Source organism: Rhineura floridana, chromosome 2 (assembly GCF_030035675.1).
Source record: "Rhineura floridana isolate rRhiFlo1 chromosome 2, rRhiFlo1.hap2, whole genome shotgun sequence".
In the NCBI taxonomy this organism is placed as follows: domain Eukaryota; kingdom Metazoa; phylum Chordata; class Lepidosauria; order Squamata; family Rhineuridae; genus Rhineura; species Rhineura floridana.
In genome coordinates this window covers 46,405,538-46,549,716 of record NC_084481.1, presented here as the reverse complement: position 1 = coordinate 46,549,716, position 144,179 = coordinate 46,405,538, and the positions used below count along the sequence as shown (strand labels likewise).

At 41.3% G+C, this 144,179-nt stretch overlaps 4 protein-coding genes across 9 annotated transcripts in view; 2 read left to right on the top strand and 2 right to left on the bottom strand.

Annotated features, from left to right (window-relative positions):
• The window catches only part of NOSTRIN (nitric oxide synthase trafficking), a 52,585-nt gene extending 27,338 nt beyond the window's left edge, over window positions 1–25,247 (top strand). The window contains exons 9-16 of the mRNA XM_061608577.1: window positions 11,099–11,197; window positions 11,964–12,089; window positions 15,132–15,240; window positions 20,110–20,198; window positions 20,904–21,029; window positions 21,861–21,975; window positions 23,051–23,179; window positions 24,985–25,247. Coding sequence (XP_061464561.1) covers window positions 11,099–11,197; window positions 11,964–12,089; window positions 15,132–15,240; window positions 20,110–20,198; window positions 20,904–21,029; window positions 21,861–21,975; window positions 23,051–23,179; window positions 24,985–25,133 — 942 coding nt within the window. The 3' untranslated portion in view covers window positions 25,134–25,247. The remainder of the gene's footprint in view (window positions 1–11,098; window positions 11,198–11,963; window positions 12,090–15,131; window positions 15,241–20,109; window positions 20,199–20,903; window positions 21,030–21,860; window positions 21,976–23,050; window positions 23,180–24,984) is intronic.
• Window positions 25,248–25,967: 720 nt separating this feature from the next.
• On the bottom strand, window positions 25,968–32,743 carry SPC25 (SPC25 component of NDC80 kinetochore complex). 3 transcript variants are annotated; one of them, XM_061608574.1, is made up of 7 exons: window positions 32,561–32,738; window positions 31,038–31,192; window positions 30,452–30,517; window positions 29,039–29,185; window positions 28,257–28,352; window positions 26,933–27,031; window positions 25,968–26,159 (listed from the first exon to the last, which is right to left on the bottom strand). In XM_061608574.1, the coding sequence occupies exons 2-7, from the start codon at window positions 31,186–31,188 to the stop codon at window positions 26,035–26,037; spliced, it is 684 nt and encodes a 227-aa protein (XP_061464558.1). In that variant the 5' UTR covers window positions 31,189–31,192; window positions 32,561–32,738; the 3' UTR covers window positions 25,968–26,034. The 3 variants fall into 3 exon arrangements, with proteins under 3 accessions (XP_061464558.1, XP_061464559.1, XP_061464560.1); XM_061608575.1 differs by lacking the exon at window positions 32,561–32,738 and adding an exon at window positions 32,293–32,534; XM_061608576.1 differs by lacking the exon at window positions 30,452–30,517 and having other exon boundaries at window positions 32,561–32,743.
• A 21,944-nt stretch (window positions 32,744–54,687) lies between these two features.
• G6PC2 (glucose-6-phosphatase catalytic subunit 2) lies at window positions 54,688–63,880 on the top strand. Its single transcript, XM_061612693.1, has 3 exons — window positions 54,688–54,908; window positions 55,210–55,319; window positions 63,801–63,880. The coding sequence occupies exons 1-3, from the start codon at window positions 54,688–54,690 to the stop codon at window positions 63,878–63,880; spliced, it is 411 nt and encodes a 136-aa protein (XP_061468677.1).
• Window positions 63,881–71,359: 7,479 nt separating this feature from the next.
• Window positions 71,360–142,311, bottom strand: ABCB11 (ATP binding cassette subfamily B member 11). 4 transcript variants are annotated; one of them, XM_061608569.1, is made up of 27 exons: window positions 142,263–142,310; window positions 138,154–138,175; window positions 134,957–135,005; window positions 132,993–133,234; window positions 131,636–131,723; window positions 128,798–128,931; window positions 127,320–127,491; window positions 126,203–126,327; window positions 125,704–125,878; window positions 123,832–123,945; window positions 118,135–118,245; window positions 117,902–118,027; window positions 116,430–116,633; window positions 115,417–115,587; window positions 113,914–114,115; window positions 111,314–111,377; window positions 107,394–107,529; window positions 105,060–105,224; window positions 95,028–95,132; window positions 94,753–94,914; window positions 91,272–91,475; window positions 85,336–85,577; window positions 84,501–84,657; window positions 79,089–79,286; window positions 76,548–76,754; window positions 75,534–75,680; window positions 71,360–73,923 (listed from the first exon to the last, which is right to left on the bottom strand). In XM_061608569.1, exons 1-27 carry the CDS (start codon window positions 142,276–142,278, stop codon window positions 73,723–73,725), a joined length of 3,939 nt encoding a protein of 1,312 aa, XP_061464553.1. In that variant the 5' UTR covers window positions 142,279–142,310; the 3' UTR covers window positions 71,360–73,722. The 4 variants fall into 4 exon arrangements, with proteins under 4 accessions (XP_061464553.1, XP_061464554.1, XP_061464556.1 ...); XM_061608570.1 differs by lacking the exon at window positions 138,154–138,175 and having other exon boundaries at window positions 142,263–142,311; XM_061608572.1 differs by lacking the exon at window positions 132,993–133,234 and having other exon boundaries at window positions 142,263–142,294.
• Between the last annotated feature and the right edge of the window lie 1,868 nt (window positions 142,312–144,179).

The window sequence follows — 144,179 nt, the reverse complement described above, 5'->3', positions numbered from 1 at the left end:
TGGCAAGAACAAACCTTGGCTACAGCTCATGTTTTGTGTGGACAGAGCTAAACCATGAGCCTGGATCCAGACAACACATGAAGCCAAACCATAGCTTAGCTCAGTGCAGCAACAAAACCTGCTATCATGGACAACGATGGTCTCGGGGAAGGAGAGCATCCAGCTGAGGAAGAGGGAAACGATCCCTTAGAAGGGACCCATTCCTTGGGGGATGAGCAGCTATCCTCTCGTGCCGAGGATATATCTCCAGGGGGTGGAGGGATCCTTGTAGTGGGTGATTCGATCATTAGGAACATAGACAGTGGGGTGTGTGATGGGCGTGTAGACCGCAAGGTGTTTTGCCTGCCTGGTGCGAAGGTTGCGGATATCGCCCGTCGTTTAGATAGTTTGGTAGACAGTGCTGGGAAGGAGTCAGTGGTCGTGGTGCACGTTGGCACCAACGACATGGGGAAATGCAGCCGTGAGGTCCTGGAAGCAAAATTTAGGTTGCTAGGTAGGATGCTGAAAGCCAGGACCTCCAAGGTGGCTTTCTCTGAAATGCTACCGGTTCCATGCGCAGGACCAGCCAGACAGGCCCAGCTTTGCAGTCTCAATGCGTGGATGAGACGATGGTGTCGGGTGGAAGGGTTTGGATTTGTTAGGCACTGGGGAACATTTTGGGACAAGCCGGGCCTGTACAAAAGGGACGGGCTCCACTTGAACCAGAATGGAACCAGACTGCTGGCACTTAAAATTAAAAAGGTGGCAGAGCAGCTTTTAAACTGACTGAGGGGGGAAACCCGACAGGAGCTGAGAAAGGTCCGGTTCGGAATAAACCTCCCCCCTGGGATAAAAACCAAAGAAATGATGAAATTTTAAAAGGGGTAGGCCTAGAAGTAGGCATTGCGAGAGCAGGGGCACAGGATATAAATTCAGAAGAGCAAAATTACCACAGGCCTAACCACAAGTGCCAAAGACACTTGAAGAGAGACACTGCTTACAAGTGCCTGTACGCTAATGCTAGGAGCCTCCGAACCAAGATGGGAGAACTGGAGTGCTTGGTCTTAGAGGAGAGCATTGATATAGTGAGCATAACGGAGACCTGGTGGAATGGAGAAAACCAGTGGGATACGGTTATCCCTGGATATAAACTATATCGGAAGGACAGGGAAGGACGTATTGGTGGCGGAGTCGCTCTATACGTGAAAGAAGGCATTGAATCCAGCAAGCTCGAAACCCCAAAAGAGGCAGACTCCTCCACAGAATCGTTGTGGGTGGTGATACCATGCCCCAGGAGGGACTTAATACTGGGAACGATCTATCCCCCTGATCAAAATGCTCAGGGAGACCTTGAGATGAGATATGAAATTGAGGAAGCATCCAAACTAGGAAATGTGGTAGTAATGGGTGACTTCAACTACCCGGACATAGACTGGCCGCATATGTGTTCCAGTCATGACAAAGAAGCAAAGTTTCTAGATATTCTAAATGACTATTCCCTAGACCAGTTGGTCATGGAACCGACCAGAGGGACGGCAACCCTGGACTTAATCCTCAGTGGGGACCGGGACCTGGTGCAAGATGTAAGTGTTGTTGAACCGATTGGGAAGTGACCACAGTGCTATTAAATTAAACATACATGTAACTGGCCAATTGCCAAGAAAATCCAACACGGTCACATTTGACTTCAAAAGAGGAAACTTCACAAAAATGAGGGAATTGGTAAAAAGAAAGCTGAAAAACAAAGTCCAGAGGGTCACATCACTCGAAAATGCTTGGAAGTTGTTTAAAAACACTATATTAGAAGCTCAACTGGAGTACATACCGCAGATCAGAAAAGGTACCGCCAGGGCCAAGAAGATGCCAGCATGGTTAACGAGCAAAGTCAAGGAAGCTCTAAGAGGCAAAAAGTCTTCCTTCAAAAAATGGAAGTCTTGTCCGAATGAAGAAAATAAAAAAGAACACAAACTCTGGCAAAAGAAATGCAAGAAGACAATAAGGGATGCTAAAAAAGAATTTGAGGAGCACATTGCTAAGAACATAAAAACCAACAACAAAAAATTCTATAAATACATTCAAAGCAGGAGACCATCTAGGGAGACAATTGGACCCTTGGATGATAAGGGAGTCAAAGGTGTACTAAAGAACGATAAGGAGATTGCAGAGAAGCTAAATGAATTCTTTGCATCTGTCTTCACAGTGGAAGATATAGGGCAGATCCCTGAACCTGAACTAACATTTGCAGGAAGGGATTCTGAGGAACTGAGACAAATAGTGGTAACGAGAGAGGAAGTTCTAAGCTTAATGGACAATATAAAAACTGACAAATCACCGGGCCCGGATGGCATCCACCCGAGAGTTCTCAAAGAACTCAAATGTGAAATTGCTGATCTGCTAACTAAAATATGTAACTTGTCCCTTGGGTCGTCCTCCGTGCCTGAGGACTGGAAAGTGGCCAATGTAACGCCAATCTTCAAAAAGGGATCCAGAGGGGATCCCGGAAATTACAGGCCAGTTAGCTTAACCTCTGTCCCTGGAAAACTGGTAGAAAGTATTATTAAAGCTAGATTAACTAAGCACATAGAAGAACAAGCCTTGCTGAAGCAGAGCTGGCATGGCTTCTGCAAGGGAAAGTCCTGTCTCAGTAACCTATTAGAATTCTTTGAGAGTGTCAACAAGCATATAGATAGAGGTGATCCAGTGGACATAGTGTACTTAGACTTTCAAAAAGCGTTTGACAAGGTACCTCACCAAATGCTTCTGAGGAAGCTTAGCAGTCATGGAATAAGAGGAGAGGTCCTCTTGTGGATAAGAAATTGGTTAAGAAGCAGGAAGCAGAAAGCAGAGAGTAGGAATAAACAGACAGTTCTCCCAGTGGAGGGCTGTAGAAAGTGGAGTCCCTCAAGGATCGGTATTGGGACCTGTACTTTTCAACTTGTTCATTAATGACCTAGAATTAGGAGTGAGCAGTGAAGTGGCCAAGTTTGCTGATGACACTAAATTGTTCAGGGTTGTTAAAACAAAAAGGGATTGCGAAGAGCTCCAAAAAGACCTCTCCAAACTGAGTGAATGGGCAGAAAAATGGCAAATGCAATTCAATATAAACAAGTGTAAAATTATGCATATTGGAGCAAAAAATCTGAATTTCACATATACGCTCATGGGGTCTGAACTGGCGGTGACCGACCAGGAGAGAGACCTCAGGGTTGTAGTGGACAGCACGATGAAAATGTCGACCCAGTGTGCAGCAGCTGTGAAAAAGGCAAATTCCATGCTAGCGATAATTAGGAAAGGTATTGAAAATAAAACAGCCGATATCATCATGCCGTTGTATAAATCTATGGTGCGGCCGCATTTGGAATACTGTGTACAGTTCTGGTCGCCTCATCTCAAAAAGGATATTATAGAGTTGGAAAAGGTTCAGAAGAGGGCAACCAGAATGATCAAGGGGATGGAGCGACTCCCTTACGAGGAAAGGTTGCAGCATTTGGGGCTTTTTAGTTTAGAGAAAAGGCGGGTCAGAGGAGACATGATAGAAGTGTATAAAATTATGCATGGCATTGAGAAAGTGGATAGAGAAAAGTTCTTCTCCCTCTGTCATAATACTAGAACTCGTGGACATTCAAAGAAGCTGAATGTTGGAAGATTCAGGACAGACAAAAGGAAGTATTTCTTTACTCAGCGCATAATTAAACTATGGAATTTGCTCCCACAAGATGCAGTAATGGCCACCAGCTTGGACGGCTTTAAAAGAAGATTAGACAAATTCATGGAGGACAGGGCTATCAATGGCTACTAGCCATGATGGCTGTGCTCTGCCACCCTAGTCAGAAGCAGCATGCTTCTGAAAACCAGTTGCCGGAAGCCTCAGGAGGGGAGAGTGTTCTTGCACTCGGGTCCTGCTTGCGGGCTTCCCCCAGGCACCTGGTTGGCCACTGTGAGAACAGGATGCTGGACTAGATGGGCCACTGGCCTGATCCAGCAGGCTCTTCTTATGTTCTTATGTTCTTATCTGGGGAGAAGCAAAGTGGCCACAATCTCCTCTCCAGGAGCCCACATGTTTACTCGTTCACACTAAGGCTTGTCATGTCATTTTTTCTTCCCACGTGGAAACAACCCGGTTTGCATGTAATGCTTAAGCCAAGCTATGGTTACTAAGCAAAAGAGGCTGCTTCCACACAGGGAGAAGAATGGACATGAGAGCCATTTTAATGATTGTGAGAATTCTTTAGATTTAGTACTCCCTCCTCTTACGCCCAAGATTCACTCCTCCTCATCCCATTCCCAGGTGTTTGTTCTGTGAATGGCAACTAATGAGTTACAAAACCTTTGCTTCAACTGTTAGTGTACACCAAAGAGAGAGAGGGGAGCTATTTCTCATGGAAACAGAAACATATATTTAATTTTTGTAACTCCACACAAATTTCACCTTTCATTTTATTCATAGACTTTTTAAAAACAGTTTGCTTATTTAAATAAAAAGCTTTCCAACACTTTTTATCTGTCCTGGCTGTGCAAAAGGCAAAACCGCCTCAATAATCTCAGCAGAAGAAAGCAAATAAGGTCAGTGTGCAACTAACCTGGAAGCCCTGCTTTACTGCTATTTAAACTTCAAAATGTAATTTCATGCTTAAAATTGTATGCATGCACTTGCAGGATGCATGGACTACATTTTGCATATTGGCAAGAAATACAAGTCTGCTGAACCATTTTTGCTGTTCTTGCCCTGGAAGGAGCTGCAATTCCACATTTTGCACAAACAACATCAAAGCCCTTTTCCTGCTCATTTGCTCTCCACCTCCAGCTGATGAGGGCAGGAGAGCCAGATGAAATCTGACTGCAGGCCTATCCTGAAGCCAGGGGTTCCCTTTTGACTTTAAAAAAACAACAACTGGAAGAGTTTTCTGTAATAGCATGTGTTTTTAAATTGCTTTTTAAAAATGTGTTTTTAAGTTTGTATATTTGTTTTTAATTGTAAACTGCCCAGAGAGCTTCAGCTATGGGGTGGTAAACAAATGCAATAAATAAATAAATAATACAGATTATTGCATATTCCTACACCAAGAGAAACTGGTCAGGTTAAAACATATTGATCATGATCCAGAGAAGAAACTTTAAAAAGGGTTTCAATTCAACATTGCCCTCTTAAGCAATGAGAACTACGTTGGCAGCAACAGCTAGCAGCTCTTTGCTTTGTGTGTCATTCTCCCTGACCATCATTTTATTTAGTTTGTATCACTTTCTCTTGGTTCAGTACAGTTAAAATCAGATCTATACCAAGCAACGAGAAACATCTGGAAGGTCTCCTCTCATTGCTTATAACTGGATCTGACCTGAAAAGTAATAATAGTTAATTTTAAAAGGATTTAGAACGCCAGCATCAACAAATTGGCCATAAATTTTCCACTCAAACACTTTTTCTTGAAGCAGAAATTTAATTAAATGCTGTTAAGCATCACCATCTCCACAGAGAGCTACTGTATTTTTAATTACATGCTTAGATCTACTCCAAACCTTTTAGCATTCTTCAGCTAAAGAAACACCTAAAAATAGATAATCAGTGTGATCTAGCCAGAGCTAAGCACTTTTAAGTTTGGTTGGGTTCAGTGGGGGAGAGTGAATCATGTACTTAATGTGTCCGCTTATGGCTGTTTGGGGCCACTTTTTTCCCACTCACAGGGTCCTCGATTCCTTGTGATGTAATGAGTGGGTTGGCACTGTTTAAGTTTCAGGTGCAGGGACATTGGTAGACATTGGTGCTTCAGAGTGTACACCGCAGGATAGAACCTGCCTCAAATTGAAGTTTTATGAGCAGCCAGCATCACATAAGAACATAAGAAGAGCCTGCTGGATCAGGCCAGTGTCCCATCTAGTCCAGCATCCTGTTCTCCCATTGGCCAACCAGATGCCCATGGGAAGCCGGCAAGCAGGACCAGAGTGCAAGAACACTCTCCCCTCCTGCGGCTTCCGGCAACTGGTTTTCAGAAGCATGCTGCTCTGACTATGGTAGCAGAGCACAGCTGTCATGGCTGGTAGTCGTTGATAGCCTTACCCTCCATGAATTTGTCTCATCCTCTTTAAAAGCCATCCAAATTGGTGGCCATCACTGCCTCTTGTGGGAGCAAATTCCGCTGCATGAAGAAGTAGTTTCTTTTGTCTGCCCTGAATCTTCCAACATTCATCTTCATTGAATGTCCACAAATTCTAGTGATATGTGAGAGGGAGAAAAACTTTTCTCTCCACTTTCTCCATGCCATGCATAATTTTATACACTTCAATCATGTCGCCTCTAACTCACCTTTTCTTTAAACTAAAAAGCCCCAAATGCTGCAACCTTTCCTCGTATGGGAGTCGCTCTATCCCCTTGATCATCCTGGTTGCCCTTTTCTGAGTCTTTTCCAACTCTACAATATCGTTTTTCAGGTGAGCCGACCAGAACGGTACACAGTGTTCCAAATGCAGCTGCACCATAGATTTGTATAATGACATTATGATATCAGCAGTTCTATTTTCAGTACCTTTCCTAATGATCCCTAGCATGGAATTCACTGTTTTCACAGCTGCCACACACTGGGTCAACACCTTCATTGAGCTATCCACTATGACCTCAAGATCTCGTTCTTGGTCAGTCACCGCCAGTTCAGAACTTATGAGCGCATATGTGAAATTAAGATTTTTTTGCTCCAATATGTATATATTGTTTACACTGCTTTACCTTGAATTGCATTTGCCATTATACCACCCATTCACTCAGTTTGGAGAAGTCCTTTTGGAGCTCTTCACAATTCCTTTTTGTTTTAACAACCCTGAACAACTTCGTATCATCAGCAAACTTAAGCCACCTCACTCCTCACCCCTAATTCTAGGTCCTTTATGAACAAGTTAAAAAGCACAGGTCCCAATACCAATCCTTGGGAGACTCCCACTTTCTACAGCCCTCCATTGGAAGAACTAACAGTTTATTCCTACCCTCTGCTTCCTGCTGCTTAATCAATTCCTGTCCTCTTATTCCATGACTGCTAAGCTTACTCAGGAGTCTTTGGTGAGGTACCTTGTTGAAAGCTTTTCAAAAAGTCTAAGTACACTATGCCTGCTTGTTCTTCTATATGCATGGTTAATTTATCTTTAATAATACTTTCTACCAGTTTTCCTGGGACAGGTGTTAAGGGATTCCCCCCCCCTTGGATCCCTTTGTAAAGATTAGTATTACATTGGCTACTTTCCAGTCCTCAGGTATGGAGGCAGATATGAGGGACACTACATATTTTTGTTAAAAGAGCAGCAATTTTGCATTTGAGTTCTTTGAGAACTCTTGGGTGGACACCATCCGGACCTGCCAATTTGTCAATTTTTATTTTGTCTAATAAGCAAGCATTTCATCTCTTGACACCGCTGTTTGCCTCAGTTCCTCAGACTCCCTTCCTGCAAATGTTAGTTCAGGTTCAGGGATCTGCCCTGTATCCTCCACTGTTTGGTTTGGAGGCTTCTAGCATAAGCATATAGACTTTTGTATACAGTGTCTCCCTTCAAGTGTCTTTGACACTGTTGGTTTGGACTGTGGTGATTTTGCCTTTATGAATTGCTTTCATGTGCTCCTGCTCTCACTATGTCTAGTACTAGGCCTACCCCATTTAAATTTTCATCTTCTTTTTTTGTCTTTATCCCAGGGGGACGGTTTATTCCGATCCAAACCCTCCTCAGCTCCTGTCGGGTTTCCCCTCTCAAACAGTTTAAAAGCTGCTCTGCCACCTTTTTGATTTTAAGTGCCAGCAGTCTGATTCCATCCCTGTTCAAGTGGAGCCCATCCATTTGGTACCAGCCTGGCTTGTCCCAAAATATTCCCCTGTGCCAAACAAATTCAAATCCCTCCTCCTGACACCAGTGTCTCAGCCATGCATTGAGACTGCAAAGCTATGCCTGGCTGGCTGGCTCTGCATGTGGAACTGGTAGCATTTCAGAGAAAGCCACCTTGGAGGACCTGGCTTCCAGCATCCTACCTAGCAACCTAATTTTTGCTTCACGACCGCAGACTCCTCCCCAGCACTATCTACCAAGCTTTCTAAATGACAGGCAACATCCGTAACCTTCGCACCAGACAGGCAAATCATGTCCTGTGGTCTGCATGCCCATCACCCCCCCCCCCATTTTCTATGTTCCTAATGATCAAATCACCCACTACGAAGATCCTTCCACCATCCTTGGCATGAGAGGATAACTGCTTATCCCCCAAGGAATGGGTCCTTTCTAAGGGATTGTTTCTCTATTGCTCGGATGGACGCTCTCCTTCCCTGAGGCCAACATTCTCCATGATAGCAGGAAAGCTATCATCCTTGGTGTGGGCACAGCTACGATGTCCCTGAAGGCCTCATCCACAAAGCTCTCTGCCTCTCTCAGCTTCTCCTGGTCAGCCACATTGGCCTCAAGGAAACAAACTCGTTTCCAGAGAGCCAGGAGCTCATTGTACCGAGGGCACACCCATGACCTCTGTCCAACAGGTAGATAGTTGTATATGTTACAGACAGTGAAAAACACTGGAAAGCCCCCAGACCCCTGCTGGCTTCCTACCTGCATTTTTTGGGTTTATTGAGTTAATTGGTTGAAAGCTACAGTTTAGTTCAGGTCAAGGGATAGATGGGCAAAGTGGTGTGCCTTGGCCTCCTCACTCTGCTGCTGAACTTGCTCTACTGCTTAACTCGCCTTGACATTTTGTCAGCAGGCTCCATCCCTTGTGTTCTAAATTTTAGGGTGTGTGGCTTAAATGCCTGCTGTTAGTCAGTTTTAGCACCCTGGAGCTGAGAAGTGCAACAGAGTGCACAAAGCCAGTGGGTTAAGTGAATCTGATGGCTCACAAAGTGCACAGAACTAGTGGGTTAAGTGAGGCTGATGGCTCAACTGTCAACTGGGGTTTAACTCCTGGCATGTTATCTCAGCCTTCCTTTCTGAGAGAGAGGCCTGTTGAAAGACTTTGACTAGTGATACTAAGAAAAGCTAACTAGCTTTTACTTTATTTTTATTTTATTGGCTGACAACACACTTTTGTCAATGCAAGTTCCCCTGTAGTTTTAAGTGGTGTCTTACACTTTAGCATAGACAAACTAGACTAGCTTTTGGCTGCTTTTAATCGAAGGAGGAGGCTGAAACTTCCAGGTGAGTATTTTTTTTAAACCTAGAACAGCCTAACCTTTTTTAACCTAGCAAAACAGAGCTTGCGCGTGGATTTAAGGAAGGCTAAGCCTCCTCTTTTTAAAACTGAACTGACTCTCCCACTGTATGTATTGGTGGAGTTTCCTTTTTACCCCTTCTCCAAAATTGGAGTTTAGCCAGGGAGGCCGCTGATTCATAGGGTCGCCATAAGTTGTGATCGACTTAAAGGCACATAACAACAAGCTGTGTCCCCTCAAGATTTCCTGCTAAGGCAGTATTGAAAACAAGGTTTCCGTACCCCTAGAATTCAGCTCCTTTCAGTATTTGGCTCCTAGCCCACAGTGACCTGACTGTGCCCTTATTCCTGAGTGGTTTAATTAAATAATTAAATAATTAAATAAATGGGTGTTACCTACCCTCTTCTCACTCAGCTGCTTAACTTGCCTTGATGCGTCGTCAGCTGGGGGCTCCCTCTAGCATGTGCAAATGAATAGTTCCAGTGATCAAAAAACCTTCTAGGTAATACATGAGCCAGATCTGGGAGCAAATAGGCATATAAACATTCTCCTAACATGTGAAGTCCCTTGAATCTCATCGGTACTTTTTTCCATGCATCTCTGGCTACCTGGATTTTGAGGGGCAACTCAATACTTTCCCAGTCTTACCGCATCACACGCGATCAGTATATAAGTCTCATTGTCAGCTAAACACTCACCGATTCATCTGGGTCTTTGGGACCTCCTGACGCCTCATAGATGTCAGCAGTCTGTATTATATTGTTGCTGTTTGGTGATTTTGTAATGTCATAACTACTGCTGTTCTTTTATGATAAATTTGGATTTCTGGGCTCCTTCAGGAGGAAGGGCAAGATATTAATAGCAGAGCTTGGAAAAGTTACTTTTTTGAACTACAACTCCCATCAGCCCAATCCAGTGGCCATGCTGGTTGGGGCTGATGGGAGTTGTAGTTCAAAAAAGTAACTTTTCCAAGCTCTGATTAATAGCAGTAGTAGTAGCAGTACTACTACTACTACTAGTAAAGTATTTTGTGGTTTAGTGTTGGGATATTGTTGTTTTATCATGTAAATATGGGATTTTTAAAATGAAGAACAGTCTATAAATGAAATAAGAATGATAGCTGTAGTCGGGTTTTGTAGCTGCATCTGGCACTGTAGATCCCACACGGAGCCATGGGATTGGACTAGATGATCTCAATGGTTACTTACAACTTGATGATTCTATGATCCACTTCGCCTTTACAATTTGAAAAGCAGGATGCTTTAAGGCCTGTTTGCCTTTAGGCAGCATTTTGTCATTTTCAGTTGTAGACCTAAGGCCATGGAATGAACCCTTTAAGGCCATCATTGGGTCATACATTTCAGTGCTTAGGAAAAAGGCAAGAGCCCACCTTTTTTTAACACTGGATTTCACGGGACCATTTGAGTTTTCCATACAACAGGGATGGGGAATCTGTGACCCTCCAGCTGTTGTTGGACTCCAGCTCCCATCTACCCCAAGAAGACAACATTGCCAATGGCCAGGGATGATGGGAGTTGTAGTCCAGTGACATCTGGAGAGCCACATGTTCCCCATCCTTGCAGTACAGAGTGGCAGCAGGATTCACAGCAAGAATCAGTCCTACCTTTAAGTGAAGCCAAGTTTCAATTGCAAAGAAGCAGTCTTTTTAAGATCACTATTTGTGTTTTTGCCATTTTAACTCAAAATAACCAGAAATTTAGGTGCTGCTGAGGAATAGTCACATTCTATTTCCCAACACAATTTGTTTTGTTTTGTTTTTTAGCATTCTTGGCTTGAGGACCCTTGGCAGGCAACTCACATGAATGGCTCATTCTGAAACAACAGGAATAATTTGGGGTTTGCTCCAGCAGCTGTGTGCCTTGATGCAGCAGATCTCTCTAATGCTTGCAGGCTGCCCTTTCTGTATGTGATAAACTGCTTTTCCCCCTTTTAAACAGAGCGTCCTAGAACTCGAAAAGGAGCGACTGCATCTTTTGTGCAATACATTAAATCGTTACAGCCTGCATCTTTCCAGTCTGGGACAAAACCTAAGTGCTGTACGTAAGTCTAAGATCTTTCACTTCCAGTGCTTGGAAAATTCATTTTTAAAAGGAATTGGTTCTAGTTCAAGTTCATTCTGTTCAAAAGGGAACTAGTTCCAGTTCAAGCTTGTCCTTTTACAAAATGAACCTGTTCAGTTCAAATTAATCCAAATTAACTTTCTAGTTCATAAAAAATTCATCCTTGGCAAAAAAAAAAAAGCAACACCCATTGGAATTCAGAATGTTACAAGGTGCTATGCTGAAGGAAGGAGTGCAGAAGTAAATCAGTAGCCATATACAATTAATAGGATGTCTGTGAGACACAATGAAGCTTTCCCCATAATTTTATCTCCATAGTAGACAAGGGTTACTCTATTAAATTTATGCCAGCCACACAACTGTTCAAGACACAAAGCATCTTTCACTTCATTGCTGCACTTGTACTTCTGGCTCCAAGCTGCTCCCGTTGGAAGAGAGTGGATCTCTTCAGCAGGGAAGACACAGTAAATGCCTCGTTTTTTCCTTCTGATTGCTTAGCATCCGTGATTAAGTGACCAAGCGTCCTTAGCAACAGCAGTGCTTCTGTATCTGCGTAATAAGCCTTAGAATATTGCTTCCACATACTGCTTTCCAACTTTCTTTATAGATGTTGACTTCAAATTATAGATTTTCCAGTTGAAAACTAAGAAAACTGAATTAGTTAATTCCAAGCACTGTTCGCTTCCTATTAAATATTACTAGAACATCTTTCTATGTCTAATCTTGTTTGTCATTATTCTAGTGCCACGCAAAGCTTCATAATGCTGTCAGTGAAGTTGATGCGGACAAGGACACACAGATATTAGTGGAAGAAATGTCTATGCCTGCTACTGAGACTAAACTGGAATTCTTATTAACAGACTATTATGTAAGTGGGCCACAGAGGTTCCTGCCATCATGATGGGCAATGTCTGTGTAAAGAAATAGGGGTTGCATGTTGCAGGAACTTCTGGAGGAGTGTAATGTATCTTGGCACATTATATGGGAATTACGTTACTGAGAGCCGGGTCACTCTGTGGTAGGTATTTCAACAGTGGCCAACTGCAGCACTTTACTTTTCCCCTCAGAGTAAATGACAACTATCTATATGGTAAAAAGAAAATAGGGGAAATTATTAATATGGGGACAGACTATATTTCTCACCCTGGGTGACCCTAGTCAACAGGTTTGGTCCTATCTGCATACTTCTGTCCTGTCCTGTTCTTTAGGACTGGTTTTATTATAGGCCATGGATAAAAATCTAACACATGAAAGCATTCCATGCACACTCTTCACATTTACATGTGCTCACCGCGTGTGCTAGCCCATTCAGATGTAAGATTAGCATACCAGCACTTGACGATCCAGCTGGCCATGTTGGCCCAGAGAAAGGGCTGTGGCTCAGTGGCAGAGCGTCTGCTTTGCATGCAGAAAGTCTCCAGGTAGGGCTGGGAGAGACTCCTGCCTGAAACCTTGGAGAGCCGCTGCCAGGCACTGTAGACAAAACTGAGCTAGATGGACCCGTGCTCTGAGTCAGTATGAGGCAGTTCCCTACGTTCCTATGCCAGTCTGACATCATTACATGTAGATGGGCCAGTGCACTGGGTAAATGCATTTCATGTGATTGAGCACACACAATGTTCAGGTTTGACCTGTCACGGCCCACAGCCAGTACAAATCAGGCCAGAGACAAAGAAGAGTGTGTGGGAAGAGTGGGACAAAACACTGAGAAGTGGCATGTATGTTAATAAATACTATGAGAATATTGATTTGAGTGTTGCAAATATTTTTGATTACCCGAAAACTGTTTTGTTCTTTTTGTGCAATAAATACTATTGCAACTGTGTTTAGACTAATAATGAGGAATACAAGCTCCAGATTACCCCCCCAAGGTAGAACATTTTAATCAACCAAGCCACATACTAGATCAGTGATTCTCAAACAGTGTGCCGCAGCACACTGGTGTGCCGCAAATATTATGAAAGTATATTTTAAAAATGAGAAGAAACCCGTTTGTATAGAGATTTATTGCATCCATGATCAATTAATATCTAGGCTAGGCCCTAAAATATATTAATATATTTTTGATTTTGTACACGAAGTGCGCCAGAAAATTTTATATGTTTTACAGTGCACCGTGAACCAAAAAAATTTGAGAACCACTGTACTAGATCCTCAAAAGGGGCTTGTCATGTTTCAGTTTCACTGCTGTATTTGCTTCTTAAAGAACTGATCACAAATCGTTGTGTGGTGGCAGTGCTTTAATCACACAGAGCAAGCAATGGCATGAATCAGAAATAAAGGTCTACCGGGCCAAAAGTTACAGTGGGTGTTTTCATGACTCTGTTTTCTTCTGTGCTTGCCTGCACATCCAGTATCATGTCATTACTAAGATATAATACAAGAGCAAGACAGAGCTGCTTTTTCAGCATTGTAATTTCACATTCCACTTAATCGTTTTATTGGCACAGCAGTGATGTATATGTGTTGCCAGAAGTACAATCTTGTAAGCAGATCTGGAGTATCCAGATAATGGATCTGGAGAAGCTTATACCCTGTACCTATTATTAATCAACAGAGCTGGGAAAATATTTCAGATGTTTAAGTGGCATCTAATTTTGTAGGTTTGAACCCTCTAAACAGCTGCAAAACATTCCTAACTATAAGTATCAAAATTCAAAGGCAGTAGCCCTGTTCATTACAGTCTCTGGGCCTTACAGAATCAGAAGGGTGTGTGAATGTGTTCAGTGTCTTATGGATTTTTTTAAATGAACCTTCTTTCAAATTGTAATTCTAATACCCCTGCTAGTGAATCATTTCATTGAATGGTCTGCTTCTTCTGCTGTAGCGCCCTTGCTTTGCTTTCTCTTTTGTAGCTTCTCCTAAAGACTAGAATTTCAGGATGAAATGGAAAAACACCTTCTGGATACAACCTCACATAATAATTTTCCACTAATGGAACTGGCAGAGCTTGGAAAAGTTACTTTTTTGAACTACAACTCCCATCACCCCAATCCAGTGGCCATGCTGGCTGGGACTGATGGGAGTTGTAGTTTAAAAAAGTAACTTTTCCAAGCTCTGGAACTGTTGATTCTCTGAGGAATTAATAATACTGCTAATTGTATAATATGAGCCTAGCATCACGTTATTTCATATTGAGAATAATAATTTAACACCATGCAGTGTTGGGTAAATAGCAATATTTGATTTATTCTAACTGCAATGATTGGGGCCTGGAGACTTGAGAGTAGGGATCAGCAACTGAAAGCCCCAGGGCAAATCTGTAATATTCTGTGTGGGTCCAACTTGCCCCCTGTTGCCATCCCAGACTGCAAAAAGGTGGTGTGCAGGACAATTGCTTCCTGTGTCAATGGAGTCTACTGATCAGTCTACTTCACAAGAGATATTGGGGGGGCTGGTCTACCATCTTCCACTACCTCTTCTAAGTGGGCCTCTCAGAACACTAATTATTGACTAGAGCCTTGGAGGGAATGTACAGGTTAATTTTGTGCTTGTTAATTTCCACTGCTTTTACTTTTGATGGCCAGAGTACCATATTGACAACCATCAGCCTGGTCCACACTGGCCGATAACCCCTGACAACGTTTTTATTCTGTAAGGAATCAAGATGAGTATCCTAAGTGCATTGATGGGGAACGTCCTTGCCTTGCCACCAGTATTTTTCTATTTGACACTAAAAATAAAACCTTTTCTGATGCATGAAGTCACAGGAAAGTCAAACATGTTGTCACTTGAACTTGATTTGCACAGACAATGCCAATGCTGTTGACATTCAAGGCATACTTTAGTCAAGAGTATTACCAAACACATGCTTTGTTCTGCTTCTGAAATATCTTTCAGCTTCAATGCATTGCTTTTCCTTTCCTGTCTACATTGCATGTCTAAATGTGTGTGTGTGTTCCTATAAAAGGAGGAAGATTCTACAAGCCTAATTGAAAAAGAGAGGAGACAGGCTTCCATCAAAGCTAAAGTGCTACGCCTGCAAAAGGACTTGGAGAAGGCCTTACAAGACAAGACAGGTTCTCTCACTCTTTCAGTATTCCTTGACAATGCTGTATAGTATAAATCAATCCATGACATCGTTAAGTGTTTGTTTTTTTAAAGCTACTTTCAGATGGAGCTGGCCTAGGCTGAGACATAGTTTAATGGTTTAACCTGGTCCAAGACATTTTCCTATACTCTGGAATTTAGAAGAAATGTATGAGTGCATTTTCATGGTTAGCCCTTCAACACATAGTTTATTTATTTTTTAACTTATAAGATTTCTTACCCACCCTTCACTAAAAGGTCTTAAGGCAGACTTCAACAATAGAATATACAATTATAAAAGCCATTACAATGATAAAACTCACAAAACTGTTACAAATGGAGCGGACCGTTGGTCTTACCTGAAAGGTGGTTTTCCCAGGTATCATGCCATCACGTGGGTTATAGTGCCATCTAGCGTCTGAAGGCAAGAATGTACTGAAGTCAAGACCTGGGCTGCTTGCAACCTTCCCACTCCAGTTCATTTGTGACGAGACTGAAGTGAAATATCCAAACAGCCATAAAAAACGGACAGGCACAACAGCAAGGAAAATAGGAGCACTGCCCAAACTAAAGCGCAGCAGCATTCAGAACCTTTGTCGAAGGGTCTTGACTCAGTCATGCAGAATAAACTTATGGAAACTTAAACGGTAAGAAATTGAAAAATGGTACAGTACAGTACACCCAGGCAGCCTCCAACAAGGAGGACCATGATGGCATGATACCTGGGAAAACCACCTTTCAGGTAATACCAACAGTTTGTTTTCCCCAGGTAGCATGCCATCATGTGGAATTACCAAAGCAGCCCCAATAGGGAGGGACCACCGGCTACCTACATATGAGAAACAACCTGTTGCAGCACACCCTCCCAAAAGCAGTCCATTTTGTAATGCTTGATAAATGAGTCTGGGGTAGACCATACTGCCGCCCTGCAAATATCTGCAAGAGGTGCGTTGGTTGCAAACGCCGCTGTAGTAGCTGCCGACCTAGTCGAGTGTGCCATAATGTTGCAAGGCACTGGAAGCTTAAGCGACTCATAGGCCAGGGCAATGCAGGCACGCAATCAACAAGATAAGGTAGATTTAGAAACCTTTTTCCACAGTGTCCTTGGATGAAATAATGCAAACAAAGATTCCATTATCCTTATGTCCTGGGTTCCAAACAGGTAAGTCTTGAGGGCTCTGCAAACATCTAAAGAGTGCCAAGCTTTCTCAAGTGGATGAATGGGATTAGGACAGAACAATGGAGGTATAATGTCCTGGTTGCAGTTGAACACAGAACTTACTTTAAGATGAAAGAACGGATCAAGACGTAACACAACTGAGTCCTTATGAAATATGCAGCGATGGCAGGCCGATGACAGTGTTCCCAGCTCTGAGACTCTTCTTGCTGAAGTGACAGACACCAGAAACAGGACCTTGAGGGAAAGCAATCATAATGGTACTGACCAAAGGAGCTCCAAAGGAGGGCACTGCAGGGCTTGCAGGACCTTCTGTAGACTCCAGGAGGGAAAACAATGACACACTGCTGGAGAAAGGGAGGCAGCTCCCTTTAAAAAAAGTCTGATCAGCGGATGCGAGCCCATAGGAACTCTAGAAGAGTTAACAGAACTGACGATATGGTGGAAGCCTGATGATGCAAGGTGCTGGTGTTCAGACCCATCTACAGACCTCTTACTGGACAGTGGCTTATGAAGGTTGAAGAGCTTGGAACGCACACCAGTTGGAAAAAGCGGACCATGTACTCTGATAGAGACCTGGATACCAAGCTCATCCACATCTGGGATGTTTAGGCGATCCATGAATTCTGGGGCCAAAGTATAGTGTCTGTTAGCAATGGCTGAAAATCAGTGAGCATTCAGAGGTTGCACCCATTCCTCCTTAGTTAGCTTGTCAATGGGGTCCAGAACTGGAAGAAAGTGATCTGGCACTCTGGGGGTTCTCAGAACCCTGGCCCCTTTCACTGGGGGGGGTAGGTGTGGGCTGCGAGGATTGGAGACCTAGGGTTTCCAGTGCTCTTCAAAAGAGTGGGAAGTAGTCAGTTGAGTGAAATAAACAATAAGAGGTCTCCTCTACCTCTGAGTCACCGCTCCACTTGTCTCCCTCAGCCTCAAGAGAACATGAGCAATCCTCTAAACACGTCACCTCACCTACTGTCCTACCTCTGGTGACATCAAAGGGATTCAGTGAAAGCGCTTGAGCTTCATTGGTACAGCAGTGTTGCCTAGGAGAGCTGGCGTGAAGATGCATATGCGGCGATCCCTGAGAGTCTGCGATGGGCTGGGCCAGCGGGATTGCCCGTGGCAGTGTCTGCTTGGGAGAGGGATCTCAACAAGGCATCCTTCAAATGGGCAACAAATTCAGGAATCAATGCAGCCCCAGCAGCAGAGCAAGTGTGCTCAACTGGGGCTCCACAGGCCCTGGCTGCACTTGATGAGGCAGAGGTACAACAGTCACATCAGGCTGGCGAGACACTTGGACTGTAGTCGTTAACATGGCTGGAGGCTGACAGTCCAAGGAAGGTTGGTTAGGGAAACCTTCAAACTCCTCCTCCAATGACCCAGTGGATGAATGAAAGAGGGCTGTCAATCTCTCTTGGCCAGTTTCCTGCCCTATCGGAGCGGCCAAGGAAGTAGGCTCAGAGGTTGGAACTGATGCATATCGTGCTCACCTGGCAGCCATCTTTGGTGGACAAGTGCTTAGTTTTGGCCACCGCCTTGGAGTGATGTCTGTTTGTGCTTAGTAGACTTGTGGTGTGTCGGGGCATTGTACTGTTGTTTTGGCATTAGTGCTTGGGCTGCGTCTTGTGCCTGATCAGCCATCTTATACACGCACCAGAGTAAGGGGTGCGGAAACTGTTGTCAGCACATGCACTGGAAGAGGGGTGTGGTGTGAAAAGGGGGCACCGGTGCACGCCCACAGATGAGGGGAGTGGTACAGCCCCAAGGGCACTACTAGCATTGAGATACTATACAATGAGAGCCCAGGTACACGCACAAAGTAGGGGAGTGCGGTACTGCTCCTGTGCACTTAGATATCTGGTAGTCCTCAGTCTCCTAGAATTTTTTTCCAAAGAAAAATAATGTTAGTACAACAGTAAGTGCCTTAACAATCCCTGTGGATTCCATAACTGCCTTTACCATATAAAAATGCCCCTAAATGGTGAGGCAGAAAAAGGGGAACAAAGGACTACAGACCCACTAACTAAAACAAAAAGAGCGGGAAAACAAAATGGTGGGCATGCCAAGAGGTGGGTAAGGAAAAAGAACGGGCAACGCCAATAGCTGAGGAGGTCAGGACCAACAAGTAAATGGGTAACACTGGCAGGCTGGGCCGCATGGCAAATGTTGCCTTAAAGTGGGAAAGGGGAGGGGGGCGTTAGCAAACATTACCCCCACACAATCAACCGGAGTCACAGCCGTGAGCTCCAGAAGAGTCCTGCGGGGCTGCAGCCGCAAGCCCTAGGACGCACCCAACCTCTAGGCAGGCTGCGGTAGGAGGACCGCGCTAGCAAGTGCCACTGCCCAACCCTCATGCAAGCCCTGATACAAAAGGAGCAAGAGGGGAAGAAGCCATCACCGCGAGCTCCAGGCAGCCAAGCTGAGGGCGAGGAGGAAGGAGCCGCTGTTGCTAGCTCCGGGCAGCTGCACTAACAGAAGCTGCCACCCCCAAAGCCTCATAAGGAGGGCAAGAGGGGAAAGAGCTGCCGCTGCGAGCTCCAAGCGGTCACGCTAGCAGGAGCCACTGCCTAACAAGTCTCAGCAGGCTCCCAAAAAGGAAGAGATAAGAGGGGGGGGAACCCAACCCCGCAACTGGGGGGGCACCTACCCCTGGAAGGGGAAAGGGATGGAAACCAAGGAGGGAGGAAGAAAACTGTCTCACAACACCCACTCAAATCACACACACCCTCACATAAAAGTCTCTCACACACAAACATCTCACAACCCGTAGGCATAACTGCCCCAGACGAAGGGAAGAATGAACTGGAGTGGGAGGGGCATGAGCAGCCCAGGTCTTGACTTCAGTACATTCTTGCCTTTGGACACTAGATGGTGCTATAACCCACATGATGACATGCTACCTGGGGAAAACAGAACGGTATAAATTCAGCAAAAGAATTGAGTACCACAAAATACAATACCTTAAGTGTCAAAGACCAAGATAGAGGTAAGTCTTCAGCACATGGCAAAAGCTGTACAATGAAGGTGCTAGATGCACCTCTGTGGGGAGTGACTTCCACAATTTAGGGGCTACCATAGAGAAAGCCCTCCCAGGCTGCCGTTCTCTGCATTTCTGAGGATGATGGAACTAACTCTGCAGATCTTAACACTCATGGTCAGTAGGGATGGAGACTCTTAGATATTTGGGGCCCAAGGCATGTAGGGCTTTAAACACTAATGTGAGCATCTTGAATTGGCAACCAGTTCTATGGTGGATAGTGAGCAGATTAAATTGAACCAAAAAAAAAGGCAAATTTCCCAATTTATAATCAAGGTTGGCTAAGCTCTTCCTTCTTAACCTTTTGAAAGTTAATAAAGGCCATCTTTAATTTAGGTGAATTTCTTCCCCTTGAATAGTTGGTCATCTTGGGCCTTCCAGTTGATTGTTTTTTCTATTATTGCTGCTCCTTTTATTATCTTGTCTGTTTTATCTCAATATGATTGTATGCTGCTTTGGGAGTCTAATGAATCAAAAAGGAATATTAATATAAATACATCCTGGGAATTTTCTAATGGCACTGTAACTCACTAATTTCCAAAGACATTTATGAAGAACTAGTTTTTTTGACATATGCATGTATTACAAAATGTTTTCTGTGCTTAATCTTTTTAAAATGTCACTCCTACAATACTTTTTTTAAAGGCCTAGAACGGATGCTTAAAGCTTATACAGAATCTCCGCAGTTCTCAGATGCAAAGAATCAATATGATATCACTGAGCAGCTTGATGAGGTACTATTTTTAGACTGTAAATTCCAAATTAGTTTACCATCTTTTTAACATCTGCCTGGGATTAATATTTGTTTAGTTCAAATCCAGCTTTAACTAACATGTAGTAGATTGACCAGGCAGATTTGGAATAAAATAACCTGTCAAATGGTTGTTTTATTTGTGCTTGTCTTTATGGACTAGAAACAATTAAGAGAAGAAATACATCTGAAACTGGGAGACTGATTCTGTATGTCAACTAGGGATGGGGAAGAAATTTGATTTAGTTTGCATTTAAAGGCAAACCTACCTAATCTACACTTTCAGAAACAACATGCAAACTGAAACATAGTCATCCTTCAAAATTCACTTCTCTGAATTTTACAATGCAGCCAAGTAATGTGTACACAAGTAATGTGTACAAAAATGCATATACTAGGGTAACATGGAAAAGTGCATTATACTGGGGGAAATTGCTTTGCAAAAATGTGTCTAATAGGCAAAACTGCATACAACTGCATCCTATATATTAGGAGAAATTCACAAGTATGAAAATGTGGAGAACTGAGCTTAAGACTGGGAAAATGAGAAACAGAGAAATCAAAACTGACAATTTGCCCATCCATAGAGTCAACCCCCTTCCCCTGCAAAGAAACACATTTGAAATGAACATGCAGCAACATGCCATTTTACTAACACAGTATTTTTAAAACGTTTGTATTACTAAAGACATCTCTGAAAGTTATCCTTCTGCAAGCAAACCACTTCAAGTTGGCCAGCGTGCTAGCAGAAATTGAACAGAAGCCCAAACCGACCGAACCCTGGAACAACCGCGTTTCAAAATGGAAAGAAAAGGTACTATGAAGGGTTGTGGCATATGTCAAAACATATTTAGGGACCGTGTGTGGCTTCTTGGGATATCAAATATGCTTCAATAGCCCAACGCCAGTCTATTATAGCCTTCTACATCCTGCTCACCCTCCACATAACTATTGGGAACAGAATGTCATTGCTGCTAATAAGCCTACGTGTGGGGAAGATTTTTTTTTTTTTACAATACTTAGAAACAATAAGGAAATGGTGTTTTTAAAGTACTTGTCTGGTTATCCAACATCTTGAACTAAGTGCCTGATTTGGCACTGCAGCTCACGCTATGGAGACTGGGAATAATCTTTGGGGATGCTTTTGGATTGTGGTGTACACTAATTTTGAACTCACTTTTAGCGGTTTTATAACGATGGGGTTATAAGTGGTAAGGTTTGTCAGTTAAAGCTGAGTATATGGGTTAATTTTTAAAAAAACTTCAAAAGTTATAAGTGTCCTGTTGAAGGCTGCTCCATGTTACAGGAAAGGGATGATCCTGTTTATCCTGGTTTCTCCCTGCAGCAATCACCATAATGCATGGAAGGAGGAAAGACTAGCAAACCATGACTTAACTCCAGGTAGTGGGAGAGAAGTGAAGTGGCCACCATTTTTTCCTCAGAGTAACTGCACACTCACTTGTTCACACTTAGCCATGGTTTGGCTTAGAGTTATGTGCGAACTGGGCCACTGTATTGTTTAATTATTTCTTTTCATGTGACTTCATTTCCAGTACTTTTGACAAAAACAAACCAACTTTTAGTATGTCTTCTGTTAACAAATAATTGTAAAATAATGCTATTTTCTTTCCCCAAAAACTGTTAGGACTGTGTCCATAATTCTTTGGTAATCACCTGCCCTGTTAAAATGGAACGCTTTAAGCGAACTTTGAGCACAAGGGTCAGCAGTGAAGTAGGAACAAATGCAAGCTGTGTGCCAGGTAACAACACAATTCATTACAAGATTAGCGTATATGGTCCTGGTTCTCATCTTCTCTCTCTCACAGATGGCAAAATGGCTGCCATTTTGATAACAGTAGAAAGCTAAGTAGCAAGTGAAACATTTCTAATTAGTAAGAGGTCACTCGTATTCATTATGAATTAAACCACGTTCTTCAACCTTGACTCCCTAAATGTTGTCGGACTACAACTCCCACCAACCCCAGTCAGCTTAGCCAATGGCCAAGGATGATGGGAGTTGTAGTCCAACAACATATGGCGACCCAAGGTAGAGGAACAGTGAATTAAAGCATAGAAAGGGCGGCTGAGCCCACCGGTGGTTCAAATACTGTATTAACACACCAGGTCCTACCCTATCCCCCATAGTTCTTCTCTTATCTCACTAAACCTTCCCTTCTCTGCAAGTTTATCTGAACCCCATAGCAACACTCCTGTGAGACAAGCTTCATATTGGTCATTCTAAGAAAGATGAGTCAAAAACTGTTTTTGTGTCAAATTCAAGTCTAGTCTGTTTGTGTTGTTGAAAGGATGCCTGGTTTTTTGGTCCTTCCTGCTTTGGAAAACTTTCATTTCTCTTAATGCAGTGGGATAGGAATTGAGGAGCAGGTTGGATGGGGACCTATTATAGGATTATTCATCCCACTTCTTGCATGAGTCTCTTCATCTTCTAAGCCTCTCCCATCCTCCAAATTTATCAGAGATGGCGGCGATTAGGGCTCAGATTTTAAAAATACACATGTATAGCTATGTGCTTATGGTGCTTTTTTATAGAGGCAATGAATATCACCTGCAAGAAAACGAACGAGGAAACAGCAGTAAGATTGCCAGGCCAAAATGGAAACTATGTTCAAACATGTTTTCTTAAATAATTAACAAAGAGCCAACATACCTAAAATGGAACAAAATACTTCTGGCCCTTCATATTCAAGCTGTTTTCAAATCTGTCCCTCTTAAAAATTCAAGAGTTATAATTAGGTAGTTTTTTTTAAAAAGCTGCACAGAGCTATTGTAATCGCCTGCTGTAAATATTATCACCTTTTTGCTCATACTTTACAGCAACTGTTCGCAATTCAAGGCTGCCAGCAACAACTTTACAGCCAGAGAATGGTGATTCAGTATGTGGAATGTGTATGGCTTTATATGATTACCACGCTGAAAGGGAGGATGAGCTTTGCTTAAATAAAGGTAACTGTGACATTTCTTCTTCACTAATCTCAATATAGAAGCCTCGTTGGATCAGACCAAAGGCCCACCTACTGTTCTCAGAGTGGCCAAAAGAAGGGCTAGCTTGACAGAGTAAAAGAGAGCAAATCCATCTGGGATCAGATTATTACCATAATCAAAACTACTTTCAAGCTCATTTTCTAGGGCAGGAGTGAGAAACCTGTGGCCTTCCAGCTGTTCTTTGATTCCAATTCTCATCAGGGATGTAGTCCTGCAAGAGCTGGAGGGCCACAGGTTTCTTGGCTGTTGCCCAAGTAGATGGAAACATTCAAGTGTGGGTAACCTCTGGCTTGTGAGCCTCCCACTTTAGCCTGTGAGACAATTTTGTGGAAGCCATGGGCTCCCAATTGTTCATTTGCTGGAGCAAGATGCCCTACCAACTGCCTTTGCTCAAGGAGGGGGAAGCGGATTCCATTCAATGGAAACAGCTTCTATCTCCCAGCACTGCTCTTTAAAGCAACCCCATCCTGCATCTGAGTCCTGGAAAGGGGCTGTGTGGGCAGGCTTTGAAAGTCCTTCACGATTCTCCCCACTCTTCTCTTTGCACCTCTGACGCTGGAGGATGCAAAGGAGAAGAGCAGGAGATTCATACTACACTCCCCCGTTCAACCTTGGATGTTGCAATTTTGACAGGTGGAAGGGGCAACCTACCTATCGATTATGTGACATAATTACATCATGTGACTGACAGATGGGCAGGGCAAATCGGCCCATAAGGTAGGGCCAGATAAAGATCTGGACTCCGAAAACAAAAAGGTTCCCCATCCCTGCAAAAGAATGATACACCTGGTGATGCTCCTGAAAGCAAGGGTGTGTCAGAGATGCGCATCATTTGCATCTTTCAAAAGTGAATATGCCGTAACCATTTTCCTGAGATTTAAAGAATGTAAACAGGGAAAGGGAACCGCAGGAAACAACCCTCTTGATCAGTCCTTGGGCAAGACAAACAAAGATATCAGCCAGCATTGCAACTAAGTTCACAACAGTAACTGGCCTACAATAAATTCTGTAGCCTGCCTACTACCACCACCACCTGCATGTTTTTTTTTTTTTTTTTAAAAACCCTTTTCAAAATAGTCTAATAGTCAAACCTTAGAAATGGCAGCTTAAAAAGCCAGTTACTCTGGCATTACAAGATTAAAACAAGGGGAAATCTGCATTTTAAAAATTGCCTTGACGTAAAAGTACAAATGTATAGAAAAGTCATGGCTGTTATTGCATAAGGTTTTTGTTGCTGGTTCTTCAGAAACTGTTAACTGATCAAACAAAAAACAATTTTCTTTTGGAAACACTGTTATTGGGGGGGAAGACACCAGCCAAACGCTGCTATAAGCCAACGCTATACAGTATGTGCCAGTGATCTTCAGGTGCCAAACCAGATGCACCCATGTTTATTATGTTTGGCTACAAAGCCAGGGTAGGATTTTAACTTTTTATACTAAAATAAATACATGGGGAAGTGAAACCTGCCTGCTGTCCTACCGTACTCCACTACTAAACCAATTTTGCCCAACCTAGCTCCAATATTGGAAATATGGTCCATCTGGTTTGGCCCTAACCATAAACATGCAAAAACACTCAAGAAAGCAAGCAGTGCTCAAGAATGGTTGACCTTTTTTGGCCTCCACAGGAAAACTTTTTTTGTTGTTGGTCTAGAGTAGCTTCTAAACTTATGTAACCTCATTAAGCTTTTTGTGAACTGCCCCTTTGATCTAGTGTACTTGACCAAGGAAGTTCATCTAACACTGTGCACATTATTTTATTAGGTGATATGATTGCAATTCATGAGAAGGAGGAGGATGGATGGTGGTATGGATCACTAAATGGGGAAAAAGGTATTTTTCCAGCTACATATGTGAAAGAATTCATTCCCTCCACTGACAAGAGCCTCACTGTAGATGAAACTTCTTTTTAAGCTGAAAAACCACAGTTGGGATAGATTGCAAGTGCACTGTGCAATATGGATTTATTCACTTTGAAAAGATGTCAGTTCAAGTGCCTACCCTTTCTATGCTCAAGACCATTTTTGTGTTCTAAATAAAGATTTAACATAAAACACAAGTCTCATTTGGTAAATTACATATACTTATCTGTGAGTAAATTACAATGAACTCACTGAAGCTTTTTTCTCAGTACACATGTAGAGGATTATATTGTTAAGGGACCATCTTATTGATAAAATGGAAATGGACTGCCTTCAAGTCAATCCTGACTTCTGGCAACCCTATGAATAGGGTTTTCATGGTAAGCGGTATTCAGAGGGGGTTTACTATTGTCTTCCTCTGGGGCTGAGAGGCAGTGTCTGGCCCAAGGTCACCCAGTGAGCTTCAGGGCTGTGTGGGGATTCAAACTCTGGTCTCCCAGGTTGTAGTCCAACACTTTAACCACTAATGGCATAGGTTTTAGCTTGTACTGGGAGGGAAACTGGTACTTTTTTGTTAAAATGGTTATGCAAAGGAAAACAAACATTTACTGTAGCCCATTCATAGATTTGAGTTTGATGTACCCACATTCCATATGCAGCTCTTAATGAAACAGAAGGCTTTAGGAGAAATGGCAGTCTCCTGCTTTGGGGGGGGGTTTACCTAGAAACTGGTCCTGCCAGAGGGAGCAAGACCTTTTGCTCTACAACAGCTGTTCACATCTGAGGCCAGTCTGATCTGTCTTCCTGGAAGGCAGAGATGCTTGTCCCAGATTGTGTTGTCCCATGCTCACTCCCAATTGTATTGTGAAGGACAAGTAGTCAGGGTGAGAACCTACTTTTTTTTATTTAGAAAGAAAAGATGCCAAGACAGATTTACATATATAACAGCATATTATTTATAAGTCACAGCGATGAAGTCTTTGCGGATGTTAGCAATAAATGCAGAAAAATTGCTGGTTTCTCTCACTTTTTGCTGCAGTTCTTCTATACCATCCAAAGGCGGAGAACAAGAGATCACTAAAAGAAAATAATGATAAAAATAAGTTCTAATTTGAAAAATAAACATCCTAATGGAAATAAGGTACTTCATATGCCAGAAATAAGTCTTGCATTAGTCATTTACTATTCTTGACTCTTTCTACCTCCTGCGACCATCTCTAAACCTTAAGAGCTGCTCTTTCTTAGCATTCCTTCTACTAGCTTCCATGTGAGGGGCCTCAACAGTTTCTGATATTCTGCAACATAACACTGTCCAGCATTACATATCTTCATGAGATGAGCTGGTTAGTTGCATGGGTTGCCTGCTCATGTTGCACAGAAAAACAGATTGTTACTCTCAGTCGTTCAAGATGAACTGTACTTTTCTTTAAGCAGAAATAGGACAGTGGTTCATAAAAGATGGTTAAGTCTGTAACGTTTTGGGACAGATGACATAACAGAAATGAACGTTGTTGTGTAAGTGGCAAGTTGTCCAAACCACTGAAGATGGCGAATTTTAATATACTGGCAATCACAATTCTTGTTGCAAAGAGGTAGAAAAGTGGATCAACCGTATGGAAAAGGCGAGGGAAATTACCAAGAGAAAGTAGGTAAAAAGCCTGAGAAATAAAAGGAGTGGGACAAGAGCAAGGAATGTAAAGACTGCAGTCATTTACAATTAACTCAAAAGCTAAAGCATTTTTATAGTGTGTGGACAGAGAGACAGATAATGAATAGTTGAGAATGGATTTGTTTAAAGAAAACACAGTCCAACTATGAAATGCAACATTGCCTGGAAATATTTTACACACCTTCATAAGCTCCCTCTTCATTGATGGAAAGGGTAAGCACATATGGTTTCTCAAGATCCTTGTGGTCAATACAACGGAATATAAATTGCAAATGATTAACTAAAGGCAAAAACAAGAATTCATTAAGACACCTAAGCATGTCAGTTAAAATCCATCTGCATGTGTTTCATTTCCCTGTAAAGTTGACGTATTTATTTTTCTAGGTCTTAATAGCTACCATATTTTTCTTGAGTGAAATAAATTGCATGACATGGACATATCTCTGCTCAGTCTAGATAGCACCAGTCATCATACTCTGTTTAAAGTACATTTTGGAGATTAATGGGCTGGATCCAGAGAGCCATGAATGGAGTTCTGCTCATGAAATGCTCCTGTTGACAGAATGAGAAAAGGCAAGTTTCATCAGTTCCCTCATGCTGCTTGTGTCCCCAAAGGGGGGAGGGGAACCTCAAATAGCATGAAAGCTGTTGCGGGAGGCATCAGGGCAAATCAGCAAAAAAAAAAAAAAAAAAAATCATCTGCTCCTTCCAGAAGCAGAGGCCACAGTGTATGAAAGGACTCCTGTTTGTAGACAGGATCCTCTGGATCTAACTGGTGACTTTTTATCATCATTTATATAACATACCATCATTCAAAGTTAGCCAGTATTCCAAATATCTCACTCTGAATCCTCTGTCACACAGTTTAAGGCTAAATCAAAACTGCATTGAGAAGGGAGAATGCGTACATTCTTCCCTATAGAAGTACAGAAATAAAACAATCCAAGACAGTGTTAATTGATTTGGATATGCAAAGGAAGCCTTCAGAAAAAAGCAGATTATTTTGGGATAGGTATTCTGAAAAGTCATAGCACAATTCATACATGTGATCCTGGATTGCATGTCACCATCTTCAAAGCCTAGTTTGCAAACAAGTGGCAAAGAAAGATGAGAGCATAGCAAAAAGCTACGTTTTGTTGCCATGCTTACAAAATCCTCTTTTCCCTGCCGTCCCTGTAAAATGAGATCAACACTGGAATTGACAGTACTGATCAGCTGGTGTGGCTACCTCATCACTCACAGTGATAATCTGTTAGACAATGCACTTGCAGTACATGAGTATATGCTGGATGCAATGGCATTCTCCTTTGCAGGAGCCTTTTGTATTAGATTTGGGGCAGACCTGCATGGAAAACTGTTTCTACTCAAGCTCACTGTTGTACTTTGGTCAATAGTCAGCAAAAGACTGACAACTTTTTACTGGGGTGGGGAGAGTTAATTGATTAATGTTATAGCAAAACATTAGTCACTCCCTGAAATTATATAAATGTACACATCAGTCTTACCATCAGTTTTGCGTATTTCTAATCCAAGCCGCTCTTTAAATAATTTTTCAGCCTTATGAAGTCTTTCTACCATTTCTTCTGTGGCTTTGCTTTCAGCTAAGATTTAAACAAAATAGAGACTTAAGATTTTTTCTCCCATGCCTTTAATCTAAAGTTATATTTAAGTGTTTGGTAAATCTATCAAATCATTAATTTCTTTTTTTGCTGCCTCATTTGAATTTTACAAGTGAAAAATTAATCCATTTTATTTTTAAAAATATGCTATTTGAACAGTCACCTGCCACCATGAAGCTTTCATTTTCTTGATATGATGCAAATACATCTTTTGTATTTTATATAGCTATCTGGGGGCTTTTTTGGTGTTTAAGGGTATTTTAGGCAATCTTGCCTTCCAAGTTAGAAAGCAAGTCTTAGAGTAATCCTTCTACTCAGAAGTAAGTCTGCTGCTAGTAAGTATGCCAAGGATTGCAGTCATAGTCCTTAATACACTTGTAAAGCTCCAACAAGTGCTGTATTTTAAAGCATCCATTTAGGAGAAGCAATGCATAAATGAGCTGCCAATTTTGTATAAGTGGTAGATGGAAACACAATTGCACCATCCATTATACATTTTAGTACACATTTCACTATGAGGAAGCCATCTCTATGACTATTCTATGATCTCTATGGAACTAAAGTTAATATGATGTGGCTCTAGGTTACACATTTTTCAAATAGTCCGGCATGTTCCAACCTCTCTGGAACTGTGTATATTCATTATCAACATTCTCACTGTGGCTTACTTTCCCTTTTTCTGATCAGTTCTTCTTTAAGCTCCTGAATGCTATCCATCAAGTTTGTCTCTTCTTTTTTGCCATCCTTAATATTAGCAAGTACTTCTGATAATTTCTCCTGTTTTTCTTCAATAGATTTGTTATTCTGGCAGAATTCTGTAAAGACCCAGATAGAGATCTGGTATTATTAATAATAAATCAGAGTGACACACTCAAAGTAATCAAATGAAAGTGTTAAATGCAAGACAAAGAGTGGGAGAGGGCTATTGCCTCATATTCTGTTTATGGGCTTTTTAGAGTATCATTTCAACTTGATAATGTTAATCATTCATCATTTAATTTCAGCTTGATAAACATTCAGGTCTGCCTGTAATGAACATAACAGTACATAAAGGGTATTAAATGAAATAACTGTCCCTCAAAATTCAATGCATGTATGTGAGCACGCATTTGTAAAAATAAAGAGGATTTGTTACATAGCTACACATTACCTGGATGATATATTTAGAGTGTAACATAATATTGCTGTAGTTTTTGGATGAAAACAGACTGATTCTAGAGTGTGGTAGAGTTTCTGACATGAGTTTTAAGGCATTTGTTTAAAGGATAGTGAATGTGTGTTGAAACCACTTCTACCACACTCTACAATGTATGTGTTCACCGTATTTTAAAACATACTAGTCATAATACATCACACAAATATGCATGCTCCTCTTAGGAAGCTTAAGAACACCTAACATTAGTATTCATTATAGAAAAGAGGCATTTGCAAACCTTGTACTGGGGAAACTAGGCTTGAGAAGGGAAGAATTTGTCTATCTTCACTGCAGGCTACTTTTCCTCTTTTAGCACACAATTAACCAGCTTGTCATCCAACTGGCTCGAGTGGATTTCTAATGCAGACCCCAGTGAGGTCCACCTGGCGCCCTCATTGACATATTTTTGGCGCCTGATAAAGACTTACCTTTCCCCCCAAGATATTTGATAGACTGAGTCGATGTGTGTTATTAGTATGCTGCCAAAGCTTCCTGTGGCTGCATGGGGGTGTCATAGTTTTATTTTTATAGTTCGATATTTGTTTTTAACATTGTTGTAAGTCGCTTGGAGACCGTTTGTTAACAAGCGACTAACAAATCTAACAATAATAATGATGATGATGATGTACTTAACTAATTTTTTATTGTTGATTATATGCTTTTAGCATTCTTTTTGCATTCCATTTTTGGACTAAAGTTATTTTCACTCCATTTAGCTATTTACTTAAGACTGTTACAAAAACCTAAGAGCAAAGTTGTTGTAGACATTCTGCTTTTGGAAGACAGCAGCAGCAAATGATATTTCAAGTACTCTGCTTTATTTGTGCTTTGACATTAACTTGTGAAAAAATGTTTTAGTAGCAACAAAAATGGACTCATACTATACCATCTGTATACTCGTGAAATTTATTGATGATTTGGTCCCCTTCTTTTAACCTCTTCGACCATTTGTCTGTAATTAAGAAAAAGTTATCGGCTACCCCAATCCTAAAATAAGTATGTTAGTTTATAAACACTGTATACAAGAGTCAGATTTAGAGAACTCTTACTGATGAGCTACCCCAACAGTCTTGGCCCTAATTGAATTTTCTTTACACTTTCAGATGCACCTGCCCAACTAGAGATGTTAAGGCCAGGGAAAAACAGGGGGGGGGAAATGCTCCCCTATTTTTCTAGGCCTTCACATCTGTATGCCTAACCCAACATTGCTGTGATGAGTGAGGAGGAGGGACTCATATGGGACTCTTAACAAAACAAACGTGGCTCTTCTTTCTCCCCCATCAGCCTCCCTGTTCAACAGCTTCTCAACCATGGAAGGGAATTTCTGCAGAGGTGTGCTCTGCATTCCACAAATCTTTCCAGGTAGAAGTCTAGCATCCCTTGCATATAGGAAACAATACAAAGCCCTTGCCTATGTCAATTAACAATGATATGGCAATAGATTAATAATAATAAACAATGTAAAACTGTACCTGAAAGCTTGCTTAAGGATTCCTGCCATAAGTCTCTCAGCCCCAACGTCTGGTCAATTGATTCACTGCAACAAGTTGTTTTGAACTTAGTCCAAAATTCCTTTATCTCTTTTTCAAGTATTGCCAGTTCATCATCGTTTGTCTGAGCCATTATCCTAAAAATAGATTATAGCAGACTCACTCAGAAGTCTCTCCAGCTAGATAGACAGGCTTACTTAGGAATATTTCCCAGGCCAATATAATGTAACAGCTGATATATAAGTTTTATGTATCCCAAGTCATTTAGATTTCAAAGAGCAAAAATCTAGATATAAAAATAACTGCTGGGCTGTTTACAACTGAAAATTGTTGTTAATAATTTATAAACTGCCATAAACCCCTGCATACAATTCTCAGTAAAACATACAGTATAAAAAAGTTAATCCTAAAACATGTATGCCCTTTAAAATGAACAATACAAATTAGTCCTTTACATACTAACAATGATGGAGCCACATGAATTTCTAAAGGGAATGAATTTCATTAATCACCATGAACACTGTGCTCCTGATAACTGTCAATCTGACTTCTTTTAGTGATGGGACAAACAAGAGGACCTGATCTTCTGTTATAAGGCTTGCCCCAAGCTGCTGAAGACTTCATGCTCTGCTTGCTTAGCTCCCACAAGCAACTTTTTATACCAGTTGGAGTTTCTGAACCACCTTTAAAGAGCCCCCCTCACAGTGCAATAATTCAGCCTGGATGTAGCCAGAGCACGAGTCACTGGGACAAGATAAAGCCCTCCTGGCCAATGATGCCGCTTGACCTCCATTGGTAATGTTGAGGTGCAGAAGCTCCCCTAAACTACACACCTCCAGGGGAAGTGATATTCTCATGTTGTGATATTCTATATGAAAGTGCAGTTTATAAATATTATAAAAAATAAAAAGTATAAACCCCCTCCAAGACAAGTGGTACAGCTCTATCCTGATGCTTTCAGCTTTATAGCATTAATTAAAAAATTGCATCTGAAGTAAAAGCAGCTTTTCAAGAGAAGAAATCAGTTGGTAGAATTAAACCATAAAACTGACCACCCAGCGTAACTAATTGGCCATTGTTTTAATGATTCCGAAATCCAGTTGGCCGAGCAAAGAAATCATGCTTTTTGTCAGCCATTCGTATCATGACGGGCCCCTTGCTTTTTTCCTCCTCCAAGGATTTTCTAAGAAGATTTTCTAAAAACGGCAGAGCCTCACAACATTAATCTTCACCTTACCAGAAAAATCTCGAGCTTTCATTTTTAAAAGTTTCTATTCCGCATGACGAGAATTAATAAAAAAAGCAGCAGGAACGTTATTTCAGAAGAGCCACCCCAACTAACTAGTAAGGGCCGCGGCTGCACATTCAGAGGCTCAACCCTGCCTCAACGCCCGCCCGAGGCGAAAATCGAGAATTTGGGAGTGCTTCAAGGGGACCGGGTGGTTCTCGGAGCCAGGCTGGAATTTTGGTTTCACCCTACGAGGCCACTGTCCGCGGCGACTCACCCGCTTCGTTGCGTTGTTCAAAATTCCCATTGCTTTCGCGCCCGCGACCAACGGTTACTTTTCTCCTCCATTGCCTCAGTGCGAGCGAGCGAAGAGATCTAGCGATTGGTTCGCTTCAAAGTAGTCCAGGAGGCGGGACATCAGACTCTGGGATTCGCATTTCCTATTGGATAAAGAGATGGTGGGTGGCGATTAGCATGATGGGACTTGCAGTTTATTACCTGTTTTTCCTGCCTCACTCTCCCCGAGGTGTTAGAAACAGCTCTCTTCCCGTAACGTAGAGGACAGGAGCAGGGTAAAGCCAAAATGTCCCCAGTTCTATCACTGGTCTCATAGCACTAAGCACCGAGGCAGAGTGACCAAAGTACAGTATCTAGTCCAGCATCCTGTTTGTCACAGCAGGCAACCGAACGGCTCCACCATTTTCTTCCCTTTCTGCTCTGCATCTCCTCCTACAAGAAGAAAGGGATGCTGCCGTTCAGAGTATTTGTCTATATAACCCAGGACTACCTGATCTCTTCCCTCCTCACCGTTTTAACTAGGATTGACCTACATTTAAAGCACTCCTATACTTCTTTAACAGTCATCGGTTCCTGCAAAGAATCCTGGGAACTGTAGTTTTTTAAAGCTGCTAGGAATTGTTAGGAGATCCCGAGAGCTACAATTCTCAGACCTTTAAATTGCAGTTCCGAGGATTCTTTGGAAGAACTCATGACCGCATGGTGTGAATGTGACCTTCTATGGGCAAAGCATAGCAGGTCCTTTCTCTGAACTATCTATGGTCCCCAAAATAACAGCGAGAAGGTTGAGATTTTGCGTCTATTTACATTTCTATACCTTTTATTAGCTCCGTCTGACAGGCATAAATTCACCAGGTGAAGTTTTTTTCTGGCACGGAGATTCGGAGATAGGGTAAAGTTTCAGCTGATGGATATATTCTACCTCAGATGTAGGAGCATGCTCCAGTATGCCTTCAAAATACTAGTTGCTTGGAACCACAGGAGGGGCTCAGGTCCTGCTTGTATTCTTCCTTTAGGCATCTGGTTGGCCAGTGTGAGAACAAGATGCTGGACTAGATGAGCTACTGGTCTGATCCAGCAGGCTCTTCTAATGTTCTCCTGGATTTCTGCTTGTTGTGAATCTTGTACATACACAGGACACCTACCATGGATAGGAGAAAGGGGGTGGTAACCATGTCTTTCTGCACAGCATATTTTTTTAAAAAAAATCTAATAGAGATAACATAAGAACTGTCCAGATCTTATTTCTGTGTAGACTGTTCACATATATGTGAGGATTGTGGCCACCATGCGAAGTATCCTGTTAGCTATGGTAGCAGACCAATCTGACAGATGGCTGAATTCCAACACAACATTGAGCAAAACGTTATAGTAAGAGGGCCAGGAGGGAAGATACCTGGAGAATTTAAAATGGAACGTTTAAAATCAGAACACCAAGGATGTTGTGTTAGCTGTAAGAGACGCAACTGAGCTCAAAATACAACAGTGCACATTTTGATCATTTGTAATACGGTAATGTGGAGGAATTTCCAATGGGGAAGAACTTAGTTGTTTCAAGAAGAATGGCCTTTGATGGTATGTTTGGGTGTACAGAACCCCAAAATGTACAATAAGGTACAAGACGACAGATGGTGTATATTTTTGGAGTTGCCTTAGCAGCATATGGAGTACATATTTAAAACCCGTAAAACCTATTTTGTAATTATATATAGTATTAGTAAGGTATTAGGTAGTAATCTCCAAGGTAATCAAATGTTTTTCTTAGTTTTCCATTAAATACTCAGCACAGAAGGGAAAAGGATGCATTTCAGGTTGTACAGAACTCTGCACATTAGTGTATTTTCTCCTTGTCAGCATCATGTTCTGAAATCTTGTTTTTGCAGACAGAGGGAAGATCTTTTGAAAAAGCTGCCCACAGAATGTCTAAAAATAAATAAATCAGACTAACACTTTCACTTTTTTCACTTATTTAATACAAGCATAGATATTTCCCTTTCAATGCCAGCAGCTTGCAATCCTACGGGAGTATTTTATTTGTCTTTATTATTGCTTTTATATCCCACCTTTCCTCCAAGGAGCTGAAGATAGTGTACATGTTTCTCCCCCTCTCCATTTATCCTCACAACAACCCTGTGAGGTAGATTAGGCTGAGAGGCAATGACTGGCCCAGTAAGCATTGGAAAAGTTACTTTTTTGAACTACAACTCCCATCAGCCCAATCCAGTGGCCATGCTGGCTGGGGCTGATGGGAGTTGTAGTTCAAAAAAGTAACTTTTCCAAGCTCTGGATTTGAAACCTGGTCTCCCAGGTCATATTATACCACCAAAGGATCTAAACCCCACCTTTACAATAGTTGAAATAAAAAATTGGGCAAAGTAGTACACAAACTCAGGTATTAGAAATATGTAAATTTATATTATTTAATAGTTGTCACCATAAAACAGAATTAAAACAACTATTTTCATCACAAAAAGACAAATAATTGGGTGTTAGAACAAATTAAACCAGAACTGTCACTAGAAACTAAAATGATGAAACTGAGGTTATCATACTTTGGACACATGATGAGAAGATACGATTCACTGGAAAAGACTATAATGCTGGGAAAAACAGAAGGGAGTAGAAAAAGAGGAAGGCCAAACAAGAGATGGACTGATTCCATAAAGGAAGCCACAGACCTGAACTTACAAGATCTGAACAGGGTGGTCCATGACAGATGCTATTGGAGGTCACTGATTCATAGGGTCGCCAAAAGTCATAATCGACTTGAAGGCACATAACAACAACAAACATATGTCATCATATGTGAAGACGGAAGGTTTGCATAACATCCACAATCTGTTGTGTGCATATATATCTAGACATACCAACTTCACAATAATTTCTTAATACAAAAACTTGATAAAAGGTCAACTTAGCAAAAAGACCATATGCGTTTCGACCTATATCAGGTCTTCTTCAGTGGTCAGTGCTAAAAAATTTGTGCTGTGTAATAATGAGTTCCTTTTAGATTCTAAATGTAGTTATTATAACCTATAGTCATAATAGAACATAAGAATATAGCATTTTACACTTCCAAATATCTATAAAAAGGGTGGGTGTGTCTCTCTATCTACACACCAATGAAACTCACCTATATTATATATTGTCCAAGTATCTGCCTTAATCTTGAAACCTAGGGCTAGTCAGTAGATGAGTTCACTCTAGAGTAAGTTAAAAGTAAACAATAAAATTATTTAAAAATTACAATTATGTTATAACATAGATGAACCATAACATTCCTTCTATTTATGTCATACAACACTCATCATTTTTATGAGCCTTTCTAATTCCATCATTTCCTTATATACCAAACAATTTTCTTACAAACTCTGGCTTCTGCATGAGGTTATATAGATGTAAAGGCTCATTGAATTTCCCCCCCTTTATCATGGATATCCCATGAGTTTTTACATATATCCTGCTGTGATTGACTGACTTCTACTCTTAGCTTACTCTGTGTCATCAAACAAGAGGGGATAATTTTTTTGAACATGCCACACCATTAGAAAACCTGACTATCTCCTTAGAAAAACTTGTGCCAAGAAGAAAACTGCTTCACAGTAGCTCATTCCAAACATAATCTTCACAATAGTGGAGTCCAATTGATGTCTTCATTCAGACCCCTTGGTGATGCTGTATCCAAAGTGTGACTCCAAAATAGTTCTCTTTCCTGTAGTTTATGGTGGAGCATTGATCCTGTCATGGGTATCTTTTCCAAGCAACAGAATTTAAAGTCTTCAGATGTGTGTCTATGATTGCTTGTAATTTCTTAGCACTTATGCATCTCTTGTGTTCACATAGTTGTTTTTTGAGACATCTTGTGTCTATACATATCATTGTACATGGGCATAAACTAATATATTTTACTTCACTTGTCTTACAATTATACAATTGTTTATACGCACATTGTTGGTTATTTTGTGGGTTGACAAATTGTTTGCCCTCCAAATAATGTCTACAAACTGAGCAATGTCCACATTTGTAGGTCTCCCTAGAGGAAACTCCTAACAAATTCCCATTTGTGCAAAATTTTGTGGAAGTACATCAGCTATGTACCAACATGTCTCTCAGATTTTTTTCTCTTCTGTAAGCAAACATAGGAGTAGCAGCACATCCTGTGACACCTTTAAGTAAATGCCAGTGTTTATTAATTATCCCTCTAATTTTGCTTGTATAACCATCAAATGTCAAGAGAATAACCATCCTATCTGATTTTTTGTCAGAGTTCCTAGGTTGTAATAACTCATTTCTGTCCCTATTTAGTACTTTATACATGGCCCCCTTTAACTGTTTTTAGCATACCCCCTTGCTATTAATTGCTCTCCAAGTAACTTTGCCTGTTGTCTGAAATTATTTATGCTCCTGCATTTTGAGCATCTGTGCATATGGCAAATTGTACTTCATGTGCATTGAATGAAAGCTATGAAATTTGAGGTAAGATTTTGCATCTCTTGTTTTTCTGTATACATTTGTAATCAGAAGGAATGTTATGGTTCACCTATGTTATAATGTAATCGTAATCTTTAAATTATTATTATTATTTACTTTTTAATTTACTCTAGAGTGACCACATCTACTGACTACCCTTAGTTTTCAAGATTAAGACAGATGCTTAGACAGTATATTATATAGGTGAGTTTCACTGGTATAGATACAGAGATGGTCCCCCTTTCTAGAGATATTTGGAAGTGTAAAATGCTACATACTTACGTTCTATTCTATCTGTAGGTTATAATAACTACAGTTGGGACCTAAAAAGAGCCCATTATTATACAGCACCAATTTTTCAACAGTGACTACTGAAGGAAACCTGATATAGGTCAAAATGCGTATGGTCTTTTTGCTAAGTTGACCTTTTATCAAATGTTTGTATTAAGAAATTATTGTGAAGTTGGTATGTCTAGATATATATGCACACAACAGATTGTGGATGTTATGTAAACCTTCCATCTTCATATATGATGGCATATGTTATGTGATGAAAATAGTTGTTTTAATTCTGTTTTATGGTGATAACTATTAAATAATACAAATTTACATACTCCCAGGTCATAGGCCAACACTCTAACCACGCTGACAAAGTCTCTGGAGTAGGTCCCAACTGAACTCAATGAAGCTTACTTCTGAGTAGGATTTCTCTGTAAGGTGGTTATTCTGCTATAAATAAATTGGCCATCTCAAATTATATTATGTGGGGAAAAGTGGTGCAAACAATACAAGCCAAAATGAGAGTAAAAAGACAAGCTGCCACTTAAAGAATCTTTTTTCCTTTGAGTTTTGTTTACAGTAGTTCCAAAATAAAATGTTTCCCATAGTATGAACATTTTATAAGGAGTCTGAGCGTTCAGCCAATGATCATGTCTATATATGGCTGAAGCTGTAAAGGGGTGAGTCAGGAGAACTTATTAGAATACAACATCAGCATCAAGATGTAGGGTTAGGATGAGAGTTCAAATGATGGAAATAAGAGTGTAGTTGTAATATGAACATGAACTGACAAAGTCTAGATAGATACAAACTAGAGCTATAAAAGACAGACAGCCTTAGGGATTTTTACCAGTTGTCTGTGACACTGGTCGAAGAAAGAACCACCTGCTCTGAGTGTTAAGGTCCACATGCAGCAAAGGTGAGTCCACTCCTTTACAGATGGAAATCAATGTGACCTATGCTGTCCTTTGAAATGTAACACATTAGTGTACATCTCCGTTGTATGCGCTGTGTAAGATCTATGTTCTGATATATGGTTATGTCCACAATGTATAGTAAATTAGATGTATTAATAATAAATAGACACTGATAAACATTTCCTTTGTAACTATGGAATATTCTTCCTGATGAGATACGCCTGGCGCCAACATTATTATCCTTTCGGCGTCAGATAAAAATCTTCCTCTTCTCCCAGGCATTTTCAGCATTTTAGTAGTATTTAATATGCATTTTAGTGTGTGTTTAATTATGTTTTAATTCTTGATATTTTTAACTTATTTTTAAACTGCTTAATATGAGGTTTTAATTGTATGTCAGATGTTTTTTACCTGTTGTAAACCGCCCAGACAGCTTTGGCTATGGGGCGGTATATAAATTGAATTAATATATAAAAATAAAATAAATAAATTATGGGCCAGAATAAGATAGACAGCAAAGAATCAGACTACTAGCAGCTGAATTGCTATAATAAAAAGCCTGTCTTTATAATAATAGACTGTGCGCTCTGCAATTGGCTCTTCTTCAGCGCTTGTAGGATGAATATTTCTGGCATGTCACCTGCCTAGAGTTTGGGAACACATCATCCTCTTACTTTTTTTAATTGCCCTTTGTTGCTTCTTAATGAGTGCTGTGTGCAGCAGGATGAACTAAATCCATTAATTTACCTGTTGCAAAAATAGTTCTTTGCAGCATGCACTGATCTTTAGTGTAGCTCTCCAAAGGGCTTTTTTTTTAAAAAAATGTTTCCCTGGACCTTTTAGATCTAATGTATTGTATTGCATTTTTCTATTTTTACCTGTTGTCTAGCAAGCTGCCAACATGTCTTATTCCAGCTCTCTGTCTGTGCAGGTGCTGATTAGAGACTACATTTGATGTACAATAATGGTTTCCTCACTGCTCTATTATTTTCCCATTGACGAAAATGTGTCCACAGCACACAGAAAGAAGCCAGCACTCATCCGAAGGAGGTTGTTAGCAGTTCTCAGTTCTTTTATTAGGAGTGCTGATCTCCAGTTAAAAAGACCATCTGTTCTCATTGACAATGACACAGCATTATTTCTTTTCTCCTTGGAAGATGGAAAAAGTTTGCAGGTCTTCCAATTTTCATAAAGGAGTGTCCATAAAACCCTGCTTCGGTGGGGAAATCTTGCTACATATCCTGCACAGGGTCTCCTGATAAATTCCCTATTGTCTGGCAAAGGTACAACTAGAAACAGATGCTTTCCCAAGCAACCCAATGTGTACATTAACAAGACCCCCTAGCAAGACAGGAAGATCTACAGTGCTGCAGCCATTGGTCCTCCTAGCCCATGTGCTGCACTGCATGTTTATTAGGTCCCCAACAGCAGTACAGCACACTGATTACGATGCACTATGAGAAATCAGCTGCTGTTCATGCCTTTGCAGTATCCAACAACTGCTAAATCTGGATAGGGCAGCCACCCCCTTTGATGGGGCACCTTTTTCAGCCTGAGGGCCACATATCTGAACAACCTTCCAGGGTCCAATGCCAGTGGTGGGTGGAGCCAGAGGCAAAAATGGGCAGGGCAACAAATGTGAATTTTACCTTTGAACAACAGGGTGGTTTCAACACACTATCTCACACATATAGATACCACGCTGGCTTCACAGCAACTGAGGGATGGATGAGTTCCCATACCCATTCCATCAGCTCCAAAAAGAGATCAGATCCATTTGCCTCCTCTCCTTCCACAACTGCCATCTATCAGCAGCCATTTCTTCTGGCTGCAGCAGAGGGAGAGATCAGACAGCGGAGCCCATCTGCTCTCTTGAGAGACCAGCTCCATTTGGCTTTTCTTCTGTCTGAACTGTTTTCATTCATTGTTAAGACCTGGCACCTGGTTTTCCTCCACCCTCCCCATCCCTTTTTCCATTGATGTCTTGAGGGAAGAGACTGCCTTGTTTGTTATTTTTATTGACCTTTTGTAAGCTGCTCTGGGCTTTTGGGCTGATGAGTGAAGTAAAGAAAAAGTTTTCAGTAAACAAGCAAACAAAATGGCAGCAACTTGCAGTAGAATAGACAACATCTGCAGGCAAGCATTCCATGGCCCTGATGGCCAGGGTTGCCAACAGGATTTCCTGGGCCTGGTACACTGTATGTAGATTGGGCCCCCTACATTCCCACCTTCTGGCAATCTATTGGCAAGAACTGCGGGTTAGGTACATATATTACCAACATGAATAGTTATTTTGAATCCCTAACAACCACCACCACCACCACCACAGCAGGCAAAAAATACTCAAAGTATGTGCAACTTCACAACTGGTGACAGAACCAACTCTCAACTTAACTTACCCCACAGGTTTGTTGCAAAGATAAAAAGGAAGAGAGGACCCAGGAAGAAATGTGACGTGCAAATATATCATGTCATATTCACAAACCATGCAGTGGAGGGGCCTGCACCTCCCCAATTACTTTAACTGCAACATTCCACCGTCCTTGAACTTGTATGACTCATGTTCAGAAAACTATAACACATTGTAATGGCATCATAAGCTGTATGTACACCTTTTTTCTGTGCAAAAGTTTTTTGATAGATAAAATGTATAATATTCTATTTTTTCAAATAATAAACAACCTACTATTTTTTCAAATAATAAAAATGTACACTTTTTTATCATAATCACTGAAATTGTTTACTGTGCATACCTACCAATATCTTGCTGTGCTATGTGTGCTTCTTTGATCTTCTGTTCTGGACTTCATGCTGGGTGTGCACAGAGAGAGAAAAGTGGGCAGGAAGGAACACATGCTACTGCTTACTCAACTCACATGTTGTGCATATGCAGAGACAAGTAGGAAAAGGTAGCTCTTTTCAATACTTGGAAGGCTTTCTAGTATTGCTTGTTCAACAAATCCCTTCTCAATCACAGCTCTGACTTCATTATAAAAACTGAAAACCTAAAATTAAAAACTAAAAACCTGAAAGGACAGGGATTGGAGCAGCCGGCTAGCTCATTTCACAGATATTATGGGGGGGGGTTGGACATATTTTGGTGTATATCTTTTGATCTAGAGCACTTAGAAACTTACTTTTTCAAATAAATGAAAGCTAATAGTTTGCCGGCCCTGAGCCCGGTAGAAAGGGGCCTTTTCTGCCTGTCTGCCTGCAGACTTGCCGATGGTGGTGGCAGCGGCGGCAGAGAACTACATTCTGTACTCAAGGGCCTTCTGCAAAGCTTATGAAGACCTGTGCTGGTAATTCTCCTCCCAGCATACCAAATATGCTGCATTTTTATTTAATACAGATAAATGAAATCATTTTATAGCATATATCTTAAAACATGTTCAAAATAATTGGCATTTAATTCTGCTGGGTGGATGTATTTGTGCCAAGATTGATGGAAATGGATAAGGGTGCAGAGGGGTTCTTTTATTGAAACACAAGTCATATATAGTCCAGAATAAATCAGAAATGGAAGCATTGTTATATTGTCTGCCTTCACAAGAGCCAGCAATTAATTGCACACATATGCTTTGTTGAAAAAGATAAATCTAGACTAATTCAAGGGCTAATTTTTAATTATATTGAGTGGCTAGGAGCTAATCCTGAAGAACATTGTTTGAGTTTAGTAGCCTCACATCTCTGGTGGGTTTAGGTAGTAAATAGCAGAAAGGGCTTCTGCTGACGGCCTGTTGTGGAGGGGATGAGACACATTGCATCCCTTTGAGGAGTTCTGTTAATATTCCATTTGATGGAGCTAATACAAGAAAGGTCTAGCATTTTCACACATGAAGCTTATATTGGCATTTTCCAGACATTGGTTGCTAAAGCAAATTTAAAATTCACATCTGGTAGATTGTGCATGCAATTTCCTTCTCCATTAACAACATTCAAGCATGGCTTCTCTGACGGTTTTGTGTTTTCTTGGAGAGTAAGCATGGTTTGTGATTTGCAATCTAGGGTTATTTCAACTCTAAATTGAAAGGGACTGCAGAGTCTTCCTGTTCTATGACATTCACCTTTCTGTTTAAACTGAAATTCTTAAGTCTTGCTAGTAACAATAGCATAGCTTTTATAAGAAAAAAAAAGATTTTATGTCTTCTGTCAGGAAGTTTTATTGAATAATTCTTTTAAAAAAGAAAGAAAACTGCTGAGTGTGTGTGTGTTGCAGGTTTTTTTTGTCTTAAAAAACTGATATTATTTAATGCCACCTAGTAGAGAGCCAGTGTGGTGTAGTGGTTAAGGTGTTGGACTAGGTTCGAATCCCCACATAGCCATGAAGCTCACTGGGTGACCTTGGGCCAGTCACTGCCTCTCAGCCTCATGAAAACCCTATTCACAGGGTCGCCATAAGTCAGAATCAACTTGAAGGCAGTACATTTACATTTTAGCAGTCATGTGGAATTACTAATTCCGATCAACAGTCATTTTCCATATAGCATAAGTAGAGCCACTTCATACATATGGATTGTGGCATGACAGTGACTGGATATGATTTTGATACAATTCCATGTGGGAACTCAGAAGTTGCTTGCATGGGGCAGCTTGTAGGATTGGGCTATATGAATCTTTGCAAGCATGGCCATTTGCACACTAGTTTGGTGCAGTGGTATTGTTTTCCTAAATTTCCTGTTTTAAGAGACACTTTGTATTATTTAACCACAAAGAATAGTCCTCTTTAGGCATTACCTGTTGTATGTTGAAGGGGGACTGTCTTAAGCAGGAAGCCTGCTTCTTGTGTAAGGATGAGATCCATTGGCCAGTGCTGGTTCAAAAACATTCCATCAGCCTAACAGGCTGGCATTGATTCGAGATTATTCTGAATCCACTAGCCACTGATTTTACCAATCCATGTTTGTTTTTTTGCTTGGAAAAATATCAATATTAATATCAATATTTTAAAAGGAAATATCAATATTTTGAAGTAAATATCAATAAATTATCATTCTTACAATTAATGTTTGAGGCAGATTTGTTTTTTTAAAAAAAGGTCTGCTTTCAAAAATTGCCACAGAAATTTGTTACATTTGATCCAATCCTCAGTGATTGAAATAAGCAAATTAATGGAAAATTTGGTACCAAATCTGAATTGGGTGGGATTCTGGCACATCCCTATTCTTGTGGAGGCTCATCCCACAATACAGAACTCTGATTTTTCAGAGCCCTACATTTTGTGGGGAGCCTCTATGAGTACAGGAGGCTCCGCAGTGCAGACAATTGCTCTTCAACTCATGGAGGACAAAGGGTTTGCGGATGGAGTAATGTGCTCATTCCCAAGACATGATGCACCCCTCACATGTTGTATTCTGCAAGCTCTCTAATGCTTGAATAGGACTAGTATGACCAACAAATATATAGCCGAGGTACAGTTAGGTTTACACGGTACAAAAGCATGTTCCAAAGATACAGTTACTCCTGTTTTTTCTGGGCCAGGTTTGGACCAGGAGCAGCCTGATGAACATACAAATGTTTAACATAAAAGGCTTTCCTTGTCATTTGTCTCCATGCCACTAAAATGTTCATTTGCTAATTGCTGTGGGTCAGGCTGCTGTTAACGGTATAGGAGAAGCAACAATGATAAAGGTAATATCCTCAGATACAATACACAATTGTAAAAGAAGTTTTTGTTAAGAAAACAAAATCCAGGCCTAAAGAGGACTCCACTCCTAACAGATAATGCGGGCGTTGGTAATGCTGGCATTAAGCTGCGGGTCTGACTGTGGCAGTGGTGTCAGAGTGCTGATCTGCTGGTGAAATTCTATAAGATGGAAGTGAGTGAAGATTAATGACAAGAAATGCAACACGAAGCAGCAGCAGAAGCAAGGATGACCACCACCACCCCTGGAAACAGAGGTATGCCTCCCATAGATTTCTAGATGTTATCAGTGAAGCAGTGGTGGCTGGTGGCTCCATGTCAGTGGGGCAGTGGAATCCGCTTTGGGTTTTAGTCCAAACCACCTTGGACAGTGTGATGTTCCTGCTTATATTGTAAATATGGTAAGTGCTGGTTATATAGAAGATATATGGTAAGTGGAGTGAAAGAGGAGGGGGAGTACATGAGCAGTAGAATGCTGAATGATTGGCTGAGCGTTTGAATGGCTGGGAGTATAAATGGAAGAATGACAGTTGAATCTGGGTGGTTTTGGTGGTGAATTGAGGTGGTGGCTGTGAGGTGATGTTTAGAGGTTGTTGTTGTTGTTGAGAGTGAGTCAGAATTCTGAGGCAATTAGTAAGAAGTCAAATACATAACAGAATACAGAATACAGATGAAACCATACGCTTGTGAAACATTCCTTAAGTAATCTTGTTATTTCTAATTCTTAATAAATATTTCTTGGTTAAATAAAAGCCTGATTCCTTCAGCTGGGATACACATACCAGGGGGGATGGCAGAGTAACCAAGGCTGAACAGTTTGTATCGAATGATGGCAGCGGCGGATCGGAGGGAAGTGTATCCAGTCCCACAGAGAAACCCAGGGCTGTATGCTTCAGAGTCAAGGGGATGCAGGGGGGTTTACAATTTACCTATACCCATTGACACAAGGTATCGGAATAGCCAGGCAGAGACTAGGCACAGTCTATTGGCTAAAAGGGTTACAGAGTGTTGGGTGGTGCTGCCTAGCAGTGGGATATTTTGAGATTGGTGCTAGTGCTGTAAAGGGTAAGAATAAACCTGACGTTCCTGTCTGCTGGTAGCCACAAAGTGAGAGCTTCACAGGTGGTGCCAGGGAAGGACGTCACAGACAGCTCCTTGAAACTTTGGACTAAAATCTGGAGCGGATTCCAACCCCGCACCCCCTGACATGAAGCCACTAGCCGCCACTGCAGTGAACATCTGTTTACCCTGCCCCTTGGGTAATGCAACTTTCCAACAGGATCAAGTGAATTCTTATCAAAAGGTGATCATGTTGAACAAAGCAAATTCACTAAATGTTGGGTCTTCATCAGTATTATTACTATTATTATCATAATCATTTCTGCCCTCCTTGAAAATGGATGTTATCTTTACCATTAAATTCTGAAAATATTATTCATACTGGGAGAGGGGAATCCACTCTTTGCTCTATGATGGCATCTGAAGTTAATGTTATTGCTGCCATCAGCAACAACAAAAAGATGTACCAAAGGTAAGTGGACTTCAATTAATACTGCTAGAGAAATCACTTTGCTTTGCTGGTTGTTACTTCTCCTTGCAAACAATAGCTTAGCAACACCTGACCTCAGCTATCACATAATGTTTACTTTGATATTTTAGTGTACAGTAATCATGGACATTTTCTTGCATTAGTTAAGTAGTTTTCAGACAGTGGTCTGGGGATCCCAGAGATGTTTGCTGGACCCTTATCACTCAGAAGCCCAGCAGTGACGGACAAGCTTCCCCACCACTACCAATCCGCACCTGTCATGAACCTCCACCAGAAAATATTGGGAGTGTTGTAGAGTGCACTTATTTCTTGCAGGGTAATACTGAGGTCCAATGGGCAACCTGTGTGGAATGAGTTTGTACCCTAGAACATACCTCAGAATCCTAGTTGATATGAAAAGGCAGAGAAATCTAGATTTTTATTATTTAGATCATCAGGTTTGGTTGTTGTTTTTAAATAAAAAAGTCAATCAAGAATGTACATTATTTAAAAACATTAGGGTGGCATTCAGTGTTAGTCCTGCCTAGAGTAGACCCAATGAAGTAAGCAGACATGATTAACGTGTGTTAACTCTGAGTAGGGCTTAGTTGAATATAATCCAAAGAGTCCTCCCATTTTCAACAGTGGCCAATCAGTTTCTTCTAGGAAGCTCACAAGCAGGGCTTGAAGGCAGCAGCCCTCCCAGGCTTTCCTACCCTAGTATTTTGCCTCTGAACAGAGGTCTGCTTAGCTGTCTTGCCTAATTACTGTTGATAGATTAAATCCATAGCCCAAATTAGAATTTAGAGAATTGTTTCATTCTCTATACCAATGCATACCACAATGGGTTGGAAGGTTTTGTGCCCCAACTATAGTCAGAGGCCTCTGTCATTCTGCACTCTGTTCAGACAGGGCCTTGAATCTCATGGCAGCGTCAGCCTTTTAATCAGGGGGGGGACCCCTGGGGGGGACCCCCAAGGCTGCAGGATTGCCATTCCAGATACATAATCTCCACAGACCAGTGGCTAGGAGGCCTGCATATAGAGCTATAGCAGACAGGCCTCCTGGGAGAAGGATTTGAATCCTACTGCAGTGCCAAAGTGTTAGGGTTTGCCCAGGACACTTTGCTGCCTGAGGTGGAGCAGCAAATGCCCCTTTGCACCCCCCCAAATTAAGGTGCATAATAGGTCAACCAATTATTTTGATACCTAAGGCAGAAAAACACACACAAGCATCTCTCCTCTTTCAATGCCAGTAAAAACACAATTACTCAAAATCTGGAACCTGAGGCAGCTGCCTGACTCTGCCTAATGGCAGGGCCGATCCTGCAAAGCATCTACGCAGACCATGCTTATAACACTGCACACATTTGTTTGGGTGTCTTGGGGGAGGGGCTGAACAGGCAACAGACCAAATATCTGGATATTCACTGAGAATGGGTGATGGCCACTTAGGCAAAGTGCTGCCTTTCACCAAAGTCCCTACACTCATTTGTGCAGTTGCAGTTTGGAAGATCTGGGGACAGAGTGATATAACCCCATTTAAATATGTGATTTACATTTCCTTGTTGAGATTTGCATGGTCCTGGTATTGTTCCATGTCTGGTTCCTGAATTATGCAATTCTACATCATGGCAGGGGCTGGGAGGGGGCAGAGAGGGGGGAGATGGGAGGAGCCATAGATAGCTCTCCACTGAATCCCATCAGAGCGTTTTAACTCATGCCACCTCTTTTGCAGGTGATAGAAGTGGGATCAACCCCTCAACAAGTATAGGATCTGGACTAAGCTGCACCTCCCTCTCCAATACACCTCCAATTCACATTTTCCCCCTTCATGTTTTTGAAGTCCTTGCCAGTATAAGGATTACACCACTGATTGGCTTCTGCTAGCGCAGTGGTATTTCAACAATGGTGTCGATTTCTAATGCTATCACATCAGGATTTAGCAGTCCCATGAAGCAGAAGTAAACAGGATTGCAGCGTAACTCTCAAAGAAGAGAGTGAAGTGGGAAACTATGTAGGTGGACCAAGTTTGCTTTAATTATGTGTGTCTAAAGAAACGACTGGGACTAGCGGAGCAGCAACCAAAGGAAATGAATAGGCTACCTGGTGGATAAAATCCACTAATTGGAAATGCAAATGAACACACATCAGAGAAAGAGAGAGAGAGTAACTCCTACATTGGTTTAATTAGTTTTAAATTAGTTGTATTCATGCAGGAGTAAATTAGTTGTATCCATGCAGGAGCAGATCCTGGGCATGCAGCTGTGACCTACATCCAGAGTTAAGTGCTTTAAATAAGAAATTGGTAGAGAAAAAGCAAAAATGCCACTTTGGCCTTATAACAATGTTGCACAATGTAAAAAACACTGGGAAAAGTTATGAGCATGTTGGAATATCCTTAACTCATAAGTTTGGCCTTTTAGAGCAGTGACATGTATGGCCCTCAAGTTCGCCAAGCAAAGGGAGAGCTTTGGTTTAACTCACCCTTTTGGCATTCCTTTTCTCTCTCTCTCTCTCTCTCTCTCTCTCTCTCTCTGTTCGTTATTTATTTAAGCTATTTATATACAGCTTTTCAGGGAAACTTCACAAAGTGGTTCGCATAGAAATGTTAAAACAATAACCATGGTTTCAAACTATGTAATAAAACAGCTCAGATAATGTACCATGGGGGAAAATGTCTTTGAAACTTACCTCTCTCCTCTCCTAAGGGCACAATGGTTCTTGAGCAGCCCTGTGATGGTGGTTGGGGGTTTTAGAGGTCACTTCAGCTGGAATATTTGTTGGTAACATGATAACTCTCTTGAATAATGAGATACAGGAATTACATTTGGTAAACACATTAAGGGCACAATTCTTTGCTCCAAGTTGAAATACCAACTTGATCCCCATATCTGTTTACTAAACTGGAAAAATGCCAACAATATGATGCTGGATATCTGGCTTCAAAAGGTCTGGCATACAACTCTCCTGGAGAAATTAATGAGACATTTAAGGGCACAAAACAGAGTTATGGATTCAGATGATTTTGCTGAAAGCTGATATTCATAATGTATAAGAGACAGAGAGCACATGGGAAATTGCTAGCTGCATATGGACATTTGTGGAGAGAGACCTGTTAAGATAAACCGAAGGATATGATGTTAGTTTACCTGAACTTGCACAATACACCAATAATATATGACTTATCTTAAAACCTGATTGTGACAGATATGGAACTTCCTGAGACAGGAGGTGGGATTTGGTTGGTCTAACTTTGTTCTATTTGTAAACTATATATATTAACGAGAGAGAGAGAGAGAGAGAGAGAGAGAGAGGTGTTGGTATTCCATACCAGTGAGTATCATACACAGTAGTGCATGTGGGAGTAGTAAGTCTCTGTCCCTTGCTATGGTCCTGATTTGGATCAGAACCTCTCTGTGTCACCCATCTGCATAGGAAGAAAACAGCTTGAGGTTTTTTTTTCCTATGCGAATTGGGACCATAATTAATGGTTAAAGTCCCCTATCCCTCATGCTAGGATCTAGATCGAGGCTCCCATGCTGGCAGTTTGAGTTAGGGAAAACCCCTGCACTTCAGCTAATGTATAATTAAGCTTGTCCCTGTGATATCCAAATGAAACTTGGCATGTATAATTATGGTATAATTCCCTATTTGGAGTTCAAACATTTGCTCAAACTACTCTGTACCAATTGTCACAGGAAATGTATGTGGAAAGAGGCAAAACAGATTGTAGGGTTTTCTTAATTAGGTTGTAGTAGTCTCTGTTTCACATGATCTTGCCTGTCCACCATGTGCCATGACCTCCCATGACCTCTTGTGGTACGGTTGGAGGGGATGCAAAAGATGGTCTTTTCTGTTGTCATGCCCAGGCTGTGGGAGGACATTTGCAGAGTGTCTTGCTGCCGTCTGAGATGTGGTTGGAGGCAGGGAGGGATGAATCTACCCATTTCAGTTTCTTTCGGTTTCTCATTTTACCAAATTTTACTTTCAGGTGCCCACATTTTTGCATCATTTTGTGATTTTTTAAAAATAAAAAGTCTGTATGAACATCTGTCAGCATTTTAGTATGCATTTATATTAATATACACATTTATGTATGTAGTTTTGCCTAAGATACGCATATTTGCAAACATTATTTGGTTGGGGAACTGCATTGCACAATTCTGCAGGTTATGAAGGATGGCTGCTTTTCATTGTGTGGTAGGAGCATGTTGCGCCCCCTTTAGCAACGGAAATAACACAGCCAGACACAGATTTATGGGTGAAGTAAGGCCACAACTTTATTGATAAGAGCAAGTAAAGCGGGGTTGGCATGGCAGTATGGCAAGGATCCGCTTCATTCTGGCAGCCCATGATGGAGGAATGCTGAATCAACCAACAAGCAGTTGGGAACTACCCTTGGGAGTTGGCTCGCTTTAGACCCAGGTGGGGTGTGAACCCAAGGCACCTGTGGTCCTGCTGACCAACCAGTGGGAGGGGTTGTGAGCTGGATGAGGCAGCACCCCTCCTGAGCTAGCGGCGTGGCCATCGTGTACCCCCACTGGACTCCTTATGGGAGTCCCCCTTATGATTGATCCTGCCCAATGCCATTTCCGCCTAAAGTTGTGACAGAAGTGAGTGAATGCCTAACAATTGCACAGCGAACCATTGAGGGATAGGAAAAAAACCCTGCTCAACCATGGGGCCAGATTCGTTAAGAGGAAAAATTCCTATCTGGCCTTGTCAACCAGCAACCCAGATAAACACAGCTCAGTGACGCCCTAAGACTGAGGGAAGGTGGGTGGGAAAAACTGGCACATGAAGAAAGAGGCCGGCTCTCAGGAGACTGGGGCCTTTAAAGGCCCGGGTCTGGCTCCACCCCTTGGCTGCTCTCGCAAGACTGCCCAGGATTGTGGGTGATCTCGCGATAGCCAGGTCATAGATGGAAGGGTTCTAACTCCTCCCTCCTGTCACTGCCTGGGGCACACTCCACCCCACAATTAGTGCCCCATGCAGAGGCTCGAGGCTTGTCTTCCTGTATCATCTCAGGAAGGGCAAATCAGGTAGTGTCCCTGAAAATGCATCCCAAACTGAATTTCAATTCCATGCTTGGCTGGAGAGGTTGCAGAAGAGGGTCTTTTGTGTTTTCACGGCCAGGCTGTGGAACTCCCTGCCTTTAGATCTACTTGGCCCTCTCTGACAATCTTTCTGTCATCAGCCAAAGACTTTTGTTGTTGTTCCAGCAAATCTTTCGCTTTTATGTTAGTTTCACGAGCTCCCCATGTCTTTTAATTTCTACCTGCACTCCTGCCTGTACTTGTTTGCTGTAATTTGTTTTAATTGAAGTAGGCAAATAGTCTGACCCGATTTTAGGCAGCTTCCTAGGTTTTTGAATCCTGCATCCATTACCTAATGCATGTGTGCAGTGGGTCTTACACTATGCCTGTACCATAGGTGAATCTGTCAATGTCAGTGTCTCTCAGTTTTCCCATTTCCCATTGTTTAGTTCCAGTTCTCCACATTTTTACAACTGCTTTGCAAAATTCAGAGAAGTGCACATTTCAAAGGATACTGACTGAGTTTCAGTTCCTATATTGTTTTGGAAAGTAAGAATTGGGTAGGTTGTTTTTAAATGCAAACTGAATCAAATTTCTCACTTATCCCTAGATCTACTACAAATCACGCAGACACCTTCAGTAGATCCTGATCTACCTTCACCCTCTCCTGCCTTATAATACTTGCTCATACCTGCATATTTACAAATAAACATGTTATTACAAAGACACTGTCTAGTCCCTTCTCTAAAGGAAATTGATTCTCTAAAGACTGTACATTCAAGTAGTTAAGGAAGAAGAACACAAACATTCCCCCCCATTAAGAGTAAATTGTTTTAAGGTCAGTAGGTACTTTCTATAGGCAAGACTGAAAACAACATTGCCTTCAGACAGTCTGAGATGAGCACCTAAAGACTCCATAAATAAGGAATTTAACCATCTGGGCAGCTGATTTAGCAAGATTTAAATGTCACAGATAAGATTATGTTACTGAAAAATGCATTTTTAAAAATTTCTTCAAGCAAAGCCCTTCACATTCTGAAGCAGACTGAGAGGCAAGGTGGTCTAGTCATGCCAATAAGCTGCTTATGCTAAAATAATTTCCGTGAGGCTCAGAGTGAAACCAAACCAGGAGAAAGTTAATGAAGAGGAGGCCAGGGTTTAAATACTTTAAATAAATAAATAAATAAATAAATAAATAAATAAATAGCTTAACATACTCCTCTCCCTAGAAATGAAGCACTACAATTAAGATAGTATTTTAAATCCTTTTTGAACAGTTGCTGATTTATTCCCAGGCTATTTCTTTCACAAACAGTTTAGCAAAAACATATTGGTATGTTACATACGGTTATAAATGACATGGTTGCGCCACCATGTGGAGCAAAATCAAATGAACATTTGACACACCCCTTCATGTTGCAACTGTAAGGATGGTGGGAAAGATGGATGTGGGCAAAGCCACAGTGGATGGGCCATTCTGAATTACATAACACAAATGCTTCTCAGAAAAGCAACATTAGGCAGTCCAGTCGCCGCTCTGATGCCTTTCCACATAGCTTTGTCAAACAGTGTAGGACTTGAATCTGCTAAAAAAAAGGCTCCTTCAAAGACGTTTATCTCTGCTAAAGTAAATGTGAAGTGGCTGTCTGTGGAGGAGATCCTTTAAGTTCATCCACTGAAATATTCTATTATATGAATCAAACCCAATCATTTTATACAGTTCCATTAAACACACAGCTTATATGACTGGAAAAATCTCACCACCACCCTCAAATTTTTAATTAAAGAGCCATAACAGGTTATTTACTTGGTATCCTCACCGCTTTAACATTGCACTGTGTCTTTTTATTATTCCTTGAGTGCATCTTTTCCTTCATCTTATTGGCAGGGATCTGTTGCCCTGCACTCTGTAAAGCACCACACACATTAATAAATAATATTCACTAATAGGCAAAAAACCTTGCTGTTTAAGAACATACCTATAGCCCACAGTTATTCTAACAAACTTTAAAAAGCAGGGAAATTGGGCAGCTATAGTGAATGCACAAGGGGAGCAGGAGACCTGACCTCCTCTCTGAGATATTGGACTGCCCTACAAATTGGTCAAAATGCAAACACCATTTGGGTTGGTCTTTCACAGTCCAATCCACTTCCTCCATATATATGGAGCGAGAAATGTCAGACGTCCAAGTTGGATTCAGAAAGGGAAGAGGCACCAGAGATCATATTGCAAATATACATTGGATAATGGAACGGACCAAGGAATTTCAGAAGGAAATCACCCTTTGCTTTATAGATTTCAGCAAACATTTGATGATGTAGATCATAGAAAAAGTATGGAATGCTTTAAAAGAAATGGGGGTGCCACAGCATCTGATTGTTTTGATGCACAACCTATACTCTGGAAGTGGTTACTGTAAGGACAGAATATGGAGAAACCAATTGGTTCCCAATCAGAAAGGGTGTGAGACAGGGGTATATTTTATCACCCTATTTGTTTAATCTATATGCAGAACATATATGGAAAGTGGGATTGGATCAAGATGAAGGAGGTGTGAAAATTGGAGGGAGAAATATCAATAACTTAAGATATGCAGACGATACCATACTAACTAGCAGAAACCAGTAATGATTTGAAAAAAATGCTGATGAAAGTTAGAGGAAAACACAAAAGCAGGACTACAGCTGAACGTCAGAAGACTAAAGTAATGACAACAGAAGATTTATGTAACTTTACAGTTGACAACGAGGACATTGAACTTGTCAATGATTATCAATACCTTGGCACAGTCATTAACCAAAATGGAGACAATAGTCAAAAATCAGAAGAAGGCTAGGACTGGGAAGGGCAACTATGAGATAACTAGAAAAGGTCCTCAAACGCAAAGATGTATCACTGAACACTAAAGTCAGGATCATTCAGACCATGGTATTCCCGATCTCTATGTATGGATGTGAAAGTTGGACAGTGAAAAAAGCGGATAAGAGAAACATCAATTCATTTGAAACGTGGTGTTGGAGGAGAGTTTTGCACATACCATGGACTGTGAAAAAGACAAATAATTGGGTGTTAGAACAAATTAAACCAGAACTATCACTAGAAGCTAAAATGATGAAACTGAGGTTACCATACTTTGGACACATCATAAGACATGATTCACTAGAAAAGACAATAATGCTGGGAAGGGAGTAGAAAAAGAGGAAGGCCAAACAAGAGATGGATTGATTCCATAAAGGAAGCCACAGACCTGAACTTACAAGATCTGAACAGGGTGGGTTATAACAGATGCTATTGGAGGTTGCTGATTCATACGGTCACCATAAGTTGAAATTGACTTGAAGGCACATAACAACAACAACAATAGGATCACATGATATTGTGAGTTATATGTTTTCCTGCTTCCCACTCCAGATTGCTGATGGGAAAGAATTACATGATGGCACCATGACTGAGGATCAGTGACTGAACAGGTTACAGGGAGAGGGGGATGGCAGCTCTTATCGTGGACTAAGTCTACCATATTTATTAACAGCAGCATGTAGTTCTGCCTGTATTCTCAATATGTTCATGACCAGCCCAATGTCTTATGTAAAGAAGGTAACATATTTGGCCACAACCATTTTAAAAACCACTATAAGAGATTTTGTTTCTGTATGTATTCTCACTGTTTACAGTTACAATTTAGAAGCATAAGTGATGAGCATGGCAACAGAGGCAGGTTTTAATTTCAAATAAAAAAGCAAAGCTTTAATGACTTCTGTTGGGAGCAATTATTTGTGTATTTTTCCTAGTCTTTATAACGGTAGCAGCAGCGGTAGTTCATCAAGTGTACAAATGACTAATGTCCAGTCTTGGAGTAAATGAGCTGTGCAAAAGATTCAAGCAAACATGGCCCAACTGTTCATATTAAAGTTACAATTACATAAGACTTGTATTTAATATCCCTCACCTTTGCTCACAATTTGGTGCAGATTAGCATGTCCTTCAGTTCCCTTTCTGTAATTAAAACAGCAAACAAAACCCTTTTTCCAAAACCAGGAGGTCAGTGCATCTATGCAAAGAGTCACATGCTCCAAGAACAGACAATATAAAAGCAAACGGTCACCGTCACTCACTGCTTTCCTGTTCTTATCAACTGTCCTTCCATGGTTTCAATTCTCCTACTTAAGCTAAAGAAGGAAAAGAAACCTGCTCATTTTGTTTGAGGGGTTCAGTCTTAGAGCAGTGAAGATGGATCTGCTCCATAGCAATGGAGTGCTCATAAGTCAGCATTTGCAGAAGGATTACAGATCTTACCAGAGCTTTCTAAACTTCATGTCACATGTTGGAGATCCTCAGAACATTTTTTTTCCAATTTATTCTCGTCTTTGGTTCCAGCTTAATCAAGTCATTGCGGCAAAAATGATCTGGGTGGCAGTGATTAGTGATTTGTTCAATCTAATATTTAAATGGTAAGAGGATTGTTTGGATTTTTGCTTCCTTAGAAACTTTATGAAATGCAGGGTTCATGGTCTTCTGAGATGAAAAATCTTTCAATGAGTGATGGCTGCTTAAATGATTAGTACATAGGGTTTGAAGAGCTGGCTTTTTCCCTTTTCAAACAATGGAAAATAAGAATTCTGTTTCAGTTTATTATAATAAATCTGATCTAGTGATCAAGCAAGAATCATTAATATGAAAGACACTGGTATACTGCTAAATAATGTGTTGTGTTTGTGTGTCCACTGAAGATGATGTATTCTTGTCTGACAGGATTTTATTTGGTCATTGTCCATATTGGTGGGTCCAAGAAACAATGATGTATCTGAACCAAACAAGCCCATGTCTTGAGCAGTTTCCTATAACATGTGAAACAGGCCCAGGTAAGATATGGAGTATGATCTGAAGGCACATGAGGCCACCACTTTGTTGAAGCTAAGTGGAGCCCAGTCTGGTCAATGCTTGAACAGGTGATCACCTGGGAGCCATATGGGTTCCATGAAAGAAGAAACATGGGATTATAAATGTAAGAATAATAAAATAAACAAATATATTTGTACTTTCACTGCCATGGAATTGCAAATAGCCAGCTGACAAATTGTGAAGAAATTAGAGAAGAAATTAAGAGATGAATTAAGGAAGGAATTTCCTTAAATTAGGGGGGAAATTAAGAATTAAAACACCACGAAGAACTGAAAAGACATGATTCAATGTTTTGTGACAAGTGACATGTACTTCATTGCCTTCATCTGTAGAAAACAGTGTAGAAAGTATTCTTCTTCTTTAGAACTTGAAATGGGGTTTAAGTATTGCCAGGGGTCAACAAATCTTGTCAGTCACAACCCTGACTTCATTTATTGGCTAAAAACCTGATGGGCAGGGATCAGAGCAGCCAGTACTAACAGATGTCGGGGGGGGGGGGAGCTGACATTTTGGCAGAGCTTGGAAAAGTTACTTTTTTGAACTACAACTCCCATCAGCCCAAGCCAGCATGGCCACTGGATTGGGCTGATGGGAGTTGTAGTACAAAAAAGAAACTTTTCCTTTTTTTTTAATCATTAATTTTATTCAAATTTTCAAACACAAAACAAAGCAAAAAAGAAACAAATTAAACAATAAAATAAAATAAAATGTTGACTTCCGATTTGTCGCAGATCAGCTATAGGTCTATGATATATAACAAACCTGTCTCTTAATATATTACAAAATCACTTTCCTCCACTAGTTATCTTAATTAATCATCAAATCTCATTAACATCACTTTATTCTTTCCGCAAAAAATCAAAGAGAGGTTTCCACTCCTTGAGAAATATATCCATCGATTTTTCTCCAAATAAATATGTCAATCAATCCATCTCATCAAGTCTGCTAGGTCCAATAATTTCAATAGCCATTTTTCCATTATCAGTGTTAATTCCATCTTCCAACTTCCATCCTTGCACCCATAATAATCTTGCTGTCATAGTCATAGGCATATAGTAAGAGTCTGATGGGAATTTCCTTCATCACAAATATTTCCCTGCCATCAATTCTGAATGTGTTACTGAAATATTGTTGCAAAGTCATATCTCTGTTCCTCTTTCTCACGAAATACACCAGCACATCTCTTGAGAGTTTTTCCATTGTCATATATCTGGAATTAATTCTACAAATTTTCTCTATTTCAAATTCCATCAAATCATTCCAGTCCAGAAATTCCATCGAAACATTGATAGCTTTATCTCTGATATCTTCATCAATTTCTCCAAGGACAATGCCGAATTCCAAACAATAATCTTTATCTCCAGGATCCACAAACTCCAAATATTTTTCCAGTTCCACACTTGATATATCTGATCCAATCTCCAGGACTTGTATCCTCCCTTTAATTTTTGCCATAAAGTCCAAATCTTTTTCCAATTCCACATTTGATACATCTGATCCAATCTCCAGAATTTGCTCCTTCCCTTTAATTTCTTTTTCATCTTCTATTGCTTGTCCATCTGCTTTTTTTCTCGTATAATCCTTTATTTCTTTCAACTCCTGTTTCACTTTACCAAATTCAATTGCCATCTCTTGTCTACTCTGTCCCAGTTCTTGTTTCGTTATCTTAATCTCATCCATTATCTTCTGAAACATATCCAGAGGGGAAAACCCTTCCAGGGGTACATCCAGGGTCTCTGGCACTTCTTTGATTGTCATTCTTAAAGCCGAGGAAAAAACCCTTCAAATTTCCAATATAGCCACAATTCCCAAGCAAAGAGTAATTTGCTTCTTTTTCCAGCAATAAAGGAATTAATATTTCAGGCCTGTTGACATCATCTGGCCAGCACAGCTCTTATCTCCCGCACGTCCAAGGATGCAAAACAAATTTTCACAGCTCCAAACAATTAGTAACATACACGAACAGCAGATTCGTCTAAAGAAAGTAGCCCAAGAAAAAGTAATCCCAGATATATATCAATCAAATAATCATCTAAATCAGATTTTCTCTTCGGGTAAGTTGCCCCTCATCCGTTTTAATCTTTATAGTTTCCAAATTCAGGCCAGCTTTTTGCCATAAAAAATAAGATAAGCTTTTTAAATTTTCTTTCCTCCTCCTTAATTCCTTGTATAAAAGAGAGAAGTGTAACTCACCCAGGTATCTTGATTGCTGATTCTTAAACAAATCTCTTTTACTGTAGTAATTTAAGCCAAATGATAAGATTAGACAGAAGAAAGCTCGCCCGTTGTGGATCGTTTAAAAGAAAAAACGTCTCGCTTTTTTCAGCACAGCTTGTTGGAAGTCCTAACTCCGTCCTCGGCTGCTAGGTATGCCTTCTTATCCCAGGGAATTCCTGATCAATTCCAGCCACCGACAGCCCAACGAAGTTTCTGTGGAAAATCTTCGGTTCACCCTTGCCTGGGAGAACATTTATACCAGTCTGATTTTAAACTGAAAAAAGCTTCCTCTGAGACAGAGCTCATCAGAGGCAGCCACAGGCGGAGCAATCCTTCCGGGAAGTCCAAAAAAGTAACTTTTCCAAGCTCTGCATTTTGGTTTATATCTTTTGAACCAGACCACCTAGAAACATATTTTTTTTAAATGGAAGCTAAGAGTCTGGACATTGAGGAGACCTGGAGACCTCCGAAAACCAGAGTCTCTGGGTGAAAACTGGAGACTTGGCAGCCCTGTTTACTCACCTGCTCCTCTATCCCAACCCAGGAGATGTGAAGTTTTACTCAGCACTGCATTTTATGTATGTGTGTGGGTATGTATATATATGTATAGTTACTAGTAAATAAAATGTGTTCTGCAAGGATAGATTTCTATTTCTGGCTACCCCTTGAGTTGGCTCTTCCCTTACTTCTGAGCCTCAAGTACTGTTGGGAGGAAATAATGTGCTTTAAAGGTGCTCTAAACATATGGTGAGAACACAGCCCAAGGTAAATTTCATGACCCACGTTTTTGCCACTAGGTCCAAGATTGTCCAAGTTTCAGACTTTCCTATTAATTAGCATTTTTGTGAACAGTGTATGTGTCAAATTTCAGTTTTCTAGGTCAACTAGAAGTTCTGTGGGAGGTTGTACCTCCCCCCCATGTCTAGGCTGAGGCTACAACCCTGTACTCACTCACCTGGGAGTTAGCCTCACTGAACTCAATGGGACTTACATTTGAGTAAGAATGTATAGGATTTGCACTGTTAATATTTCCCTTTCAGACTTTTCTAGTAATTGGAGTGTCTTGGATTATGTACATGCCAAATGTCAGCTTTCTGGGTACCCTGGAAGATGTTCAGCAATTTGAAGTATACTTTGAATCCTCTTTTTGCAGATGTGTACAGATGCCCTATTTTTCAGATTTGTGGAGCAATTGGGGTGTTTTGGACTATACATATATCAAAAGTGAAGGCTCTAGACCAGTGGTTCCCAATCTTCATCAGTACGGACCCCCTTTGTAAGCTCATAAAATTTTGTGACCCCCCCTGCTAATTGTAATTTTAATCTCTGTTAATTACTTCACGCCCCCCCCAGGTTGCGAACCACTGCTCCAGACCTACGGCTTCCAAACTTTCCCCCCCTCAGACCACTTGAAAATTGCTTTTCTGCCTGTTGAAGCAATTGTAATGTGCTGAGACAAATGCTGTATGATTTTTAATTGTATTTTATTGCTTTTTATGACTATATTGTATTTTATTGTATTACAATTTTCATTCTGTAGAATAAAAGAAGCAATAAAACTATAAATAAAAATCAATATGACTAATGCAGACATGCTATGGACCATCTGAATGAAGCTTGCGGACCACTGTTTGGGAACCCCCGCTCTAGAACACTGAGGCTCCCTTACTCACTGACTGGAATACTGAAAATGTTGGGTAATCTCCAATCATATAATAAGTCTGAAAATTAGTGATGAATATATATTAAGATTATATTATATGATCCAGTCACCTGGATCAGGGGTTCTGAAACTGTGGTCCGGAGATGTCTGTGGATTTGTAGTGGGATTTGCACATCCAACATATTGAATAGGCATATTGATTTTTAATTGTATTTTTATTTCTTCTTTTATTTCCTGTATATTGTATTTTATGTATGTCATTCCATAGAATTCAATACAATAAAATACAATATATGAGAAAAAGAAGCAATCAAAATACAATTAAAAATCATACAATATCTAGGACAATACCTTACAATTGCTATAAAAGGCAGAGAAGTCATAAAGTGGCCCGCCAAGACCATCAGCAATTTTCATGTAGTCCGTGGGGGAAAAAGTTGGGAAACTGCTCGCCTGGTTCATAGGATTATATAATAATTTGAGGAATAGCTACTAGTAAAAGGCAATCATTAGATATTTCTGAAAATGTGAACCAAAAGTAATTACTTAGTCATTACTTTTTCTGTTTTTTCAGGCTTATCAGCAGGGCACACTTTACATTGCTTAAAAAAAAACTTGCATGTATTTCAACACTCTTCCCTGCCTTAACTATACAATCTGGAGAGGAAAATGGAAACATCTTTTATACATTAAATGTCTCTTTCAAATACTGTTGAGTTCTGCATTACTTAGTAGGTTAAGCAATTTTAACCTCTTGAATGCAGCTGAATCACTGTTAGATAACTATATATTTTTGCTCTGTGCTACGTCTACAACTCACGGTGAATAACAACATTCACCCTCACAACAGCTTTGTGGGGCTAGTTGCTACCAACCCACCTTGATAGACAGAGCAACTGAAGGACACAGATATGTGAGAGATAAAGCTTTGAACAGTAAGATCATAGCTGAGCTGTGATTTAGACTCCAGTTTCCTGGGCTGAAGTCTTACATTTCCCTGCACTCCACTGGCACTCTGAATTCAGCATCCCCAATTCAACATATTCCACTGTAATACTATAGATGCTTACTATAGCTGGGGACCAAAGCTAACCAAATGTAATGGCAGTCACAAAGATTGATCTTTGTGTCATTCGCAATCATTTCCTGCATCTGGACCAAGATGTCTTTTGCATTTGGAACAAAAGACATGTGCTCTAAAGTCTAAACCAGGGATGGGGAACCTGTCAGTGACCTTCTAGATGCTGTTGGGCTTTAATTCCCACCAGCCCCAGCCAGCAAGTTCAATGGTCAGGGATGATGGGAGCTGTAATCCAGCAACCCTTGGATGGCCACAAGTTCCCTGTCTTTGGTGTGAACCACTATCTATTTGACAAAAAATATTCCCACAATCAGCAAATATTTATGGCTGTGTTTTCATTCTGCTTGGCTAATCTTACACCTTTGCACAACTCCCATTAGCAGACTATGCAGCTAAAGAAGAGAGTGTGGCTGTCTTGGTCACTTCTGGACATTGACAGTTATGTTTACATCACCCATTCTTGTACTCCATGGCTGCTTAGGAAAACATGTTGCAATATTGTGCTACGTACTTTTCAAATGCAAAATATAGGACCCCTCACTCAGGCAGCATACAATCAAACTGGTATACTGCATTTATAGTTTTGTTTTGTTTTTTAAAAAACCCAGACTGCTGTATTAAAATTGCTGCATTGAGTTCTGTGTTAAAACATACAAAATTCTTCTAGTGGCATGAAGGCAGATTCCCTTTGAGAGAGCTAGAGAGAAAGAGGCATCATACTAAGGCTGTCACGTGAGGAAAGAAAGTTTAGCTGATTAATGATACAAATTTTTATTAATCAACTAAATCTGCATTTAACTGCATAAATATAGTTCTGAGGGGGGAATTAACCATTAGATAGCAGCTACTCTCTTAGAAGAGTCATTAATTACTTTTCTGTGTGTGGAAGAAGGAGCAATCCTATACCCACTTACCCAGGAGTAAGTTGCAGTAAACTCAAGGAGACTAAAGTCAAGGAGACATGGTGGTTTACTGTGTGTTTGGTGTTACTCACGTCTCCTTTTAATTCACTTGGTTCAACTGACAATTCCAGCAGACAGAAGCTATCATGCAGTTTTCCCCCGGTAAATTTATACTAATCCAATCCACTGATAATATGAAAAGGGAAGGGGAAAAAATCTTCACTCCATATCTCTAGTGGTTGTAGATGCTTTGTTCCAATGCTTTTAGGGGTGTGTGTCAATTGTTCCCCTCTCTATGCCCACTCGTTCCTTCTCTCTTTGTTCATTTTATTTCCTGTGGGCTGACAAGCAGCTTCCGGCTGCTCTTCTCTGTTCTACCAGCCTTTTTTATGTTGCCACAAATGGTGCCATTATTTTTCTTTTCCCCCTAACTTGTGTGCAAAAGCATAATACTGCTCAAACAAAGATTTGTATTTCAGCTGTATCCTATCAGTGAAAATACAAATAACCACACTTCTGGGTTGGTGTTTTTTTTAAAAAAATGTATTTACAGTAGCTGGTAGAACAAACTGAGCATGCTCAGTTGCCAAGCAACCAGAGGGAGTGGAAATGTTAAATTAGAGGGTATGGTCATTAGGAAACTGTGTGACTGATCCCCTCAATGTGAATAGAAAATATTGTGTTTGCAGCTGGCATTGAACCCATACTGTGGACAGTGCAAATAGAAAAAGGAGGTAAAAACAGTGTCTTTAGTACACTTTAGTAATGCTGCTGTGTGAATAAGCCCTAAGTTCTAGTAGACATGTATAAGGTTGTGCTGTAACTGTTGCTGTTTTCATTTGCTCTAAATGCATTATTGGGCTATTTAGAACGCTTTTTTCCCCTTGGTGTACATGTCAGTAATTTTCACAAACATTTCTGACATTAAGTGAACAATCAGCAATGCTTAACAAGTCCTGAAGATGCTGGAATGTCACCTTGTGAACTTAATTTGCAATGCATGAAGAGTTCTAGCTCTGAGCAGGGGATTTAGGAAATACTGTTTATATCATGCCAGTTACAATCCCAATTATTCTTTTCCTGTTAATAGTGCTCTCTGTAAATTGCTAATAGCTACACAAGGGAATTCTAGTTTTTAATTAATTTACTTTTGACAACATGGATGTTTCCAAATGAAATGGGAAATAATTAACAGATTGTGTTTACAAAAGACGTCTCCCACAAATCTAAGATTGGGAGACGTCAAATACTCTTTAAAGGAATAAATCTTGCTTTGGAACGTCATATCTCTATAACGAATAACCCTTGTCGGGACACATACTCATCAGTTTCAGACGCCACCTTACAGCTAAGCAACTGTGGTGACTGATGCCTAATTCAGACTCCTTGCCCTTATTATCAGATTACTTTTAAAAAGTAATAAATTACAGTTAGTTACATGGCCCCAAAAGTAGTAATTACCGTTACAATTGCAATTGCTCTGAAAGTAACTGATTACTTTTTCTCAAAAGTAATCACATTTCAGTTACTTTTTTAAAAAAGCGCCTACAGGGTGCTGGCCTTGGCTGCTGCACATCTAAGTAACATAAAACAACACTGAAAATAAACACACACATACAGAGGTAGTAGAATAATTCTTTTTATCCATAAGATAGCAATGGTGGTCTCTCAGCTGGTAAGGGAGGTGGGGAGGGAGGCAGAGGCCAGTACTTCAGATCTCTGCAAAACCCAAGTGCAACCTCCCCCCGCCAGCAAGCATAATCTCTCACACTTAACCACCTCCCGGATCCTGCCCTGCCACCAACTAAGGGATACTCACCCAGGCAAACATTTTCCCCTGAGATGCAAAAAAGTTAAAATATTGCAAATGCAGCACAGTAGCCAGAGAGGGTGGTGGAGGCCACTTGGTGTGCCAAGTGCAAACACAGTATTCACACACACACACACACACACACACACACACACACACACACACACACACACACACACACACACACACACAGAGTCATCTTTCACTTCCACAGTTCTTTATCTCCATTCTGCTGCTGCCTCCTTCTTCTCCTTTATCCATGTTCATGCTCTCTGGCTCCTTTTCCCCACTACTCCATTCTTCACCACCACCATCTGTTTTTTTAAATAATTGTTTTCTCCACTCCATCCTGTCTCACTCTCCACCTCCTCCCTTGTCGCCTCCTACCCACCCACAGAGCATGAGGGAAGAGCGATGCTGCACAGAAGCCCAGTTTGAGGCACATGACTTTCATCCACAAATCAGAGGAGCAGAAGACTTCCCCTGCTTCCCCCCTCCAAGTAATGCCCAAAAGTAATGCTGGAAACATTACAATTACTCCATAAAGGTAATACAATTACTCTTAGTTCTATTACAATCGAAATGTAAAGGAATTACCCACTTGTTCCTCAAAAAAGTAAGGAATTACAAGTAATTTGTTACATGTAGCTAATTACTTCCAAGCTCTGCTTATTATTAAGAGAAAACTCCACAATAAAATGCTGTGAATTGCCTCAATGGCAAGATAGAGTCTGGCCATATACAGGCATGGCTCTTTCCCCTCATCAGGTCAAGATAGTGATGACTTGACACACCCAGCTATCAGAGACCACAAGGAGGATGCAACAGAGCTTTGGGTGATGTCATGACCCTGAAGTAGGGATGTAGTTTGGAGTTTGATGATGTTTCAGTTGTCATTTCGACAAACTGGCAGCTGGTTACTGTGTGTTGTAATTAACACTTCATTATCTTCAGCTTTTCCTGTTTCAACCTCTTCCATTGCCAAAAAAACCTTTGTTTTTTTCCCCTAATGATAGCCTGCTATTTTTAAAAATTCAAAGTAAAGAGCTTGGTAATTGCCATCAAGTAGGCATCTTGCCTCAGGGTTATTGTCTGTCTGATGAAAGGAGATGAAAGTCACACACAGACACAATTAAATGAGGTTTGTGCAGTTGATCCCCCCTCCAGCTCAACTATATGATTTAATTTTGAATGTTGAAAACTCAACCCAATTTATCTTTAAGACTTGAGTGCTGCTGTCTGCTGAGTTCTTGATGTTACAGTTAGCTTATTTGAAGTTAACCAACTTTGCTTCCTCTCCCCCTCCATGCACCTTGGTCAATTTTTCACTTTCTGTGGTAAGATACTCTTTGCCTGCCCGAGGCAACAGACCAGTAGTGAGTTTGGCTAAAGTGCCAGAAATTATAAAACAAACAGCTACAAGGAGGGGGGAGAGGTTAAGAATCAAATTATGAAGACACAGTCTGTGTTGGAATTGCTTTTTAATATGTTTTTTTTAAAAAAACTTTTTTTAAACAATATGTTTTTTAACCCTTTTTAAAGTTGTCTTTAAAGCTTTTAAAATGTTTTTAAAGTTGTTTTGTTTTAATGTATTTTAAGGTCTGTTTTTATTATGTTTTAAAGTGTTTTTAGTGCTTTTGTTTGCCGCCCTGGGCTCCTGCTGGGAGGAAGGGCAGGATATAAATCAAATAATAAATAAATAATAAACAATGGATTCCATCCTCAATGGCACAGAAGTTAAAGGGAATACACATGTCAGCAGTTCAGACTGAATCAATAACAATGTCGTGATATTCACTGCTGTTTCCTAGCAAACAAGATCAGTCCACAAAGATAGTGAACTTTCAAATTGCAAGTTCGATGTACAGTTTGCTTTTATGAAATTTCTCACCCATTCCTACCCTGGAGTCATATTCCTGTTCTTCTGGGGATGAGGAACCAGAAGGGGGTAGAGCTCTTCGGGCCAGCCCCAGAAGTGCTTCCACAAGATGAGCTTGTGGGGTCAGTGCCCCTCTTGCCCAAGGATATGGCACTGCCATCCTTGGATGTGGGGGACTCCATTGCAGAAGTCCCAGGGAGCTCCATCACAGTAGGAGATTACTGGAGAGGGTTGGGCCCCCTTAACTGAAGAAGCACCTTCCATTGTAGTTGTTCTTAACCACTGGGATGCAATTGCTGCCAACATGTAGGACTCAGTATGCCTGACTGTGGCTGAAGCAACGCCAGAGCTGTATTCCTATAGCACAACCTGAGCCATCCATCAAGCCTAAACACTGCCTCACCTTGCTTCTAGTCTGAACCTCACCTTGTGTTGTACCCAGCCCGGCTCTGCCTCGCCTTGTCCTCCACCTAGCCCGTGTCACCACGGAGCAAAACAAAAGCTTCCAGGTTGTTCATTTTGGGGAGGGATTCAGTCACATTCCAGCAAACGCAGGTTATGCAATTAAAGTCAATTTGGAGCTCTTGCCAAACAAACCCACTTTCCCCCCAAAATTTGACTTTTTGCAATAAGGAAAGTGAAGGGAAAATGCACTGGAAAGTGTGGGATAACATTTGCTTGATGCAACTTGGACTAACCTCCCTGCAAACAAATTGGAATGCATGCTAGATAAATAGCCAACATCGTCTAACCTCTCTGCAAACTTTGTGTAAACCAAGCAGGATGAATGCAGGCTGTCTGGAAATGACCCATGTGGTCTGCCTACATAGCTCTTAGCAAACAAAGTACAAAGACAGCCATGGGTCAGCCCATGCCTCACGTCTCACTGAGCTGCCTCTTCCATGGACATGACTATTTATTTATTACCTTTATATCCCACATGATGATGTATATGTTTCTCCCCTTCCCATTGTATCATCACCACAACCAGAGCTTGGAAGTAACTCGTTATTTTTAATGAGTTACTTTTAATTTGTTACAATTTTAAATAACGAGTGGGTAATTCCATTACATTTGGCAAGTAACGGAACGACTAGTAATTTCCCTACTTTTCAGCAGCAACTTTAACGTTTCCACGTTAGGTTGGACGTTACTTGGGGGCGGGAACAAGGGGAAGTCAGCTCCTGGCTGTGATTGGTTAACACAAGACATGTACCTCACACTGATTGGACCTCTGCGCAGACTGTCTCTTCCCTCGTGATCTGTGTTAGGAGGCACGAGGGAAGAGGTGAATAGGCAGGGCCTGCTAGCGTCTGAGAGGAAAAAATGGACGCCGGAGGAAAAAGCCAGGGCAAGGACAACGGAGGAAAAAGCAGCAGCAGAATGGTGAAGAGCTGTGGAGGTGAGTGACGATGATTTGTGTGTGTGTGTGTGCGTGCGCCCATGGCATTTTTGCCCCCCCCGCCCCCGCGGCCCCTCTGCCCCCCCACTGCCTCTCCTTGCCTCGTTGCCGCCCCCTCCATCAATCACAAGGCACTTCTGAAACTTTGGCGAGCTTGGAAAAGTTACTTTTTTGAACTACAACTCCCATCAGCCCTAGGCAACATGGCCACTGGATTAGGCTGATGGGAACTGTAGTTCAAAAAAGTAACTTTTCCAAGCTCATTACTTCTCTTCCTTCCCCCCTTTTTGAACTCTCCCCCTTGTTCCTATGCATACCTGTGTGCTGTATTTATCCAGACAGAGCACTCCTGCCTTTTAAAATGCCGGCTAGCTTTTTATTGTATATTTATTTGAACTCCATCTTTCTTTTTATTTGTATTTTTGTCCTGTTTAATCACAAGACTGAATTGTATGTGGGACAAAAACTGTCTCAGTAATAATAATAATAATAATAATAAAATAAAAAATCATTAGGCGTATAATAAATGGCTTAAGGCTGATTTTTTTGTTCTTGGCAGAGATGAGGTGAGAAGTAGGGTCCTTGCAGCTCCTCCTCTCAGTCCCCCAGCTGTCAAACTCATGTTCTGTGAGAAAGAGAGAGATTCCCAGTCCCAGAGAGAGATACTGTTGACAATCTCTGCTAATATCTATACAAATGTACATAACATGCATCACCTGAACTCACATGATCTAGAGTTACCTTAGATCTTGCAAGATTTGCAAATGAGAAGCAATAGGGTTTTATATTAGTTCTGATTGTCTGTTGGGCTATCATAGGTTATATTTTTTTCATTTTCTATGGCAAAAACTCCAACTTCAGTGGAATTTATGTGATGTGTTCTAATCATTTGAATTTGGCTAATGAATGCTTTATTCTTTCATCAGAACTTTAGCAATAGTACTAAAATATTAATAAAAAAGAAAAGGGAAAGAAAAAATACTTTACATACATCATTCAGCTGTATTGCTAATTATAGATATAGATATAAAAGATAAACGGCATTTTGTCAAAAGTATTTTTGTCTACATTTTATACCTCATCCTTGGTTTTCCAAGCTTGGCATGGAATGCTTCTCATACAGAATTAATTTGAAATGCTGCATATTTATTATCATAATCATCATATTCAAAATAAAATATATATGTACCGCCTTCAAGTTGATTCCAACTTATGGTGACCCTATGAATAGGGTTTTCATGAGGCTGAGAGGCAGTGACTGGCCCAAGGTCACCCAGTGAGCTTCATGGCTATGTGGGGATTTGAACCCTAGTCTCATTTTGTTCTCACAACAACCCTGTGAGATAGTAGGTTAGACTGGCCCAGGGAGGGTTATTCAGTGAGCAAAAATGATGCAAATAGGATCTCTTTTAATTGTGCTATCGACCTGCTTACTTCCACTCTGACTGGGGGATCTTGCAGCATGGGGAAGAGATGGGGGCACATCACAGCTGAAGTTCACCCACATAGGAGCATTATCTCTTGTTTATTACAGAGACGCCTGTTGCAGGTTTTGCTGCTGAGAGCAGCAGTCAGTTAGTGTGGCCACTTGAGTCACAGCTTGTTGATCCTGAGGAGGCAAAACTAGAAAGTGAGGTTCAGAAAGGAGGCCCTGTGCATGAGGAGGAGGAGGGCATGAAGCAGTGCCAGTTGCCCACAGCCACATCTGCAGAACAGCAAGTACCATGGTTTGGCTTTGAGAAAGCTTGTACATTTGTGAGCCAGAGTGGAAAAAATGTTGTTGTACGATGCAATTACTGCCTTCCAAGGATCAAAAATCTGAGATCAGCTGTTTCCTCCTCATCCAATGTGAAGAAACATTTTGAGGTAAGCCTTTGTCATGCTGGTCCTCAAAGAGTGTCCATTGTCTATTTATGTTTAAATTGTGAAGTTCCTCTTCCATTTTTTCTTGGATTCATGCTTTGTTCTTCTTTCTCAGAGGGCACACCCTGAGAAGCTGAGAGCAATTGAAGAAGCAATAAAGGCAAGGAGATGTGGCCTTCCTGAACCAATGCATGACACCCCTCCTCCCAAAATGCTGAAGCAGCAGCAGACAACCCTTGAGAGGTGGGGATCTGGCAGGGAGCCTGTCACCCAGAGCAATCTCGACAGGAGAATCATTGATTTCATTGTAGAGGAGACATTACCACTTCAGACTGTGGACAAACCATCATTCATTAATCTGGTTCGCATTGGACTCCCCAAAGATCTCACCATCATATGTGCCAAGACTCTGAGAGACAGAATTGAGAAGAGAGCATGCCACATGAGAGAAACTCTTGCAAACCGAATGGGTGCTGTGGCATGTATAGCAACCACTGCAGATTGTTGGACCAATGGCAAGAAGAGTTACTTTGGGGTAACAGCCCACTGGATCAACCCAACTACCCTGAAACGTGAGGTCGGGGCCTTGGCTTGTAAGCGTCTGAAGGGGTGCCATACATACGATGTCCTTTCAAAAGCACTGCATGATGTACATGTGCAGTACAGGATCCACAACAAAGTTATGTGCACTACTACAGACAATGGCTCCAACTTTGTGAAAGCGTTCAGAGTTTTCATGGCCAAAGAACCAGTGGAAGCTGCAGGCACCAGTGACGATGATGGTGATAACCAGGAGGAGGAGGAGGAGGCTGAGGTGGAGTTTGTGCCTATCTGTGAGATCCTGGACACAGGACCTGAGGCAGAGGAAGAAGCTGCAGACTCAGGAGAGGATTTTGTTTTACCACCACACCAGAGATGTGCTAGCCACACCCTCAACCTTGTGGCAACACAAGACATAGAGGCCATGCTTTCTGACTCCTCCAAAAGTAGTCTTCTTGGTCCTTTCAAGAAACAGTTTCGTTCCTTGATGGGAAAGTGCAGCAAGTTGTGGTCCAAGCAGAACCAGTCAGCACAGATTGCTGAGTATATCCGTGCGCAATGTGGTGTGTATCTGAAGGTACCGAATAAGACCAGGTGGAATTCCACCTTTGATGCGTTGAAGCAACTACATGAGCTCCTGTCAACTGTGCCACTAAAAATGCATGCCATAATGGACCGCTGCTCCTTGTCCAGGATCACAGCTGCTGAGATTGAAGTGGTACAGGAATACACAGAGATTATGGAGCCACTAGCCCAGTCCCTAGATATCCTGCAATGGGGGAACGGCATGTTCATGGGGTATTTGCTACCAACGCTCTGCAATCTGGACCGCAAGCTAGAAGGACTGGAAAACAAACCTGAGAGGTACACATACTGTTTTCAGCTGCTGAGAGGTGTGCGCGAAGCCCTAAGAAAGCGGTTTGCAGCTATCTGGGAGGACAAGAGGCTTCTTCTGGCAGCCTGCCTACACCCTCGCTTCAAACTAGATTGGCTGGAATCGTGTCAGGCCGCCACCCATACCAACAAGTAAGAACATTAGGGAAGCCCTTTGGGTGGATTACTCCAAGGGAAATGTTGTCTCAAGGGAGGCATCAGAGGGCTTAAGGTGGTAGGCAGGGGCTGGGCCTTTTCTTCCTGGGGCTCCTCATCACAACCTTGGGTTGCTGCAGGTAATCCTTAAGGGTCTGCTGTGCTGCCCCATGAGTGTGGTGACTTGGTCACCTTCCTACCTTCCATGTCATCATCCACAGGCTCAGGCTGGACCCTGAACCAGGGGACATGACAAGCATCAGGAAATGAAGAGCAGATGATGGTTTCCTAACATATATGTGTTAACATATCCTCTCTCTTTCTTAGATACACAATGGAAGCCTTGTTGAAAGCTGAAATAAAGATGGGTGTACTTAATGAGGACAGTGATCAGTCTTCAGATAAAGACCAGGAAGGAGATGACTTAGAAGATGACTTCTTTAACTTTCTGCCCCAGGGCAAGAAGTCAGCAGTGGCCACTGCTGAGGAGGAACTGGTGAGGTACCTGAGGTCTCCCAGCAGGGAAGTGTCATCACTCCATGGCTTTCCACGTGTGCTGCGGTGTTTTTTGCAGCACAACACAGGCATGCCTTCAAGCGCCGCAGTAGAACGCCTGTTCAGTACTGGTGGCAACGTAATGACTGTAAAAAGTCATTCCTTGTCTGACATGCTCTTTGAGCATCTTGTTCTTTTGAGACATAACAGAAACTATTATAAAAGCATTTCAAGTGTAAAATTTGATTTCAAGAGTTGGGGTATCTTCATTGCTTGGGGGGATGTGAGATTCTGTTATGCCATTATGTTAATCTTATGGATAAAATTTTTTATTCTACTACCCCCTGTGTGTGTGTGTTTATTTTTAATATTGTTTTAGGCTTCTTAGATGTGCAGCAGCCAAGGCCAGCACCTTGTAGGAGTTTTTTTTAAAAAGTAACTGAACTGTAATTGTAGTGATTACTTTGGAGAAAAAGTAAAGTAATCAGTTACTTTCAGAGCAACTGTAATTGTAACGGTAATTACTACTTTTTGGGCCAAGTAATTGTAACTGTAATTTATTACTTTTTTAAAGTAATCTTCCATGCTCTGACCACAACCCTGTGAGGCAGGTTAGACTGAGAGAGAGTGGGTCTTTTCACACTTAGTCCAAACATCTGAGGACCCAAGGTCACATGGGAACATAGGAAGCTGTCACATGCCACATCAGACCATTGGTCCATCTAGCACTGTACTGCCTACATTGCAGGGCTGAAGAATACTGCACTACATCATACTGGCAGGAACTCCCTGTGTGTTCTCATGGACCTGCAGGACTCCAGGTTCAAAGACAGGAAGCTTCTGAGTACTGGTTTCTACAGAGCGAACAACACAGGGGGGTGTTGCCCTCATGCTTTGTGTATGAGCTTCCTGAAAGCATTTGGAAACAGTTTGATCCAGCAAGACCTTTTTAATGGACTATGTGGATCTCGTGTCCTACCCCTGCCTGCCTTTTCATGACATCCACCTCATTCAGCCTAATGGTAGGATCTGAATGCGGTTTCTTTCTTTTTTAAAAAAAGTGATATTTAGGTAGCATAGTTGAAGACACAAAATAGCAAAGATTCCAAATGCCACTGCTTGCTTTAGTGAAAACGTATATTTGTACACAAGGTGCTAGTTAGCCAAATTGTGGATTGAGGAGGAAAAGGCAATATACATTCTCCTTTCTGTATAATTGCTTCTATTCAGGAAACAATTTAGATTCTTTACTTACCAGCTTTCCCCAACCTGGCTTTGGACTACAATTCCTACCAGCCCCAGCCAGAATGGTTGTTGTGAAGCAGGGCCAGCTCCAGGTATGTGGGGGCCCTTGGACATCAGCTTGCCCTGGCCCCCCAGTGGGTGGGTGGGTGTGCGCACACACGTGCCCCCCCTACCTGTCTAGTCTTTACCATTGCCCTTAATGAAGACGGTGGCTGCGGTTTCCCTAAGGGGAATGAAGCCTCCACTGCCATCTTTGTTGATGGCACACGTGCTATGCGCACACATCTCTGCCATCAACTAAGATGGCGGCAGCGGCTTCAGTACCTTAGGGAAGCTGCGGCTGCCATCTTCATTAAGGGCAATGCTAAAAAGCCGGCTGACAGGTAAGTGGGGGGGCATGGGGGGCACGGATTAAGGAAGGGGAGCGGAGGGCCCCTCAGGGGACCCTGTAGCTCTGGGGTCCTCAGGCCAGTGCCCAACTTGGCCGCCCTTTAGAACCAGCCCTGTTGTGAAGGTTGCTGGTTTAGATGTTCACAGTTAGACTAGGTTGCTCATTTCTGCAAACACATGGTAAGAAACATTTCCTGCTCCCACAGGATTGACTAATGTGACGCTGATTTGCCTTTCCCCCTTTTTGTGTTTTCTTTTCCTGAGTCAACAATAAACACGGATGGTAATTTTACTGTCATCTCTGCAGCATCAGTATAAACAACCCTATGGCGGAGACTGATCTCCAGTTTTCCCCTCCCACTCTCAGCTGCACTCCTGGTGTTTTTTATATTGCGAAAAGCACTGTGGCAGCTCCATATGCCTTTGTAATGAGCAAGTGCTTGTGCAGGGGAAAGGACAGCTCACTACTGTAAGAAGAACCATAGCTTAGCGGGGAAGCACCTGCTTCTGAAATATGTCCTCCCAGGTACAATCTCTGGCATCTCAGTTAAAAGATATCAGGTAGCAGGACTGGGAAACACTTTCGTTCAAGACCTTAGGAAGCTGCTGACACGGCTGGGTGAGATGAAGGCTGCAAACACAGGAGGCACCAGATCAAAGAGTTTTGCATTAGCCAAACCTGGGAGGGGACAGGTTGATTTCCCGATCAGCTGTGAAATTTTGAAGCGGAATTTTTTAAAGAATGCACTCAAGCTGCTCCCACCAGGTTTTACAGTAAGAAGGGGCGGGGTTTGAGTAGCACAGTGTGCCCTTGTTTTCAGGTGGAGATGCACTGGAACCAGCAGAACAGTGAGTGTGTTTTCACCCGAACATATTCAAGATATAACAGCTGCTTTATTTTTTTTTAAAACCACCCAGAACAACATCCACTTCCTTGGCAGACAGGCACACCCAGCCTACAATGCTTCCTTTCTGTTTATGAATGTATGGACACTTGTGTCTAGGTTAGGGATAGGATCTGTTGGCCGGTTGGTTTGAAAGCATTAAGCCAACCTAATGGGCTGGTATCGATTTGAGTTCTTTCTTTATCTGCAAGTCGCTGCTTTTACCAATCCTTTTTCCCCCTCAGAAAAGCAGATTATATTAATATTAATATCAATATTAATATTTAAAGGACATGTCAATAAATTAAGGAAATATTGATACATTGAAAGAAATATCAATAAAATATTAACATTAATATCGATGTGAATTTTTTAAAAAAAATCCATTTCTGAAAATAGCTGCGGAAAATCACTACATAAAAATCAAATCCTTAACAATAGCAAACAAACAAATTAATGGAAAATTCAGTACCAAATCTCAACTGGGCGGAATTCTAGCCCATCCCTAGTCTAGGTATTTCCATGATCACAATTGTGCGTTCAGTAGAAGCATTGGGACATGTGGCTGGATGCCACCATTTGCCCAGATTATCAAGTGGAAGCATCCTTGTGGACCTAGGGTTGTAGGTCTGCAGTTGTTTTCCTCACTGGTGCTGCATATCGGTGGGCTAATAATCCAGACATATAATTTGATAGAACTGGTTCTCCATTGACAAAAATCAGGTTCTCAGCACTCTCCCTGCAGCATCACAGTTTCAGATATTGCCTTTCTTCATACCACTGCAAGTTTTATGACTGAAGGGACAAGTCACAATCTGGCAAGTAGGGCACCTCCATAGGTATATTATTATATAACAGCAGAGTCAACTTTGTGTAACATAAAGACTGCTGACATGCTCATCCTGGCCTTAGTACATCCCCAAGAAAATCATATCGATCGTGTCAGAGGTTAAGTGTGAAAGCTCAGCTGATCGGTGCACCAGTGGTGACCAGTTTGTAGTATGCCCCTTCCTGGGCCATCAGTTCTTCATGAGTGCCCTTTTCGATTATCACTCCTTGAGACATGACAGCTATGATATCAGAATGCTGAATGGTAGACAAACGGTGGGCTATGACAATGCACGTTCGGCCTTCTCTAGCTTTATCCAGTGCAGCTTGCACAGTCTGAAGACAAGGGAGAAAATTAAAAAGCAGCAGTTACTGCAAAATATCTCTAGGTTGCTCATGTGAATTGTGTTCTGACATGGCCATTATTAATTCACAGAACTGATATGTATCTAACCAAACAGTTTCTTCCCCTGCCCACCTGAAATGCACTAATGCACTCAGTCTCGTTGTAACAAAAGCCTTCTTGAGAAGTTTTAATGAATTTATGAGAAAAGAGAGCAGGACTGTGTCTGATGTCTGAACGCCCAGCCTTCAGCTGAAAGTGTGCATCGTACCTGAAGCACAGACAAGAGCACAACTTAGGCTCTTTATGTATAGTTACGAAACCGTAGCATTGTGATCCTGCCCCCCACTCCAACCATTCAATGTGCACGTGGAGAAGGTGCAAGCAGAGTTAACAAGAATCTCTCTACAACTGCTTGGGGTGTCCTCCTGATAGATACAGAAAACCTAAGTGGGCAGGATATGGAGTGGCAGACAAACACTTCAGTGTCTAGTGATGTAGTTGTCCAGGGATCTCGGGGGTTTTAGACCCTTTATTTTTTTGGGAGCAGGGTCCCAGCAGGCTCCCTATGTCTCCAGTATCCTACACGATAATCAGCATGAAAGGGGAGCATATTAGCCACTGAGAAGAACCTTTTAACATGCTTCCTTCTCCTTTCCTGCTGATTGGAACCAATCAGAGTGAAAGTACCTCCACCCTCCCAACCCCAGCTGCAGGGGCCCCTCTCAACCACAGGGGCCCTCAGCCTGTGTCTAACCTGGCTGTTCACTGGTGCTGGGCCTGTTTAAATATATATTTTATTTTAATGCAAACATTTCTAAATGGTAAGTTTGGAGAAAATTTAGAGAAGTGCAAAATTGGAGGGAAAATTATGTTCTGATCCATATATAAATCAGGCAGATGCAAATTATTTCAGTTCACTTAAAAATGCAGACCAAATGAAATTCTCTTCCATCCCTAACCAGGCTGTAAGTTCTACACAAAAAGATAAATTTCGGACTGAGACTGCATTCCTTTGGAAGAGCTGCCAAGGTGCAAGGCTGCCCAAAGATACTCCAGTGAACTATTCTTTCTATCCACTCCACTCCCCATCCCTGAACTTTCATCCTACTGCCTAGTTGGCAGAATGAAGGGAGCACCAGCATTACAATGTTTTGATAAGGGAAAAACTGAAGAATTAGAAGATGCATCAATACATAGATTAGGAGTGAGAGAGAGTGACCAAGGAAACATGTAAAGAGCAACCTGTATATATTGGGAAGGTGAACCTATAAATAAAAAACTTTGTTTATGACATTCACAAAAGTAATGCTTGAGTGGTAACACAATATTCCTGTCTTAGATTACTGGAAATCATTTTTTGGGTACTTGATTTCTTTACAGTGAAGAGAGTGCTTCCAATGTTTAATCTGTGATGACTTGTTCACAGATGCACATCACCATTTGATGCTGCCATCATCAAATGGTAAGCATGCAGGTACGAACCAGTCCCTGATGGTTCTATTTATTTATTTATTTGATCTAATATTAGTTCTAATAAAAGAAATTATCCCGCTTGCTCTATTATTCTCAATCCATGTAGTTTACTTTCACTCCTGTTTACCTGTTCACTTTCTGTATCTAATGCAGATGTCGCTTCATCCAGTAGTAAGATCTTGGGATCTCGGACAATGGCTCGAGCTATAGCAATGCGCTGCTTTTGTCCACGAGACAGCAATGATCCCTGAGCTCCAACATTAGTTTCATATTTCTGAAAAACATACATGTGGCTGAATTTTAAACAACTGTTTATCATCAGAAATATGCACAGGACTGGAAGAAAATAATTATGCTTGTGGGGGCAATGGAGCATGAAACCAAACAACTCTTATTCCTATTTTATTGGTGATATGAACTATCTTTGATATTAGGAAAGTTCTCTTTTGCCATCCCTCCCTCCAGTTAACAGAGAAGATATCTGCCCTGTACAATCCACATGACTCAAATCACGGTGTGCCATAAGCAGAGTATCATGTGCCATATGGTAGGTGTCTACCGCTGATGCCACTTGGGCTAAATCTAGTTCATTAAGGGTGCTGTGTGGTCTTTTGCTTGCCAACTCAGAAGTAAAAGAGGAAACGGGAGGGCTGTGGAAATGGGACTTGCCAGTATGGTATTGGAGGGAGGGATTTGGACCTTGGGACTATCCTGCAATCACTTCTCCAAATGATTCTCTGGGGAAAAAACAATTTATTTATTACATATTTGCCCTACACTTCCTCCAAGGAGCTCAGGGCAGAGTACATGGTTTCTATTCCCTTTTAATCCTCACACACCCCTGTGAAGTAAATTAGGCTAAGAGATGTTGCCTGGCACAAGGTCAACCAGTGAGCTTTGTGAATGAGTGGGGATTTGAAGCTGGGTCTCCTCACTCTTCAGCACTCTATACCATACTAACTCTCCAAATGTTAGCTGCTGCTCAGGGTCATATGGTAGCATGTGCATAGTCACATAACCAATCTGTAATAGATCTAGGAACATGAATCATATTCTGTGACTCACCCTGTGGATCTCTTGTCTAGTCACCATTCCACTTTACAACACGAAACACTGCCAGAATAAAGAAAAAATTACTTACATCAGGAAGTGACATGACAAAGTCGTGGAGCTGGGCCTTCTTGGCTGCTGAGATCACTTTTTCCATAGAAATCTCTCTGGTGTTGTCGCCATATTTAATATTGTCAGCAATACTACAGTCAAACAGCACAGGTTCCTGAGACACTATTCCAATTTTAGATCTGAGAAAGTGGACATTTACTTTCTTGGTATCATGTCCATCTATCAACTGCACATCAAAAATACAGAATGCATAATATTTATTTCTGGACAACAGTGTGAAAAATCCCAACATAAATTAAGCTTACATTGTACTGATTTACTTTAAATAATTTTGCACAAGAATGTGTGTTGTATATAACCCCTTTGTGCTTAAGTAAAATTAAGTGTCTCTTCATTCCAATGAAATTTAGAATTAACCTTATGAAACCATTCCTGAATTCACTAGGGTAACTTATTTTGAATGAAAGCAGATGAACCATTTGTTTGATAAATGCCATGCAATAAGTTATCTGTGTTATCAGCTGTCATTCTGATGCAAGATAAACTTATTACATGGAATCTACCAAGCAAATTATTTATCTGAATTCATTTGAAATGCGCAAGTGAGTTCAATGGAACTATGCTTACCCAATTAAATATATCTATTTGTGATAACAAATAAGCGACAATGATTTCACATGAATTTACCCTTACATTTTACACATTTACTTAAAAAGATGTTTGTGCCTGAGGCAGCCACATCAGACAGCAGATGCCTGCAGGAATGGGGGGTGGGCAAGCAGTGGCAATTCGCTATTCTTCTTGAGCTCCCTGCCTCAGTTGGAGCTCGCATGCCCAAGCAGGCCGCCCTGTGCTCCCAAAATTAGCTTGCCACCCTTGGATGTGACAAAGGATGCCGTCCTGTCACCAGTGCTGAAGTAAAGTTTAACTGCCAGTTCAGCCAGCTTCTGTACATGGTGCCATCTTATCCTTTGCTTCAAGCAACAAAATGTCTCAGGCCAGCCCTGCTTGTAAGGTTAGGTTAGTCGCAATCTTTTTCCTATTACGAAATGTAATGTACATCACCATGATCCAAAGATAAGCACTTTAAATCTGTTTCAGTGGAGGTCAGACTTCTATACATGCTTAATACTCCCACTGAAAAAGACAGGACTTTACAAGTGCTTAACTTTGGCAGGATAGCAACCTAATATCCTGTTGCTAAGAACAATCCACGTTGTTAAGGACACTACAGCTATTAGACAGTTTGGCAAATAAATCTCTGACAGCTGAATAAATGGGCATGATGTACAATGGGATTAGATAGAGAGGATTAAACAAATGTATGACGTGTAACATCATGCACGTTTTGCCACCTGATAATGTACAGGGGGTGGCCTGTTGTATAATGTACAGAGGGGTTGCCACTATGGCCCTGATACAAAAGGTTTCTCTGTGCAGTTGTGGGCTGTATGCCGGGATCTCTCTACACGTACTTGGACAAATCTGTCAATTTTAATTTCTCTCATTTTCTCATTTTTCCAGTCTTAGATTCAGTTCCTCACATTTCTGCATCAATTTGTGGTTTAAAAAAACGCAACTCCTCACAAAACTTCATCAGCATTTTTGCGTGCATTTCTCCTAATTTCTGTATGCAATTCTGCCTAATATACATTTTTTCATGCAATCACTCTTATAATGCTTATTTTGTATGTTATTTTCACCAATATATGCATTTTTATGCACACATTTCCTTAACACACACATTTTTGTATGGCATTTTACTTAATATGTACATTTTAAAGACAGCTTTTTGTCCCTCTCTCATAATACCAGGACTCAGCGAACCGATTCAGGACAGACAAAAAGAAGTACTTCTTTGCCCTGTCCATAGTCAAAATATGGAATTTGCTGCCATGTGGTGGTGACAGCCACCAAGTCAGATAGCTTTAAAAGGGGATTAGGCAAATTCATGGAGGATAAAGCTATCATTGGCTCTTAGCCATGTTGGATATGAGTTATCTCTACGACCAGAGCAGATTGTCTCTAAATACCAGTTGCTGAGGGCTATTGCCCTCATGCCTTGCTTGTGGCCTTCCTGAGAGGCATCTGGTGGGCCAGTGTGGGAAAGAGGATGTGCTTTCGATAGGCCTTTGGTCTGATTCAGCCGGTCTCTTTTTATGTACTTATGACTATCTGCTATGAGATATGTGGGCACATCATTATGTGTATGAGCCAGGATGCTAGATGCATGGCTTTTTACCCAATGAGGCACCCTTTGTGTGTGGCATAACCAGCAAGGCAAGGGAGGTTTTGTACAGAATCCTGCTCTTGCATGTTGATCACTTTTGATGGATAAGGGAGCTTGTAGGTAAGGGGTGTGCTAAGGCAGGAGAAGCCATGGGGGTGTTGTTGTTATTTCAGTTCGCCATTTGAAGGTATGAACACAGCTCTTAAGGTTTATGAACTTTGATCATCCCAGCTTCAGAATTTCTGTTACAAAATCTAGGGAGAACTGTAGATTTTGCTTTATAACAACTCATCATATCCTTTTACTATGAAAGCAGGCAAGGCTACTTACCACTTTTCCTTCCTCAGGGTCATAAAAACGTTCCAGAAGTTGGACACTGGTACTTTTGCCACATCCACTACTTCCAACAAAGGCAAGGGTCTGTCCAGATTTCACAGACACTGAAAGACCATTTAGCACTTTGATGTTGGGACGAGAAGGATATGTGAACTTACAGTTCAGAAATTCAATGCTTCCACGAAAATTATCCTAATTATACAAAGAGAGAAAAAAAGTACTGGGTGAGGTTGAATTAAGTTCCCAAATGAGAATCTTATGAAAGTAATGATTACTGTTACCACTGTTCCTAGAGCTGCCACAATTACACTTTTAAAATCAATTAGCTATGTAGCTTTTAACTGATGATAGAACTGAAATCAATTTGCACATTGCAAAGCCTCAATAGAGATGCATTACTGAAAATTCTGGAGGAAGGAGATAGTTTATCTTTAGTGTGAGAAATTACAATTCAGCTGAGGTTCAGTATAGTGTGGGAGATCAAGGTTTGAAACACATGTTGACACTGATTGCAGATTATTACCCCTATCAACTTCTGTTGTCTCCAGTAGTTTTTACATAAGATGGAATGCGATTTCACCAGTATCACTGTGAAAGGCAAACTATTTGCTCATTTTGCATGTAAACTAGAAGGAATAGCCAGTTTTAATCATTTTTTCATCAAATCAGGCACAAGTGGGAGTCAGTGTGTCTGTGCAACCTGAATGGGCTGGCTGGAGCTGATGGGAGTTGTAATCCAAAACTTCTGGAGGGCACCAGGTTGGCAAGGCTGCTGTGAACCTTTAAACAGTTCTGAGTCCTGGTGTCTTTGCTTGCTGTTATCTGTATTGATTAATCTGGAGACAAACTGAACCTGTGAGACAGAGCTAAATAAATGCACTAATTAATCAATTAGCAGTCTACTGAAATCAATGGAATTTAAATTCATTTATTTCAGTGGATCTACTCTGAGAATAACTAACATTGAATATCACCAACTGTGAAAACCTCTGTGAAGCTGGTTTTGTTAGAAGGGTCTTGTAGGGCTTTAGGGTCTATGTGGTAAAGTTGGCAAATTTTTGTTAGTTGGGCAGACCAAAATTTGTCCGACCATACTCTTATTGAGCTGATTTTCAAAATTTGCCTTGGGGAAGATTGCTTATTCGCCTTCCAGTAATTTACCAGAGTTGAATGAATTTTTGCCCTAACTGATGAAATCCCTGTCTCGGCCTGAATTAGCGCCGCTGGGGTCGCTGATGGTAGAAGCAGAATTTTTTTAGAAATTTGTTTTGAACTATCTCTAATTGGTCAAGTAGAGGGTTTTCCCATCCCCAAATAGGTGCTCCATATTGCATCATAGGAACAACTTTGGCTTGAAATATTTTTAAAGCCGGGGAGACTAGGTTGCCACCTACTGAGCGATAGAAGTTCAGGATAGTTCCACTAACTCTAAGTGCGGCCAGTTTAGTGCACTCTATATGCTTTCTCCAAGAAAGGGAATCAGAGAAATGGACACCAAGATATTTAAAAGTTCGACATTGCTTGATTGGGTGACCGTTGATTGACCATTTGTGCATTGGTGACCTTTTGCCAAATACCATGATTTTTGTTTTGGAGCAGTTATTCTGTAGTTTTTCGGTGACACAATATGATGATAGCTTTAGTAGAGCCCTTCTGAGTCCACTGCGGGTTATTGACAATAAAACCATATCGTCTGCGTATAACATGAGGGAAACTTTCCTTTGACCCAAAGAAGGGGGGAAAAGGTCCATTCCCGAGAGTGCCGATACAATATCGTTTAAATAGAAGTTAAATAAGAATGGGGCCAAGGGACATCCCTGTTTAGTTATTAAAAAAGGGTCTGTCAGGGAGCCTGTTGGGCCCACTCTGACTCTGGAGCTGGTGTTAGAGTATAATGATTTTATCAAGAATAGAAGACGTCTATCTATTTTGGAATTTTTAAGTTTCTCCCATAGTCTTGGTCTATCTATTGAATCAAACGCAGCTGCTAGATCTACAAAGGCTACGTATAAACATTTTGTCGGGCCTTGTATTGATTTTTTTGCTAGGAAGGAAAGAGTAGCGCAGTGATCTATAGTGCTACAGCCTTTCCTAAATCCTGCTTGTTCGGGGCAGATTATCTGATTTTCCTCCTCCCACTCCTCTAGTTTCATCATAAGAAATTTTGCGTACAGTTTAGCTCCAATATCTATCAGGCTTATAGGATGATAGTTATTCGGGTCTGAGCGATCACCCTTTTTGTATATTGGGATGATTATACTCATATTCCAACCAACTGGAAGAATGCCTGAGATGTTTATTTGTGTGAAAAGCTTGGCCAAGACAGGAGCCCACCAGTCTGGGAAGTTTTTATAAGTTTCTGGGGGTATCATGTCCTCACCAGGTTCTTCTCCGGCATACTGCTTGGATGGATAGGCTAACTATAATAAATTCTAATTTCACACGATGGTATAGTATTTTCAAATCAGATCAAACCAAAGCGAACTATTTAGATTTTCTTACAGCAGTAAATCTTCGTCACGCCTTCACAGCTTTGAGATTCCAATTAATGCCTTCGGCATACTTGACTGGCAGATATAACGGGACCCCCCGTGCCCAAAGACTGTGCATCTGTGACACTCCTGAAGTGGAAGATCTTCCACACTACTTGCTAGAATGCTCCCTATACAAACACCCCTGGTCAAAATTCCTGGACGAGGCACTGACACATGCGCCCGTAGACCTACTCTCACGTATTTCCTTCCTTCTCTCAGACAGGGACCCAGGCATTACATACAGGGTAGCTTTATTTGCCCTAGCAGCACAGAAATTACGGAAGAAACGTATAGAGGAACTAGGACTTACTGTCTAGATAATACATGTTGCTATACTGATTGTTATAATAACAATGATTTTAATTGTATTTTAAAAATGTTTACCTGATAGAAAATGTACCATTTATTTTATAGTAATAATATTTAAGATCCCAATTGTAATTTTAAAATGATTCACCTCATTAAGTGTATGACCTTTTAGAGGCCTATGGCCAGACAGTAATAAATGATGATGATCACCAACTGTGTTCAAAAGGGGCTTACTCATAGGTAAGGGTGCCTAGGATTGCAGCCTGGAACTTGCATCTGTAAATACTATTACTGTTCAACATATATTTCACATCATTTGTGGGCTGGATGCTACTCAGAATTACCCTCAGGAAATATCCCTAGTACAATAGGAAGGAGAGCATTTTACTTTAATGAGTGTGATGGCTGAAATCATTCTAAAGTGTATGGTTCCTGAAGGTGCTTAACCAAAAGGAAGACCAATTAAAGTAACTGCAGCTCATTTATGATGGGAAGCTTCCTTGTATTATATGAGCAAACATAATTTGATCTATCAAAGAAGTCCATTCTCTGTGATTGTTCACTCTGTGGTATTAGCTATCACTGAGATTTTCATTTCATGCATATTATGTCACCACTCTAATAGCCATCATTTTAGGTGTTACTGGACCTAGATGAACGCCTTTGTGTATTGAGTCATTTCTGCCTCCCTTGTTAAATAATATCCAACTTTCAATAGCAAAAAGAAGTGATGGGGATTTCTAATATACTTTTTACTGTAAGTATTGTCTAAGTTCCTCATATTTGCACCATTACAAAGCAAGGGAACAGTAAATAAATTGATATTTACCTTGTCTTATTCATAAAGATGTCCATTACATATTTATTGTTACAGTTGATGGTTTGTACAGAGTTTTGAAGGGCAAAATCTACATTAACTATTGGGGTGGTAGCTTTCAAGCAATAATCTCATCATTTGATAAATTTGCCTTCATTAAGACATATTACATTCATACTTGAAGACAATTCTATCTCCAACAGGTGACCACACACACACATGCATGCACACCACTTTTCTTTTGTGAAATCAAAGTAACTAATTGTGGGCTTTGCACATCCTGGTTTACCATGAATGAACAGATTATTCCCACTTCACTCCTACCCTTAGCACAAGTGGAAGCAGCAAGCCCGATCCTTGGTTGAGCATTATATGAAACCCAGGAATTGTGGCTTGGTTTCAGATTTTGGTTTGTTTGGTTTGATTGGACATAGCACTAAGCTCCTTTTGGGAGTATAGGTGGGATATAAATTTAATAATAAATACACAACCCTAATTTGGGACATGCTAAGCCAAGGATAATGGCTTATTGCTCCCACTCGTGTTAAGGGAGGTGTGAAGTGTGAGTCATCTGTGCATTCACAGCAAGCAGTTAACTGGCTTACTATGATGCGTGAACAAAGCCAATTATAAAAGTATTATCATACATTCTGAGTGCCAGTCCGAGTGCCAGTCCTTACTTAGTTAATATGGCACCACACACACACACACACAAGTGCCAAAAATCTTTAGAAAAGTTGGTTCTCCATATTCTCCTCAAGCATGTAGCACAGGCATAGGAACATAGGAAGCTGCCTTATACTAAGACAGGTCCATTGGTCCATCTCGCTTTGTCTTATCCACACTGACTGACTGGATCTCAGCCCTACCTAGAGATGCCAGGAATTGAACCGGAGATCTGCTGCATGCAAAGCAGATGCTCTGCTGCTGAGGTATGGCCTTCTCCCATGCCAATGTTATAGCAAGTGCATGGCTCTGCTGTAGGTGTTGAATTCACAAGGGTGCTATAAGCACAGCTGCTGTCCCTTCTTCCTAGGAAAGATTCCCTAATAGATCACATTACAGCAGACTAAATGAAAAGAAACCCAAAATTGGCAAATTGTGCTAAACCAGGAGGTTTAGTGATGAAATTATTGCTATTTAGTTGCCACCTTCTGTATTATAATTCTGGTTTTATTTTCCATTTTATGAAGTTCTTGGTTTAAGTTCCTAATTGGTTTTAATCAGACCATTTGTTTTTCATAAGGTGCCTTGAGGACTAGTTGGCTGAAAGGCAGCTTAGAAATTTAACTGACTGTCTGAACATCAGTATTCACAGAGGATTAGAAGAACAATAGTGTGTTGGGAGATCAGAAAGACAATCTGGAGACAAAGGGGATATAAACCTTGAGATGGAGAGAATTTATATCAGATGAGCTATTGGGAATCATCACTAATATAATACCTTCTTCTGAGAGCACAATAAAAAGTTATGCCTCATTCATGGTGCTGGGGGCTAACTTCATTCAATCCACAGTTGACACCAAGTTGCCTTACCCTGCGCATACATTATTTGTTCAACCCAACAGGGTTTCTTTTATTAAGCACACTCTGTGCCTTCAAGGTATCATTCTTTGCTCTCATTTGCTCTTCTTGGTACACTATAATTTATTTTGCTTAAGCGTACAGAAGAGCAGACTGGATGACCTTTGGATCTTTCCAATGCTGCAATTATGTAGTTCTAATAATACTAATTTCAGTTGTTACCCATTTTGCTCCAGCATCACTGTAAACGCTGATTCGGGGAATCCGATCCACCAGCTGGAAAAAGCGAGCTGCAGCTATTTTTGCTTTGGCATAATTTGGTGTATAAGATGATGCTTTTCCTAAAGCAGTTCCACTGGTCACAATAGAGGAAATCACCCTGAAATCAAAGGGGACAGACCTCAGTTTACAGAACACTTAAGAAGAAGAGGACTGCTGAATCAGACCAAGGTGTAACATCCTGCCTCCATCAGTAGCCAGGCAGATGTGTCTAGGATGCCCACAAGCAAAGCATGAAAGTAACACCCCCCCATTTATCCCAAATGACTGGTTTTCAGAGGTATACTGCCTCTTAACATGGAGTTTCCATTCAACTTGCCTTCTTAGTGGTAGCTCCCTATTTATGGAATGCTCTCCCCAAGGAGCCACACCTGGCACCATCATTATCTATTTTTGGGCACCAGGCAAAAGCCTTTCTTTTTACCCAGGCTTTTGGTTCTTAATTTCAAGGGCTTTAGGCATTGGTGGCCTCTTTTAGTGTGGCAGGTTTTGCAAGACCTGTCTTTTATAAGTACAGATATATTTTTAGGTTTATTGGTTTGTTTGTTACAATTGGTTTTACTGTTTTATTGTTGTTGTAAGTTCCTTTGGGTCACTTTTGTGAGGAAAGCGACATTATTGTAATAACAATAACAACAACAACAACAACAATAATAATAATATGAAGAAGAAGAAACAACAATAACTTTATCACGGCCAAAAATGTGTCTATAAGAACACATGATAAACTAATGCATTCTCTTCAGGGAAGAGTATTTTTGTGTTTCTGTCCCTTTACCTGAATACATAGCTGTAGTGAAGTCCTTCCTTGTTAACTAAAAATCCTCCATACCGATAAGAGACTGAGTTGGCTATAAACAACACACACTGTGCAAAGCCAAAGCAAACTCCATAAACATTTGCTTTTTTGACTGCTGCTCTGTAAGGGATTTCCAGCTCTTTTTCATATGCTTCAATAAATTTTTTCTCCTTCCCAATTCCAGCTACAGTCCTAATATTTGTGAGGGCTTCATTGGAAATCTGTCAAAAAAACAAAACAAAATAAAAGAGAAGGTGGAGCAGAAAATTCTATTAGATTCCAGTCTGAGAAGTATGGGCCATTCCATCTGATGAGCTGCCATACATATTGTTTTAGAACACAGATCTGAATTCCACACCAGATTAATAAGGATCCCTAGTTCTGAAGTGATCTATGGATTTAGGGCTCCAGGTTACTATTCCAGCCTGAATATAGTTAGCTGACTTCATGGACCAGTGGAGACACTCTAGGCTGTGCAAAGCCCTCACATCTGGGTAAGCTCCTCAGTTTGAGGAACTCGTCTCATTCAATAGCCATGAAGACTTGCCTTGTGTTTGACCATGCGTTCTGCCTCTGGCCCTTGCCTGCCTGCTTGCCTCCAGCAGCAGCAGCCTGCCTTTGATTATGCCCTTGACCTCTGGCTCTCTGTCTTTGACCATGTCTCTTCCTCTGGCCTTCTGATCTTGCTTCTGCTTGTGAAAGGACTAGACCCCTCCCTCCCTCCTCCCCATGTGTGTGGCAAACCCAGCCAATCTCAGAATCTGACCAAGGCCTGACACCAGTTTTTTCCTAATCCAAGAAATATTAAGTACTCTATAGGTGATGTCTGTAATATTGGGTAAGGCTGCTATTGTAATTCCTAGAATGGGTTCTCATATCTGGGCGAAGCATATTCTGTCTAATAAGTATCATAGGTACACACTGACAATACAGCTCAAAACCCATATGTGCTTGTCTTAGCTTGTCCTGTTCTTGTTATTTCATCGCATTCTCAAGTTGTTGATCTTAGCCATGAGCACACACTGTTCTTTTGTTGTATGCTTTTACATAATTTGTTCTGAGTAACTATACTGTTGCTTTTAGTCTTATTATAAGATTTTTATCAGCTTTGGCTGATTTGTCAGATGCATCCCTATCTGGATGGTTACCCTGGTTATATCCAGACAAGATTACTGTAATACGTTCTACATAGGGCTGCCTTTAAGAGACACTTTGGAAGCTTCAGCTGGTGCAGAATGCAGTTGTTTGTGGAGGCTAAGCGATCAGAACATACAACATGAATTCCACACCAGCTACACAGGCTGCCAGTGCATTTCCAAGTCCAATTTAACATGCCAGTGATTACATTTAAATCCCTAAAGGGCTGGGGACCAGGTTATTTGAAGGACTGCCTGATTCTGTATGAACTCGTTCAAACCCTAAGATCAGCTACAGAGGCCCTGATTCTGCTGATAAGATTCATCAGGTTGGTGAACGCAAGAGAGAGGGCTTTTTTCTGTTGCATGCCTGGCCCCTCCCGTTACTATTTTTTTCCCTCTTATTATAAGAAACAAATAAGATTCCAAAATAACATATATAACATAAACATATCTAAACAGTATACCCATATATGACAATGCATGAAAACGTCAAATCCCAAGTGCAGGTGAGAAGGATTTCTACATTATATTTTGCCATTTGGTCATCTTAGGAACTAGCTTTAAAAGTGGTATCTCCCAACTCTGGATTGTTGTTATCAAATTTGAATGAACCTTTTATGAGTGCCATATCTGTGGGTGCCTGGCTGGAACTTGTGTCTCACCATCTCTCTGATTAACAAAAGAAATGAAGTCACTCCAAGTTGTTGAAAATAAATCTGTTGCCTGTGGGTTTCTTAGTGACTTAAGGTGGAATGTTAGTTTCTCCATTATTACCAAGTCCCAAAGTTTGGTGTACCAGTACTGGAGGTTCAGTCCCAAGGTTTTCTGCCAGTGCTGTGCAATAATCAAACGTGCTGCCACAAGCATAAACACAATCAAGTCCTCTGAGGGTGCTTCCACATTATCACCAGAAAATATGGATAGCAAGCACAGGCTGGGGTTTTTAACCACGGGATAGCAGATAATGAGGCTTTTCTCAGGAATAACATCATCCCAAACTGCATTTGCCAGAGGACATCGCCACCACAGATGAAAATAGGAGCCTCTAAAGCCCATTCTCTCCTCCTCCCCGAATGTGGGCCATGTGTACCAATGTGAGATACTAATCATAACCAGTTACTAACCATAACCAGTGTATGGTTTTAAAAGAATTTTCCAGTACTGAAACCAAGTGGAGGGGGCATTGGTCCAATATGGCAGTCCAGGCTTTGGGGTCTAGACCAGCCTTTCCCAACCAGCATACCTCCAGATGTTGTTGGACCACAATTCCCATCTTTCCTGACCATTGGCAATGCTGGCTGAAGCTGATGGGAGTTGTGGTCCAACAACATCTGGAGGCACACTGATTGGGAAAGGCTGGTCTAGAGGTTCCGCCAAGTCTGTTTCCCATGTTTTGAGACATTGAAATTATTTGTGGAGACACTAAGCAAAATATTATAATTTTTAGAGACTAGTCCTTTGTATTCAGATTTAGCATTAAGTGTCAAGTCCTCACAAGGTGTCAGGGGCCAGGTGACCTGCTCCTTAATCTGCATCTCTGACAACAGGCTGCGTAGTTGATGTATATACCCTCAATTCTTGGACCTTAGTGCCAATCTGTACTTTGTAAAGAGTGTGTGATAGGTAATAAAATGCTTTGATTCTGTAGAGGCTCTTACTCTTCAATTCTTTCCAAAACCCTTACAGCCTGTGGTGCATTGAGGATGGTGGCTAAGGAGGATCAATGGTGAAATACCTGGGGAAGGTTTCTGTTGCCACATTTTCCAAATGGAGACTGTACATTTTAGGAAAGGGTTAGATATTTCAGGAAAGAGTACAGGAAAGAGAGACAGTGCCTCCAAAGATGGCAGGGCCAGTGTATGTGTCTCCATCCCCACCCATTTCCAATGTTTGTTAGAGTCATTCAAAATCACAGGGATGACCTGTATCAGTTGGAATGCATCAAAGCATAGCTGAACATTGGGTATCCCAGCCTCCAGCATATGATTTTTTAAACAGTAAAGTAAATCCCACTCAGAGTGTCTTTCACTTGAATACAAATCTGTGTAATATACTTTGCCAGGCCTTTACCATTTTATTACTGGTATATATTGGAAGCACCTGAAGGAGGAATAGGAGCGTGGGGAGTAGTATTATTTTGATGGAGGCTATGCTACCCAAGATTGAAGCATGCCCTTTTGGCTGTATTCTGTCAGCCCCCTCCTTAGTTTTCTTGTTATTGGATTATAGTTCATTCTCCGTATTTTGTTTAGGTTCTTAGGGATATAAACTCCAAGACATTTTATTGCTTTGTGACATGTTTTGATATGAGATATAGAACAAATTTGGGACCGTATCTTTGATCTTATATTTCCACATAGGGAGTCTTACTTTCAATAATTAATATTGAATCCCACCATCTCTCCATACTCCTTGATTATAGAAACAAGCAGAGGAAGATCTTCCTCTGGGTGAGGCAAAATCAAAACAATATCATTGGCAAACATGCTGCTTAAATGCTGTGTGCTTCAAAGTTATAACCCTGGATTCCAGTCTCTTCTCTTAAGATTTGGGCCGATGGTTCCAAAGTCATGACAAATAGTACCTTCCATTACTCTTTTTAAACAGGCTTTAAAGACCTAGATGTTTCAGTCTCCTTTTAACTGATGTTGGTATTAGGGTTGCCAGGTTCAGGGCCTGAGACTGATCCTGCATCTTTAGGAGAAGAGAAAATCAGCCAAGTGCAGGTGTTCCTCCAGCACTGCAATGAGAAAAACCACAAGATGGAATTCTCCCTTCCCCATGCAAAACTTTTAAAGATGCAGAAGACCTCTTGGAGGCTGGGTCTGGCAACCAAGAGGTCTTCTTTATCTTTAAAAGTTTTGGAGGGGGGAGGGAGAATTCCACCTTGTGGTTTTTCCCATTACAGAGTTGCAAGAACACCTGCACTTGGCTGACTTTCTCTTCTCCTAAAGATACAGGATCAGTCTCAGGCCCTGAACCTGGCAACCCTAGTTGGTATTATATTTTACAGCCAATGCTGGCTTTCAGAGCAGCTCAGGATCCTGCAGATCCCAGGCCAACTACCCCACTCCAACCTCAGAACACCCCATTTCAGTATCCTCTGGACTCTGACAGTGGAGATACTGCCAGCAAAATGACTGCCCACTTGCACATTTAGTGGGTGAAAAGGGGAGGCCTGTGCTGTCAGCAGCAGCCAGTAGGAGGCCAGCTGAGCCAGCAGAAACAAGTGGAAGGATGCCTCCACTCAATCCAACCCCCCCCACAGCCTGCTGTAAGAAGGGTTTGGGTTGCACACTGAAGGAGCAAAGTCATCATGAAACCATAAGTTATTAATAACCCTAATAGGACACAGTTCTCATGATTCCTTGCTTGGGAACTGTGGCAGCTAAATAAGTCTAAAACTAGTTTGAATCAGTACAGTAGGGTTGGCATGCACTTAGATCACAGGATTTGTAGAAAGTCCAGTGTGGTAGAACTCCCTGGCCCTGTCCTGCTTGTTCTGCTTTAGATACTGTTTGAGCTGTTGCAGGCCAACCTTCTCTCAGGGCCTAAGCATGGGTGGGTAGAAAGAGGACACTTTACTCAAGCCTGGAGATCTGGGGTGCAGGGAGGATGAATTGCAAACCTGTTATCAGGAGAGAAAAATGTGACCAAATTAGAGTTGGAGTTCGCTTAGCTGTGCCGGTTCTCTCTCATTCTGCAGGCACTTCCATTTTGTTTGTTGTGTGTTTACTGTTATCTTCACATTTTACTGGTTCAAAAACTATTTGGATCTGGTTATGGAAAAGAGAGAGAAACCAGGTGTGGCGAGGGTGGCTGCCTCTCATCTGCCTGCTCCCTCCCTGCTTGGATCCCATTTTACTCAAGTGTAGGTAAGGGCGGCAGAAAGAGAGAGACAGAGAGAGAGAGACCAGACAAAGGTGGTGACTGCCTCTTGCTTGCCTGCTTGAGTGTTAGGGAGGATGGTAGAGAGAGAGTGAGACAGAGGGAAACTGGGCATGGATTGCCTGCTCAAGCGTAGGGGAGGATGGCAGAGAAAGAAAGCAAGAAAACAGCCAGGGAGGGTGGGAGGACTTCCTCTTACTTGCCTGCTGGAGTGGGCTAGTTGGCTGTGCCTATCCACAGTCTCACACACCTATAGATATAGGAAGGGTGTGTGTGTTGATGTTGGTATTTGGAGAGTCGAATATGGATCTTGTACTTCCACGCACAACTTTTAAAGATACAGAAGACCTCTTGGTTGCCAGGCCCGGCCTCCAAGAGGTCTTCTGTATCTTTAAAAGTTGGGGAGGGGGGAGGGAGAATTCCACCTTGTGGTTTTTCCCATTACAGAGTTGCAAGAACACCTGCACTTGGCTGACCTTCTCCTAAAGATACAGGATCAGGATCAGTCTCAGGCCACGGACCTGGCAACCCTATTTGGTACTGATTTCTGTTAGCACTTAATGATTTGGATACCCACACAGAATGCTAAAAGTGCTTTTCAGCTCTACTTAAACCAACATATTGGAACTGGAAACTAAACACTTTACAATCTGAAGCTGCCCAGTCCTTCCAACTAGAAAAGAAACCTTCCAAGAAACAGATTTTAAAATGCTGGGAAAGCTGCCCTGAAATTCCTTCTACTTGATCAGTGAGGGGGAAAATCAACCTCTGTGGCTATGGCAGGCCTAAAATGCCTGTTATCACTGACAACACTGACTGCTTGAATTTTTACTCACCTTCTCAACTAATCTTACTTTGGGTGTGTGTGTGTTTTGTTTTAAACATTACCTTTCCAGTAGCTTCCATTGCTTGCTTGTCCTGAGAGGCAAAACCTGTCATCATTTGAGACTGCACCACTCCAGATAAAGCCAAGAAGGGCAAGAAACAGGTGATGACTAAGCTAAGCTTCCAGCTGAAGTAGAATGCGATAATAATGGCCACTCCAATATTGGTGAGGGAGTTCACAATCATTCCTATCTGGGTGCCAGTTGCCTTAAAATAAGCAAAACCAAAAACAGATCACCAACAAGCTCTTCCACATTAAGCACTGGGACACTGGGCTGGACTATGAAGGGAGGAAAGAAGGCTATTGCTTCCAACATCTACCCATTGTTCCTATTGCCAAACAGAATCATTTTTATTTATTTATTTATTATTTCAATTTATATACCGCCCTTAGCAGAATAGCTCTCAGGGCGGTGAACAAACAAGATAAAATACAATATATCATAGTAAAAAATCACAAAAACATGTACAAACAAACAACAGAAAGCATAACAAAAACGAAATACAACACAAATTAAGAAGGATACATGTTAAAAGTAGAAAGATTAAGAAAATTAAAAGATTAAAATGCCTGGGAGCATAAAAAGGTCTTTACCTGGCGCCGGAAAGATAGAAGTGTAGGCGCCAGGCATACCTCTTCGGGGAGGCTGTTCCACAACTCAGGGGCCACCACAGAAAAGGCCCTAGATCTAGTAACCACCCTCCGGGCTTCCCGATGAGCTGGTACCCGGAGGAGGGCCTTAGATTCTGAACGAAGTGAACGGGTAGGTTCATAGCGAGAGAGGCGTTCCACAAGGTATTGAGGTCCCACGCCGTGTAAGGCTTTATAGGTCAAAACCAGCACCTTGAATCTCGCCCGGAAGCAAATAGGGAGCCAGTGCAGATGCGCCAGAATAGGTGTTATATGCGAAGACCGACTGGTCCTCATCAATAGTCTGGCAGCCGCGTTCTGCACCAGCTGAAGCTTCCGAACTGTCTAAGGGCAGCCCTACGTAGAGCGCATTACAGTAATCCAATCTTGAAGTTACCAGAGCATGAACAACGGAGGCGAGGTCGTCCCTGTCCAGATAGTTGGGCTACCAGACGAAGATGGTAAAATGCATTCCGTGCCACCGAGGCCACTTGGGCCTCGAGAGACAAGGAAGAATCGAAAAGAACCCCCAAACTATGTACCTGTTCTTTCAGGGGGAGTGTAACCCCATCCAGAACAGGGTGAACATCCACCATCTGAGCAGGGAAGGCGTTCACCAGCAGTGTCTCGGTCTTGTCTGGATTGAGTCTCAGTTTATTAGCTCTCATCCAGTCCATTATCGCGGTCAGGCAACGGTTCAGCACATCAACAGACTCACCTGAAGAAGATGAAAAGGAGAAATAGAGCTGCGTGTCATCAGCATATTGATGGCAACGCACTCCAAAACTCCTGATGACCACACCCAGCGGCTGCATGTAGATGTTGAAAAGCATGGGGGACAAGACCGACCCCTGAGGGACTCCACAATGGAGAGTCCATGGTATCGAGTGATGTTCCCCAAGCACTACCTTCTGGTGACGGTCCGCGAAGTAGGAGCGGAACCACTGCCAAGCAGTGCCCCCGACACCCAACTCCACGAGTCTCCCCAGAAGGATACCATGGTCGATGGTATCAAACGCCGCTGAGAGATCAAGGAGAATCAACAGAGTCACACTCCCCCTGTCCCTCTCCCGACAAAGGTCATCATACAGGGCGACCAAGGCTGTTTCGGTGCCAAAACCGGGCCTAAAACCAGATTGAAACGGATCTAGATAATCGGTTTCATCCAAGAGCACCTGGAGCTGGCCGGCAACCACCCATTCCAAAACCTTGCCCAAAAAAGGGACATTCGCCACCGGTCTATAGTTGTTCAAGTTATCTGGGTCCAAGGAGGGTTTCTTTAAAAGAGGTCTCACTATTGCCTCCTTGAGGCTACCAGGGACTACTCCCTCCCTCAAGGAGGCATTAACCACTTCCTTGGCCCAACCGGTGGTCCCAGCCCTGCTAGCTTTCACTAGCCAAGATGGGCAAGGATCCAGAACAGACGTGGTTGCCCGAACCATTCCAAGCACCTTGTCCACTTCCTCGAGCTGCACCAACTGAAACTCATCCAATAATGAAGGACAAGGCCATGCTCCGGACACTTCAATGGATTCATCTGTCGCAACATCGGAGTCAAGACCCCTGCGGACATGCGATCTTATCTTGAAAGTGTCCAGCAATTTCGTTGCAGCGGGCTTCCAATGTTTCCGTAGTATCGTGGGGACCAGAGTGTAAGAGCCCACGCACGACTTTAAAAAGCTCCGCTGGGCGGTATAGGGATGATCTAATAGAGGCAGCAAAATAAAGCTTCATAGAGTTGGAAGGGACCTTGGAGGTCATCTATTCCAGCCACCTGCTCAGTTTAGGATCTGCAGTGTAGGATGAAGCCACAGCATTCCTGATAGATAACAATTCAGCCTTTGCTTAAATTCCTCCAGGGAAGTAAAGCCAAGGACCAACATCTCTTACCATTAGGAAGTTTCTCCCAAAGTTTAACTGAAACCTGCTTCCCTGCAGCATCCACTATTGGCTCTAGACCTGCCCTCTGGAGCAACAGAGAACAAGGAGGCTGAGCAAGGATGGATTGCCAAAGCACCCTAATATTTCCTGCCAATGTAGCTGAACAACTTCTGGCATTCCTAATTGTAAAAATAGTCCCATCCACAACATATTCAGGGGGAGGGATTGAAATTGCCAAGTCACCTTCACTGCCACTTTGGCCTTTGTCCATTTTCCTTGGCTTTCCCAATTTGTGGCAACCTTCCCAGAGGTTATATGGGAAGTCAAAGTGTCAGTTACAGATTCAAAAGGAATGCTCGTGTATGGTGTCAGCTCTACTCATTTAGGCTTAGTTCTCACAAAGGTAGTGAATCTCCATTTCAACCACTTCAAGCTGGAGATCAAATGAAAGAAAGGCCTTACATACACGCACGCGCACACACACACACTGGAGACTAAATGCCAGGGGAAGGGTTCTAGACTTGCTTTCTCCTTGTTTTTTTGTATAGGAATGTTTGGATTTTTCTTGTGTGTGGAAATAGTCCATCATGTGAGCCCACACTCCTGTAGAGTGGTATAAGGGAAACACAGCTTTACCGCCTCAGTGAGAACTGGACCTTAGACTCTTGGACTGACTACAAGTTGTATGCATTTAGCACTGCCCCAATGTCATTTTTAAAAGAGCAAAATAGCTTTGGGAGGAGATGATAGAGAAGGACAGAAGTTTTGTTCCCTTTTCCCTCCAACTGTTTTTCTCCTCAAAATCACCTCCCCAGCTGCTTTTCCTTCTACAGTGTTTCAGATGTATGTTTATCCAATAAACCAATGCCAATAAGTTGTCTCACTTTGATTAAGTTTACATGGGGAAAAAAAGCTCTGGGCTGATGTGGTAATTTCTGATTTGTGAAATTACCTTTGTATAAAAGCTCTTACCCCTTGAACCTGAGATGCATCAGTTGCTAGTCTTGTAGTCAAGGCCCCTGGGCTGTTCCTGTGGTCATCAAACCAACCAATTTCTTGACCTAGCATAGCCTGGAAGCCAGTTTTCCTTAACCGTCTTGTAAGTAGTTCACCAGACTTTGCAAATGTATATCCCTGAAATATATTAAAAATGTGTAAGTTTAACCACATAGCTAACTAAGAAGTCTTTTTTAAAATGAACAAAGCAAACAATAGCCATACTGAAAGGTATATTCAGTGGTCATTACCTGTAAGAACTGTGTAAAAAATGATATAACTCCAACAAATACAAAGAGCAAGCAGATGTTGTTGATCTGCAGTCTTTGTTCTTCTTCATCAAGTATGGAAAATGTCTTTTGAGAAAGAAAATAAAAGTGCCATAATATTAGAATCAATTTAAACAGCATTGTAAGTATTTGTGCCACATGATTGCAATGATATGGAAAAGCATATGATTGTACCATCCAGTTGGGGTAGCCTGCAGACATTTTTGGTGGCCAGTGTTGATATGAGTTATAGTAGGGTGCCATATTGGCTACTCCAATCTAGCCTATGTTGGTTTTACATTTGCTCTACATATTGTTAGTGTGAGATACTGGGGTGTTACAAGCAGATTTTACCCTTAACAGTGGAAGTACAGCACTAATCATAAGACAGCTTTGCCATAGATTTGTATCAGTGGAGATCTATTGCTTTCAATAGTGCAACTATTGAATTTCACCCATGCAGTATATTGACCATAGATTTCTATAAGGGATTTCCCCACTACCAAAGTGTAGCTAGTTCTAAAAAAGAAAGAGGTGCCAGACCTCAAACCTGTCAGGATGAGAAGCTGTGCTCTCTAATTTGAAATGTTTTATTTTATATAGAATAGTTATATCCTGCATTTTGTTATACAGTTCAAGGCACTTCATAACAAAAATAATAAAATACAATGAAAACGAACAAGAAAAAGGAACTACTGAGAATATAAAACCTACATATTAAACTTTGTTCTACTATTTACTGCAGGAAAAGCATCCTATTTAAATGTATGTGCAGGCCAGTGCACCATTCATAATTGATGGCACTAGGCAATCAGAAGCCAGATATTTTTAATACCTGGGTTTAAAAAGCAAAGTATGAATGGACACTAAGACACTCGAGAACCTAGGCCCACTGAAGGACAAGCAAACAAGTGCAGTGAAAATAATCTTTTACACAGCTTTTAAGGGGAATAAGGGAGTAATAATCAGAGAAGAACAACTGCAAGTAATGAGTCTTTGAAATCAGGTTTTAAAAGCCCTGAAATCTACTAACGAGTCTGGAGAAGAGGCTCAACAAGTCAGTCTCTGTCTCTCATGTAAGCATTTGTTTAAAACGTTCCCTTAATACTCATAAAGTCAGCAGCACTCACTTGCTTATTGGAAAATTTAAAGCTAAATATGTGTTTCAGATACAAACTCAAACAGAAAACAGGAATATTTCTGCCTTTCTTATAAATGTACATAACGTCCCATATCAGTGCCATTAAAAGACACCATATACCTCTAAAGGAGAACATAGCTCCTGTTTGTTACAGTATGGGACATTCATTTTAGAGGACAAGCTACCTACTGTCTTTAGCAGAACAGGGAAAGTAGCCAATAGGGAAAGCTATGAGAGCTCAACAAAGGGCCATTCTTTTGCTCATTAATTTCATCCTCTCCTCCCAATAAGTTTCATCCTCTCCTCCTTCCAATAAGTTTTTTTGAGTCACCAATTCGCAGACGTGTTGCCAACAGGCTCAAACCTAAGTATTAACCTTTTAGCAACTGCTCTCAAGCAATAAATGTTAATCTCTTAGTTTGATCTTCCAGAGCTAGCTAACTTTTAGACCATTGCAGGTCATGATACCTGAGTTTGTGTTTCAGTTCAATGTTTGCATCTACAGATGGCAAATCTTACTAAGTCACCTGATTATTGGCAACTATGTGTGCCAAATTGATTAGTAGAAGTTGTCTGCACCACCTGGATTCTAGAGTCTTCAAGTTTGTCCCCTTTAAAACAGGTATCTACCTAGGAGTATTATTCATGAAGGGTATGATTGACACAGGCTCACAAGCTTTGGAACACAGTTGGCAGCTCCATGTCCTAGGGCAGGTAACTGTGTTTATTTTCTAAAGCAATGGTTCCGTAACCTTTTCCTCCCATGGGCCACTTGACATTTGCTGAGGGTTTTTGGCAACCACCTTCTGCCTTTTCTAGCAGTTGCAGTGTGCTCTGCTACATACTGTATGATTTTTAATTTTTTTCCATTGCTTCGTCTATTTCTTATATATTGGATATTTTTCTTCCATAGCATTCCAATCATAATACAATAAAAGAAATAAAAGAAGCAATAAAAATACAATTAAAAATCAGTATGAATATTTAATGCAATGAATGTGCTATCTCCCATCTTCAAGCGTGCCATGGACCACCTGAATGAAGCTCACAGACCACTGGTGGTCCATGGACCACAGTTTGGGAACCCCTGTTCGATAGAAATACTTGCAGGGTGGGGGCAAGGGGTGAAAGGAGAGACTGGAGAGGATTGGACAGGCCATGAGAAGTGGAAAAAGGAAAGGAAAGAAATCTGTTGGAGGTTATAAGACTTGGAGAGAATGGGTTGGGTCCAATGGTGCACTTCGGTCTGTGGAAGAGTCTTTGATCAAGACCTCTGCTGATGAAGAGGAGGGGAGGGGATTTTCATTGATTTCCCTGTGGCCCCTGCCTGTGGGCTTTGAAAATCTGTTCTAGGGGGTTGTTGAAAACTCAGAATAGTGTGGAAGGTGGCATGGGAGGCTACAGGAGAAAAAAGTGAAAACTGTCTCCTCTCCCACTCTCTTTCTTTAGTGGAGGCCTCCACTAGATCAAAGACTTCTGCAAATGGAAGGACTCCTTTTATTTGTGGAAGGGCACCATTGAATACAACTCAACAGATATGTAATGCATTCATATTTTAGTTAACTTTTTCAAGAATGGCAGTAGGCTTCGCTTCTATAGCAAGTGAGGAGTGCAGGGTAAGAGATTAGCACGGGCAACACCCGAGGAAACCAGCCTACACTTGAGAGATGAGCCTACCAGCAGAGCTGAAGACTGGCAGGGCCAACTTCATGTGTGAGGGGGCATGGGGAAAGTGCCCACTAGTGGCCCCTGCAGCCGTGCCTGGCAACAGTGGACAGAAACAACTGTGCTCTGATAGGGCACAGGTGGCTGGGCTTAGCCACCATTCTAATTTCTCTCAATGTCTTTATTTATTATTTGATTTATATCCCGCCCTTCCTCAGGGTGGCACTGTCCTTGACATAGTGTCATTCTGGGGCATTGTGGGAAACTGAAATGGCGGTAAGCCCAGCTACCTGATGCTGATTGGAGCAATGGGCTGGAAAAAGTTTTTTTTGCAGGTGGACCCTACCAGTGTGCTGACGAATGAATGAATAAGTTTTATTGCAGTCATAGACCAACATAGATATATACATCATTAAAAGAAGATAAAAATTTACAATAAAACAGCACGGGACAATCAAGGTCTCATAAAAACCAGGTCTGCGTCAGCACATAACCCTCAACTTAACAGAGTTCTTCTACAATGGATAGCGGCGGAACAAAAGCTAGCTACCTTGGCTGATATCTGGGGGGACTGATCGGATAGTAGGAAATCTGTATAGAAAGCCTCATTTCTGCCAGGGATGTTTTGTAAGATTGGGATGATTAGCTGGGATCTGAGGTCGCGGTAGAATAAACAGTGTAGCAACACATTTTCCACCTATTCTACTGCCCCATCACCGCATGGACATATCCTCTCGTCATAAGGTATCTTTTTGTATCTACCCTCCAGGAGTGCCGAGGGTAGGATGTTAAACCTGGCCAGTGTAAAGGCTTTTCGAAATTTGGGGGTGGTCAGAGTTGCTAAGTAGTGGGCAGGTAAAAATGGCCTTGCATTAAATCTGGATTTTGTAACCCGCATCAGTTGGCCCTGGAGGTCAATGTCAAGAATCTGTTGGAGAATGTTCTCTTTAGCTTTTGCATAACCCAGATTGGAGATCATGGTAGTGGAGAACCCTAGGCTTAGTAACTTAGCATTTATCGACTCTTTCCATTTAGACTGGAAAGCATCTGATAAAATGTATGGGGCCAAACCCACTGGAGCGAATATCATCTTTAGCCATAGTTTAATTTTACATATCCAGATACGGGATTCTATTGTGGGGAGCCCAACCTCTAGTCGTAGAATATGGTTGGGAACACAGCATGGGACAGCCAGTATGGATTGTAGAAATTTGTTTTGTACTGTTTCAAAGGGGGCATACTTATAATCAGTACAGACTTGTGCACCATATAGCAGCTGTGGAATGACTTTTGCGGCAAAAACCTGTATGGCTGCCGGAAGGTATTGACCCCCTTTATTGTAATAGAAGGAGAGAAGCGCCTTCGTACTCCTTTGAGCATTGGTAATAACAGCCTTTACTTGGGGTCGCCATGCTCCTGCTGAATGGAAGGTCATCCCTAGATATCTGAAAGAGGCAACCTGATCAATTGGATGCTCATTAATATGCCAGCGATGCTTTTGCCTCTTATTAGAAAAGACTAAGACTTTCAACTTAGTTTCATAGTTGATTATTAAAGATTCAGTCTTACAGTACTTGGTGAGAGCACTCAACAACCGCCTTAAGCCAATACATGATAGCGATAAGAGAGCAATATCATCTGCATACAAAAGGATGGACAAAGGCCTCTTAGATAATCTGGGTGGATGCGAACAAATCGGCAATAAGCTTTCAATAGAGAATTAATATAGAAGTTAAACAGGAGGGGAGCTAGTATACACCCCTGCTTGACTCCCTTAAAAGTGGGTATGGGCCTAGAAAGATGCCCAGCGTTGTTACATCTAATACGCAAATAGGGGTTATCATATAGGCATCGTATTAAGGATAGGAGGCGCTTATCAATATTAGTGGCCTCCAGTTTCTCCCAGAGTCTATCTCTAGAGATCGAATCAAAAGCTGATTTAAAGTCAATAAAGGCCGTATAGAGGGCTCCACCAGAATTGGCTGTATATTTATCCACCAGGAGTTGTAAGACAAGAGCATGGTCCATAGTGGAGCGTTCGGCTCTAAAACTGGCCTGTTCATTGACGAGAATGTTTTCTTGTTCAATCCAGTCTTTCAGCTTCTCATACAGATGGCTAGCATATAACTTGCTAACAGTGTTTAGGAGACTGATTGGCCTGTATTTAGAAGGATCATGTCTGGGACCCTTTTTGTAGATTGGAATGATTATCGCAAGACCCCAGTCTTCTCTACCAGTGTGCTGGACCCCTGGCAGTAGCACAGGGATGTTGGGTGCTGGCAAGGAAAAAAAATGGAGAGGGGACACATTTCTTCCACTGTTATACAAAGTTTCATATCTCTGTTGCAAGGCTGTCACTTTGATGCAGCTTATGATCCTCAGACAATTTTATGTTATGTTATATATGTTTTCTGAGGCTGTGAGCATTTCTGTGACATAATAACCATAAAAGTTTAAGATGCTGCATCTGCTTTTCAACATGATGTAGGAAAAAGGAAAGGAGGGCAGCACGGCAATTGGCTAGGAAAGCAAATCACAGAGCAGAACCTTAAAACTAGTGCCTGAAGGAGAGCTTATAAGCTGAACAATAGAGCCACAGTGGTGTAAATGTCAGTCTGGGACAAGAGAGTTCAGGGTTCAAGATACCACCCGGCCTTGAAACTCAGCATCCTCGCACTGATCACTATCAACCAGTCCAATCCGAGGTAGGGTTATTGTAAGGAAAGAAATTAAAATGAGTGAGAGAGAATCCATATTTGTCTTGAGCATCTTGGAGGTAGGACAGTTTTAAAATGTAATAAACAAATCAATAAATGCAACTCCCAGTGAGTTTCAAACTATCAAGTACATGGCTTTCTCAGAAGCAATAGCTGCAAGATCCCCTACTTCAAAAATGTTTCGTCAGAGAAACATCCAGTGCAAATTAGTGACATGGCAAAGTTCTTAGGGGGGTAGATTTGGATAGTTACTGAATTTTCCCAGCCTATCCTGAATTGGGCCTTGCCCTCTCTAGACTGCTTCAAGATGGGCTCATTTTGGGGCACCATCATTACAAGCCCTCCCCGCCAACCTCCTTTTCAACATTACCATATTGAGATGAGGGCAAGCAATGGGGAAGGGGTCATGTCAACTGTAGGCCTTGAGACTGAGGTCTGGTTACAGTACTCATTCCTCAGATTAAGGCCTACAGTTGCAGTGAGGCTTCCCTGGTGTCCCCTTGCCTTGTTTATATTTGGTATTGGAGGAAGAGCTTGCAGCAGGGAGGGCTTGAAGTGAGTGATGTTAGGAGGCTTCCAACCCCTATTGTGCTCCTGATGGCATCATTTGATTGCAGCCTGGTTTGGAATAGAGGCTGAATTGGAACTAATTATTTATTTTACAACATCTAGCATTGTTCAAAATGATTTGAATTGTTCAAATGGGACCAGGGCATATGAGAAGAGTTTTCCCATCATTAGTGAAAATAGAAGACTGACTAAGCACCTTTTGAAGAAGGGGAACTATGCTACCCCTGAGAGAAGCAATATTTGATCTAATCAAGCACCAGCTTGAGGTCTGACTCTCTTATTGCTTTTTGGTATCATCCAGCTCAATTTTACTGATGGAATAAGACTTAAGGTTTGTGGTGTGGTCCCTTCATTTCAGGTCCCAGTTTGGTGCTGCAGATCGGGTCCAAGCTGACCCAGGATGACCTGGCCCTGACCCGGCCCCCTGAACCAAATTGGGAGCCTTCCATAGTCCTAAGTTTAATTAGGATTTTAAACCATAATTAAACATGTGGTCAGCGCAAGAAAGGGGGGAGAGGCGACGAAGGCAGACATTCTTGCCTGCATCTTCTCTCCTTGCATTGCAATTTACTTAGGCTTTCAAACCCTAATTAAACATGTGGTTGGCAGGGAGGAAAGGGGGGGAAGGACAGGCGAGAACCTCTGCCTATGTCTCCTTCTTCCTTCCCTCCTCACTGTGATGGTTGTTCAACTCCCATGCCCCTTTCTGACAGCCCTGGCTTGCTCTGGGTAGGGTAATCTGGGGCTGCATTGACTTGCTCCAGGCAAATCCTAGACTGACCAGAATTGGACCCATTTGGTTCAGGATCTGTCAGTTCCCAGCCAGGGGAATCCTCATCAGAGGAGTCTTCATTAGAGGAAGACCAAGAGGCTCTGATCTTGGAGCCAGCCCTGGCTCAGGCTCCATCTAAGGGTGAGGGGCCAGGATCCTGTGATGAGGGTCAGGATGCATCCGGGGAATGTTTGGCCTCTGGCATCGAGGCTGAACAGCCCCTGAGTGCAAGGCAGAGGTATTGCCTCCGACACCAGATGGAGGCCCATCCCATCCGCAGGAATGCCCGAGTACAGGCTTGGTCTCCTTAGGAGTAAAGATCTGGCTGCAGGTGATCAGTGGGAGTCAGCTGAGGTTTGGGTTGTGGTCCAGCAGTTCCAGCATAAGCCCCCAGTGCTAGGTTGGAAGGGCTGCTGGAAGAATGTCTATACACCAGCTTTGTACCCGCCCTGTCTAAAGATTTTCTGTGGACCCCAGACTGTCTCTTGCCTTCCCCTTACCTACATTGCTTACATATTGCTTACAACACCACTGTGCATCTTTGTAAGTAAGGAAACACCAAGTACAAAGAGGCCTTGAATTTGAGCCCTGATTTGCCAGTCTAGGCTCAGTGGCAGATATAATACTAGTGTACAAATCATTTATATGTGAAGGTATGCATATACAATGCAGGCCTGGGAAGCCATAACTAATTCCTAATGCACATCCACTAAGCTAAACAGAAACTTACATGTTCTTCATACTACTGTGTACAAATGTGTTTTTTCTCCCAAAGCAAGAGTACACACTTGTATGGAAAACATTGTGTGTGAAATGTCCCAAAGAGATCTATATTTACATCTCTGAGTGCAAAACTGCCCCCACTCCATTGAAGAGGCAGACATTATAGGTGGAAGGAACCTTGTGTCTGTACAAGTAGATGGAGGGATCTACAGCATGTTCTGTCTCCACTGTCAGAGGCAGTATACCTCTTAATACCAGTTGCTGGGAATCACAAATGGGGAGAGTGCTGATGCGCTCATGTCCTGCTTGTGGGCTTCCCACAGGCATCTGGTTGGTCAGGCTGCTATGAGAACAGAATGCTGGACTAGTTGGCTTTTTGACCTGATCCAGCAAGGCTCTTCCTATGTTCTTATATCTCTAATTATTGTTATATCGCATTGTTTTCTGTAGATTGCCAATGTGCTTCATTTTTATGGAAAATGGGATTAACTAATTCCTAAAAGGGAATGCTTTGCTCATGTTGCTATCACAAGAATGTACAGCAGTGCAATAAAGATGCTTGGTATTAACTTTCCATCAATACTGCTGTCCAAAACAGATCAATATTACGTTTCAGTGACTACAAAATTCATGATGATAAAAAGGAAAAAAATATATTTTTGCTTTCTAAAGCATGTAATGCCTTCATGGGAGCCATTTGTATGCCTGTTTTCTTGTTTTGATAAAAACCTACTAAGGATTATGCCAAGCGTTCATGGCTTTGCACCACCAGTGCTGGCTATTGTGTGTTTGAGCTTACTGTCTAACAACAAAGAATAAAATGCTTCTGTGCTTCAGTCAGAGTAAGTTGGAAGGGATATAAAATAAATTTGGAATTTTGCTAATGTACAAAATATATCCCTGTTATATTGCTCACTTGTTTAAGAATACAAGGATGTAATGGTATGTGACAATTCATCATGGGGAGGGGACATATAATTATTCTCTTTTCAGATTAGGGTAGCAATCTATTGCACAGTTATATGGGAATAAGGCTATAGACACATGACATTTTATTCTAGAATCAATGGAGAGTGATTGTTTTTTCTAACTAGTGCACACATGATCGATTGCATATTTTTTGCTCCTGAAAAATGTTTCTTGACTACCTGGTTCCATTCAAAAGATTGATTCTGCATTACTCTGCAGTGTGTCCATTTGAAAACAGGTATAGGTGGTCCCAAGCAATGAGGGTGTATTCCCAATAATGTTGTGAATGGGTGTATACCAAGATCACAGGGGGTGGGTTTTCAAACGCATAATTTAATCAAGGGGAGGTTTTTCAAACACATATCAAGTAACTACACCCACCCGTCTGCCCAGCAGGATTTACAATCAATCTAGATTGAAAGCAGCATGTTGAGGATGAGCATGAACGATTCTGTACTGGGGAAAAGTACATTTTTGTGCTACAAATGGTAAGCATGTATGCAGCCAATGTCTCAATGAACTCAGAGTAACTTGCCCAAACAGACAGGACTCAGGACAACTGTGATCAGATTTCCTAACCTTTTCCCTTCAAAGTAGCGAGGGGTGGGGTGGCGTGGGAATTCTGAGCTTGATCAAAGTAGCAGTGCTGGGGTTGGGATGTTTAACCTTTTCCCCTGCACCATTTCCCCAACTGAAATCCCCACAAAAGCTGCTGTTAATTTTGAGGAGAGGGGGGGAAAAAAACACAGGGCCTTGGATTGTGTTTGTCTTTTCCCACCAGCAGAGGGGTGTGTGTGTGTGAGAGAGAGAGAGAGAGAGAGATTTCAACTGAGAAAATGCATGGCAGTAAAAGTTAAACACCTCTTCCCTGAGCACTGCCACTCAAATAATTGCTTTAAAGGAAAAAGAAGGATGAAATCTTTGGGTTTTATCTATATCTATTTCCTGTATAACTGTAGTGTCTAATGCTCCCCCCCCAGATCCGAGACTCTTGATGTTCATGGGCCTGCTGGGAAAACAGTCTTCTTTCTTGCAATTGACTACTAGAGAAACTCATGGGTTTTAATTATAGATTCTTTACAAATCTGCTTACAAATCTGCTGGTGGGCCTGTCATAGCAATAAAAGGCCTTGGCTCCCCAAATATACACAAGAGCTCCCATCAAGTGTGTGAGGTCTGCTGGGAGAATCAATTGTCTACAGTAGCCACCCCCAATCTGGTGCTCTGCAGATGTTTTGGACTACAGCTCCCATTAGCCACAGCTAGCATGGCCCATGGGAATTGTGGGAATTACCATAAATGTTCAAAAAACTAGTTAAAGAAGCAACCCAAAATACTGGAAATGAAGTAATAATGCCTGTGTTGCACACTCAGTTTGCATACCGTTGTCCTCCATATAAGGGTATAAAAATAATACAATATTAAATACAAGGAAGAGAAAATGGGTCATGACCTACTCCAAGAATCTGGCTGAACAGCAAGGCATATAGTGGGTTGACTGCCCCATTGAAGGCTGCTCCAATGGATCCAAGCAGCATATATGGCCATTCAGCAGCATTGTATTTCAAAATCCTCGTAACATTAGCAGGTTTTATTTCTTCTACCTCTGCAGTCATCGGATTCTAAAACAAAAAAAGGGCAAATATGAAAAAAACCTCCACAATTCTTTTACCTTTAGATCTATCTAATAGTGGTCTCAAACACTGATAACAAATGGGTGTTTTTTTTGGGGGGGGGTGTTGCACTTCTACTGTATTGTTGCAAGCAGAATTTGCATGAATTCTGCATGGAGGGATGTGCAAGCACTGTGACAGGTTCAGGAATATTTTTGAGCCCGAGCGACACAGTCCCTCATGGGCAACTTTCTGGGGGCCACACATCAGTGACGGGCAGGCCCAGAGGCAAAAGCGGGCAGAATAATGGATGTGACCTGTACCTTCTTGAGTAGGTTACATTACATCCATGCAAAGGGTGGGGGTTTCTTCACACATCTCTCCATTCTGCATCAGGCAAGTAAGAGGCATGATCACAGTCAAAAGACACATTGAAGCCAGCCCAAAGCTCTTGAGAAGTGTGACCTGGGGAAGGAATATGGCCTGGGAAGAGCCCCAAGGGTCACATAAAGAGGCTTGGAGGGCCACATCTGGCCTCCAGGGCCTGAAGTTCCCCACCCCTACTCTACACATATCTGACATCTGTAAACCTCCCCTTTGGACAGGACAGCAGAAGCAATGTGCTCTCACATTCTCTTGGCAATGCTTCTCATAATGCCCAAACCTAATCTTAGATTCGTTCACAAGTGTAGCTTTCCAGAGCACCTCATCACAAACCTGTACTATTGGGAATGTTCTTGCTGTAGTATTACCAAAAAGGGCCAGCTGCAATGCATCTTCCATCCCCTTGAAGAATAACAGCATGAGCAGAGTCAACGGTGGCTTCAGTTCAGTGGACCTTTCTGCCCTTGCAGCATATGCAAGAGCTACTTTTACTCAGAGGCACAAATATTCTGAGATCTGGGATTCCTACTTGGGAGTTGTTTGGATGACCGGTACGCCATGTGGGGCTCTGCCAGAGCCTATTCCCTCCCCTCCCCTATCCAACTCATTATCTCCCAATTTATTTTCATTCATTTTTCTAGTTTTCCTTTTAAAATCATATTTCTGATTTATTTAATGGTATTATGACTTGACATGTTTTGCTGCTCTGTTTCCCCCCCTTTCATTGTATTGTCACAGAAAATTTTGAAAAGCCAATAAACTGTGCATTAAAAAAATTATGGCTGTAATTCTCCCTTTTAAAAGCATCCCCTCCCCAATCTGGAAATTCTAGGGCACTTGACTTGATCTGGCTATGCCTCAGTGGTAGAGCATACGATCTAAAAACCTTATACAATCATTACAATATCTATAGAAGGGGCCTGAAAATGCCTGCAGGTTACCCCTTGGCACAAGTGCTTGTGTATGTGCGTGTGTGTTGGCACCACACAAGCAAAATAAATGCATACTCTTTGGAACTTAGTGCTAGTTCAGAGGGAAGGGCTGTAGCTCATTGACAGAACAGATGATAATGCCTCTTACTGGATGGAGATGTGGGTGAGTGTGTAGATACCTCAGGCTTTAGCATAGCTAAAATGTAGCCTGCTGTAAAAAGGGAAGAATTGCATTCAGTGCTCCACCACCCTGGCCCTGACCACCACCAGCATGTGGCCCCCAGAAGATTGCACATAAGGGAATGTGGCCCTCAGGCTGAAAAGGTCCTCCTCTCCTGACATATACCATAGCAAATTGATTGGGTGGTCTCAGGAAAACTTTGAAGAAGAACAAAAGTGGGAAGTTACTACTCCAGTAACAGGCTCTTAGTTTCTTGAGCGAAATGTGACTAACATTTAAATTTTAAAAAGAAATTCCCAAATGGGTTCTTTACATTTATGTCTCAACTGAATTTTTAGGAAATCAGGCTCCTGTCCCTTGTAAAGGAATGTTATATGCCATGATAATTAAGCCAACCTGAACTAAAGCCCGCTCAAGGATTCAGATTTCCAGGAACATTTTTCATTCATCCATCTGTTGAGTGCCATGTATCCACTAAGGTGACTTGCCTCATGGCTCATAATGCACTACACTAAAAAAAGTCCTCCCCCTGCAAAAGTTTCATTGAGATAACCAATATTTTATTTCATGTCCACTTTATCTGCATATTAATATTTTAGTTTCTGTGATGCATAGCAGAATCTTCAAGGAAAGGATTTATGGTCAGAAAAAGTGGGGGGAGTGTGCTTATAGTGTGATGACCTTCTTAAATGGTGTGCCATCTTCTTCATACTGAGTTGTGCTATAGATATGCTCTGAAAGATTTCGGGCAACTGACATTGGATGGTCAGGTACTATATTTGACAACTGAGATCTAGAACGCTGTCGAAGGGAAGCTCTATGAAACAATAAAGAGAAAATGTCTAGTGTTAGCAACAGCAGTTTGAGGAGTTATATCATCACATGGAATATAGTGGAATAAAATGACACCATATTTGGAGAGCTTTTCTGCAGTTAATTCTGAAGGAACGTCTCCAGAATCACCAACTATGCCGCCTGACAAGATCAGCCTCACAGGACCTTCTCTCGGTGCCACCGGTCAAAACAGCTAGGCTGGTGCGGACCAGAGAGAGGGCTTTCTCGGTTGTGGCCCCCACCCTCTGGAACTCTCTTCCCCTTGATCTTTGACATGCTCCCTCCTTGATAGGCTTTCGCCGAGCCTTAAAGACCTGGCTTTTCAGGCAGGCCTATAAGATTGAGGTGGATTAGTTTCTCTGTTGTATTAACTGAAGTTGATTTTAAATTAATTGTGACTGTTGTTGATGTATATTGTGTTTTTATGATATTGTAAGTCGCCTAGAGTGTCCGCTAACCCGGACAGATAGGCGACTCAAAAATAAAATTTATTATTATTATTATTAGTGTTACTTATTGTCATCATGATCATTATTACTGAAATACTTACAATACATTACAATATATTGAGATTTATGGAGCAAAGTTTTACATGTATGCTCAGAATTAAGTTCCACTGAGTTCAAAGGGCTTTCTTCCAAATAAGGGCTCCTCCAGATGACCGGTTTATTAAACATTCATCCTGATTTGCTTACACAAACCTTACATGGAGGTTAAACAATGCCTGGTCTTTATTGAGCATTCCTTCTGATTTGTTTGCAGGGAAATTATATGACATTGAACACTCATCCCTATTTGTTTGTGTGGAGGTTATCCATCTTCCAGTCAATCAGTCACTATAATTAGTACATTTCCCAGTCACTTTCCTAACTGCAAAAAGTTTTTGTTGTTTTTTAAAAAGTGAATTTGTTCCTCCAGAGCACTTTAACTGAGCAAATTTAAGGATTGTATACAAGATAGCACTAAGTAGTTCAGCCAGATCAAGGATTTCTGCTTGCACAATGGAACTTCCCCCTTTCCTCCTGACACATTCCCTAAATCTGTTCTAGGAGTTCCTCCACCTCTCTGGAGCAGATCTGGGATGGGTGAAGGGTACACGCAGGAGGAGAGGGAAGTCCCATTGGGCTAACAGTAATCCCTGCACTGAGGGAATAAGTTAGTAGAATACCACCCTAAATTTCCAGTATGCGATTGAATCCCTCCTGCAAAATACTGTCTGGAGGTGACTTAAGTGTGCATAAGATTGCAGCCATACCTTCCTACTGCTGTTGTTTAGTTTTATATCACTACCCTAAAAACTGGGTGTGTAGTCACCCATGAGCTGTTAAATTACCATATCAATGACTGAATGTATGAATTGGCCCTGAAGCAAATCAACAAGTTCCATGTGTCAGATTTGTGTCTTACTGGCCATGGCAAAGACACCTATGTATCAAATATTTTTCTCTCTTTTCAACTCTCATCTTGAAGGCACAGGAAGAAAAACATAACTTTCAAAGTGGCCCATTAAAAATATTTTTTCATGGCTACAACAGTTAGCTGTAAAATCCAGACATTCTTATGTCCTCTTGTAATGGATCACATAGCAATAGAGGAGAAAAGATCAGCAGCATCTCACTAAGGGCTCATCTACACGGTGGTTTACTGTGTGTTTGATGCTATTCACCTTTAAATTTGCATGGTTCACATGGCATTGCCAGCAAACAGAAGCTATCACACAGTTTTCCTCCTGTAAATCAGTACTAATCCAATCCACTGATAGTACGAAAAGTGGAGAAAAAAAGTCTCCACTATATTTCTCTAGTGTTTGCAGATGCTTTGCTCTGATGCTTTTAGGTGGGTGTGTCAATTGTTCCCCTATTCACACCCACTATCTCCTTCTCCCTTCTTTCATTTTGTTTCATGTGGGCTGACAAGTAACTTCCAGTTGCTTTACTATGTTCTGCTGGCTTTTTTAAAAATATTGCTTTATTTTCTTTGCCCGCTAACTTGTGCACAAAAGGTGACACTGCTCAAACAAAGGTTTGTATTTCAGCTGTATCCTACCAACCCTAGGCAGGGAAAACACAGATATTCACACTTCTGTGTTTTTTTTAAAGGAACCTACTGCAGCTGGTAGAACAGACTGAGCATGCTTGGTCACCTAGCAACCAGAGGGAGTGGAAATGTATAATTAGAGGGTGGGGCCACAAGGAAACAGCAAGACTAATCCTTCCCAACGGAATGCCTACTTGTGTGAATGGGAAAAAACAGAGCTTGGAAAAGTTACTTTTTTGAACTACAACTCCCATCAGCCCAATCCAGTGGCCATGCTGGCTGGGGCTGATTGGAGTTGTAGTTCAAAAAAGTAACTTTTCCAAGCTCTGGAAACAACTGGCAGTGTATGTGCTATGAAGAAATGCTCCGATGTAGATGAGCCCTAAGTCTCCTTCTGAAGCATCAAGACCATTGTGGATGGAATTTCTGAACAGCATGAAACTCAAGATTATTTTTCCGCTTGAGGAATAGTGCTTAAAAGTCTCTTTTCAGAACAAAGCAGAAATGAATATATATATCAGCTTAGATATTGTTCCTCTTGAGGGGATGCTCATGTTCATAATACAGCTCAGTCTCAAAATCTTCAATAAGAATAATTGGGTGATAGCCAAACATTTAAGCTAAACTGGTGAGCTGTATTTATGAGACCTCTCTAGATAAAGCACATTTATGAAGCAAGCACACATGTACACCCTCAGAGATTACCAATTATCAGTATTGGGCTCATTCCCATTAAAACAGATCAAACCTGATTGTTTCATGGAATTTTAATCAAAGTAGGATATGTCTCATATTTATGGCAATATTTCACAATGGATAGCTTCTGTGCTAGTAGTTGAAATAAATTTATACAAAAATTGAATATGTATTTATGCTAGCCCACTCCTCTGGCACGGGTTGGCATGATGTGGGGATCTATTTCACCAACTACCACAAATGGACAACAAAAGAGGATTTTTTTCAAGACCTTCAACACAATGAGCATCTAGAATCCTCATAAGACATGGCATAAATGTGGCTGGGCTTCTATAATAAAAGGAATAGCTGTACTTGTACACCATGGTAAGTCATAAACCATGGCTTACCATGCATAAGCAAATAGCACCAGTTTCATGCTTTCCCACTAGCATGCAGAGGGAAACAAACCATTATCCCTGGCTTGGTGTTATGTCCAAACCAGGGATCATAGTTTGTTTCTCACAAGCAAAGCACAATTGATAAGCCAAGAACAAACCTTGGCCTATCATTGTGATTTGTTTGGCACAAATCAAGCCACAATCCCTGACACAGATGTAACACTAAGCCAAGTGTTTGATTCCTCCCAGCATTAGCAGGGAGAATTCACCCATGCTCAGTAAACCATGTTTTTTTGGCTAACCGTGCCATGTGAAGGTGGCCACTGTTTTATCTGTTTCAAGATAGTTAGTTTCATGTCCTGCTACTGTACTTGTAGAACACAAGGCCAAGGCCACACAGTTCTGTGTAAATGTGGGTGCCATTCCCTTCCTCAGATACAACTAGAGATACAGATGTGTAAAACCTTCCCTATTGCTTCCATGGAGTTTCTTCATCACTGAAAAATGGCATCATATGTAGAAGATACTTATTTACAAAAGTAAAGCAATTTTCACTTGGGTAGGATTTTCTGAATTATTTTTTCTGCATGCTCATTCAGTTCCTAGCATTGTTGCACATTATTCCTCACTGAAAGGCATGGTGACCTGGCTTACCTTAAGCTAGCCCGATAGCTTCCCCTGATGAAAGATGGAGTTCTCTCAAGTTTTGATTCAGACCCTGTAAAATAAAGTCACAGTACCTCATTGGAGGGCAAGAAAATCCACCCATCCATTATTAGTTAATAGTTTTTTTAAATGCATGTACAGTGTATAAAGAAAATCTGTTACAAGGCTGAGTCTTTTCAAGGTGGTTTACTAAACATACCCAAAGCACTGCAATTCTCTTTTTGCAAAAGTGTGATCTTAACTTAAGTGCACCTTTTTTGCAGGGAGCTTTTCAAGGGTCTCAGATTTGTGTTTTGTTGTACGTCGTCCAGAGTGGCAGATTAATCTCTGCCAGATGGGCGTCTAACAAATCTAATAAATAAATAATTATTATTATTGGATGTGCTTATTCAGCAGCCCATCCGGCATCCACACACATGCTGCTATGACCCCATATGGAAGCTGTGGTAATCACCAGCTGTGCATGGGCTGTGCACAGGAAAAATGAGGTTATGAAGAGCAATTGCTACTTCCATGTGCAATTGCATGCCAAAGCACAACCTCTAGTTCAGGAAACGTCACAGGCAGCTCCCTCGCTAAGAGCAGAAACAATCAGAGAAATGACATGGTGCTTTTGTTGGGCAGTACCATTTCAGGCTGCAAGGGGGGAGCTTGCATATTTGAACATTCCCCCATATAAGAATGTCACTGCAAATACACAAATAGATTGTCAGGGTGAATGCTAAACTAGAACCATTTATCCTGACAAACTAATTTTGCTGATACAGGGGTGTTTTATAAGGAGGAGAAATCAAGCATGTGATCCTTCACTTACACTCTGAGATGGTACACCCCAGCACAAGTTGCACTATATGACAGGGACTTTTGTTTCTTCTGACACATTTAGGTAGAATAACTGAAGGCTATTACAACTTTTCTTCGTAGTGGCTGGCCATTATGAAGGACTACAGAAATGGAAACATTTCTGAGACCAAATAGGTCCTATGTCTAATATTTCAGAACAATATATCCCAGACAGTTCACAAAATGCTTTACAACAGGGTTGGAGAACCTCTGGACTCCACAGGCCAATTTTGGCCCGGCATGGCCATTTTTGGGGAAACTATGCGCCCACCTGTCAATCAGGTAACATAGCCTGACAATCTCATGTGCACTGAACTATTAACTTGCCACCTTGCCACACCTTGCCAGACCATCAGCGGGCTTGCTTAAGATTGTGCTTAATTGCTCAATCATGGCTTTGCAAGAGACTTTTTTCTTTGTATTTGGTGCCAGAGTGTCTGTTGCTATGATGGTTGCTAAGGACACTCTGCGCATTCACAAGATACTGCTCATTGCTCCTTCCTAAGTACTTCTTGGCAGTGTCTGAGAAAGCACTTCATTTGAACTCAGCAGATATTGCTTTGGTAAGAATCCCTTCGGTTACAATGAATCCCTTTGAACTGAAGCATTTTGAATCCCTTTGTCTTTGGAGGAGTATGTGCATTTAACATTGTTGTGGGTACTTTACGTGCATCTGCTAAGCTTAAACAGCAGGATGGCTGTACTATTGAGGCTTTGTGTGTGTGTGGTTGTTTTTTCTGGAGGCTTTATTTTTTTCTTGAGGCTTTATTTTTTTCTTGAGGCTTCATACATGGCTGTATGTATGTGTGCTAAGCTATTTAAAACCTCAAGAAAAAAACACCCTCTGCAACCTCCAAGAGGCTTTCCCTCAACTTCCTGAGTCTATGTATATGTGTATCTTGAGGCTTAATTTTTTCACTCTTGAGGCTGAACATATGGCTATTTGTGTGTTAAGCTATGTAACTTGATTTAACTTGAATTTTAGCACCATCCTTTGCCCCTGCACTTAGACTTTGGCTCGACCCACTTGTACTTTGGCCTTGCTCACTTGGCCCTTGGGGGGTTGGCCACAGTAGAATCTGGCCCTTGGAACTAAAAGGCTCTCCAATTGCAGAGCTTGGAAAAGTTACTTTTTTTGAACTACAACTCCCATCAGCCCCAGCCAGCATGGCCACTGGATTGGGCTGATGGGAGTTGTAGTTCAAAAAAGTAACTTTTCCAAGCTCTATTGAGATGTATAAAGTTATATTAGCTTTGCATGCACCAATACCTCTGCTGAAAAATCTGATTCTTAAAAATGGATGACAGCATGGCAAGCAGGCTTGTTCAGTACATGTCTGCAAAGAATGCTGGATGTGGGGTCATCAGGGTATGACAATAACAAAGCAGTGTATTCAATGGGTCTTATGCCCCGGGGACCATAGTTCAATAGTAGAGCATTTGCTTTGCATGGATAAGGTCCCAGATTTGACCCCTGGCATCTCCAGTTTAAAGGATCACAGGTAGGTATGATGGGAAAGACCTCAGCCTGAGACCTTGGAGAGCTGCACCAACAATCTTGGCCTGGATGGACAAACAGTGTGACCTAGAATAAGGCAGCTTGTTTTGTTCCTATGCAAAGGACTGCAGTCTAATTCTTCATGGAATCAAAGAAAAATAAGAATCAAGCTCCATTAAAGGGCAATTAATTGTCTGCGTTAGTAAACTTTTATCTTGTTTTCAAAAATGCAGAATAAGATACTTGCCTTGTATCGATGTTTCAATGAGTGCTTTGTCTCCTTGGCTCTGCAAAGTTACCAAAGTGAAATAAACCCCTTTTCGTTCCATCAGATCCTCATGTTTTCCTCTTTCCACTGCTCTTCCATGTTCAAAACCAATTATGACATCTGCAGTTCTGACTGTGGATAAGCGGTGAGCAATGGAGACTGCAGTGCGCCCAACACGAGCCTACAGCAGTGAAATTGTACTCTTAGAGAAGCAAACAGATGAGTGAAACATGCAGTCACAGAGCATGCGATGAAACCTAACTGGTGTAAAAACATATAAACAGATCTGCTGGAACAGACCAAAGGCCCATGTAGGCCATCCACAGTGGCCAACCAAGTGCCTATAGGGAAACCAACAAGCAAAGCATGGGTACAGCAGCACTCTCTCCACTCATGTTCCCCAGTAACTGGTGTTCAGAAATCTGTACCCATCATGCTGTGTTACTCCAGCACTGGAGCATCATTCAGCCATTTAAAACCAAAATAAAAAAACAAACATTTGTATTAACTTCCAAGCAAATGTTTGAAGAGCAGTATGTCTACCTCCCTTCTTTTGCACTGCCTGTTGTTTCCTGAACCCTTAAAATGAAAATGAAAACATCCTTAGTGGCTGTGTGTCTCCCAGCTGTGCAGTTCTGATGCTGGAACACTCATCTAGTCCCATATGAATAAGGGTTGAAAGCTATAAAAGCTATGGGTTCCGGCCATCTAAGTGATAGTCAGAGTAAACCCACTGAAATCAGAGTATGACATACCAACACCTCAGTTTAATTCCTCATTAGTGCTATCCACAAAAGTTTTCTGAAAGCTGTGTGGTGAAAGTCTTTGGGGCACCTCTTTCCCACCAGAGATTAAGCTTCTGAGCTGGCACAACTCCCTCCCCCCATCCCCACTGCTAAAGCCAAACAATTCTGAAAATTGCATGCACTTTTGATGGATAATGGGTAGATGTGCGGTTCCATGCTGTAGAATTGCATCCAGTTTACTGATTTTCTTATGGAGCTCTACAGCATGTTCTAGAGCACACATGGTGCTCCCTTGATCACAAAGTCTGCTCTATTCATTTCAGTGAAGGAAGGGTGTATCTGGGAAACTCCAAGTGTGTATTGGAGCCATTGCAAAGCTCTGAATAACAACATTGTTGTTGCTGCTGTTTACATTTTAACCAGCTCTTATTGCAAAGATTTCCGGGTGATTTACCATTTTTTCTTTCCCACCTCCATTTCACCCTCACGATAGAGATCGTGACTTCCTGAGTGGGGAGCTGGAGATGGGATTCCCACTCCTATTCTGACCCTCTAACCATTATGCCACATTAGCTCTCCTGAACACTTAACCATAATTTTATATCTTGGAATCTTACAGTTAAAAAAAAGGGGGGGGGAGACTAACCTACAGTTAACAAGATTGTAGTTAAGAAATTAAAAATAGTGTCCTGCCTCCACCTCCCCAGTACTGAAATAGCATTAAAATATGGCAAACCTTATGAAGGGCCTCTTGCACTATAGCTTCACTTTCATTGTCCAATGCTGATGTAGCCATGTCCAGTAGCAGGATTTTGGGATTTCGAACTAAAGCTCGAGCAATAGCGATTCGCTGCTTCTGACCTCCACTCATCTGGCCACCTCCTTCTCCAACAAGGGTGTCAAATTGCTGAAACAGTGGGGTGGGAATATTACACTAGTGACAAAAGTCAGTGATGACAGCCACACTCAGCCTCTTTCTGTGCTTTCTAGATGTTGTTGGACTCCAACTCCCATCAGCCCCCACTAGCATAGCCAGTGATCAGTGATCAGATACAGTACCACAACATCAGGAGATCACAATGTTGGCTACCCCTGGCTTTGAGGCATATCGACAGAGCATGTACTCACCAGAATTTTCTAAGGGTTTTCCTTTCTGCATCTGTGTTTTTAGCTCCTTCCAAGAGAAGGGGGACACAGCATCAGCAGAAGTTTCTCTTTCACCATGTCCCACACCAAGCCCTCAAACTGCTTTAAAGCCAAGGGACATGACAAAGCACTTTGAGCATCTCATGAAGGATGCTGCTCAGAAGGAAATTGCCCAAACAAGTCTCAGTGGGTACATGGATGGTTCATGCATACACCTCTGAATTGCAGCCAATAAACTCTGGTATCACTAAAAATCTACTCTCTCCCTCTCCTTTGAAAGAAGGAACCACAGATAAACTGCACCAGATAGTGGCCTTTGTAGAAGATGCCAAATGTCTATGTTGTCTTGAACACTGTGACTAGGTCTGCACAGTTTATAATTCACAAAGCCAGTTTTTGCTCATCACCAGCCATGTATGGGAACTCACCAGCATGTGATAAACCTCCTGTTCTCGTTGCCTGCTCCACATTACAAAAAACAAAGAAACACTTCTCTAAGGCCACAATACATTGGTGGGCTGTGCTTGCTTTGGTGGGTCGCAACCTAGCTAGGCATGCTGTCACGTCAGAACTTTGAACTTTGTAAAATGAAGTTCACTTTACCAGAGGCAGATCCATAATAAAGTTGTAGGCATTGGCTTCTTTGGCTGCTCTGATGATATCTTCCATAGTGGCATCTTCCCGACCGTAGCGAATGTTCTCTGCAATGGTGGTAGCAAACAGGACTGGTTCCTGTTCAACTATGCCAATCAAAGAACGCAGCCACTGAATATTAAGGGAGCGAATATCGTGTCCATCTAGAGTAACCTACACAACAACAGTTGTTTGCAGGGGAATTAGCAGTCATAATACACTTGTTCAGTTATTCATATTTCATATTGGAGTAGACCCTACCCTACAAATGAATGAATCTGCCAATTTTGGTTTCTCTGTTTCTCATTTTTGGAATCTTAAATTCAGTTCTCCACATTTCCACATCAGTTTGCAATTTTTTTAAAAATGGCATTCTCATGAAAATTAATCAGCATTTTAGTGTGCATTTCTCCTAATATACACATTTTGTATTTAATTTTGCCTAACATGCACATTTTTGCAAAGCAATTTTCCTTAATATAACACATTTTTGTTATTTTCACTAATATATGCATTTATACACACCTTCCCCTAGTATATGCATTTTTGTATACACTACTTGGCTAGAGAACTGCATCGCAAAATTCAGAGAACTGCAAATTTTGAAGGCTGGCTGGGTTTTGGTTCGCATATTGGTTTGGAAAGTGCACCTTTAAGTGTGAACTGAACCTTATTTTTCCCCCATCCCTGCCCTATACCCACAGTGGGAATGGATCATGCCCCAGGATTCTCCAAATTAAAAAGACAGTGCCCACCCCTGTTAAAGGAGCACCGCAGCTGTGGGTTTGGGTGTCCCTCATCGGCAACCTCCTCTCTAAGATGTCAGGCACATCTCCCGAATGCTGCATCATGCTGGCCATTGAATACGGATGGGAGAAATGCCTGGAGCACATCGACTTTGATAACCAAACTTTAGGTGCTGGACACAGTCAGGTTTCTTGGACAGAAAGCAGCACCTTGAACCACTCAGCTGGGCAAGTGAACTGTTCACCCAACCCTGTCTGCCTGCTGCTGTTCTCCTGGAACTCTCCTGCTCTGCCTGATAACACCGGCCTTTACACCAAGGGAGAGAGAAAACATTTTACTTCTGGCTTGAAGAAATCTGCTTGCTGTGTCCAGCATTTGGCATTTTTGAAAAACTGGCTGCTGCTTATATTTTTGTTGATATTTCACCGTACCTGAAATCTTTTTCATGTCTATCTCTGGTTCATAAGTTCTGATGGTGTATTTTAAATGTCATAACATTTATGTTATCAAAATGAATCCTTTGTTTGGATTGTTATATTGTGTTTGAATAGTCGTTGGCCTGTTACTATCATGTTATATTGATAACGCATTTTTTCTTTTGTGTTGTGAACCACTTTGGGTGCATTTGTGCGGAAAAGCGGCATACAGATTGAATGAATAAATAAATAAATGAAGAGGTTAGGTAAAGCTCTCACCATGCCTTCGCTAGGGTCATAGAATCGCTGGATTAGCTGTACTGTGGTACTCTTCCCAGCTCCACTGGGGCCAACAAAAGCTGTTGTTTCCCCTGACTTGATAATCATGTTGAGTTTTTCTAATATCTGGAAGCAAAACAAAGAAGGCAGCATATTTGAAAAGTGTTTCCTCTGATGTTCAAAGAAATACCTGGAGGCATTATAATGCTATACTAGAAAGGAGGAGCATTTACCTTTACTTCAGGCCTGGATGGGTAGTAGAAGGTCACATTATGGAATTCAATTTCACCTCTGACTTTATCCAGTTTGTAGCCATCTTCTGACATACAATCAATGGCAGGTTTCTGGGGGAGAGTTGATCAGTTATATTACTTCTTTTTAAAGAAAAGCTTCTCTCATTACAGTGCACACCCTTAGCTGTCTGGAGGTTTCCTGCTCCCTCAAATGACTCTTGTCCTTTCTCCCTTGCTTTCTCCTTATGTCTGGAACCACCTCCCAGAACATGTGTGCTGCTACCTCTTGCGGTGACTCCTCAGAATCTGGTCCCTGCTCTTGGTCTGGGCCGCATCCACTGGCCTAAGGGCAGAGTTCTGACTGACTCCAACTACAAAGGCTGCTTCTGCTGCTTCAAATGTCTAGAGACCATTAGGGTGAGGAGTTGTTTAGGGGACGTTGCTGGGGTCAAGATTAAATTTTGGAGATGCATTATTTTTGCTGTTATCTTTTTGTATCGTGTTCTTTAAAAATTTTATTCTTAGATCTTATTATGAATGATTAGTATATTGTTAAATTTTATTGTAGATTTGTTGTTATCATTGTTTAATATGACTATTTAAATGTTATTAAAATAGGTGTATTCTCTTGCATAAACTTTTTGACATTGTGAGCTGCTTTGAGCATGGCTTACCATGGGAAAGTGGCATACAAATGATAACAACTTATTTCAAATTGTACTCAGGTCCTACTTGCAGGCTTTCCATAGGCATTTGGTTGGCCATTGTGAGAACAGGAAGCTGAACTAGATGGGCCACTGGCCTGATCCAGCAGGCTTTTATGCTCGTAAATTCTTCCTCACAGCACATCATTTCCATGCAGTCTTTGGTAGAGCCTCCTAGTTCCCATAGCATCCCATTAACTAAACCTAAGAACAAGTTAGTTCCCCTGGTTGCCCATCTCCATTTCCCTCCCCTTCCGGTTTTCCTTGGAGTCATTTCTAGATTGTAAGCCTGTCAGGGCAGGAACCTGTCGTCTTAGCCTTTATAAAGCATTATGTACATGGATGGTGCTTAATAAATAGTAAATAGTACTATAATTACAACTAATAATCATAATCTTCTAAATGTTATCATTTTATCCTCTGTAAGTCTTTTTGTTTGGCATGGCTGTGGGAATCTGTTCTGTGGCAGATGTAAAATATGGAGGAGTTGTATAAAACACTTGAAACCCAAAGTGATAATGTGGCTGTCCAGTTTCCAACCTGGTTCTAAAGATTTGTGCTGGCATGCATGCCTGCACTGTAGAGCTTGGAACTAATTCGTCACAAGTAACGAATTACTTGTAATTCATTACTTTTTTGAGTAATGAGTGGGTAATTCCTTTACATTTCGATTGTAATAGAACTAGGAGTAGTTTTACTACTTTTGTGGAGTAATTGTAACGTTTCCAGCATTACTTTTAGGCATTACTTTGGGGGGGAGCAGGGGAAGTCTTCTGCTTCTCTGATTTGTGGATGAAAATCATGTGCCTCAAACTGGGCTTCTGTGCAGCGCCGCTCTTCCCTCATGCTCTGTGGGTGGGTAGGAGGCGACGAGGGAGGAGGTGGAGAGTGAGACGGGGTGGAGTGGAGAAAACAATTGTTTAAAAGAATGGATGGTGGTGGTGAAGAATGGAGTGGAGGGAAAAAGGAGCCAGAGGGCAAGAACATGGATAAAGGAGAAGGAGGCAGCAGCAGAATGGAGATAAAGAACTGTGGAGGTGAAAGATGACTGTGTGTGTGTGTGTGTGTGTGTGTGTGTGTGTGTGTACTGTGTGTACTGTGTGTACTGTGTTTGCACTTGGCACACAAAGTGGCCTCCGTTGCCCTCCCTGGCTACTTTGCTGCATTTGCAGTGTTTTAACTGTTTTGCATCTCAGGGGAAAATGTTTGCTTGGGTGGGTATCCCTTAGTTGGTGGCAGGGCAGGTCCGGGAGGTGGTTAAGTGAGAGAGATTATGCTTGCTGGCTGAGTGGGGAGGATGCACTTGGTTTGACGTGCAAAGATCTGAGTAGAGGCCTCTGCCTCCTTCCCCACCTCCCTTACCAGCGGAGTGACCACCATTGCTATCTTATGGATAAAAAGAATTATTCTACTACCTCTGTATGTGTGTGTTTATTTTTAATGTTGGTTTAGACTACTTAGATGTGCAGCAGCCAAGGCCAGCACCTTGTAGGCGTTTTTTTTAAAAAGTAACTGAAATGTAATTATAGTGATTACTTTCAAGAAAAAGTAATCAGTTACCTTCAGAGCAATTGTAATTGTAACGGTAATTACTACTTTTTGGGCTATGTAATTGTAACTGTAATTTATTACTTTTAAAAAGTAATCTTCCAAGCTCTGCTGCACTGCCAGTATACAACTACAATTTGTTGTGGCTAGAGATGGGGGGAGGCATTTGATTTGGTTTGCATTTAAAGGCGAACCTACCTTATTTCCACTTTTTGAAACAGTATGCAAACCGAAATGCAACTAGCCTTTGACATTCTCACTTTTCCAAAGTTTGGAATGCAATTTTCCACTCAAGTAATGTGTAGAAAAATGTGTATAGTAAGGTAATGTGTGCATAAAAATGCATCTATTTGTGAAAACGACATTAAAATACATTGTGTTAGGGGAAATGGCTTTGTAAAATATGTATATTAGGCAAAATTGCATACAAACATGTATATTAGGAGAAACTCACTGATAAAATTTCATGAGGCCTTTTTTAAAAATCTAAACTAGTGTGGACATGTGGAAAATTGAACTTAAGATAGGAAAAATGAGAAAATGAAAGAAACTGAACTTTACATATTTGCCCATCCCTAGGAGCAGAGCTTGGAAAAGTTACTTTTTTGAACTACAACTCCCATCAGCCCTAGGCAACATGGCCACTGGATTAGGCTGATGGGAGCTGTAGTTCAAAAAAGTAACTTTTCCAAGCTCTGCTTAGGAGTGGCACAAATCAATCAGAATCTGTCTGTCGGCTTGGCCTGCCTGGTTGTGCTCATGCAGAATGGAAGAGAAAAGAGCACAACTGAGCACCCAGAGTAGCCGTTCCTGGCCAGCCCAGTCCATGCAGTGGATTCAAAGGGATAGGCTGGAGCATTGCACTGAAATCATCAGAATGACATTTAACAGGGATAAGTGCAAAGTTTACACCTAGGAAAAAGAAACCAAATGCACAGTTATAAGAAGGGGGATACTTGGCTCAGCAATACTGCCTGGACTTGGTGGTGGGCTGGATGAGGGCCAATAAATGGAGTCTGAATCCTAGCAAGACGGAGGGGCTGTGGGTTGGTGGTTCCCAAGTTCAGATAATTGGTCAGTTGCCTGCTTTGGATGGGGTTGTACTCCCTCTGAAAGAGTAGGTCCACAGTCTGGGGGCGCTCCTAGAACCATCTTTGTCGTTAGAGGCCCAGGTGACCTCAGTGGCTAGGAGTGCCCTTTACCAAGCTTTGGCTGGTAAGACAGCTGCAGCCATTTCTGGACTGGGATAGCCTGACCACTGTTGTTCACACACTGGTAACCTCCAGGCTGGATTACTGTAATGTGCTCTATGTGGGGCTGCCCTTGAGGTTGGTCTGGAAGCTGCAGCTGGTGCAAAATGCAGTGGTGAGACTGATCAGTGGGGCAGGGTATCGCCAAAATGCCACCCCGCTGCTGAAAGAATTGCACTGGCTGCCCATTTGCAACCGGGTGAAGTTCAAGGTTCTAGTCTTGGTGTACAAAGCCCTATGCAGCTTGGGACCAGGATACCTGACAGACTGTCTTATCCCTTATATATCCAGTCAATCACTGCGCTCTGCAGGTGAGGGCCTCCTGCAGATACCGTCTTATCAGGAGGTCCATTCTGCACAACATAGGAAACGGATCTTTAGTGTGGTGGCACCTACCCTGTGCAATTCCCTCCCTTTAAATATTAGACAGGTGCCATCTCTTATATTTTCGGCGCCTATCGAAGATCTTCCTCATTCAACAAGCCTGTTAAATTGAGACCTTATCCCAGTCTGCTTCTGTGTTGGAATTGCTTTTTAATATACTTTTAAATCTTTTCTTTTTTAAAAAAAGAATGTTTCTTAACCTTTTTTAAAAATGTCTTCAAAGCTTTTTAAAAAAATGTTTTTAAAGTTGTTTTGTTTTAATGTATTTTGAAGTCTGTTTTTAGTATGTTTTAAAGTGTTTTTAGTACTTTTGTTTGCCGCCCTGGGCTCCTGCTGGAAGGGTGGGATATAAATCAAATAATAAATAAATAAATACATGCGAGAAGGATCTTGGGATTGTTATTGATCACAAGCTGAATATAAGCCAACAGTGTGATGTGGCTGCAAAAAGGCAAATGCTATTTTAGGCTGCATTAACAGAAGTAGAGTTTCCAAATCAAGTGAAGTATTGATTCCCCTCTATTGGGCAATGGTTAGGCCTCATCTTGAGGACTGCGTCCAGTTCTGGACACTGCACTTTTAGAAGGATGCAGACAAACTGGAACAGGTTCAGAGGAAGGCAATAAGGATGATCAGGGGACTGGAAACAAAGCCCTATGAGGAGAGACTGAAAGAACTGGGCATGTTTGGCCTTGAGAAGACTGAGAGAAGATATGATCGCACTCTTCAAGTACTTGAAAGATTATCCCACAGAGGAGAGCCAGGATCGTTTTTCAACCATCCCAGATAATGGGCTCAAGTTACAGAAAACCAGATTTTGGCTGAACATCAGCAAAAACTTCCTAACCACTAGAGCAGTATGGCAATGGAACCAATTCCCTAGGAAGGAGGTGGGTTCTCCAGCACTGGAAGCATTCGAGATGCAGCTGAACAGCCACCTGTCAAGTATGCTTTAATTTGGATTCCTGCATTGAGCACGGGGTTGGACTCGATGGCCTTATAGGCCCCTCCCAACTATACTATTCTATGATTCTATGACATACTTTAACAACTGAGGTTGCAATCCTATGCAACATTTCCTGTGAGTAAGTCCGATTGAACCCCATAGGATTTATTTCTAAGTAGCCATGCACAGATTGTACTGTTGAAGAGCTTCTTAAATAAGTACAAGACAGTATACACATTTTCTATGACACACATACGGAGTTCTGTACTCATACACATTTGAGCTGTGAAGCATTAGTTTTTGCTCCGCAAGTAGGGACTAAAAGCAGAAGAGCACAGCTGGCTTCTGTGGACATAGTTTATTGCACCAGTGGGATCATACTGGGTTGGATTTGCCAGATATTTCATCCTCTCTATTTTCTGAAGGTTTGGTGACACTATACATACTAATATCCTTATCTGAGCCTTTGGCCTTACTTCATTTCTTATAATCAATTGCCTGAGAGACCACAGCAGCTTGGTTTCTGAAACCATTTAATTATGAATAGCCTCACTGCCTTCCAGAGTGGAGTGTCTTGGTAATCAAGCTGCTTTTAGAGTTCACTGCTAAAATAGATAAATATTGGGGCTTGGTGATACTTTGAATATTCATAACCAATCATTTAAAAATGTCACTTGGATGAATGCACTCTTTGTAAATGCACAGACATGGTGCTGGTTTACTTTAATCTGCAATCAGTTTTTCCTTAATCACCATAATATTTCTCATCTGCACTGTTGGCAGAAGCCTACGCTTATGTGAGGCTCATATAATCCCCCCCCCAAAATAAAGCAGGCTAGCAGCACCGAAGCAACTGGTTACTCACTTTATCTATTGTCTCAAAGATGTTTGTTGCAGCCCCACGGCCTGTGGCAAAGGCTTCCAGGCAAGGAGAAGCTTGGCCAAGATTTAAGGCGCCTATCAGAACTCCAAAGAAAACCTGAAAAGAACAAAGGGAAAAATACTTATGTTTCCTGTATTATTTTAAAAATTACATTGGTGCAGAAATGCAATTATAATTAGAAGTGGTGGGAGCCATAAAGGAATAGTTCTGGAAGATAGATAAATGCTTTCTCCTTATGAGAAATATTCAGGAGGGTACAAATATGAGATTTCTATAACTGAAGGTGGGAATAAAATAAAAAGCACAGAAGAGCCATTGTTTCCCTCCCCCCCTCAACTAAGGGAGCCATTTCAAATTTCAATACAGAGAGAGGGAGCAAGAATGCCAGGAAGGTTTAAGGGCTGCTCTGAAATATATCCTATATACTAATACTGAACTTATTCTCTGATTAGTGAACCTTATGTTGCCAAAATTACACCAGCCATGCACAAGAGAAAGGTCTCCGCAGGTTTGGGGGAATTCAAAGGTATGAACAAGTACAAAGAAACCCTAACAACCCCCCCAAAAAACGGCCCAGTGTGCATACTTAGTGGATACAGAATGCTGACTGACTATGGGGAGGGAGACAGAAAACTATGGGTGATGATGGAATGTAATCTTCTAGAAAAGAACATGGCTGTGCAGTGTATTGGCTCTCCAGGCTACCCATATCAGAAACTGCTGAGTCAGTTCCCAGGCTGTGTGCAGTTTTAGTTATACATTACAAGCAGCACCATGCCGTAGAGTTTGTTCCCTCTATAAACTGTTTTATATTAAAGTTACTGTTGTTATACAGGTGGGCTCCGCTTTACGGCGCTTTGCTTTTTGGCGTTCTGCTAATGCGGCATTGCGCAAATGCGGAATGTCCCCGCTTTAAGGCGCTTGTTCCGCTTTTACGGCGTTTTTTCTCGTCGTGCGCCATTTTTGCGTCATTTTCGCACAATGTGCACCATTATTGTCTATAAGTTCCGCTTTTCGGCGGTTTCCGCTTTTCAGTGGCAGTCCGGAATGGAACCTGTCGTATAAGCGGGGCCCGCCTGTATATCCTCTTCATTATACTTTTCAACTGGCCGGCTGGGACACTGAAACAGAAGCTCTCCTATTAGAAGATGAGGAATACACTGCAACATTACATTGCAGGCTCCGCTCATTAAAGATTAAATTGCAAAAAAAAAAAAAATCCCCAAACAGAGATTTTAAAGTGACTTTCTAATTCTGTACATCATAGTGACTTGGATCCAATAGTGCCTAGAGTGAGCAGAACAGTTCTCCAATTCATTCAAGAAGGGGGAATTTCCTGATCCTTCCTTATACCAGGGGTAGGGAATCTGTATACACACACACACACACACACACACACACACACACACACGTTGTTGGACTCCAACTCCAAATCAGCAACAGTCAGCATAGGCAATGGTCAGGAATTGTGGGAGTTGTAGTTCAACAACAATTGGAGAGCCACAGGTTTCTCATGCCTCCCCTACAGCATTCCAGGGTGCCCCCCAGCCCTCAGGAATGACTTTGTGGGGGGCACAGGTTACTACAGCAGGAAGAAGGGGGGTGAGAAAGCCCACTTCTCTAGGTCGACTTCTATTTGCAGTTTTTCATTTACAGTACAAGCCAATAGTTTAGTTTCTAGTAACAACAGCAATGTTATCAACACAGGTCAATCACCCATTCTTGAATGCAAAAGGATTGTTTTCTGACATGCACACAAAGTCAGATTTAATAATTTATAAAGCAGTCACCTGCTATGTCAAAGCAGTGAGCTGGCCAGAAGCATAAATGAGGGAAAGCATAAAAAAGCCTTACCTGTAACAGTGTGCCAGGTGAGTACTCCTCTTCCTCAAGGACCAGTTTTGATCCATACCAGAATGCTACTGCATAACACAGGAAAATGATACACCAGATGTAACCAGTGAAAAATCCCATTATTATTCCCTTTCTAATTCCCCAGTTTTGGGCAAACACTAGGTTTTTGTCATATCTGTGGAAAGAACAAAAGGAACATTCAAGAAGTGCATTTGGAAATAAATGGAGCAAATGTTTGGGGTTGATGTCAATTATTGCAAGAGAGGAATACTTGTATGTTACATGAACACTGTTAGTGGCAGACAGCATGCTCTGCATGCTGAAAGGCCCAGGTTCAATCCCAGCTAGGGGGAAAGTGCTTGGGGTGATGGATGGTGTTGATCTAAACAACAGCAAAGAGGAGGTTTCAGGTCCCTCCCTATGTTTTGTTCTTGAAATATCAGCTATTGTTCTTTAAATTTGTTTAAGTCTCTGAATCAGCCATGATATATGAACTGACCTTTCAACTTCTTTTCTTTCCCCTCCAAAAGCAGCCACTGTTCTGATGGATGAGAGCACTTCATCGGCCACAGCACCAGCTTTTGCATAAGCTTTTAATTCTCGACCTGTCAGCTTTGCCACAGCCTACAAAAAAAAAAAATCAGTAAGAAGATTCATTCAGGCAGGAAAGGTTTTTCTTCTTTGGGTTGCACAGATTCCTTGCTGTCACACTGGGTTATTATATAGCAATTATATAGCACATTCATAGTTTTTGCTCACTTCACCTGCTCATACTCTTATGTGCTAAACAGCTTATACAATAGATCAGGTTGGCATATATAGTACAATATAAGTGCATTTTAGGCAACATCATCATATTCTACTATACTCTAAGATTAGCTGTGTAAAATATTGATATTGTGCAAGTTTGGGAAGGCTAACCTAATGTATTGAGGTATAAGTTATTGCATGCCAGTTCCCACTTTTTCAGATGCTTGACGTGGTCACCTATGTGTAAAACTAACATTCAGGACACAATCCACATCCCACTGAAGTCAACAGCAGAATTCCAATTGGTTTCACTGAGGCTCTCCAATCTTAGTTTGATTATAGGAACCACTGTTGGAGAATCATGAAAAATAGCACTGTTGGAGAATAGTGAAATAGATGGTAATTGAATAGTTTTTTTTTTAACCCCATAGCAAATGGCTTTATCATGTTCTGTAGAGTTATTTTCTGGTATGGCCAATAACTTCAGAATCTTTTCATAGTTCCCCATAAAATAGCCTTATGTAGATATGAATGGCATTGTTCATCTGGTAAAGTACATCTGTCTCCCTCATTATTGAGAGAGCTATTGCTAGTCGGGCGGTATATAAATTTAACAAATAAATAAATAAATAAATAATTTGAAAACATTCCTTTTTACCCAGGCATTTGATTGCTGAAGGAGACAGTCCCTGTCAACCTGGAAATCGGATGAAAGAATGTTTTTAACTGTGACTGGTTTTAGAATGATTTTAGCTCTTTTTGAAAGTCATTTTCAAAATTGTTTTGTTGATGTGTTTGCCACGCTGGGCCCTTTCCGGAGGAAGAGCAAGATATAAATTTTAATAATGATAATAATAGTTCCATACCAGGCCAATCATTCCTGCTCCAATCCCAATTAATGGACTGATTGAGATAATAACCAAGGTCAGCTTCCAGCCTCTGACAAATCCTAACAGGAATCCACTAACAAAGGTGGTGAAGCGCTGGATAAAGACTGCTACTTGATCAGCAATAGCATCATTTATTTTATTTATGTCACTGTGGAGAACAAGAAAAGTTGAAGCAGCAGTTGCATTTTGCCCCCATTACAATTCCAAATGTGCATTTAAATTTGTTTCTACACTGGAGAAATCTTGATGACAGCAATTGGTCTCATTAGGTATTGATCCGTTCATTCTTCTGTTCAGACATTTTGGGACTTAGGTTCAAGGTACACAAGACTTCCTCTTAGATTCAGGTCAGGCAATCGGCTCATGGTGTTCTGGGACAGATAACTTGTTCTGTGCACCATCCCACTCTTGCCAACAAATCTGTGCTTACCCTTCTTCTCCTCCCTCCTCCCTGATTCTCCCTATAAGTTGGGGGACTGGTTGTGTTATGTTTCAGACATGGAAAAGGAAGATAAAGAAACACTGGCATGGTCACTTAAAAGAAAAAAGACATACTCATCAAGCACCACCAAGTTGATGGCAAGCCAGGTGATGGTGCAACCCAGCCTTCCCCAAACTGGCTATCCTCCGTATGTTTTGGACTACAGCTATAACATCTGGAGGGCACCAGGTTGGGGAAGGCTGGTGCAACCTTAGAAATCTTTGGTGACTTAGAATAATGTATATGTGATACTCCTGCCAGAAGGCTTGTGTCTGCTTCTTTCTACCTGCCACTAAGCCTCTGCTACCAAGTTTATGTACATCTTTTTGAACATACATGCAAACTGATGGTTCCCAAATGGTAGGTGGTAGAGGCTGAAGCAGAAATAATAGTGTTACCTTCCATCCCTTTAATATCTGTTATAGTCAGCAACAACTAAGGATGGACAAATCTGCCACATTTCTGCATCAGTTTGCAATTATTGTTTTTAAAGTTCTAATGGAAAGTCATCATCATTTTAGTGTGCATTTCTCTTAACATAGACATGTTTGCATGTTATTTTGCCTAATTCACACATTTTTTCCAAGCAATATTCCCCAATATAATGCATCTTTGTATGTTATTTTCACTACTACATGCCTTTTTAACCCACACTTTCCCCTAATATATGCATTTTTTGTTCACAGTTTGTGGTTGGAGAGCTGCATTGCAAAATGCAGAGAAGTGTGAATTTTGAAAGGTAGCTACATTTTGATTCACATATTGTTTTGAGAAGTACAAATTCGAACCAAATTTCTTGTTTATCCCTAGCAAAAGTCCCAGCAGCTGCTTAGAGTCAAATCCAAGTCTGGTACAAGTAATTGATGCTATCCCCACTCCCCACCACCCCCAAACTTACACAAATGCTCATTAGCATGCAATATCTTAAAAACATGCTGGCATCATCCATCAATGGATGTCCCAGATTACTCACTCAGAAATCCGTGTATTGAGTTCTCCCACTGATGTACAATCAAACCAGCCTATATCCATCCTCATTACTTTCCTGAAATAGGCTTTTCTGATTTGTTGTGTCTGCCGAGCGGCTGAGATTACCCATAAGCAGATCTGCAAAGACAAAACCAAGGGGGGTGGGGAAGAGCCACAATTAAAAGAAAAACAACCTTCCAGCAACTGCTAAATCATAATGCAGAAGTTGACAGCACCGCCAGCTAAACGGAATATATTCTAGTTTCAACTATACTTGGCACTGATTAATATGACTTCTCTCTATAATAACCCTGCATAAGCTTTATAAACTGATTCAAGCATCTTCCACAGTTATACCACATTGGCAGGAACAGTCACACTCAGAACATTAGTGGAAATTGCCTGGGTATAACCAGGAACAGAAAATATATAACATAGGGTTCTTTATGTGCTTGTGACAGGAGTCAGGTAACATACTGTGGTTTCCAAGCTTTCTACTTCCAGAGAAACCTTTCCACATGAAATTGTCTTTCAAGGAGCCACTGCACATAGCAAAGTATTCTAGGGAACAAATTCATTTAAGACATGGTGCAACCCAGGTGGTTGGACCTCTCCACGGGTGAGAATACACCCTATAGGGAACCTTGTCGGTTATTACTGATCTTGACACTGAAGAACCCAATGTCAAAACCACTTCTGAAGCTGTATGATTTATGGGCAGATTGCTACATGGTCCCTGGGTGCGGCAGAAATTTGCTATTTAAAAAAAAATCTTCAGCATTCTTGTTTGAATTTATCCTAATAAACACATTTGATATGCAGTTTTGACTAATGTACATGTTTCTGCAAGCAAATTCTAATATAATGCATTTTTGTATGTTATTTTCACTAATATATTGTTTTTTGTGCACATTTCCCCCTAATGTATGCACTTTTGTAAACACTGGTTGATTAGAGAATTGCATTGCAAAATTTGGATAAATGTGAATTTTGAAGGATGTCTGCGTTTCTGTTCTCATAATGTTTTGGAAAGTGCAAATTTGATAGATTTGGATTTAAATGCGAATTGAAGAATTTCTCCTCCATCCCTAATAGACAAGTACATAAGTAGGCTTTGTATAGACCCTATGTAATAGCAGCATAACCATTGTTTTAGAGTACCCAAGATATAAACACAGTGGACATGATCCAATCACCTATGGCTGCCGTACTTACATATGCAGGATTCTCACTTTCTCCCATCACAGATGTCCACAGGAAGTTAGGAGAAATGGGAGGGATGCAGGGGAATGCAAGGCAGGGTCTTTTTCATGCCTGCACCCCAACTGTGAAACTCCCTGTGACTGTGCCCCAACTTTGGGGAAGAGAGGTTGGCTCCTTTTTTGTGGTCTGCTTGAGACAGTTTTGTTCCACCAAGTTTTTTGAAGTTCTTAATCTTGTTTGCTCTTGGACTTGTTTTGTTTGTTTTACCTTGGCTATTTCTAATGTTAGGTGTTATGCTATCATACCATCATGATGTCACGCAGTGTGACATTGAGGGTGGGGGTGGCGGCAGGGCAGCAAGATGCAAAGACGGCTGACTGGCTATAGGATGTTCAGGATAGCAGCAGCACAACAGCTGAGGCAAGTGGGTTGGGGTGGTGACTGGGGGTTCCTGGGGGTGAGGGTCAGTGGGTGGTGAGAGAGTGAATGAACAAGTGGGCTACGCAGTGGTGACGGCTGCAGCCTGGGCAGGAGGGCAGCAGAACAACAGCCAAGGCAAGCAGGTTAGGGTGGGGAGTGTGGGTGTCTGGGGGTGTGGTGGTGGTGGGGAGGTGGGGGGTGGCAAGAAAGCAAATGAGTGCTGTGAATTGCAGCATGACTGAGCCAAGGGGAGGAGACCGAACACAAGAACACATGGGCAGCAGCACTTGGCGGTTGCTGGTGATGGACTGGTTGACCCACTTCATGGAGGGCCCTTACAGTAAGGCCTACCAGGAGCCAGATCTGTGGCTTGCCCAGGCCACTACCACTGCTGCCCACTCGCTGGCCTCCCCTCAGTCATTTGCTTCCTTGCTTGATCTCCAGGCTGTGTGGTCTAAAGGTCAGGGGGAAGGGGGGCTTAGCAAGGTCTAAAGACGGGAAAGGGAGGGAGTTTAGCAGTTGCAGGAGGTGAAAGGGGAAGGTCTAAGGGTTACCATAGGGTGGAGTTGGGGTTAGTGAGGAGTGAGGGAAGTTTGGTGAGTGTAGGCAGGGTTGGCAAGCAAAGCAAGCGGGGGGCAACCCCTAGTTAATTAATATTTTTTAAAAAGATATTCAATTGTTATAAGGCATCCTGGGAACTCTTTTTTAGGGCCACAGGTGGTACATAAGTGTTCTTATAAATAAATACTCAGTCTCTGTTTGGTGCAAGTTAGTCATGCTCTAAGCTTGTATCAAAGGACAGAGGAGGGCTGGATGTGGATACAGGAGGCAGACACAAATCTCCTGCTCCCTGTAATCACCTACTGCTCAGCCCAAATATGTGTAGGTCAGGGAGGAGGAAAGTGGGGCTTTATCAAATCTATGGGAAATATCTATGCACAATGGTTGGATTGTGCCCAATATTTTCTGATATCTAACAGTTATATCAATCAATAATTGTTTTGTTTTTGACATAAGAATCTTCTTGCTTCACAAACCCAATGTGGAGAGAATGGTTAATGTGGTGCAGATAGTCTAGCTTACATGCTGATTTACAGATTTATTATGACGACAAGGACTTGATTGATAATCTTATAATACACATCCACCTTGAGAGTTAAATAATGAGATTGTTTTCTATTCTGGAAAACCACATAAGGAAGTAAATAGTAACACTGACTTGGAAATGTCCAAGCATAAAGACGGCACAGCCGATTCCTCCATAGTAACTTGCAAAATAGGTCATTTCCCTTTCAATGTCCAGCAACCTATTAAAAAAAAAGAAATAATTAAACAAGATATAATCAAGATTTATGACCTTATTGAATCAACCCATCTTGCATTTATATGTGTGCTGATTTAAAATCAGAAATAATGGAACTTCACTTGCAGCTAGATGAACTTACTTCCACATTGTTCTTTTGCTCAGTCAATATTTGGGTATGAACTTAGAGAGGACAGACCAATTCATAGCAAGGGATTACAGTGAAAACACAGAACTCACAATCAAAAAATGATAGTAGTAGACAATTATTCTGACAAAATAGATCCACCGTGTTCTCCATTAATATAATTTACTAACAGCTTTGAATGATGTATAATTCAGCAAGGGCAAAACAACGAATGAAGATTAAATATTGATCAGAATTTGCATAAAATGATCCAGTTTCAAACTATTTCCTTGTGGAAGATGCCAAGTAATATAAAATATATCTAAAAAACTAAGGCTGCAATCCTCTGCGCATTGACCTGGAAGCAAGCTCTACTGAATTTAGTGGGACTTCTGTGTAAACATGCATAAAAGTGCTAAATTTGAACCACAGCCAGAAAAGCTGCTTAGGTGAGACAAGTCAAGTCTACCTTAAGTTTAGTTCAGTAATTTTTGTCCCTGAAACCCAAGTACGCTACTATTATCAATTTGTGAGTTGCAGTTGCAGATCTTGAAGCCAAAGGAAACTTTATTTACCTTTGTGTGATATACTGTGAGTAATTGTGCACAACAGCTATAAATATCAAAAGTCAAGATGTATCCTTTTTACTTCTACAAAACCAGAGAAGGACAAGGCAAACCTGAAAAAATGACTGAAGAATTTCGATTTTTACACATTCTGGCTTGAGCTGACAGTTGGTAAAGCTGACTAGACTCAATGGTCATGTGTGCATAGTTTAAAACAAGCAATTAGCACCCAATGAGCAAGTAGCAACATCTCCAGTTCTGGAGAGGAGGCAACATTAATCCAACTGAGATAGGAAATGGGCGAGGACCATTATTTAATATATGAAATTTGCTATAATGATTATTTATTTATTTGTTTGCTTGTTTTATATCCCACCCTTCCTCCCAGTAGCTGCAAATCCAACACCCAGTTTCATATGCTCATACTCATTGACTTCAATGGGGTAATCACAAGTAAGTGAGGGCAGGATGGTAGCCTTAGATAGAAGATCAGTTGGTTTCTCTTCTGTGCAAGAATGCAGAAGATTGCAGCCAATGGCATTTAATAACATGGAGGAAATAAAATCTTTTGTTCACGTACCCGCAACTCATTGATGAATTACTGTCATTTTGGTGATGGGAATTGTTGATCCACACTATAGTGTTATTCACACATGCTTTGTTTGGATCGCTAAGCTCTTGTCTCTCAATGTCATATTGAATAAACGTGTCTGTCATTATCCCAAAGACAAGCAACATGGCTGGCTGGGCGACTCCATGAAGAGTGGCACAGATGCCACCCCAAACCATTATTAGTATCTCAGATGAAGAAGCAAATCTAAACTATAAGGGAAAAACAGTTTAAAAGTCTTAACAAGAAATGTTTTCATTTGTGTATTAAAGGTTCATTGTTTTTACTAACAATGGTTGAAATCCAAGGCTGCTGTGGATCCAGAACTGCTTTGATCCAATGGAGGCATTGGTTAAAGTAAGAGGAAATGATTTTTGCTAATTCCACCTTCCTGCTGCACCCTCCCTGCAGTAATCTGTGTGGATGGCACAAGGATTGCAGAGGAAAGGCAAAAATCAGTGAAAATCCCCTCTCGTTCTCTTACATTAGCTGACACCTCCACTGGATTAAGAGCAACTCCATGTGCAGAACTGTAGTACTGGATTTCATCCTGTGTAATGCTAGGCTCCACCATTCCTTCTTGGGATGTCTATTGTGCCTTCCTAGTGATGGAGATTATGTTTTTTCATATAGATAGCAGCATGTGACCTTCAAAATAAATTTAATATCCCCAGAAACAGTGGTGGATGGTTCCCATTGCGACTAGCAGGGTGAAAGGCAGGGAGCCCAAAGAATAGGTGGAGCCAGAGCTAGACAGTAGGTGAAGCCAACTCATTCTAGTTTTGCCCCCATCAGCTCCTGAATTCTACAAGGGGCCAAGACTGAGACTAAGGGGGAGAAGAAAGCTGACAGCCAGGGCCACCCCCTGGACTGGTTGTAAGTAGGAAGGGTGGCAGGTGGAGGCTGGCTGAAGGCATGCTGAGATTGGTGGGGCAGTGCCCCATTTGCCTTCATGGACTGGGCTGCACTGCTCTGAACAGATAATTAGAACAAAGGGGTCCTATTGGTCAATACCTGGAAAAATTACTGACATTCTGAATCTCTAGAAGTTTGTTTGATTGGCAGCAACACAGTAATTTTGCCAGAAGAGTTCACTTCACTGATCTAGAGTGGGTCGGGCAGAAGGCAGACTGGAATCTAATGGTAGATGTCTCAGTGAATGAAAGTATTGGCAAGGGTTTCTGACTCCCACCGGCGGCTGGTGACTTCATGTCAGTGGGGCAGTGGAATCCAACTTTTGAGGAGCTGTCCCAGGTGATTAATCTATTGGTCTCCCAACTGCTTAACATTTAACAAGTTTTGTTTGTTTTTAAAATAATGTGCTTTCTGTTCTGGTACCGAAAACAAATTCCTGGGATGAATATGTGATCAGACATACCCTGTTTCTTAATTCCTAGGACCTAACTAGATTTGTGCTTAAATACATAGCAGCCAGCAATGTATCTTGCTTTTCCTTAACTACTTACAGGGATGGAAGAGCCCAATTTTCACTCTTCATAGTGTATGAGAGGCTTGTCTCTTCACTTACCCATCAAAATTGGAATGGAGATCACCCCACCACGCAGGGTTAGAAGCCTTAGAAACAGTCCCCACTGGCACCATCAGTGGGAAGGTGAAGAGATACACCTTCCCTTCCCATGTGCTACCTTCACAGTAAGACCCATGTTCCCCCATTATTAATTTAGGAAAAACAAGATATGTAGCTGTCTACTATGCATCTAAATATACTATAGTGTGGTCCTTAGCGTATGTCTGTCTGCAGGCACCACCATTTGCACCTGGGCTCCAGTTAGTGGACCTCAGAGTTCTAGTATTAGTAGTAATAGAAATAAATAATAATAATAAAAAAGTTGTTCCCATAGGGTGGAAGTATGACCACCCCAATCTAAAGTACCATGCCATATATATGAAATGTTGCAAAAGAATTTTATTACCAGCTGAAAGAAGCCAACTCGAATTTCATTCTTATTTTCGTCTGATGTCCTTTAAAGAAAGTACAATGTGTGGATTTATAAAGGTTGCATTTTGTTGTTTGTTTCAGATACACTAGAAATCAGATCACTTTGCTGGATTGTCCAGATGATTGAAGAGCCTCTTTATAGACCCAAAAGATTGGCTGGGAGTAAAGGCAGCTCCATCGTACCACCACCAACCCCTGCTCCCCCCCCATTAACATATTCAATCTGTGATGATACATGCTACTGTATTTATTTATTTTATTTATATTTCCATTTATAAACTGCTTACTATCTGACAGATCTCAAAGCAGTTTACAATAGAATACACAAGGTACAATAAAAAAAACTCAGATTAATTTACAAAGCAAAATACATGAACAATATCCATATACTTTGTATCTTTAAGATGAAAAGAATCTTAAGAGCAAGCCTGTCAGGTTTGTCAGTTAAAGGTTAAGTTCAATTGGTTGATGTTGTGTGTATATATGTGTGCTTGGTTATTAATTAAGTATCTATTCTAAATTACTACAGTGAAGTTGGAACTTCATATGGAAGACAACACATAGTACCAGGAGTGAAAAACATTGTATGAAGGTAAAATTGAATATTTGAGGGCTCCATGTCCTATACATCTGTCACATGAGGCAGCTGAAAAACAGAAGTGATTTAAGCAGGAGTTTCAGATTTTCTTGTTGGCTATGCAGTCAAATATGATTATATAATTGCTAGCAGAAGGTGGAGAAGTTCCATACTTTCTGCAAAAAAAAGACCAGGAGCAGACTGCGGTACAGATCATGAACTGGTCGTATCGAAAATCAGAGTAAAGCTAAAGAAGACCAACAAAGCAATCATAATGCCAAAATACAATTTAAATAACATCCCAGAAGCATATAAAGATCAAATAAGGAACAGGTTTGAGGCTTTAAACTTAGTTGACAAAGAACCAGAAGAACTATGGAATGAAGTCAGAGACATTATCAGAGAAGAATGCAAAAAGACAATACCTCTAGTTAAAAAGAGAGAAAGACCCCAATGGATGACTGAAGAAACTCTTCAAATGGTTAAAGAGAGAAGGAAAGCAAAAGCAAAAGGAGATAGAAACACAGTCAGAACCCTAAATGCAACAATACAGCGACTAGTACGTAGGGACAAAGAGAACTATTACAATAGTTACTGTATAGAAATAGAAGAGGACAACAAAAAGGGTAGAACAAGAGCCCTGTTCCAAAAGATTAGAGAAATGAAAGGGAAATTTAAACCAAGAGTAGGGATGTTGAATAATCAACAGGAGAATACACTTACTGACCGAGATGAAATAAAAGGAAGATGGAAGCAATACACTGAAGAACTCTATAAAAGAGATGCCAGGATGACAGATTCATTCACGGAGGAACCATATGATGAAGAACCAGAAATTTTAGAATGCGAGGTGAAAGCTGCTCTTAAAATACTTGGAAGAAACAAATCACCAGGAATAGATGGCATACCAATAGAGTTGCTGCAAGCTACTGAGACTGAATCAGTCCAAATTTTGACAAAAATTTGTCAGCAAATATGGAAAACTAAACAATCGCCCAAAGACTGGAAACGTTCAATATACATCCCAATTCCAAAGAAAGGGGATCCCAGGGAATGCAGTAATTATTGAACTATTGACTTAATATCCCATGCAATGCTCAAGATTCTACAACAAAGGCTCTTACCATATATGGAGCGAGAAATGTCAGACGTCCAAGCTGGATTTAGAAAGGGAAGAGGCACCAGAGATCATATTGCAAATATACGTTGGATAATGGAACGGACCAAGGAATTTCGAAGAAAATCACCCTGTGCTTTATAGATCACAGCAAACATTTGGTTATGTAGATCATGAAAAACTATGGAATGCTTTAAAAGAAATGGGGGTGCCCCAGCATCTGATTGTCCTGATGTGCAACCTATATTCTGCACAAGAGGCTACTGTAAGGACAGAAGATGGAGAAACCGATTGATTCCCCATCGGAAAGGGTGTGAGACAGGGGTGTATTTTATCACCCTATTTATTTAATCTATATGCAGAACATATCATACGGAAAGCAGGACTGGACCAACAAGAAGGAGGTGTGAAAATTGGAGGGAGAAATATCAATAATTTAAGATATGCAGACAATACCATACTACTAGCAGAAACCAGTAATGATTTGAAACGAATGCTCATGAAAGTTAAAGAGGAAAGCACAAAAGCAGGACTGCAGCTGAACGTCAAAAAGACTAAAGTAATGACAACAGAAGATTTATGCAACTTCACAGTTGACAATGAGGACATTGAACTTGTCAAGGATTATCAATATCTTGGCACAATCATTAACCAAAATGGAGACAATAGTCAAGAAATCAGAAGAAGGCTAGGACTGGGGAGGGCAGCTGTGAGAGAACTAGAAAAGGTCCTCAAATGTAAGGATGTATCACTGAACACTAAAGTCAGGATCATTTAGACCATGGCATTTCTGATCTCTATGTATGGATGTGAAAGTTGGACAGTGAAAAAAGCTGATAAGAGAAAAATCAATGCATTTGAAATGTGGTGTTGGATAAGAGCTTTGCGGATACCGTGGACTGCAAAAAAGACAAATAATTGGGTGTTAGAACAAATTAAACCAGAACTATCACTAGAAGCTAAAATGATGAAACTGAGGTTATCATACTTTGGACACATAATGAGAAGACATTCATTAGAAAAGATAATAATGCTTGGAAAAACAGAAGGAAGTAGAAAAAGAGGAAGGCCAAACAAGAGATGGATTGATTCCATAAAGGAAGCCACAGACCTGAACTTACAAGATCTGAACAGGGTGGTTCATGACAGATGCTCTTGGAGGTCACTGATTCATAGGGTCGCCATAAGTCGTAGTCGACTTGAAGGCACATAACAACAACAATGCAGTCAGATGATAAGCCAGATGGACAGAAAACAGCTATATTTCATAAAGTTTACTGAAGCAGTAAACTTGTATTATTTCTTTGAGTCGTCTGTACCAGGCAGTGGTGGAAAAGTTTGAAAAGTACTGTCTTCCTAAAAGTAATGCAATAGCGGAAAGATATAAATTTAGATCAAGGGATCAGCAAACGTTTGAAATGTTTCTTTCAGATTTAAGAGCAAAAATGGACTAATAATAATAATACGTCTGACTTGCCTTTTTGGAGAGCCAAGGGCTCCTGTTGGGAGGAAGGGCAGGATATAAATCAAATAATTAATAACGAAAGAAATTGGTCATAAATATTGGAAAGATATTTGTTGGAGGAGTCTGACTTGACATTGGATAGAGCTATGCAGTTATGTCAAGGAGCAGAATTACAACAGAAAACAGAGAAGAGGTTCCCAATGAGCAGGTTTCATATATTCACCCCTGTTGATGATTGAAAAATCTTCATCATTTGACTACATCAATTGGAATTATAACCTTTTTTATTGCATTCAGATGCACAAGAGCATCCAACAAAGTGCAATAGGGTTTATGATATTGATGTTTCCCTGAAAGGAAGAAATATTCACAAGGATATTGAGGCATTTATGGATCTTTAGCTGCCATTCATATGTATTCTCCATTAGTTGAAGAAGCAGTGAAATGAATTTCAATCCAGGAGATCTCGTCCTATATTTACTGGATAATTGTTTTGTCGTCCGCATGTGCTATACTGTTTATATATTTTCAGTCTTGTGTATAGCTGTTAAATAATTTAATTTTCTACTTGTACTGCATTGTTTGGACTATTTCAGTATTTGTCAATATTTTGGTGACCTTTGTTTATTTTGTTTATTCACTCAATATTATTCTTCATTTGGTTCCTGTGACTCTGTCTTTTTTTGTAAGCAGCAGAATTACACCAGCAAAGCTTCAGAGTGGTGGAAGAATCAAAGCTGAAGAGGCTGCAGAAAAGATCAGGCAGTTGTTTAAAAAGTTTCAGTCACCTGGATTTGCTCTCTGTAGATAGCGTAATGGAATGCATAGTTCAAGAAGCTGTCCAGCCTAAGGTGTCACATGTTTTTGTTGTAAGGAATGCCATTATTTTGCAAGTGTTTGCAAGCAGAAATTCACTAGTACAGTGGATGATGAGCTGTGCTTGCAGGGAGACAGGATTACAATGGCTCATCGGGATAAACAGCAGGGATTGCTAAAGGAACTGGAGGAAGAGAATGCCCTCTTGGGGGGTCATAGAGAAGTCAAAATCTACTTTGATCTAGACTATAGATTTAGATAGAAATGCAACTTTTATTTCCATTTTATTTCCATTTGAATAAACATTTTTATTGGATGGGGGGGCAGACAAAAATTGTTACTGAAACAGGACTTGAGTGTTTAAAGGGACTCACTGAAAACATATAAAATTCTTCTGTTATTTTGTAATTCATACAGTGGAAATGCTACTGAAGTGGACCAGTGTTGTTAGTTACTAGTTTGTGTGGGGAACAATTTTTTAAATGTGAATTTTCAGATAGCTGAAGGTTTCCTTAATGTCTTGAGCAGATTTGGAGAGAGTGTGGGGGAAGGAGAGGGGGGAAATCCTGCAAGCTGAAATCCTTATACTGATGGGTTACTTACTTAATGCTGAATTGGATGTAAGGCATTGCTGTGAGTTCGGTGCATGGTCAGAAAATTGAGGATTTATTTCCAAATCTTTTGAAAGGTATAGGAATTGACTGTGATGGAGTCTTTTCAGGGTGAACATTGTATTTGAAGGAAGTATCAAATCCATACAATAGGTTTTATCTGATTTATCTGCTATTGAAGTGTATTCCTTAAAAGTCTAAGAGTGGTCATTCCTCACTCTTTGATATATGAGATGCTACAGTGTATTCACAAAGGGCATTTAGATACTAGAAAGTGTAAGTGCAGAGCTCAAACAGTTATTTATTGGCCTGATTTGAACTGTAATATAGAACCTTTTGTAAAAGATTGTGAACTTTACCATAAATATCAGGATAGTCAAGTAAAACTGCTGATGACTATTAATATGGATTATTAAAGTCTGGGGTCTAAATGGGAATGGATTTGTTGGAATCTTAAGGACTCCATTTTTACTTCTTTTTGACTACTAGGCACATTATCCAGAGATACGTGAGTGAAATAATCTGACTGCAAAATATGTCATAGGTAAGTTGAAAGCTGTTTTTGCAAGACCTGGTATTTCACAGACTCTTATGACAGATGGATCACAATTTAGTTGTCAGGAATTCAGAAATTTTGCTTCTCATTATGAATTTAGGCATGCAATGTCTTGTCCAGGATATCCTCAGGTGAATGGATTGGTAGAGAATGGTGTCAAAATAATTAAATGAATACTATTTAAAGCAAAACAAACAAATACTGATGTTTGCTTAGCTTTATTAAATGACAGGGCAGCACCTTTAGAATATGGATCTCCTTCAGAGTTGCTGTTCAATAGGGGGCTTCATACTTGGTTGTTGATGGTTGGTGATATGGGGTGTTATGATCAAATAAATAAGGAGAATTTTAAGGGGGCAAGTAAGAAGAAATATACTATGATAGAGCAGCAAAGATATTACCACCATTGCATAAAAATGATAGAGTAAGACTGCATAATGGTAAATGCTGGAGTAAGGAAGCAACAGTTACAAAGCAAGTAGCACCACATTATTTTAAGATGATGTTGCAAAAGAGGTTAGAGACCAACAAGATACAATGGAAAGACAAGAATATGAGTTATAACGTTCTACACACATCAGAGTCCCACCAAAATAATTAATTGACTATGATGCATGAAACATCTGATTTAGGTAGTTAGCTTAAGATGTTATAGTATATATATATTTAAAAAATCAAGTCTGTGTGTAAGGGGAAATTGTGATAATATATGTTACTGTATCTTTAAGGTGAACAGAATCTTCAGAGCAAGCTTGTCCGCTTTGTCAGAAAAGTTGAGAATTCAGTTGATTGATGTTGTACATGTATGTGTGTTTGCTTATTAATAAAATATCTGTTCTACTTTGCTACATTGAATTCGGAACTTCATATAGTAGACAACACACAATCCAAGCCAGTAGTCAAGAATTTTCTAGGATCTTGAGAAGCTCACTGGATTCCTGAGAAACCCAGTTTCATTGCATGTCCTAAGCAGTATTTTACAGATGCCTGATTACAGAAGCATATTTCATAGGCCCCTCTCATGTAATAGATATTGACTGGCTTAATAATAAAACATTTGCAAATATAAAATATTAAAGTGTAGTATTATGCCATTTATCTAATTTTCATAGCCTATGAAAGAAGATATTTTCTTTTTTAATTAAAAGAGAACATTGTTATTTATAATGAGCTGTGGATGGACCCTATTTTAGTCCCCTACTGCAGTCCGGGAAGGTGCCTGAAGTATAGGTGAGAAGAAGATTAAGCACACTGCAGAAGGGAATGAGGTTCTTGGAACAATGACCCAAGTTGATTCAGTGATGGGAGAGGCTAAGAGCCTAATCTGATGGATTAGTGTGTGCTACCTGAAGGGTTACAAGCTGTGATTTACTGTTGCTATCACTGAACCACCCATATACTTGCATGGCATCAATATGTGCATTGAAACCCAATATGTTGTTGCTGTTGTGGGTAACTCATTCTGACAGAATTTATCACACATTACACGCCTATGGAAATCTGTACTGTCCTGCCCAGTGATAAAGTGATTCTTCTGCACTTGAGCAAAAATATGAGGAAGAAGGGAAGTAGAAAAACTCTTTTTACCACTTGGCAGAATGATACAGGTGACAATGGTACTGAGTGGTTGGCTGCATGCACACCATGGTAAATGCCTATATTACACAGTGGCATGATGATATGGAAGATGAGGTACATGAGTGGGGAGTTTCTAGAAATAGGTTAATACTAGGGTTTTAGCTCTTTGGATTGGCATGTTAAACTTTCTTGTTACAGAAGAGCTCTGCTAGATCAGTACAAAGGCCCAGCTAACCCAGCATCCGGTTTCCCACAGTGGCCAACCAGATGCATATGGGGAGCCTGCAAGCAGGACATGAGGGCAACAGCCTTCTCACACTGTTGTTCCTCACCAATTAGTAATTCAAAGTCATGCTGTCTCTGATCCTGGATATAGTTTACAGCTAATTATTAGCCCTGTCCACCATGAATTTGTCTAATCCCATTTTAAAGCTATCTAAATTGCTGGCCACCAACACTATTGTGGTAGCAAATTCACTCACTTTGCCACCATGACCCTGGAAAATTTAATGAATGGGTCCAGCAATCATCCTGCTGGAAGAGTAACCAGCTAAACTTACTTGTTCCCCTTTGCATTGTTATTTGAAGACATTTCTTTTTTAGTATTGAAATACCTGTAAAAGACAAAACATCCTCCATGAATTCATGCACTGCCAATCAAATTTATTTTATCTATCAAAATGTATATTATCAACTTATATTATGACATAGATTTCAATGAGAATATCATTTTGAAATACATGGTACCAGATTTTATTTTGAATCAACTTGAAATTCACCATGTAAAAGAAGATTACAGTAAGATTCTAAAAACCTCTACTCCCTGGAGAGGTCTCATTTTTACACCGTCCTTATGCCATTTGCCCACAGTACAACCCATCCCTGTCACCATTCTCTGACTAGCTACTACCACCCTTTCGTCCTCATCCACAACACAGTTTCTTGGAAGTACATTTCATTGATTTCAGTAGAACTTCCTGTGAAGTGTGCTTAGCCTGGCCATTTGCCAGGAGGAAGTAGCACATTTCTTATCTGCATTCTTAACAAAACAGATCTTTTCCGAATACTTTATTTATACTAACTCCTGATGACATCATCTAGCTCTCCTTCCACACAGAAGGTTAACCATTTCTATAACACTTTTAAGCTGCAAAGAAACTAGAATAAGAGTTCCTTTGCTTATCTGTCAAGGGAGTAGAGATGGATGAATCTGTCAGTTTTGGTTTCTCTCCATTTATTGTTTTTCCAGTCTTTTCAGTTATTCATATTTCTGCAGCTATTTTTTATTTTTAGAAATTATGAAAATTAATCAGCATTTTAGTGTGAATTTCTCTGAATAAGCACAGTTTTTGTATGCAGTTTTAATTATAGACAGTTTTGCAAATATTTTCCCCAACAGAATGCATTTTTGCATGTTATTTTCAGGAATGTATTCACTTTTTGTGCACACTTCCCCCAAATATATTTATTTTTGTACACAGTGTTTGGTTGGAGAAAATGCATTGCAAAATGTGGGGAAATGCAAATTTCATAGGATAGCTGTGTTTCAGTTTGTGTACTGTTTGGGAAGCATGAATTATGTAGTGTTTCACTGAAATGCAAAGAAAACCAAATTTCTCTCCCATCCCTACAAGGACAGCAGTACTACTAGGATTCCCAATGGGAAGGAATAAGGGGTCTATGAAGGACTAATGCATGGGCTAAACACTCAATTTATTTTAAGGTTAGAACTCTCAGGCTCTCTTCAGAGTTCTCTGTAATGCTGAAGTTCTGAGGATTTTCAAAGATATGTGATGTGAAGGTCTTTGAGGCAGTTCTGGTTACAGGATGTTAAGCTGTGTCTTATCCTTTACATCTTAATACTCCACCCACGCTACTTCACAGGAACAATTTGCACAGGACTATAACGATGAGAGAGAAATATGACAGAAGATGGCACGCTTCCCAGACCCTCCTAATCCCATAATTTGTCTGCCAGAGTATAGAGAGCAGTAAGTATCCTATTTCCCAGGCTGGGCAGACTCTTTAAAAATCAGCATAGTTCAGTAGGGGCACAGTACAACTCGCATCACAGAGGCCTGAGTTGCTCTTGCACTTCTTGAGCAACATCAGGCATCTCCTTGCAGCCTCAATTCCCACTGAGAACTCTGAAAAGATACAACCCACATTGTAAGAGGAACAGGTTGAAATAGTGGCATATTTCTCTTTCATTGTTCTGTTATTACGTGTCGTGTCTGAATTTTTTGCTTAGCTGGTATTCAGTTGCATAATATTAGAGATTAGGAAACTGAAGTTAATAGCTGCATTTTAAATGTTACAACTGCACCAATGGAAGATGAAACTTGATTTCTAGGAATAATATAAACTAATGGTGTGGATCTTTGGGAGCCAGTGTGGTGTAGTGGTTAAGGTGTTGGACTACGGCCTGGGAGACCAGGGTTTGAATCCCCACACAGCCATGAAGCTCACTGGGTGAC

Bases quoted from the DNA above. Each gene is read 5' to 3' on its own strand.
- SPC25 (XM_061608574.1), bottom strand. From the start codon at position 31,188: ATGGCTCAGACAAACGATGATGAACTGGCAATACTTGAAAAAGAGATA. The intron at 29,186-30,451 runs GTATAGTATGAG...GGGTCTTTACAG, and splicing joins ATTTCACGAGTATACAGATG to AATTCTGCCAGAATAACAAA. The intron at 27,032-28,256 runs GTAAGACTGATG...TTTTGCCTTTAG, and splicing joins AGAAATACGCAAAACTGATG to TTAATCATTTGCAATTTATA.
- G6PC2 (XM_061612693.1), top strand. From the start codon at position 54,688: ATGGATCTGCTCCATAGCAATGGAGTGCTCATAAGTCAGCATTTGCAG. The intron at 54,909-55,209 runs GTAAGAGGATTG...CTTGTCTGACAG, and splicing joins TTCAATCTAATATTTAAATG to GATTTTATTTGGTCATTGTC. The intron at 55,320-63,800 runs GTAAGATATGGA...TCCCCTCATCAG, and splicing joins AACATGTGAAACAGGCCCAG to GTCAAGATAGTGATGACTTG.
- ABCB11 (XM_061608569.1), bottom strand. The intron at 116,634-117,901 runs GTGAGAGCTTTA...GTTGTTGTGTAG, and splicing joins ATGACCCTAGCGAAGGCATG to GTTACTCTAGATGGACACGA. The intron at 95,133-105,059 runs GTAGGTCATGAC...CTTTCTCAAAAG, and splicing joins TGTTCAGCCAGATTCTTGGA to ACATTTTCCATACTTGATGA.